This window comes from Pangasianodon hypophthalmus, chromosome 10 (assembly GCF_027358585.1).
Source record: "Pangasianodon hypophthalmus isolate fPanHyp1 chromosome 10, fPanHyp1.pri, whole genome shotgun sequence".
Lineage (NCBI taxonomy): Eukaryota > Metazoa > Chordata > Actinopteri > Siluriformes > Pangasiidae > Pangasianodon > Pangasianodon hypophthalmus.
In genome coordinates, this window is record NC_069719.1 from 14648751 (window position 1) to 14792929 (window position 144179).

Below are 144179 nucleotides of genomic sequence, written 5' to 3' on the forward strand. Positions count from 1 at the left end.
CTATCAGTTGAGGATTATTTCCCCTGAAATGTAATCAGTTTTAATGTGTTGTAATCAGAACTCAGATGTTACTGAGGGTAAACATTTTTTTAACACACAAGCCTACCATGCATCTTAAAATAATAATAATAATAACAATAATAATAATAATAATAATAATAATAATAATAATTACCTCAAATAGAGGTGCACTTGGTATGTGTATAATTGCTTTACTGACTGTAGCTTTGCAGAATCACAGAAAAGCATTTTAGCACCTATTAAACCTTTCCCTGCTGACTGAGCTACTTTCCCCAGGATACTGTTTATGGTGACTGCCACTGAAGAAAATATACCATAACAATCATTTACTGTGTTTATACCTAATGTGGCCATGTGTTTGGTTTTCACTTTAAGTGGCTTTTCTGAGGAACAGATGCATTTCCCCTGCCTCCTCCTTGATGTTTATGTTTCCATAAGATCCTCACGCTAGGGACGGATGAGAAAGTTGAAAGAGCACCATGTTTATGGAAGATGGTGTCCTTGATTACATCCAGGGGGTGGAGCTGTTTTTGTGTATACTATACCACAAATGTGTGGGATCGTGTTGCAGTGGTAAGTTCACTGCATCGGCTGCATAAAAGCAGTCCTAGTGGCAGTCACTGGGATTCATCTTTGGTCACATTGGAGGGTCATTAAACTGCCAGGAGTTAAGTGCTTTGTTTTATTTATAAGATATTCCACTGCATCCCAAAAGGAGAACCTTTATCTTAGGCTAACATGGTCACAACAATTGAGACACACTACACCTGTGGTAGATCTCAAGCTGACAGGCACAGACCCACCATGTTAAGGACATGTGAACAATCAAACCCTTTGAATAGTGCTGTAATTAGGTGTGTGTCCTAATCATATAACTCACATATCGCTTTATATATAATAATATAAAGTTAGCGATGCATGCACCACACACATTTTACAGTTCTTTCTTTTACAAGGTAGTTTGAAATACTTTGAGAGATTCTTCCCATCTGTTTTGCAGAACCAACTTGCTGTTGTGTATTTATTGGATTTTATATTCTTTCCCCTGCAGTTATCCAGCATGGGTGGAAATGGCTTTATTTGATGTGATGGTATCAAAGTGCAGCCATCCTGGGGCTAATTGAAAGCAGCCTAGTGCAGGCAGGCATGTAAGCTTTCTAAATTTTCAAACAGGCTGTACCTAGACACAGCTGAAGAAACAGCACTCCAAAGCAACCACTAAAACAAGTGAGTGACCTCAGACAGATATGATACACACAGAGAGATAGTTTTATCTGCGTGTACACTTTCTGCTCTAAGGTTAAACACAAAACTGTTTTTTTTTTCTGAATTTGTATAAAGTCTATATAACAGATAGAAGGAATAAATAATCAGAAAGAATGAATAGCTCAGGTTTAGTCTCATAAAAATTATAGAAGCTCAAAATTATGTAGTAGCTTTAACTGCTTTTTTTTTTTAAATGGTGAGAGATTGTGCTGTCAAATTATGATTGAAAAACATCATTAAAGTCACATAAACAACATGATTTTCAGGTCATATGACCTCAAGAAAACGAACATTGCATGACTATGTTGCTGCGATTATGGCAGCACAGAGCTTAAAATGTTGGATTTGCATCAAGCCTTAAAAAGCCAGTCTTGCACAAAGTAACACATCGTTTCCAGATGTGTCTGAGCAGGACTATATATCATGCTGCATTAGGTCACATTAGGTTGGTTTGACTTATTTGCAAAGTTGAATGTATTTCATTTCCAGCATTTAAATACATATACAAACTTATGTACCCTATATCACCTGGGGCACTGAGCCATTTCAATATATAAAATCCAACTAGTTTGAGGTAGGACTTAGGATTACACATGTAAAGAAGATTTACTGAATTTGCTAAGAATTAAACTTTTGGTCAAACAAGTGAAACTAAGGTGAGAGGGGCGTCAGCAATTTTATGTGTGCTGCATATATTTTAAAGAAGTAGACAGACATATTCTCCTTGTGTCCGTGTGGGTTTCCTCCAGGTTCTCTAGTTTCCACTCACCAACCAAAAACATGCCAGTAAATGGACTGGCAATGGTAAATTGCCCCTGGGTGTAAATCCTGAGTGTATTCCTGCCTTGTATCCGGTGTTCCTGCATATGACCCACCGTGACCCTGCCATGGACAAAGCAGGTGAAAATGAATGAATGAATGAAGCATTCAGAAAATAAAAAGAAATTAACAAGTAACATTTATAATGAGCTGTTATGTAAGAACTATTCTGAAAAATAAAGTCCAAGAAACAAAAATGTGACATTTGAATGATAAAGAATGTTTACAAACTGGAATAGCTCATCTTAATCAAGGACAAAAATAATATAACAAAAGCATGCATACTAGTGAGAATGCCAGATTTATTCAAAGCACTGGAACAACCCATGAGAAACAAGCTTGCATGTGGATCAGTACAGAATTTGCATGGATCCAAAACATGAATGTTGGTATGAAGCAGGCCCTGAGAAAGCACCACTTGGACATAAAATACCTTATGTCAGAAGCTGTTAGTGTGGCTAGATGTACATTCCAGTGGTATATAGCACATTTACAGAGCTCAGCATTCCAACTGGCCCATGACTTTATAGAGACCAGGGAATGTTTTCACTGAATCATCATCTGTGCTTAGTGCTCTGTCTACACTGTGAGGGATGCAGATGTAAGCGTTGTTTTGTGTCAGTCTCCCAGGACCGATAAGGTTGAACTTAAACCATTTCCCTGATAGCACAGTCTGAACAAAACACCACACATACCTACAAACAACTTCTATACAATTGCACAATCAGGATTACTAACCAGTACATTTCCACACAGACTCATCATCCCAGATGTGCTTCCAGATGGGTTATTGGCTCCAAACGCTTAAAGCCTCTTAAGAATCAGACAAAGTTGCTTAATATAAAGCAACAATACATAAGTTAAGAATGGTCACTAACATATTTATGAGAAATAAGTCATTATGTATTTTGTTCCTGTTTAAAATTAACAATAAAGTATGTTGTTATTTGTTCTGGATATCACGAATGGTTTGCATGCATGTGCACTGTTAATGTAAAACAAGTGTTTAGCAAAATGTGAATCATGTTTTGCTGTCCATAATCTCCAGTGTAGTAACGCACTGACTCCTGATATTTACTCCAAGTAAACAGAAAGGAAATACCCAAACATGTCACAGGGAAATGTTTATCACAATGTCTATTATCTACAAAGCTGCAGATGATGAGAAGTTTTGGATGAAGAAAAGCAGGTACACAAGTCAGAGCCAGACACATTCTTTAACATACATGAAGTGTAATATAGAGTTTACAGTTTGCCTGCAAAATCACATAGTTTAACCTCAGAACATTTAATGCAACGCAAGAGCTAAAGAAACAAGGCAGAACCTGACTGACAGATCATTCAACAGGTCAAAGTTTAAAGAATTACTCAGACCACCAAACAGCCAATTCTGTTAAAGTACTGTCTGCGTCATGCTATAATCAGAATCAGAACCAGTTTTATAGTCCAAGTAGGATTCACATAAGAGGAATTTGAAATTTGACAGTTGCCCACTTTAAAACAGACAGTGCATTTAGCAAAAGAATAAAAACAAAATATGAGGAAGATAAATGCATAGAATATTTAAAAAAAAAAATAAAATAAATACTACTTTACTGCATGTAGAAAGTAGAATATGCAGTATGTACAGAATGTTACAGCTTTTTTTTAAAAAACTTTTTATTACATTAGCACATTCATTTGTAATTTGTCCAGTACGTGCCACGTGCGATCAGATTGAGATCTGGGTAATTTGGAGGCCAGATCAACACCTTGAACTCTTTGTCATGTTCCTAAAAGCATTCCTGAACAATTTTTGCAGTGTGACAGGGCGCATTATCCTTCCGAAAGATGCTACTGCCATTAGGGAATAGCTGTTAATGTTATAGCTGATACACACAAACACACACACACACAGTGATGTGGACTATAACTGGTGATGAATCTGAGGGCAGGTGAGAAGCTGAATCCAGAAGCTTGACGTAACTGAAGAATGCCTGTACACACATATCACATAGATATAATTAAGAACAGACTGGAAAACTGCCTCAGCAATCACTCAACAAGTTCCATTTCATTAAAGGAAATTTTTTGCCTCAGTTTGCTCATAAGATCACTTACATAGTACTTAAAACTTTCAAAGTTTTCCTGTTCAGCCTTCACATAATAATAGATTATGCCTGTGCGATGCTGTGTTTGAGCAGCAACAGTGCTAATATTATTTTGTCTCTGTTGTTTTAGAGGTCTGTGAAGGACAGCATGTTGTAGCCTTCTCACTGACGGGATGGTGCTACTATATTGTGGGTCGGTTGAAATAAACCAGACCGTTACTGCGAGTGTGAAGACAAACACTATGGTGATTGAACAGAGCTTTCTGGTAGTTTGGATTTTTGTTCTCTGTCAAGGCTTCATAATGATTAACCCAATGATTGCCTCCCATTTGAGGTCCCAAAAAATATGTTTCCAAGAAATCTGAATGACTTTACCTGTTGATCCATTAAAAGGGGAGTGTAAAAAGAGTGTTCTCCATGGTCTTGGGCGTATTTAGCTACAATTTGTTGACCCTGCAGCAGGACACAAGCTGGTCCACTTCTCATCTGCATTGTACACATCAAAATAAATCATGAAATACATGGTGTGACTCAGTACAAAACGCATTAAGCAGTTCAATGCAGTGTTGATACACTGAAGGTTATGATGGTGAAGATGAATGACAGACATCCTCTGTGCTCATGAAAATCTTAACAGTGTCTGGCAGAACGAAGGCAAAAAAAAAAAGAAGCCTGAAAGGCTCACACTGCACTCATTCAGTGTCATCTTCAGAACCAGTCACTGTGAAAAGGACTGTCAGTGCTATACAGTATACAGACTCATGTCTTCTTCTTATATAATGAAATATAAAACATAACAGGAAGGGCCTCATGACACCTTTTAACTAGCTGAATGATGATAATGTTATTTGGTGAAGTGTAAAAAAATATTATTGTAAAATGCCTCACAGTAAAAGAAATACAGGAGAAGATTTTTACACCTTGCTTTAGCTTTCAGCTACAGCAACTTCCAATGATTTATTATCCACAGCCATTACAGAAACTATTCACAGATTAGAATTTAAATGTACAGTGGCAGTTTGTTTACCAGGGCAGGCAGCAAAACTACACCTAAAACTGCTCAAAATGAGCTGTTAGACTGTATGCTGGATGACTGCATTTTGTTGACTCTTATGCCTATTATGGGGTTACTCTAAAAATCTACTAGAGAGGAGCCTATAGCACAAGTCAGGTTTGATAGCCTCTTGACTTTATTTTGTTTGAAGCAAAGACATTATTAATGTCATCCTGCCCCAACAAAATCTACGGTCATGAGCCGCTGCTGGAACTATAGTCAGTTAACACAGTAAGTTAATAACACAGTAAGGCAAAACACAAGTTAAAATGGATGAAATCCAACCACCATTAAAAGATGTGGTATTGGTAAAATCTTTTTTGCTGTAGTTGGAGTAAAAGTTGAAAAATGTTTGAACAGAATTTATATACGAATGACTTTTGCTGTACATGATGACACTGACATCTGAACTATTATAAATGTAGTGGCATTCAGTGACGTGCTACTTGATTACCAAATGGCATTGACCGGATTTCACTCGGTACGGAATTGAATCCTGAACTGTGCTCGAAGAAGGCAAACTCTGTAGACTCCCCAAGCTTAACGAGCTTTACACAAATTAATTTGTCACAGAATGGCATTGCAAAAAAAAAAAACAACTTGTATGTCTTTTTGACTACTGCTGAATTGTTATGCCCCACTATGACCAGACGAGGGCAACCTTTTTTTGCGTCTACAAATTACTAACAATGTAGATATACGGTGGACGAAAACACAGGTTCTTGTAATCAGAAGGGTGTGACTGTTACTGTTACTATCATGCTCTTGAGCCAGGCCCTTAACACTCACACTCTATGCTTGGATTGTAAACTGTTTAAGTGATTAGGTCACTTTGGATAAAAGCTTATGCCAAATAAATAAATGTAATTTGTCATCATTGCCAAGCTTTCCACTCATGGTGAATATGCCTGATTGCCTTGAAAGCAGTTCTTTTAAACTAAATAAGCAGAATTATTAGTCTGTTGAATTAAAATGAAATGGTGACTAAAATCAATATCACTCTGTGGAAAGCATTACTTTTCTTTTTCCATTCCAGGAAATCCTAGTGTGTGTGTGCCATGGTTGAGTGAAGGCAGAGAGAAAAGCTGGAGTGTATGAGGAGATTTTCAGAGGGATGAAGGCTTCTCTGGGGAGGATGTGATTCTGCACTGAATCCTTTCAGAGTGTCTGTTAATCCTGCTCCACTCCTCATGGAGAGCAGCTCTCCTGAATACACTGCCGCTATGACAAACCCCATTCACATTAGCTGTGTGAAACGTCCCAGCTCTGCATGCACTACCCAATACTGATTAGAGATTAGTGTCACTCTCTCTCTAGGTTCTCAAATTGAACGCCTTGTCTTCTCCCAACATTACAATTAAGTATGGCGTAACCTCTCACTAGTGTAGAGACTTCCTCATATTGTTAATTTTCCTGAACAAATTTGAATAGGATAACTTGATTAGAAGGTTTGAACAGAATTACAGTGAGCCAAAAAAAGAGAAGAGACAGAGAGGAGAAACAGAGAAAACGAGAGCACAGCAGAGAAGTCACAATGATGTGCTCTAACTAAATTAGGCTGTGGAATTCTAATGTGGATCAGTAAAGCACGGCTGTGATTAATTCTCAAAGAAAAAAGAAATCCTTCAGAAAAAAAGAAAAAGCTCTCCATGTCAGAGCTCTTGTTTTTCCCTTTCCATTCCCATAGAGACAGTAATGTAATTACTCAGCTAATTAGCATCATTAGTACTGGCAGCTGTAGACGGTTCATAGCTAGACTCTTGAAAGCCTTGTTTTCAAACAACCAAACCAGCCCCATGTACTGATTCTCCAGCAGCATTTGCACCTTTTTTCCTTTTTTTTTTTTTTTTTTTTGTTAGTTCACAAATGAAAGGTTAGGACAGCTTGCATCCACCCAGCATACATTTCAGAATAGAACCATCTGAGGTTCTTGTGGTAGCCACATGAGGGCACCAAACCCCAAACACTGCTGATCTCCTGAAAGCTCACCTTCTAACTGGCCATTGTCTTCAGTGGGTGAATTTTGACCCAGTACATTTTTTTTCCTCCTTTTTATTCAAAAGATGATGTGTTTGCCTTGCAGGGAAACATATGGGATCTTCAGTATCTTATGAGTTGTATTAAACTTTTATTTTTTTAATTCCACATAAGCCATGGAAATTGTCAACTATTTGATATTGAATCCAATGTATGTACATGCATTATTTTTAACTGCCTTGCAAATGAAGTGCCACTTATTACAATATAACTAAATAACTTCAGTAGATATTTAATTATATGCACTTTTACCTAAGTTAAGCTAAATAAATTTATGTTGAGGTCCTTAAAGTTTTGCTTTTCTTTTATGGCAGTTGCTCTAATTTTAATTATTTCCCCATGATATATAATATGTCATTGAACTTTTAATAAAAAAAATCTATTTATTTCAGGCTATTTTGTGTTTTGATAATATTATTAGCAAAATATTTCTCAGTATAAAGCTGACATTAGGGTAACGGGGTGATGACAGCAGGATAAATATGTTTACAGTAATGGCCCCTACACTGCAAATAAATCACTGTTTTTCTATTTTTCTATGGTGAACTTAATATATCAATTATTCTTGCTTTTTCAAAGGTATATAAGTGGGTAATTATTATAATTTCAGAAGTAAGATAAGTGTTTACTTTCTATTTACAGGCAGTTCATTCAGTAAATGTCTCATCTTTAATTACCAAATGAAACTGGTATATTGCTTTATTTATTTATTTATTTTCACTTTTTTACACTGGTAAATCTGATCATCTGTCATCTTTTTACAATTTTAGGCAAAATAGGTATATACAAAAAAATTCTTTTTACATATAAAGATAGGAATTATTTTTTCATAAGCATCTACATACATGAATAAGAGTGGCTGCTCTGTCTCTTTCTGACTAGGAACAGACACATTTTAATTTCATTTTCTTTTTAATGTTTGACTCATCTTACTTATCTTTATATATTTACTCCTACATTTTAATTAGAAATGCCTTATCTGATTATTATTATTATAGTCTACTACAGCAAACTGTCAACCCTGTCACTGTCCATATCAGCCTTAGTAACATTAGCAACAGGATTGACATTTCTGGCAACATCAAGCATGTGGTATTGATGTTGTAAAGGTTCACAGACATTTTTAAATAAAACTGTAAAATGAAATTGTTCTATCTTCCAAAATATAGGTAACAGGGTTGGTATTTGTTTGTTACCAATGGTTAAGTACAATAAAAGATTATATATATAAAATTAAGACAGAAATACTTAATCGCTTTCTACAGTTTATTTCCTCCAAAGGAAACGATGTCACTTACTCAAAATCAGAGCTGACACAAATCTGGGGACCTACAGGTATTTTTAATATTTTATATGGCATGTGATGAAAATGTGATGAAATACATTATAAAAGAATTTGGACAAGTATGGATACACAATAACTACTGAGAGTAGATTTAATTACTTTCTATTTCTATTAGTTCTATCTTCTATTAGAGTTTGGGTGAACAGTGGGGACACTGAAAAATCCTGTGATTATTATATTAGAGAATCATTTCATATATTTAAAATATATTTTAAAAATGTATTTAAAAATCTTAGCTCACAGAAGCTGTATTTTGTTACAAGAAATACATAATAATTTATAAGAGACATTTCAAATGTAGATGTTGTAAACATTTTTATAAGGCAGCGATTTGGAGTAATGACATATGGATCCCAGGTATATAAGGAATTCCTGGTGCGTAACATAATTCACAATGCCTCTAAGTGTAGGATGGCATTTGTTACTTTGTTCCCGCACAGTTTATGGTAAATCCATATTCAAATTCATTTGTCATGTACATACTCACCGTCATCCCTGACACTAATGTAATATTAATAAGCAACAAAAAAGACATTTTGATGAGCTGAAGTGCATCTCCTGAAATTGCCTTTTTTATTGGCAACCTCTAGTGACAAGAGGCAACCTGTATAAGGATTGGGTCCTAGAGTGTATGGGGAAGTAAATGTCATGCACTGCTTGTCTTTATTGGAGACTTCAGTATGATCTGCCCTTTTCCATTCTTGGGCGCTGTTGTTTAAATAGGCACTTTTAATACTAGGCACCAGATGGGCCCTCAAACAAGTGTGGACTGAGGCATGTTTACCGCTCAGCAGTGTACGTGTGCAGAACAGGTGAAAATATCAAATCCCCTGCACCAATGGCTGAACGGCAGATGCCAGGCCTGTAAAGCTTTATTGGGCATATGCAATTGTTTGGGCAATATTAGCACAGAGGAGGTAGGACTGGATAAGATATGTGTAATGATCTGAAAAACAGTCTGGTGTGGGGTTGTGAAAGCTCTGCTGTGGCTGAATGATAGTTGTTATATTACTAAAAAAACAGGTTTTTGTCAAAATATGAGAAGTGGAGATCATTTTTATCAGACATTAACAAATAAATCAAATTTATTTGATTTTTAACCAAAACCTCGCACAAATCTTTCCAAGCAAGTTGAAATGCAAGTGCCAGAGTGTGACTCAAACAGAATATTTACACATTTTTGCTTTGCGTTTCCATTAAATGTCTGGTTATATATGAGCTCTATGTGCAAATATAGGAGCACCTGGCTCTTTCTGTCAGCACAGGATCAGATTATTGTGTACATGGCAGATCACACATGCAGCCCTACAGAGCAACACAAAAAGGTGCACCATTTCCTGTAATTAAAACTAACAGCCAGTCCATAACACACATAACTTTGATTGACCTGCCACAGAGTCCTTTGATAACTGATTTGTGTGGCTCTGTTTAATGTAATGCAGGGTGCTGTGTTGACATGGTTCAGGTGTGTAGAGCTGATGATCTACATCCAGCACAATACATCTAGATTCAAATGGTATATTCCTGCCGACACACAGTGTTCCGAGGCTGCACTGCGACTCTGACCTGAATAAAGCACTTACTGAAAATGAATGAATGCATGAATGAAAGTGTTATTTCAGGTGAATATAGTGTTTTTGTACCATCTCTTTTAGTTGTTTTACTATGTTTTAGATACATTATTGGTATGCATGATTATTTCTCTCTTGTATTAACAACTTTAATCCTTCTATGTGGTCTTCACATGCCCTGGATGAGAGGGACATGCTCAAGTGACAGGACCTTTTTGCATTCATGACTGAACAAATTATCGTTTTGTAGTAAACATTTAATTATGGAACCATAACACAATTGTAATGAACATATAAATGCATAAACATGCATGCACAACATGTCACTTCCTTTAATCTTACCAGCTGCTTCTGACCCTTGATCATGGCCTGTTCATTCGAAGCATGTGCTGAGATGTTGTGAGCTCCCCTGCCATCACTCACATGGACAGCTCCTTTTTCTAACAGAAACAGACACACAGCCCCTCCTAATCCCCTCCAAGACAGAGACGGATGAGCTCCTGCTGACCCGCACCCTCTCTTTCTCTCTCTGCAGTCTCAGTCACAATGGGCATCTGTCACAGACTAATAATGGCAGCAGCCAATGGCACAGAGATCAGGTCAAGTTTGAAAATTTCCACATGGGGCCACAATCAAGCTCATCAAATCCATCATACTGCATACTCAGCCTGTCAGTGTATAGATTTCAGATGGACAACTTAATGGACTGGCATGATGTGTTTGGCACACCTTATCTTCCAACTTACTGGATGTGGAGAATGATGGAAACTCTCTGTTCAGTACTTGATGTTATTTAAAGTAAATAACAAAATCTAAAAAGACTTAAATACTGATAAGTAGAGCTCTGTTGTATCCAGATCATAAAATCATCCTGTGCAACAGCACAACAGCAACAGGAAGTTCCGATATGTGTGTATTTGATAGGATGTGCACAGCATCCCTCTGTCCCTCACATCTTACAGAACATCTGTCAGCTCGGCTGGCCCACTGCTGACTGTGCTGGAGGAATGCAGCTGTGGATTAGACCCTCCTGCCAGGCCGAGATACCAGAGCACTACACCACTGACATTTCCACATGACATTTGAGATCCTCTCTCTCTCACTCTCACTGAGCGACTCAGAGGAGCGTGCTTCTCTTGTATGAAGTCATGTCGTTTGAAGGATAGATCAAACCAGAAAATAATGAACACAATCATATTTGCAAACCACAACTTGTTACGAGATACAAGGGAACCGTACTGAGATCGACACACAAATTAGGGTGTACGTTGTTTCAAACAAATGTGCTAATGTTGTTTCATACTTTGTGAATTTTAAATTTAAATTTAGGTTTTGGGATGGTTGGAGTTCAGTAGATCCTGTCGGGTTATTAACTGTTTACAACATTACTGCAGAATCTACTACTTGCTTGACAGTATCAACACAAGAGTTTGCATATGCAGATGACTAGGTTATGGAGGTGAAAAGTGATATAATTTTAAAAACGAAAGAAGGCCAACAATGAAACAAGATAAACCAAATGAGTAAGAGGCTTTGGTTTGATTACCTAATCACATTCTTTGTACATCCCATCAGCCCTTTGAAATGCTGTCGTTCTGGCTCATCATGGCTGAAGACATCATCATGTGAAGACAGTTAGAAATCAGCTCAGAGAATCTTAAGCACTACACAGAGAATGGGAATGATTAGTGTAACAACAATGACTAAGAGTTTATTTTAACACAACTAACCATGCCAGAGCTCATCAGCAAGCCCTGATAATCAAGAGAATCAAGTCTCGTATATCTCGAGGCCAGATATACAGACAGATACAATCATAGAGAATGTCTCTTGTGTAGTACAACATGTCTACTATGTCTATGTCTAATTTATAAAAAGGTGAACTTACACAATAACTAAATTGCTAAATGTCATCACCCCAAGTCTTATCCTGTATTGGTCCTACCTACAACTTGATCTGTGTCATTAGTATAGCTGCTAGTTATCGTGTTTTTTAATGGTTACAGATAGTTAGAGCAAATTCCCAATGATCTGTGAATCCGCACACAGCACTCAGTATCTCCCACTCTGTGATATAGCAGATGAATCCATGAGGGAGATGTAAAGGCATTGCCTGAAGCGCAGGGTCTGATCTCATTTGCTGCCTCTTATTATGCAAACCACTCCCTGACGCCCACCTTCTAATTAGGCCTAAATTAATTTGAGTACAATCTTTCATGTCTCAGGCCTGGGCTGTGCCTCTTCCCTCCATTTACAGAATCATATTAATGTTTGTGTGGGAACACTACTCCTGCAGATGAAAAGACTGATACAATTAATTAAGTCCTGCCTCTGTTTTTCCCCTCCTCTCGCAGGAGAAATGATAAGTGTGATGAGCAGGCTCTGATTAACCCCATTATACGGGCTAATAAGGAAGATCATATAAAAATCAAGGAAGCTGCAAATTATGAGGGAATGCAAATTATGCAAGCTAACGAGCTACATGTCAATTTAGGAAATGCTTTGTTGGGAAAATGTGATGTTCAGCATTCTCAACACAGGGTCATTTATTCATTTGTATGTACATGTGTGTGCATGCATAATTGCAGGGGCATACGAGTGCGTGCATATGAGTTTGACATTGTCTTTGCATCTCTCTCATGCTGGGTCTGTGCACTGCAACACATCCGAGAGACCAATGAGAGTCAGAAGCAGGCTTTCAGAACCATGGACAGCAGCTACAAACACCGTATATCCCGCCTGGGCTCAAGAAGAGACGCTGAAAAATTCAAAGATTTTAATGCATTTATACATCTTTCTATTTAGTATTAATCAGTATTATTTAGACTGGCACTAATTTGCTTACCTGCTACTTGTTTAAAGGCTGTACATTGTACGGGAGCCTATTTACCTATTTACTGCTCTCACACACTGCCATATAAAACAAAAGCATAACTTTTGTACACCACCTGACATATTCACTAAGAAAGTATGCCAGGACATAAGCCACAAAGAGTGCCTGGAAAGCTGTTTTCCAAGAGATTCAAATTAAACACACACACACACACACACATACAAGTCTCATCACAGATCTGTACTCACAATGTGTGAGTTATACAACAAAATGGTATTAATTATTCAGTTCCTTTCTGATGAACATATTCACAGCATCCTGTGTTGCAAGGTTTTAGTACAAAGTTTAGACAGGCAAAAGTCTGTCAACATGTTTTATGCTGTGCGTAAACTATTATATTAAAACATAGTAAAATCTATTATATTAAAACCTATGAGAACTTTTAGGATCACTAAACGTTTGAAAATCCCATTGAGAAAAACAGTTATTTCTGCATTATCATTAGTGTTAACTTAAACTCCTATGAAATGTACACAGTGGCTAAAACTTTGATGGGTTATAATTCTTTATTTCTGACACCTGAACATGCAACACACTAATCAACAGGCTGCTTATTGTTACAATATACCAACACACATTCTCTAAACGGTCAGTCAGTGAGCAAATAATTCATAGCTCCTTGAGATGTTAGGACAAGAAATACTGAAAATAGGGTGAAAATTGTACCCTAATGCTAGTATTCTGTCTTGATGTATTGTTTTATTTTATATACTTTCCAATGTATAGTATAATATAGCATAGTATAGTATAATATAGTATAGTATGGTATAAGGTCTTTAGGTGGCATGTTGATTGAGCTATAAAAACTAGAAATGACTTTAAAATATATGAACATGTCCCCTCTGCATCTGAACAGTTTAACCTTAAAATAAAAACTTTTTTTTTTTAAATCAGGGGCAGTACAACATTTTCAGACAAAGATTTCATATTAAACATTATGCTAGCGAATAAAGCTTGATAAAACTCTGGGGAAGAGTTTGTGTGGAGAGTGTCTGGGGGAAGCCTATGGCAGCTGTATGCAAATGAGAGGCCAGACCAGCATGCGCCACAGAGCAAACACACACACTCACACACACACACACAGGAGCCTATACAGTCTCTTTATAAATGCCATCGAGGCAAAGAATCTGCAGGACGACATACGATTGAAAGAATATTACCAGTAAACTTGTTAGTCAGTATATACATTTGTTACGGAATATAATGCTATATATATAGTGTGAAAAAAAAAAGAATAGTGCAGTTGAATAGTTTGTCCTGCATACTCAGTACACTGCTTTTCAAATATTTGTAAGGCAGATGCTTTAAAGTTTACACTGCTACATATTCCAGCCCATCCTTACATGCACGCGATGTAAAATCCTACACTTTTAATAAGTGCTGAAAGCAGAACAATGAGGCATTGCAGTGCTGCAGCCTGGGGCAGCAGGAGTGTGATGAAGGTGGAGGCCTGTAGCTCACAGATGATTACAGCACGCTCATGCAGCACAGCTTTATGCTAATGAGCCCAACAATACGCCATGATGCCTGCACATTCACCCAGATCGGCTTTCCCCAACCACCCCGACCTGCAGCACTACAATGCAATACAGTCTTACTAAATACACACTCTTTACAACACGGGGTCAAAGACAGGCCTAGGCTTGTGCCTGAACTAAAGCAGCCTACGGTAAAGATTTATATCAATTCTGGTAATAAGTAGTTTATGGATAAACGTTTAATATGGTTTTGTTGCACTGGTAGTTCACTGTTTGAAAAGATTATGATTATTTGTAAAAAGGTGAAAGCACGACTTTAGTTTGGTTTGAATGACTCAATCTTACAGTGTGCTTTGAAATGAACGCACGCGCACTACATGCGTTCAGAGTAACGCAAACACGCAGAAGCTGCACTTTTCCTGTAAACTAAACAAAACAAAACAAAACAAAACAAAAGGAGACAGATACACACTGCTATGCAAAGATCATTTCCATTCTTCTGAAACATGCCAGATCAATATATTTTAAAAGATGGTTCTCAAAATAGGTGGAGATGTGGCTAATCCGGGAGGGAGGTTGGGAAGATTTAATGGGGTCTAACTAGTGCAGTGACCTTGAGGGCAGCTCCCATCTCCCTGATTTCCCCCAGCACGCGTCTAGATTTGGGCCAGATTGCTTGTGTGTTCTGTTTCACAGTGGAGAGGTCAATTTGCTTTTCAAACGCAAAAGGCTCTGACGGCTGGGCAGACGCGGCCATTGTGTTAAAAGATGAGAGCCCTTCGTATTACTTATGTATGCGCTAGCAGGCTGATTTATAAGTTCAGTTAAACTACCGAGAAAGCCACGTGTCCTGTTCACTATGCGCCCGGTTCCTTTCTACAGATGGCCTTGCTTAAAGGTTGTAGTGAGAAGGGGAAATGGGAAGAGTTTTTAATATTTAGTAGTTTAATGATAAAAGGAAGTAATAATAATAATAATAATAATAATAATAATAATAATAATCGGAATTTCAAATAAAGCACAGGTCAGAATGGGCCTGGTGTTATGAGTGTGTGAGCTTATAAGAAAAGAAGCAGAAATAAAAAGAAACAAAAAAAAAAAAAAAAAAAAAATGTATATATCGTTACTGCATCTGAATGAAAAAAAAAAGTTATTTAAAAAAATGTTGACTCTCTTTTATTTGCATAAAGTGCTGTATCTGAGCTGCATCTGAACGCGGGTTTATTGTGCTGCTGATAAGCGTTTCCTCTCCGCACACCGGCGGCCCCTGAACACACGCACACAGCCACGGCACGTGCTCCTCGCTATAGAAAGCCATCAGACCGTAAACGGGGAAAAAGTCCCGGCGTGTGTTCTCTTAAGGGAGGGGCTTCGAGGGCGCATTAATATAATAAAGCGCAGGTACATCTGCTCAGCAAATCGCCAGCGTTTTCCTGCGCAGCCCCCAGCCCAAGTGCTCCATTCCCTCCCACAGGCAATTCCTCTGAGATCCTCCGGGCGCCTGATTGGATGAGAAGCAAACGATAAGGGGCGAGAACAATAGCATCATCCCTCCTTAAAAAGAGTGCAGCTATGTATTAAGAGGGAAGAAAAAAAAAACGTTACAGGGAGGGGAGGTAGGCACACCCTGACCAAAAGGTACTGCACCCGGCGTGTCTGTAGCCAAGTGCACAGCCGTGGATCACATTCAACACACACATCGCATCCTCTCCAAGTGCCTTTCTTCATCCGCCCGCCGACATGCCCAAAGGTTTCCTGGTGAAAAGAAACAAGAAAGCGGCCCACGTCTCTTACCGGATTCGTTGCGATGATGATGATGGACAGGAAGCGGCTGTGGAATGTCAGATTCAGCGCGACGCGTCCCCGCCTCTGTCCGGGACCTGCAGCCCGGAGATCGCAGCATCAGCACCATCCGATGCAGCAGACACTCCGGTCCACGGTCACGGAGCCAAACCGGTGCAGTTTGGTAATCCGGAGGCGGTGTATCAAGCGCTCTACAGCCCCACCCGCCCCATCAGCAAGGACCACGAGAGGAAATATTTCGAGAGAAGTTTCAACCTGGGCTCGCCCATCTCCGCCGAATCATTTCCGACTCCTACCTCTCTCACCAGCCTGGACCACCTCCTTTTCGCTCCGGTAGACTTGAAAATCGGCTCCAGCAACAGCAGCGCGCTGACATCGGCTGTTAGGAGCGCCGGAAAAAGGCCCTCCACCGACACCGAGCGCAAAAGTAAGAGCGGAGCCAAGAAACCCAAAGCCATACGGAAGCTGACCTTCGAGGACGAGGTGACCACTTCACCGGTACTCGGCCTGAAAATCAAAGAGGGCCCTGTCGACCTGAAGCCGCGAGCCTTATCAGCCGGGGGCAGCAAACCGCTGGGAGAGTTCATCTGCCAGCTCTGCAAGGAAGAATACGCGGACCCGTTCTCTTTAGCACAGCACAAGTGCTCGAGGATAGTGAGGGTCGAGTACAGGTGTCCTGAATGCGACAAAGTGTTCAGCTGTCCTGCGAACTTGGCCTCTCATCGCCGCTGGCACAAACCGCGCGCGCAGCCCGCACCCGGCGTGCCAACTTCCCAAGCGGCCAAGACCGACACGTCCAAACTGCCCGCAGTCTCCAGAGGCTTTGGAGAGGAAATCAAAGACGGAAGAGAGTATTCGAGCGAGAGGGACTCTCCGAGCCCGGCTCTGTCCGAGTCCGGCTCAGAGGACGGCCTGTACGACTGCCAGCGCTGCGGGAAAAGGTTTAAACGCCAAGCGTACCTCAGAAAGCACGTGCTGGCCCACCACGCGCTGCAGAACCAAATGATGGGCGACACGTTTCACAGCGCTGAGAGAGGAGAGAGCCCGGAGATGGCGCAGCACTCCGGAGAAGGCAGCCCGAGTCCGAATGTGAGCCCGCTGAATTTAAGCCCCGCAGACTGCATGCCGTGTCCGGTGTGCGGTGAGATTGTGGCCGACAGGGCGAGCCTGGAGCGGCACGTGCGCGTTCTGCACGCTTCGCAGGTGTTTCCATGCAAGCACTGCCCCGCCACTTTCTACAGCTCTCCGGGTCTGACCAGGCATGTCAACAAGTGTCACCCCACAGAAAAGCGGCAGGTCATTCTGCTTCAGATGCCCGTGAGACCCGCGTGCTGAAGAACAGCGAAACGGAAACCAGGAAGCGCGCGCACTCTCACCCTCACCCTCACGCAGAGGCTCACGAGCTCCGTCTAAAACTGCACACTCCTATACTCTCCAGTGCGCCAAAACATGGAGGCGTATTATTTTACCTTTCTTACGCTTTCCTGCAGTTTTAGACGGAATCTCTCCCAATCAGCTAACAAAATTGGCATCGATCTACAGCTGAAATGACTATATTTTGAGATTTCTCACGCCAAGTAGCCTAAAGAAGAGTATTAGTTTGGTTGTGAAATGGTATTTTTCTAGGGCCGATGCACACGTGGTAATGTAATAGCTTCTAGACCTAAGATAACGTTCACACGTTGGTGTACCTCTGTGAAAGCCTCGAATTCACATGCTGTACGTTTCTCTCGTCTGTAGCTTTAATCTAGTATGTGAATTGCAGGATGTGGGAATTTCTCTCTCCAAAAGGTTCCCTTTAGAATAGCCAGAAATGCCTTTAGAGAAACACATCACACACTTGCTGTATAACTGCCTTAACAACTCGGTGTACTGATTGTTTTGATTTTTGAATGTCGGCACATATTTCCAATTTACTGTCATTATGTGAGATGATTGTAAAAGGTTTAATCGTTAATATTTATTTATGTATTTATTTATTTACAACTGTTTCATGTAAGTTATTGTGTTCTTGAGTGATTGAAGTTCTTTGTCCTATTTTATAGCCAAATTGTTTGGTCGGGTTTGAGTTGTGTAGGCCTGTGTCTTCAGTGCTCTTACAATCTGATCAGCTCTTGTAAACGTGAAGCTCTTAGAGATGCAATCCTTTTCTATAAACAGCTTATTTTCTTAAATGTTTGCTACTAGCGCTGTCCATGTTGTGTTGTCTACAAAAATAAAAAATATTTTTAAAAATGAATCTTTATTAATGCATGTTTCATTAAATATTGGACAGTTCATGATTCACAAAAACACAGATGGATGTTGTAGGCTATAAAATAGATTTTTACAGTTTTTTTTAAATTATTACTGCTATTTCAGACACTTAACTTTTGTCATTTAAATCAGTTTCTCTTCACAAAAGCTGATGTCCATCTTATTCATTCAGTTTCCATTCTGCGTTTGTATAAACATATAATCAGAAAAACCTAATTATAAGACTTCAAAATTGACAGAAAATTGTGTTTTATTTACTCTCAAGAAAACATGTATTTAGACTTCAAATAGATTGGCAGAATATTAATTCTTTTGTTCAACAGCTACATTTTTTGGCTATTTCTTTATCCACTGTTTAGGAAAACACAACTGACTTACTTGATTCTATCTACTGATGATATGGAACCACATAAAATAATGAAAATAGTGGGATTAAGACTTGTTTTCCAGTAGCTCTTTAGCACAGTGTTAACTGTGTTTGGAGTTTTTTTGTTTTTTTTCCAGCAGCCGTAGGTGTTGGAGTGTGTCCACCTGTAGTGTGTGTGTGTGTGTGTGTGTGTGTGTGTGTGTGTGTGTGTGTGTGTGTGTGTGTGTGTGTGTGTGTGTGTGTGTGTGTGAGGGGGATCGCCTGCTGGAGAGTAGTGAGGAGACAGATGGAGGGGGGTCAGGTTACCCCTGCTGCGCTCTGGGCTGCAGTTAAAGAACAGGACAACCTCTAACCCCCAAAACAACCCTCAGCCCCTCCTGCAGCAGGCCAACCTGCCAGCGCATCACACACTGCTGAGGGCCTTTTCACACAGTCACACTCACCCCACACACACACACACACACACACACACACACACACAAACACACACACACACACACACACACACACACAGCTCGAAGATGCATACAAAAATTACCCTGTTAGCGCTCACAACAAAAGTAGCTGATTAATCAGATACCTAAACTGTTTAAACTGATAAAATATGAAGAAGGCACAGGTTTTTCCTATCTATTACAACTCACACAGTTTGCTACAAAATGGTTTTCAAGTTAAAAAAGTTTGAGGCTTATATTGAAGCTCTGATTAAAATCGGCACATTAACATTCACAAGCCAAAACTAAATAAGTAATTGTAACAGCATATAAATACATTATCCAGTCAATAATAATGCATTACACATTTTGATGTTACTAATATTTGATATTTAATTAAACATAATGATTGAGTTATATTAGTAGGTAAGTACTTATTTATACAGAAAATGTAAAGTTTAAGTTAATAAGGAAACATTAAGAAAAGGCATTGAATAAATACACTCATTTGTAAATCTCATTCTGATTTAATGAAATGTTCTGATTTCACTTTCCTAGTAAAGATAGAATGATTATTTTTCCATTAAAAACAGTCTGATATGTTAACAAGTCATGATGAAATCTTCAAGATTTTTTTTCAATGTCTTTTACAAAGATTATATTACAGGCATTAATATATTTATATCCTTCAGGATTTGGAGCCCTCACAAAGGACACAATGTACAAGAACAACAACTAAATGTAGCATAAACACAGATGACACTTCACTTAAATTAGGCCAGTTGCAGTAGGACAGATCCCTGGCACAAACCACATCAGCACCTTAAAACCAAACACCAGTGAAACCTACATAGTAACCATACCAACCTACAGGAAATAGTGTGTGCACTATAAGGCTGATCACACGAGGCAGCGCTCATAGTTCAGAGAAACTTCAAATGGCCGGGTTTGTGTTTGTGACTTGGAATAGGGCTGTGGTTTGTATACATTCCTCAGTATTCTTCATTCAAGATTAAAGATCTCCTATGTTCCTTATCAGTGCGTGTAGGACAAAAAAAAGTATCAGTACAAGAGGGTAACACAAACACAATAGAAAGGTGTACAGGTAAGGCAAAGTCGTGCAGCATGTGTCCTGCTGCAGCTTGGGCGGGGCTTACAGAGTGTGTAACACCTGGCCTCCATGGCAACTCGGCTAGGGCACTAGGGGAACAGAGGGTAGGTGTCATGGAGTTGGCAGCACCAGGTTGCCGCCTGCTATAGAGAGAGGGAGGATTTTTGGGGGTGTGGAAAGAAAGAAAGGAAAGAGTGTGTGTGTGTGTGGGAGAGAAAGAGGTGCTGCCATGTGTCCTATTTCCCTGCTGGTATGGTAAAGGCGACTCAGAGTGGCACAGGGGAATGAAGTGGAGCAGGTGGAGGAGGACTGCCATTCAGAAGCCAATCAGAAGAAAGCAGCTCTTACAAAGCAGTGAAATGTATGGGATTATCCCCGAAACCCTCTGCTCTGCAGCTATAGAGAAGAGTTACACTCAGCAACTTCTTCCAAAACAGGAAAGACAAAAGGTGTCAGAACAGAGAGGTGAGGAAGAGCGACTGATCGCAGCTTGTAGGGAGCAGAAATATGAACAGGTATTACACAGGCACTGTTAGCTTTCAAAAGTTGTCCGAATCCCACCCCTCAACACACACAAATGCACACATACACATGCACACACATGCACTCACACACTCACACACACACACCAGTACATGGAGTGAAGATTCACCTGAGGCTCCGGTGGCAATTTAGCATGTGGTCAGGAACAGAGCATAATTCTGATGGAGGATATTATGCTGTATATACAATATGAAACAAAAAACATAGCAAATAAAAATTCAAAAATATGTACATCCAAGAATTATAGAAAGAAAGAAAGAAACACCACATGTGAGTGCAATAACACCCCTGTATGAAATATTGGAATGTCATAGTAGCATTACAAGACCAAAACAGGACTTAATTTATAGATTATGAACAGAGTCATTAGAACAAATACACATATACAAACACAATTATAGTTGCAGACCAGCATGATTACATAAATCAGACATAAAACTGTTATACCAATAATTTAAAAAGTAAATGATAGCACAAACAAAAAACAGCCTTTCCAAGTCAGCCCATCTTAAAAAGACCACACAGGCTGTCCACTCTGATAAAGTAGGCTATTTTCACAAAAGAATAATGCAAGTTTGAAACTTGAGATATGAAAATTTGATGTAGCTCTTATAAAGGACCTCTTTAACATGACAAACTGCTTTTAAACACCTATGACAATGTCCCTTTTTTCTTTCTAAAGAAAAGGAGTGAATGGTCAGTGGAGAACCACAAAAGACAAAAGTGGTCTGCACACATTCACTACCCTCCTCTTAATGGCTTTGTAATTTCTTAACCTTTCAGTGTTTAAGACATTAGGAGCTTCGGGGTAAAGGAGATTCACATATGGTATTGTCTAAGGTGACATCACAGAAGTTTTGTGAAAAGGCTGCTTTGTTGCCTATGTTAGAGTCAGTGAAGAAATCTGTTTCTATATTCATGTTCCACAGTTCAACATGTTTCAGAGCAATGATGTTACACACCTCTTTTTGGAAGTTTACGTTATGTGCATTAGAGTCAACATTCATAGATGTCTACACTTACTCCAGCAAAAAAAGGGACGCCACACACAGATGCCACTCGGTGTGAGAACTCAACCTTAGAGAAGCATTGCACTAATGTGACATTGTCTCATCTCCCAGTGCTACCGAAACTAAACAATCAAAAAAATCCAGTTAGAAGTGACAAGAAGAAGACTACTCTCAGGCATACACACATGCGCGCACACACACACACACACACAGCACAGTTTTAAGTTCTCCGCAGTCTGAAGAGGGTTGATGAGTGCTTATTTGTTAAAAGAGGAGCTCAGTTGGAGGACTTGCTGATGGCGCTGGCCGAGCGCCGGAGTTTTCCTGAAACCCGGTTCTTGGAGGCGCGTGGCATGGTGGGTGAAGCTTGCTCGGTGGACTCGCTGGTCGTCACAGTAACACTTAGTTCAGCACTCGTGCTGCCAGTGAGGGAGCCTGAGGAATGGCAAGCGACAAGACAAACATCAGCCATGGCACTGTGACTGAGAATCGGCTGAACATGCTTGCTTATAGAGTAAAGCCAAATTTATGTAAAAAACATGCGAATGCAGCTCTGGAAAGGTCTCTCAAGGTTGGAATGAATTAAATTAAGTAAATACTTAAGTATTCTTAATTAAATGGTTTGGGCTAAGGTTTTCTGATTAAAAAAATTAAAAGCATAAATGCATGTATTAATTACACAAAAAAAAAATTAAAAAGCAAAAAATGTAATTATTCAGTGAGAACAGAACTAGCAGGGAGATGCTACAGGTTGACTTGCTAAGCCATTACAAATTTCATAACCTGACCTGTGATGCATCAAAAAATGTGGATTCCACTATTTGGAGTGAAATTAAAAACCGAAGACACCACACTTATGCAAATTATACATTAAAATGGTAGTTCGTCCAGCCCGACTTCTTGAAATTGTGAAATTAAAATAAGCTTTCCACATTGTAAAGCTGGCATCTGCTCGGCTATTTTATTTCTGCCGTTCTTTTCTGCCATTTTCTTTCTTTTTTTTTTCATGGGCATCTCAAATTACTGAGAGCAGATGGTGTAGGGAACATGTACTCAGTGGAGAGGGCCGCAGCCTCTGCAGCCTCCCTGCCCTCCACTCCAGGGCTTCTCAGAGTGAGGGGGAGGAGAGTGCAAACAACGCTCCCTCAGCGGCTCAAAGGATGATGAGAGGAGGGAACGAGGGTGGGGAGGTGTCCCTTCCAGGCGTCATCCACACAGAGTGCTTTGTTAAGCTGCCCAGCTCACAGGATGCCAGCAGTGAGGATGTAGACTAATCCATATGTCTCTCACATGGCATAATGCTTGCTTGCTAACTCAGACTCTCTGTAAAGTTTAGCATCCTGCTTGTGAGTCAGTGTATCCCACTGGATGTTTTTAAATGGTAGCTGTGTGTAGAATTGAGCTTGTGCAAGAAGAAATGAAATAATAGATGTGCTTTTAGGAAATCAGGCAATGAATTCACCTGTACTCTGGTGGTTAATAAATACGGACTTTTCACATAACTAATACTTTGAATTCAAAGAAAAAAACAGAAAAAACAGGTATGAGAACTGCACCTAAATAAACAATAATGCATATTGGAAAAAGAAAGACAGAGAGAGAGAGAGAGAAAGAGAGAGAGCGAGAGGAAAAACTAGAGTAAAATAGGCTTGATCCCTATTGGCTCCCAGCAGCAATCCAAACAAAGCGTAAGTGGCAAAGACATTTTCCAGTAGGGCAGGTGTTAGTGTCAGATGTGGCCCCAGGCAAATAGGCACACGCCAAAGGACAAAAAAACAGAGGAGGAAAAAAAAAAAGAAGGGATAAAGCAGGGACATGCCAGACAGAATAAAAAAAAAAAAAAAAAAAAAACATAAAAAAACCCCCAAAAAAAAACAAAACAAAAAAAAAGCGCAATGAGCGCACCCATACCATACATGCTGCTACTGTGTTACAACTGGTCCAGCCGTGCGTTTCTCTCAGTAATCTTACCAACCTGATAGCCATCCCCAAAACAATCCTCTCTGCATTCATTTCAAAGCTCTGGGCAAATGCAGTTCATTAGTGAAATAAAGACAGAAAGATGAGTAGACCAGCACAAAAAAAAAAAAAAAAAAAAAAAAGAGGTGGGCTTTCTGTGATAGTACACAAGCTTCCGGACAAAGGGACTCTTACCTTCATTTACTGAACTGACACCTGTAACATTTCTAATCTATAAAAGGAGAGAAGACAATAAGCAACACGTAAGACGCACACAGTAACAGGGAGGAGGGAAATGTGTGTGTGTGTGTGTGTGTGTGTGTGTGTGTGTGTGGGATAGGGAAAAAAACACAGGCAGGAAGGAGCACGGGAAGATGATGATGAAAGGTGCTGAGGGAAAGTGTGGAAATGCTGAAAACACTTGTGTGCCGTTGCAATGTGTTAGTGTTTCCTGTGAATAAAAGTAGGACAGCACGGAAGAAACGCATATACAGAGAAAAGAGCTAAAAACAGTGACTGAAACATGGCTATCAAGAAGCGCAAAAAGGAAAGCACCTGTCCTCTGTTCAGGCTGTGCTACTTCAATCCTCAGCATTTTTTTTAATTAAAATAAATAAATAAATAAATAAACAGTGAGGACAAATCAGTTTGATTATTTGTTGTCTCTGTCCAAACCTGGAACTGATTTTACAGACAGAAATCTATCACCTTCCACAAAACTAACACACACACACACACACACACACACACACACACACACACACAGTAACCCTGTTCCCTCATATGTATTAATTCACTGCCAAAACCATTTGCCTATTGACTACTAGCTGCTAAAGCTAACAAGAGTTGGCAGCATTACCATGCACTTTGAATATGATATACCTTTTTAAGATTTGTGGCACATAACTGGACCATATTTACCTATTAGAGTAAAACTTTAAAGGTACACTATATGCAACTATAAGGTGTACACACATGGTACCACCTGAGCAGCAAGTATGGCATGGATTAGTACTTACTTTTCTGAGAGCGTAAGATTTGTTTCATTATTAACATTATATTAACATGTACCCATGCTACCTTATCTGCTAGCTTGTAAGCTATCATGCTAATCACTCATTGCCGTCAGTGTTTGCAATGTGACGAGGAGTTGCTTTTAGACTGAAAAGAAACCTAGATGTATGTTGAAACACACAATGCTATCTTAAATTAGCAGGATATCAAGCTTAGCTAGCTGGCTGTAAATGTTTATGTCCAAACAAAACCAGCTTGCTATTATCTGAGAAAATTATTCTTCAGTGTGTTCCATCAGTATAATTAGAAAGCTAGCCAAGTTAGTAAGAAGACTATGCTTAGATCTAAGCATGCTGGTCAGTGATAAAGTCAGGGCAAGCTTGTCTGCTAGAGGAACACAATGTTTTGAACAAAAGTGCTTCTTCAGCTGCATAAGCAGAGTGCATATGAAGCTGAAGGAGTGGAAACCAATTAATATTTGAAAAGTAACATTCAATTAATGGGACTGAAAAGTTCAGAATGTAGATGAGCTGTTTTTTTTTTAACGCGTTTTCACGTCACTGCTCCCGTAACAACAACTAGTAGATGTCATTAATGTGATCTCCATTGCTGTTGAAGTGTCTTCATTTTGATGGTAGGAAGGTGCGTGATAAACTTATCAGCCAGTCTCCTCTTGAGTTCTCCAATGTACAGCTGATTACATCTCTTACAGGAAAGGCAATAAACAACTCCTGCAGTGATGCACGAGCAGAGATGGGTGACAGAACCTGTGATTTTATTGGCTGTGCTGATAAATTTACAAGCAGGACAGCTTGAATGGTTGCATGCAGAAGCGGCGTAGTCATTATTAGGGTGATCAATTGATATGTTCCTGATACAAATGTGATCTGCTGTTTTGTCCCATCTATAAGAAATGAGTTCGTAAAAAGGGAAGCAGACCCAGTAGAATGTGAGCCAGTTTTATAAGCGATAAGCACCAAAGGAATTCTCTCTGTCTTAGCAGTGAGTTGTTCACAGGTCAGCACATCCATTCTCTCAATATATGGTAACACAGTCACGGCAGAATGTATGCCTTTAATGAACATCAACTGGTTTCAACTCCTACTGCTTCACGATCACTTTGCACTGCAGAAACATCCTGTTTCCCTGGAAAGCTTGTGTACTAACGCTTAACGTTTATTACACCAAATACTATTCAATCATATATGATACTCAGTTTTGTCTCATTTCTGCTCTAGTCTGTTACCTGCATAGAAACTGAGGGTCAACATTTATGCAGATAGAATATATAATTAGAGAGCATGTTTGTGTATGAAAAGATATGCTGTAGCTTCAATAAAATCTGAAACAGCTGAGACAAACCTGGCATGTCTTTCTTAATACTTCATAAAACTACTCCAGTCACTGCCAAACATGGTCCTTACTGAAGATCATACTTTAGATCTGTCACTAAATGTGTACTACCAAGGTTAAAAAAAATACATAATCATTAACTAAAATTTAAATACAGTTAAATTTAGCAACTATTTCCTGCCAGAATTATGAGAGCATGTCTGCTCCAATAATGATGCAGTTATGCCTTCTCATCAATGTAAACATGTTTCTGCAACAACACACCACTACACCATTGTTATTTTTACAGTCATGACTTAAAAAGAAATGACATACATTTTGTACATTTTTCCTGGCACATGGCACATTTGGGGGAAAAAAATTCAGGATCAATTTGAGCTTTTTAATGGTGAGGAATAAATATTACAAAGACGACGCCTCAGTAAGTTGGAGCAATATAGTTATTTTGTGCTTCACTTTTGTCCACTTTTCAACGTGAGGGTGGGAAATGAGGAGCAAGGCATGACCAGAGAGGAAGGTGTGTCGTATATGCATCTCCCTGACCCACCACACCAGGTATCCTAAGCACTGACTCTGGCTCCATAAGCTCCATAAACATCATGAAACAGTCTGCAAGTTACAGGCTGCACTTTTTGTAGAAAATGTTTTTGATGAGGAACAACAAGAGGTTAGTAGCGTTATTTATCACCCATCCAAATGCACTGCATACGGTTAAAAACAAACACAGGTACTCATTTGCATTCATTTTACAGAATCCGTGAAATTCAAAACATCAGTCCAAGATTTTTTTATATATATATATATATATATATATATATATATATATATATATATAAATATATATAAATATATAAAGGTAATCACAGTTTGACAGTAAACATGGAGAATATATTTTGATCCAGCATCTAACTTTACAAAAAAAAAAAAAAAAAAAAAGCTACAGGTGGTACACAAACACTGGCTCGAGGTGTATACAGAGATCACAGTGTCACTGTGCTACGGGCACATGCAGGGACAACCAAACTGGAGAAGACTTGAAGAAGAAAGAGGGTTTGGGTGATGAGGCATACAGGGATGACATGCCTAAATAAGGATATGGGGAAAAAAGGCTTACACTCCAGTTTAGCCCAAGAGCACGCCATGTCCCAAACCATGCCTGGCCATCTCCTGCCCGCTGTCATGGATGAGATGTTAATGAAGAATGGAGCAGGTATACACAAAATACACACACTGCCAAACACATACACACAGTGCAGCCTGACATAAATGGCACTTGTACAAGGCACAGTAAGAAGAGATTCCTGCTGGGAAAGCAGTGGTGGTTTAATATCCAGCCCAGCCATTATAGCTAAATCACTCGCAGCCACAAGTACCCTTTTTATACATTAATAATTTTTAATAATAAACAATGCTCAGTGGTAAAACATTGCTACACATTCAGCATGGAATACTTTGCTTTACTTTGATTCTTTACTGTAAGTGTGTGTTGGTTGATGTCAGCTGTGTCTATTTTTGTTCCAAATTGGGCAGGTCCTACATGTTTCTAGATTCAAACCAGTTTTGTTTTTAACAGAATAATATTCAAAATAGCTGAGAGAGATAGTGAGAGAGATAGTGAGAGATAGCATGAGAGTGCATGACAGAGAGAGAGAGAGAGAGAGAGAGAGAGAGAGAGAGACAAAAAGAGAGAAACCATTTTCACATTTGCAGAATTATAACCGATGGTAAATTTCCTTCAGAAAAAGCCAGTTCCATTAAACCTTGTATATGCTACATAACATCTTCATTTTAAACCTGGTATTGCATTATGTTCAGCAAACCTTCAGCTTCAGCAACAATGACCAGATCAAGCACACGAGTGTGACATGGGTAAGAGTGTGCACATTGGCGAACTGTCTCTCAGTCATGGCCTAGAATGGGACTCCTCAGTAATTAGGCAAGGGTGACAGTAGCATGAGCAAATGTGTGGCCTGTTTACTGGCTTTTTCAATAATAAAGAGGTTGTTGCTATACAAACACACCCCAGACTTCTTTAGTGCAATTAGTACAGAAACGTAGTGCAAATATTTGATCCAGACAAGCTCTCTGCAGGTATCTTGATAAACTGTGGCTTTTGCATAAATATGAGTTCACCAGTTTTAATAGATTACAATGCATACCTCAATCACAATGTGCTATTTTTATCCAAAGTATGCGGCCATTAGTAAATACTCCTACATATTCTCAATACATAAACAACAGCACGAACCAAATCAGAGAATAATACATAGTATATTTCTTTACTATGTAAAGTATGAATTGTTTTGAAAAAAAAAAAGCACTCTAAGTGAATAAGAAGTGGATGGCATTTTGATTTTACACTGCTGCCTACAGGCAAGTTCCCTTTCACCTCATCTAGTCTGCAGACTTAATCCAGGCCTGCTATATAATCTACCTTTAGTACTATCTGACACTCTATCTTCTAGTGTCTGCTGTACACACACTGAAATGTAAAAAACACCAAACAACTGTAAAAACTGCGCTTCAAACACAGCTCCTGCTACTAGCTACTGCGGGGGCAATGATTATCATTCACATCATTGTGCTCTAAGTATGAGGGGCATTACTCTGCCAGTACAGTGTACAGAAGGCTTTTGTGCTTATATTTTAGGCTTCTGACTTTTATATGTCCAATGAAACTTCTAATCCTTGATCTCATGCAAACTGTGGCTTAGTCTTTTTCCAGGGCTATATAATTAGATTCACCTTGCTAGTTTTATTAAATAAACAGTCCCACTGCAGTACTATCTAACTTTATTATAGATGTAAGTAATTGGTAATACTAATTTATAACAGACAGCCTTTTTGATGTCATTCAGTTGTCAAGTGTAGCTGAACTGGCATTACTCTGATCAGAGGTCGAATAGCTATACAGTATTTTATAGTATTGCTTTTTAATTTCATTGTTAAGCCACATTCTGGGGTCAGGCTTACAATTTAAAAAGACAGTTCAACAATATGCTTATATACATCCTCTATAAAGGGGATTCAGCCATGCTGATGATATTTGATGGGTTTTTAATAGTAGTCATTGCTCCTGACATGCAATTGGAGTACGCTTGCAATTTCCTGCTATGTGCTAGCAGTTTTTTTTTCCTCACACAATTTGACCAGTTAACACAAACTCTGTTTAACATAAACACACCTGTTACACTAAGACTGAGTGAATGGCTGTTTACTATTAGCATGTCATTATACTAACACATTCAATTCAGGAGCATGAGCACTGTATGAGTGAACAATCCCTTTAAGATCTGGTGCTAATAGTGCCAGCTGGACTGCGCGCGCGAACACACACACACACACACACACACACACACACACACACACACACACACACACACACACACACACGCGCGCACACACGTCTTGGTAAAGAGCAGGATGGGAAAATAGCAGCAAAGAGACAGGTGCAGCAAAGACAGTATGTGTCAGATCTCGATCTCAATTTGATAAAGAGATAGTTAGATAGTTAGATAGATAGATAGATAGATAGAGAGGGAGAGAGAGAGAGAGAGAGAGAGAGAGTCTCTTACCTGTCCCACTCATTGGGTAGTAGGTGGGGGAGGGTGAGAAGACCTGGGCAGCAAAATCCTCAAAGGTCAGGTTTTCCTTGTGGTTCAGAATGATGGCCTCCAGATAGAGAGCCCGCTCCTCATAGCTGAGAGAGAGTTTGTTAAGGAAAACTAGCCTGATGGAAGGAAAGAGTAAAATATATATGGACTAAAAATTCTCCATCAATGCAATCTTGTTTGGAAAAAAACAACATTGCAATGATCTATAAGCAATATCTCTGCTTAGACAAGATACTTACAAAGTAAGGTTTTACAGACTTGGCTATAACTATAAAGTGCAATTATTTTGGTTTTCAAACGGTCTGTCGAGCAATGGGCAGAATATTAGAATATTCTCTAAGCATAAGAAGAGCACAAGACTCAATTCATCTGAATGATTAGATAAAAGAAAACTAGCAGAATACAAATCACATTAAAGCCTCTTCTTATAATCTCCTCGTTATATCTTTAATAAAGAGCTCAAAATGTAAACTTAATCTGCTTGTTTAAACAATGAGCTTATTTACAGCAGACTGTGTAACAAATTACTGACGCCATATGAGGCAAACCAAAATGCCTGCTTAAAAATAACACAAGGATAACAAAAAAAGCTAAGTTATGATGTTTATCTAATTACATTGTATTGACCAGCTGTATTTTTTAATTCACATGAGTTTTCATCAGCTTATCAAAGAATATTTGCTATTTACACCCTTATTAAGATAACTACATTATATGATAATGGTATTTTAGTTGTACGAATGATAAATAATGAAAGGCAAAAGGGGGGAATAAACAATAAATGAGGCTCATATTTGCACCAGTGCTTTCCTTTTAGCTTTCCTCTGTGGTCTTAGTAAACAACGCCTCATCCAGACAGTGATCGAGCGCACTCTATTTTACATTCATTAAAGTTCAGCACTTCAACAATGCCAGCTAGAGGACCAGAGCACTATAGAAAACATACTCAGATGTCACCTTAAATTAGAGGTGACTGCTGTAATCATATTAGCTGTTTTGCCACAATCTATACAGTTAAACATGGTTTTACTAATAGTTAATTTCACACCAGGGCAATTTTTCTTCAGGTGTTTCACTCATACAAGCTGAGTAATTCATGTTCACACAGACTACCCTGAACATTACATACTACAGATGACTTCATGTGGTGTCTTGATTTTGCTCCATGTTTTCAGGATGTAGCAGGAATCTAGCCATGGGGGTCACAGTCCAGTGACTTCTGTGCCGGTCCCAACCCCGGATAAATAGAGAGAGTTGCATCAGGAAGGGCATCCGGCGTAAAACATTGCCAAATTTAAACATGCGAATCGTCAGTACTATGAATTCCATACCGGATCGGTCGAGGCCCGGGTTAACAACGACCGCCATCGGCGCTGGTGACCTACAGGGCGCCGGTGGAAATTGGGCTACTGTTGGTCGAAGAAGTAGAGGAGGGAGGAGAGTGCGTAGACAGAGAGAGAAGAGGAAAGGTAAGAGTGTAGGACTGAGAATAGGAACTCTGAATGTTGGTACTATGACAGGGAAAGGTAGAGAGCTGGCTGATATGATGGAGAGAAGGAAAGTGGATATACTGTGTGTACAGGAGTCCAGGTGGAAGGGTAGCAAGGCTCGTAGTATAGGAGCAGGATTCAAGCTGTTTTATTATGAGAAATGGGGTAGGTGTGGTCTTGAAGGAAGACTTTGGGAGGAATGTTCTGGAGGTGAAGAGAGTGTCAGACTGGGTGATGAGTCTGAAGTTAGAGAATGAAGGGGTGATGTTGAATGTTGTTAGTGGTTATGCCCCACAGGTAGGTTGTGAGTTAGAGGAGAAAGAGAGATTCTGGAGTGAATTAGATGAGGTGATAGAGAGTATTCCCATGGGTGAGAGTGGTGATAGGAGCAGATCTTAATGGACATGTTGGTGAGGGGAACACAGGTGATGAGGAGGTGATGGGTAAGTTTGGAGTTAAGGAAAGGAACCTTGAAGGACAGATGGTAGTGGACTTTGCTAAGAGGATGGACATGGCTGTGGTTAACACTCATTTTCAGAAGATGGAGGAGCATAGAGTGACTTACAAGAGTGGAGGTAGGAGCACACAGGTAGACTACATCCTATGTAGAAGAGGCAATCTGAAAGAGATTAGTGACTGTAAAGTGGTAGAGAGTGCAGCCAGACAGCATAGGATGGTGGTGTGTAGGATGACTTTGATGGTCTGTAAGAAGAAAAGGTCAGGTTACGAGTCATTCCAGTGTGTACATTTGCAGTTAACAGTCCACATAAACGGAGGAGCAGGTGTTTCTGCTGGGCCTCGAGGTGCACTGCAACTACACTTGAACTGTGTGGTTTCTTCCTTCATGCTCTCTCAGCTCTTATACAATCCTGCTCTACAATTGTATCAAGTAATGATTTAGGCCACTGTGCACTATAAGGAGCCGTGTGTTTTTATGTGTCACGGCTGAAAGGTATGAATAAGTGTGGAAAAAAGCAAGCACAAATAATGAAAAATACCATGTGTGCTTGTGTGTGTATGTGTGTCTCTGCAAGCAGAGATGCTGATGACTCTACTCTAATGACTCGGCTGGAGTGGAGTCCGGGCTGTCTACACGCCTGCCTGCCGAATTTCTGAAGGACCCCACTGATGCCATTCCCAACTCATTAGGGAGGCTGCTTATGCTGCCAGGAGCTAGACTGTTGCCAAGCCCCTGCACTTCATCATGACCATGCTGCCTGTCACATACCCCTCCGAGTATGTGAGTGAGTGTGTGACTGAGTGTGTGTGTGTGTGTGTGTGTGTGTGCGCGCCACGTGCCGGCGCAGCAGGGGCTTAGGCAGCCATGACAAATTGTTGAAAAGGTCCCTCTGAACCCAGCACTGACAAGCACCTGAGCCTGAGGGCTGTACACGGGCAGAGAGCAATCTGCTCCACTACTGTTCTCTTTCTCTGTTCATCCCTCCATCATCACAAAGTGGGAAAGAGAAGACACTGGCAATAAAAAAAAAACCCACCAGAGTCCTGTAAGACAAGACCACATATCACATTAGCTTTGAACAATTGTAAGTAGCATGATCATTACCTGCTGAATCTTAGAACGAAAACAGTTGAGTTGTGTACTTGACTTTGACGGCAGACTTATAATGTCTGACTTCTAAAACCTCACTCACTTAGCTGCTATGGCAACGTGGATCATATTACAGTAATAGGTCACTTCTAGAGATTAAGGAAGAAAAGACATTCTCCAAAATGTGGAGAATATTGACTGGGCAAATTTAAGGCTCGAGTTGGTATACAGAGAATTAAGCAAAAAAACAAAACATCTGTGCGAGCAAGAAAGAAAACAGTGAAAGAAATACCAGGAAAAAGAAAATGGGATATGAGAACAGGAATAAGGGTGAGGGATAATAACCCTGATCTCACTAGGTCAACATAGCCATATGGCGCTCCATTATGGGCTACACAGATGACACAAGTGTGCCTCTGCTATTGAGATTCCTAAAACAAATATTGACTCGAGGCTGAACCACCACTGGCCGCAGCCTCCAGCCTGCACTCTGTTTCCTGTGTACTCCCCCGCATTTCAGACATGAAGAGACGCAGGGAGAGAGACAGAGGACACAAAAAAAAGAGACGATCAATAACAAGCATGTACACCAAACTCAGAAGCTAACAGGTGAACAGGCAAGAATGGTTACAGATATTTTATTAGGAACCTATCTTTGGTGGTATGTTAATAGAAGCATTCTGTAACCATTGGACATGGGCTTGGAATTTTTGCGTCGTTCTATCTCATCTACCCTCTCTCCCGCCTAGACACTCAATCACTCTAATTGTTGTGCACTGGGTACAGCCTGTTCTGTTGAATACATGCGTTATGGAGAGGTGAATGTTGGCTATGTGCATTAATTCAATAAAGTGGAAGACTGTGATGTGGGCTAAAGAGCAACCATCAGTAAACCTGATCTGATGCTATCTGTGTGGGAGGCTAACAGTAACTCAGAAACCAGCAACAGTAGCAGCTGTCAGCATCCAACCCATATGACACTATGAAGACCAGCAGCGAAGACTAAACCTAAATAAAAATTTAAGCATGTCTAAAATTAAACCTTTTTTTCAGCTTTACATACCACTAACGGTTAATATAGATTTGGCATGACTTAAAATCACAGAAGGTTTGGAATTTTCCAGCAAACTGTAATCCAAGTCATCCTTTAAACACCTGGGACGGAAAAACACATTTAGTTGGTAACCAAGCAATGCGTGAACAGGGAATTTCCAAAAGCATTCATTGCTCCAGTGTCTCTCTGTACACTGTATGAAAATATGAAATGTTCTAAAGACTAAAATGAAAAATCTTTGTAAGAAGCATAGACCAGGGTGGCCACAGTGACAGGAGCACAGATTTAAAACCACCCTGCCATGTAAAATAATGTGATGACCTCACTGGCGCACAGGTCAGCCTGTGGGGAGATGGGAAATGAGGGGGAAGGAAGAAAGACAGAAAGGAAACACAATGGCACTGTTGTAGCAGAGAAAGAGAAACAGACAGCTTAAATCCACTTAATGGAGAAAAACGTCCTCTAAGCATTTTGCAGAAGGGCTTTAACAGATAATGCTCTTTTCCTACTCTTGGTGGCTCCTTTGCCACCCTATGGTGCACCAGGGGACAAAGCAGGGCATTAAGAGTCGGATAAAGCAGAAGCCTGGGGAACAACTCTGACTCACCCAGCAATCAGAGATGGGCATAAACAAACTCAACTCCTCTGGTTAAATTAGTCATCTAAGGACATGGAAGCAGCACACTGCAGACAACACACTGAAAACTTGATGTTAGAAATATTAGAATAAATGTAATAGTAAGAGAAAGGTAAGGATGATTTCTGACATGTAAAGCCATTTATTGATGTGCATTTTGGTGTGCATTTGTGTGTGAGAAAGCATGATGAGTACACAGGTCTGAGACTGAGAGTGCATAGTGTTGTCCAGATGGTTAGGGGTGGTCAGTGGGGAATTGAGAGGTCAATCAGTTTGCCGGATCAAAGCCAAGGTCAGGTGGCAGTGGTGGCCATGTTCAAGGTGCATGGGGACTCAGATGGCCTCTCATTAGCAGTCCACTCAGGCCCCAGCACCCCCAGGGACTTCAGAGGCCACCCCACCCTCATACTCCTCCCCTCTGGTCCCCTGTCAGACTATTCAACAATAGAACTCGCCACACTGGAGACCAGGCCCTGGGTACAACCTCATCGACACAGGGTCACAACGCCAGCTAGACACTGCACATAAATCTGCCATTAAGACATATGCATAAAAAAAAGGTTATGACCACCAATACAACAGAAAACAGAGAGTTAAATGTATAACCTAGCTGAAGAATACAGCGTGCCATTCAATTACATTCGAGATCAGCATCCCGTGAAATATTCGGTTAAATACAGAATTTTCTATGATCTATGGACACATTTCCTCTATTTAGAAAGAGCTGGACTGGTAACAGATTTAAACATCCTAAAGTGTAATTCCTAATTAAAATAAACTTGAACTTTATAAAACTATTTTTATTATATCCTTCTGTTAAATTAATTTGAGTGAGGAGACTGATTAAAAGTGTGAAAACCGTCACTTCAGTGTTCTTCACATTTATTTAACATGGAGCTTATTAAAGGTGGGAGCTGAAAACTTCATCGAAAAATCTGAGTAAGGACTGAACATGAGACAAGCAAATAAAATGTGTGTCAAAAAGTAAGAGTGCCAATCAGGTTCACTACTAAATGTCTTCTGTTAATGCATCAGATTACCAGGAAGAGGTTGTGCCACGTGAATTTACATATTTATATAATTTGGATTTCTTGATGATGTTTAAAGTTTTGTGTGATATTTATTTTGTGGAACTACCTCGTCAAGTAATTTGACTAACTATCCAAAACTAGTTACAAACATATATAAGTTACTTGCTACCCATCTAACCAATTAACTACAATTAAACTTGTGCCTTAACTATGAACTTTCTGCAATTTCTGACATTTGGACATAAAAGTGTACTTGACTAAAACGCAGCCGTAGTAAAAAAAGTTACCAGAGAACCCGGCCGTTTCTTCAATAGTCCTCATCAGCTGTGCAAGCAAAGTGCTTCTGAGGCCGTATGAGGTGAAAACGCTGACAGCCTGAACATACCATTATACACAAGTCATACTTTATCTATTAAATAAACTAGATGTTTTAACTGGGAGGATTTTTAAGTGACACATCAGCATGATGACAATCTTTTTAATACTACATTAGGCAGTTATTAAGTAAATAAAGACAAGGAAAATCCTTCACTTAACTAAAGTCATTATCATGAGCAAAGCCAAGGTTAACAACACATTTCCTTTTCCTTCTCTCTGGTGGTGACTAAACGGGCTCTTGTGTGAAGAGTGACAAGTTGAAGATGTAGAGAGTGGCCACGCATGCTCGACCTCCACTCTAGCCAAGCACCAGCCATTAACCTCAGCCAATCACAATGACCTTGCTGTCCGGCCAAGGAAGAGGATAATTGGCCAGTTAGAGAGACAGGGGGAAAAGGCAGGCTCTTTTGAAATACTGTCTAGACTAGCTCATTGCTTATACTCTCTGTTTCTAAAATTTTGAATTTCAAAAGGTGCAATCCCACATTAGATTTCCGCTGCAAATCAATTAAACAGTCACTACATCTTAACTACTCTTAGCACTTGAAGGATAACAGGTAGCTGCAAAAGAATGGGCACTGTTATTGCACTCTCGAGTTACAATGGTACAATAAACCCTTAGGAAATCTAACAGTAAAAATATGAGAGTGCCACTATTGCTAACAAGAAAATCCTACCAGGCAGAGAGAGAGAGAGAGAGAGACAGAAAACTCTAGTGTGTCGGTGGACAAGGCGGCTCCATGCTAACAGCATAAATGATAAACTGCACAAATGATAAACAGCCCTGTTCTTCTTCCGACCAGTGACAACAGTCTGCCCTCGTTTTCTGTTGGCCCACAAAACCGAGGTTCACAAATTCACAGGTCAAAGTTCACCGCAATAAAGTCGAGAAGCAAACGTAACCTCTACCAAAAGCAAATACATCCTTCGTGTCCCACATCCTTTCAGCTTGAATTAGCTTTTCAAAGCTAATTCAAGCTGGTCTACCATAGTTTTCTGGTGTCTCCCATATCGCAAGGGGTTAAAAAAAATTCATAAATGTTATGGCTAAACCATAAATGTTCGCAACTCTTCAATATAAGTAATTGCTGAATGCATATGTACAAAAACATACGTGACTGGAAGAATAAATTTCTTCTGATCTATTACTGAAAATGCAACTAAAACTGACAAAATCTTTAAGCTCTGCTCTGAATCATAAATTAGTTTGTGTATTAAACATAACTCACTTCAAAGTATTTTACAGGGGGGAAAACGCTCCATGTTTACGAAGGGTGAAACCACAAAACAAGAAAATTTTTTAGGCAAGACATAAGAAGGAGGAAGACTGGAAGGCAGAGGTATTATGTCTCCAGTGTTGGACTATATGCCATTTTCTGTCAGCGACATGAGCCCATGGGACAGCAGGTGTTGATTGGTGAATTTCTGGGCCACTGCTGCAAGGGTACCTGTTGTCACGCCATTGGACTGAGGCGTGAAGTTTGTCCCAGCGGAAAAAACCAAGAGGAGGTGTGAGGTGATTATAGGTTGGAGGGAGAGACACAGAGACAGAATGACGGAAAAAAGAAGAAAAAAAAAAGAATAAAGGAATGAACAAAAAATATAGATGGATATATAATAAAGAGAACACACACAATAATGGAGAAAATACTACTGTTTCCTCATAGATGTCGTATAGCCAGTAATGCTGACTCCAAAAAAGAAAAAAAAAAACCCAAGCAAACAAACAAACAAAAAAATGTATTTGTATCGACAAGTGTGTGTCTTCACACACCTACCCTAATTAAGCCCAGAGCTGAGGGGCTGAAGGTGCAGGGGAGAGATGCGGGGTGAGGGTAAGGACAGGTTAATTGAACCTCCAGGGGGACGTTCTTTACATCTCACCTCACCAACATCCATCTGAGAACCAGACGCAAAGAAATGGAATTATGAGCATGACATCACTGCCAGTGCAGATTCCCACAAAGACCCAACAGACTCGGCTGGCATGAACACAGATTTATAAGCTTGCTAAATCAAACGTCTGCCACGTCGAGAGTTGAACACGTAACATTAGCTCTCCTAATAGCACAGTAACTATTGATCCGATCTGGGGAGCAAGGAAGAGGGCTTGTCAGAATGGAGTGAGAATGGAAAAGGTCAACAGGTTGCACCATTCTAATAGCGCCACTGAAGGGACATGGAGAGCACTCATACACTACATCACTGGGGAGTGGATGATCAAGGAAATGTGTGGAGTGACTAAGCACACTTTATTCATGAGAGATGCACAAATATAGGTTACTCAAAAATTTGTATCATTTTTTAGTAATTTTGCCTCATCTGTTAAAATAATGTAGAGGGAAAGTTCCAAAATAAAATAATTCAATAATAAAACTTTTCATTTGTCAGGAAACAATTTACAGGATGTCTTACTGAATACCTATTCTAATTATTCATCGTGGCACGAAAATAGGGCTGACAAATATGATGATATAATATTAGCATTGTGATAAATTAAGTCAATACACTTTTCTGTGATGTCGCAGATATCATCAGTATTTTTATAACAATTAAAATGCGGATTGGACAATTTTTACATTTTCACTGAATCTGTAAAATTGTAAAATGTTCACATTTTGCATAGATTTTTTATGTTTTAGGGGTTTTTTTTGTTTGTTTTTGGTGTTTGCCATGTCCCATTTTGGTAAGCCATTAAATAAAAATATTATTAATCTGTTTTTTTTTTTTTAATGCAACACCAGTGGTTTGCTGGTTGCCTACATTTTGATATAAACTGTGTATCAATTAAATTTCTTCAATTATCATGATATGATATTTTTGTCAGATCCCCCACTCCTACACTGAGCTTCAGATTAGATGTACAAGATTTGCTTGTAATGTGCACTTGGTTTTCCCTGTATTCAGATGAGCTACAGAACAGCCTCACCACTCTTTTATAAGAGCCCTGCACTAACAAAGCACGGCCTTAGATGTGGAACACAATGGAAAAATAATTAAGCTGATACTATAAATGGCAATCAACAGTAACCAGTGCATTATGGGTAAGTTATAACAAGATGGATGCATCCAGTGTGGACGTGCCTCAAGTCATGGGCGGGCAGTGTAAATCTCTGAAAAGCTCTTTTATATCTGACACAGGGATCCTCAGGATGAAAAGCTTCATCATTCTCATCACTCTTCATTAAAACAACGAGATTAATTCATGAGCCACTGAACACACTGAATATTTAATAATTAGCTAAACATGAATATCTCAATGTGATGTTACATGTTGAAAAAGAGGACTAGCAATGGACTTTAAAGTCCAGTCAAACAAGATATCTTTGCTAGAATAGTGAAAGCTACAGTAAGAGCTGAGTTATGGTGCTGTGGACAGCTCCTCTCCTATTCACAGTGCAGCTGGCTCAGACGCAAATCCTGGGATCTAGGATACAGATGGAAATACATGAATGCAGCCTCCAAAAATTAAAACCAAGATGGATGACAATCCATTAATCCTCCATCTTGTGGACGAAAGGACTTGGCTTAGTGTCAAAACAGAGAGGGCCAGTCCTACCTGAACAGATTAGAATAATGTAAAAGGCAAGAATACATTACATGAGAGAGGAAGAAAAAAGAAAGCCAGAAAACAGACTTCTGGTTTGGCAACAGCTTTTCTTCCCCTTCATCTTCTTTTCTTCCTTAATCCTCGCCTTGAGGCATTCTGTGCAATCAAGCGCACTATTACACGGCAACAATTAGCTAGACTGTGGAAGCTGGCACCTGGTCCAAGGCATTCAGCGGCTTTCAGCGGCAGCTGACTGTACAGCCACCCCCCCACCAGGTGGTCCTCCTTCAATGACATTAGCCAGTCACTCCAGGGTTAATCAAGAGCCCGTTCAGAACAAGTATGCCTGCATGGAGCTCATTTAGTTAGCCGTAGACGCCATGGATGAGGTCTTAAATGGGCCAACCACACAATGAACTTTTACAACTGCTTGTAAAAAAGACAGCTGATAATTTGAGAATGTTGCTTCACTCATCAACATAATACAACATTTTGAACAAAGCCTAAATTCAACACAACTCAGGACAGACCATATGAAGACCTGTAGCGCTCTACCCCTGAGCTACAGAAATTCACTCAACTTTTTTTTTGACAGTACTGTGCAACATAACGCCATTGGTTACAGTGGAGACGGCTTTTTCATAGAAGTTTTAGCTCAGTTGGGATGCTGGATAATTGATTAAATCTGTTTGTCAGCATTGTTTGGAATCCTCAGGATAACAGGGCTTTTCACAAGGAGACAAAGCCGACAGAGGATATGTGTGGATAAACACAGAGGAAGAGGAAAGACTCTCTGCCTGTGCTGGTGGGATGAAGAGTTTTTGAGATTGGAGAATAAGTAAAAATAAGAGGGGGTTACTGCTTTATATGCTGAAGATTCTTACAAAGCCTATGGTATCCTCAGCTTGGGGCTCTGTGCACCGAGCATGAATAACACAATCTGAATAACAATAGCTATAGATTTGTAGGGTCTCTCAATAATAATTAGGGGCTATATGCACTGTTTGTTGCAAAGATGTGCACATTAAAATGAGATGCTAAGTGCTTCATTTCAGAAACTAATTGTATGCCTTGCAGCCCAAAGAAAGAATTGAAAGAAAGCCTTTACTGGCAACCAAGTATTTACAAAAGTTCTAAGACGTCTCTTCTGCTGTACGTGACAGATGGGGAATGCTTTGTAAATAATGAATAATGTGAAATGTGAAAAATATGAATAATGTAGCAACCAATTATTTTCACACATGGACTATGGCATGAGTATGAACACAGGCCATGTTTCTCTTCATGCCTTTACACCCCAATGTGTAGTTAACTCAACAGAAACACAACAAAACTCCAAGAAAATCAATGATGCTTTGCAGCCTAGCCCTCCATTGTTACTCTTAAGCAACCAACTGCAGTCTTCTACTTCAGAACGTAAAGAAACTCCATTTCCACATCAAAGACCACCTCTGGTGTGGAGAAGGGCTGGACAAAAGCATGATCCACACTTTTATGTTGTGCTCTTGTTTTCTGCTGTTGTTTTGTTGATCTTTCAATGCAGGGGACTCCATTTTGTACAAAGATGCAAATGGAGAACATAAGCACATCCTTTAGCATAATACAATTACGTCCAGCGTGTAGAGGAGCCCTCGCTGCCTTTGAACTATTTAAAGTGGTATTAATGCAGAACTTATAAATAATCAACTAAACCATCCTCTTTTAAGATTGTCAGTAATGAGAAACTGAGAGAGCCACAGTCTTTAAACAAACAGACCTGAAAGACCTGCGTTTGCAATCGAATAATCTGCTTAGTCCAAATGAGACTAATGAGAAGATCCAGATAAGATCCAAAGTGTTCATTAGTCTATAAATGTTACTCCATAAAAAATAAACCTTTGATTTGCCTGCCTAATTAGTACAACGTTGCATAACACTGAATAAAAGATTAGTTAAATAAAAGTAACTACACTAAAAAAAATAATTAGTATTAATTATATAAAATGGGTAAAATGTAAATACATCTTCAAAATACCTGGAACCATTTTCCACGCTGTAATAAAAAAAAAAAAAAAAAAAGATTAAAGAAAAAACAGAGCATAATACCAGTGGGTTACATGGCAGGTGACATTTTTGTGACATTTAGTGGAAGAATTGGATATGTGTAGGATAAGTGAGGATAAGCGAGCAGTGCTGTGCTCTATTCAGGCCCAGCCTGGTGGGACAGAGCACAGACGCCTGCCTGGAACCGAGGAGACTGAATAGTAATCAGTGTGGTACTGATAATGAATGATTGAAGGCTCTTTCTCAGCATTGGAGAATTTCAATATCACAAGAGCCCTAGAGGCAGGATTCTTATCAGCACAAGCCTCAGACAAAGGAATCCACAGAATAGGAAATGTGCTTAAACACGGGCCAGTCGTGAATGACCAGGCCGATTAGCAAGAGAAAAATCAGAGATGCACAGGAGAACGCACACACATACGCCTAGAGACACTAGAGGTTTCTAAGGAAGCATTTGGGAGTGACTATCACATAAAGAATAGGGCTAGTGCTTTGAGAAATTTCATCCTGACGAGTAAGAAACAAAACAAAACAAACCAAAGCCACATTGCCAGTCACACTCCCACAACTGCAATCACACTCAAATGTCCTCTCCCACTTTCAAATACTCCTAATACTTAAATACTGAAGCTTGCCGGAACTGGCTCATTATGACTGTGTTTAAGCAGCGACACAAAGCGTGTAAGACAGACGGAGAAATCCCATACAGAACTAATCAATGAGAACTCCATTGTATTCATGGGAAAAAGACTGCAAAGCAACATCCATTTGGATAACCTGAGAGGACTAACAGCTATGTCCCAGTGTTAGCAGTCTGGCGAGGGAGGAGAAAGAAAGTTCATTAATTAAAGAAGGCTTGGCTAGACAGATGGAACGGCTAGCTGGATGCTAATTACTCTGAGAAGACAAGTAGGTTTAACACTCCCCCTCGCCTGCTTTGCCATCAATCACAATTAACGCGGTTCCTAAACGGTCACCTAGCTCACTCAGCCAAAAACAAGCTTGAAGTTCAAGCACTCTCTAAACGCTTGCTTGTGATTTATTATTTTAACCGCAGAAGGATAGAGCTGTTACTTTTCCAGAGTAGAGGCTTATTATTTATTATTAGAAACTGTAGTTTGTTATTCTCCTTGTACATAAAGAGATTAAAAACAATTGGTAAAATGTACAATAATAATAATAATAATAATAATAATATTCCTCTCAGATGTACACACAGGGCAACACTCAAACCAAGGCAAGTGTGAATTAACAGACTCATCCTTCATGCTTAAGAGGTGATTAAGTAACGTTTTCCCAGCTCGCCTGTGTGTTACTCCTGAGGGAGCAGTAATAATGGAGTGAGTTCAAGGTAACTCTACCCCTGCATGTCCACAGAATTCCCCATACTGGAGGATCTCACCCAGATCTAGCCACACCACCCCCTTCACGACACCGCCAGAACACAGACAGCTGTCAAGCACAAACGCCTAGCGGAGTTCACTACTTTTGAGGGAGGGGCGGGAGGGCTGGGTGGGGCCGATATTTAAAGACACAGTGCAGAGAAGCTTTTGGGATCTTCTGAGCATACAGCTAGTCTGAGCAAGCAGCTAGTGGGATCACTACAAATGCAGTATACTAATTCTAATGAGTGGTGATGAAATGAGTCTACTGCAGTATACTAATTCTAATGAGTGGTGATGAAAGCCAGGACTTGATAATGACAACTCAAAACTGAATAGTGGTACAAAAGCCACACATTTACATTACTTTTACATTTATTCATTTAGCAGAATCTTTTATCTAAAGCAAATAACAAATGAGGAAATACAAGCTAAGCGATATATCAAGCAGAGAACAAGTAGTGCTACCTGTATCATACAAGCTTTTTAACACACACCCACACAACCCCCCCCACACACACCCACAAAATGCATGCACACTCACATGCACGCATGCACACACACACATGTACACAGCTTCATTTAATCCATTGCTACCTGCCAGTCACTTAGTTGTTTACAAACTTGTTCTCTAGCTGTGTTTAAGCTGGTGTTACCCAAAAGAAAGCACCACCCCAGGGGGATTTGTGAGTACGAACATGTGTGTGCGTGTGTGTGAGAGAGAGAGAGAGAGAGAGAGAGAGAGAGAGATGTCTTTGTTCCAGGCATCATGAGTAGAAGGAGAGTTAGAGGGGAAAGAGAGAGAGAGAGGGAGAGAGAGACAGAGAGAGAGAGAGCGCAATAATGCTATGAGTCATTCAGCATTAGAGGAGTGCAAGAGAGAAGAGAGGGAGGGGAGAATACTTGTGCATTTCATATGAAGCAGCAGCTATACGCCATATGCCATATGGGACTGAGTGACTCTCTAGTCAGGGCTGGGCATGACAGGCCTGTGGATGAGAGCCACCCACTTCCTAAGAATATGCATCTGTGTGTGTGTGTGTGTGTGTGTTTGAGAGGTCACCAACCTAAAACCGAATGTACAGACTCTCTTGTTGGGAGAGGAGCGGGGGCAGAGTATATGAGTTTGTGAGGTTTTTTTGAGGCTAAATGGAAAAGAAAGAATGGGAGAAAAAGTGGGAAGGGGGATTGGGAGGGGCTGTGGTGGGGAATGGGGAATCTGAACACATTTGATATTGTAAGGAGCCTCTGGGAACAGCTGGTGAGTTGGGAGGAGCAGGGAGGCAGGCAGGAGGGGGAGAGAAGCCAGTGTACTGGAGTGAAAATGGGATTAGAGTCACCATAAAGTGATTGGGTGGGGGCACTGGACTCTTAATTCACACAGGCCTTCCTTAGACATCTTACCTATAGGCCTAAAAACCAAACTCCACAGAGTATAGTTCGTTTGACATGGTAGATAAAGATTTAAATATTTACTTAACCCCAAAACTAGGTACTTATTTTTAAAGCCTGGAACATTTCATTTTCACTAATATATCATAAAATAGCCACTACAAGGTGAAAGCCTAGACCTACTGTGTCATGAACCTCATTAAAACTGATTAATGTGAGAGCAGCGATGAAGAAAACATCAAGGAAAGGTACTACTATTTGGTAATATCCCTCCTCCCTCTCGTCCTCCTGCTGATGAGTGCTAAGAGCTGGAGCTTGCATGACTGGCGATGGGTAGGAACAGATTATAGCTATTGATTGGCGCCTGGAGCTGGATCTGACTGAAGAAAAGAGGAAGAAAGGGCCGGAGAAGGGAGGGAGCAAAGGAGAGAGAAAGAAGTCAGGAAACATGCTAACTCCATCGATTCCGGTCAGCAGGGAAGCTAGTGAGGCAGACTCACTAGGTCAGTGAATCTCAGTTTTACCTCTTAAATCCCCACCTGACCACTGCTCCAAGTCCCATGGTAATCACTTCTACTGACTGACATCATGACAGACAGATAGTCCTCAGGAAGTGTCATGAATATTCAACAAATCATAATGCCAGTAAACAAATATCCTTAATGAGCAAATGAATCTAGAAATTGCCTTTAGTAAACCGTTGGCATGCATGTATGGCATTTATGCGCATTTAAATCTGGCTTATTCATATGCACTCAGTATCTCAAAAGACCCTTCAATACTTTAAAAGACCCGATTTGCAACACATTTTTTATTTCTTGAACATTTTCCTTTCTGGACATCTATGGGATGAATTTTAAGATTACAAGCCCCGTCCACTCCCACTTGAAAAAAGGGATCTGGCACACCAGACTTCAAACTCACAGCGGCTATTTTTTTCCGTGGAGCTGAATCAATAATAGATGACACATTATGTGTGATTTGAAAGGGCTGTGTAATACAGTGTCAGCAGGAGAGAGGCTTCTCTGTCCAAAGAGCTCCCACCAGGTCCTCTGGAATAACACTACTCCTTTGGCTGCAGCAACCCAAGAACAGCACCACTGCACAAGATGTGGTAAAGATATACGCATGAGCAAGAGCACACTCACCCAAACAAATGCACAAACATGGCATGGGGCAGTTTAGGGCAAGAAGGTGGACTGCGGTGCACCTGGCCAAGTGCTGGTGGCCATTTCTCCACAGCCCATCCAATTAGAGGTGAGTGATGGTGTAGCAGAGAGGTGGGCTGCTGGAGGCCTCTCCAGAGCAGGACCCGCTTTTATCAGCCTGCACCCCGAGCACAGCCGCTCCCTTTGAAGAAATATTCAGCTAATTACCTTGGAGCACTGTCGCACAACAAGACGGTAGATTGCACGGACCCCGACCATTGTTAGATGAGGAAACTCCAGAGGAGATTTCATCTCTGCACGAATACAGTCGCCTTTCAGCGACAGAGCCAAGGCTATTGTTCCGAACAGCAGAGGAGAAAGAGACATAAGGCAAGAGAAAGGAAATAAAAGGAAGTATGACGAAGAGGCAGAAATCCTGAAAGGGGTAAGAGCAAAGGAGGCAGACAGAGATAAGGAGAGAAAAAATGAAGGTCTAAGTGGATGTGTCCATGTATGTGAAAAAGGTACTGTACAGCAGCTGTTCCTGCAATGAGCATGAGTCAGACAGTTTAATTATTCATTAGAACAGATCAAGCCTTTGTTCAAAGCTGTGAAAAGTGACCATCTTTTTGCCCTCTCACTCCCCTTTTCAAGAGACATGAGAAAGAGAACTATGGTGCATACACTGAATGAGAAAGGGATTTAGGAAAAGGTTGAAACCTGTTTTATGCCATTTGTTTCTGCTTAAACCCTATTAAACTAGACACCCATATAAACATATAGACCTGATACAAATATGAATGTGAAATATCAAAATTAACCATCAAAACCTGGCTTCCATAATATTTTTTCAGATCCTACCTTAGTAACCTTCTTATTTTTCCTGATCATGGTTAAATTAATTCTGAGATGTGAAGAAGTGCTGAAAAGATACAAGCTCTGGTAGAGCGTCAGTCGAGACTTCACTGCTCTGCTGGCGTTGATGCATGTGGACCGTACGAGACTTGGCAGCAGTGTCCCTGTAACTATTGCTCCATCAAACAGAGGGCCAAAGAAAGGGACCTGAGACGGGAGAAAACAGTCTGATTTAAAGACATCAGTCACTGGGCGATGTTTCTTCTAAGACAGATGTCTTTAAAAAAAATCATTAACAGAATCGAGTGATGAGCATGAACCCCTAAACCAATGCATATTATCGCATGTGGGCTTAGCTGAGATAATGATCACTCTATTTTCGCTCTATGACAATTACACATCCACATCGCCAAAGAAAATCAATAAGGATGACAGACCAAAATGACTCCAGTCAATATGGAATGCTGCACTTCCCTCTCTCAAGGCTTGTACTCATTGAACACAGCATTGAGTTATTTGTCTTGGCACTGATGCAGCCAAGGGAATTTCTTCAAGTGCGGCTCTGCCTTCTGTGCTTTTATGGATGCTTTTACCACTATGGAGCTGCAGGATAATTTACTGTGTATTGTTTTTTTATACTGGCTTTCATCATTGCTTACATTTTTTTTTCAATCGAAAATGTATTTGAATTTGACAGCAATTGTATATTTGCTATCTAAATGCTCCCCAAATGTGTAATTTTATTGTGTAATTCAATTAGGCTTATAGAAAAATTACCAGTGGCCCTACTTTGGTCACTCATGAAGCTTTTGACCTGTCTGACGTCCAAGCAAGCAACAGATGTGTGTGTGTGCGCAGTATGAGTGAACAGTGAAGATGAAAGCTAGTCTGGCAATGATGAGAGCAGCAAGCCGACAGTGCAGTAATGGTCTCAGGTTTGGGAGGGGGGCATTTATGGATTCTTGAGTGGAGTAAGGCATGCAGTGGAGACAGGCTAACAGACCATCGAGTCAAGCAACCAAAGATCACTGAGTCAAGGCAAAATATAACCATATAGCTCTAAATGTTTTGATATAAATATTTTTATTATGTATTAAGGGTTCTACCATGTTATGAAAATTAATGCAGCACATGGACATGAACAGTGGGCATACCTGTGGTTTCTTCATGATCTGAATAAAGAACATGTGGTTCTTCATGGGGTAGATGATGATGAGCACGTCTCCAAAGTCAGTAGGGATGATGCCCCGCCGGTAGTCCCGCGTGTGCTCTGACCACACAATGTGCACTTCATCGTTTCCCAGATGACGAAGCTAGACATATGAGCATACAGACAGAGAGACAGATATATAAATACAAACTGATAGACACACCATACGTTACAGATAAACCTATGAAAAAATCAACATCAAGTGTCTTAGTAAGGAGTTGGGCCACCAGAACAGTTTCAGTGTGACTTGCCATAGATTCTACAAGTCACTGGTGCGATACTGAAGGGATGGACACCAAAATGCATTCCATCAGTTGGTGTTTCCATGATGGTGGTGGAGAGCTCTGTATAACATGTTGGTCCAAAATCTCCCATAAGTGTTTACTTATATTTATAACCTTTTTATTTTTGCACTGCTAGCTGCTGGAAACTGTGATGTGATCACAAGTGGGTCAAACCACATCAACGAAGATGCTCTGTGATACTTATCTGCTGGTAGAAGATAGAGTTTTCTCAAACACCTCACTAAGCATGATTAAAAAATGTTCACTGTTTTTTTTTTTTTTTTTTAATTTTATAACAACTCCAATGACTACCTGGCCCTCTCAAACAATACATTTACAAATCCTGATCTCTTATTAGCTAGTGTCAGATCTCCAAACAAATCTGTGTCAGATACATGTGCACAAAGATGTCTTTTGACAGAGTGTGAAATAAGCCAGTGCCCCTTGTCTAAGACGATATAACAGCCCTTGACTCGCGTCTAAGGCCAGCTGCCAACTCATCTTTAGCAACCGGCTTTATCTTGGTCAGGTTTGCGGTGGAGCCTATTCATGAAGCGGGAATGCATACTGGATGGAACACCAGTCCATCACAGGGCAACATGCACACAAGCATTCACACAGTTACTTACACCTAGGGGCACTTTATCTACCAAAAAAAAAAAAAAAAAAAAAAAGGGGTTTTTTTCCTTAAATTCATAATAACAAAATGCTGTCTGGTCTTTAAAAGATATAAGATTGAATTTAATAATGGTTGTTGAAGATAGTTATTGTAAAGAATAATAAGAATGTTAAATCTGAATAATATTATATGATCATGTTTGCTGTGACTGACATAAATAATGAAACAAATTTTGAACAAACCTAGCATAAACTAAAAACTATGAAATGTGACAATGTCATCTAAGCGATAGCCATTAAAACCTAGACTCACCCACGATCGTCCAGTAACCACATGCGATGTTACTTTAAGAGCACTCTGGCCGGATTCAAAGAACACACTAATGATTCAATTTCCACTGGACACTGACAATGTGAACACACTCTAATAAGACTTGATTATGAAAATTTGTTTTGAAGAAGCACTAATTTTAGGTTTGCAAAAATGGTCCTGCATCTTGTAACAATGCTTTCAAATGTGGAGAAAAATAAGTTTAAGAAATTGGATTATAATGAGTCAATTACAGATTAAATTGACTGCTCTGCCCGTCAAATTGCTAACATTTTCATTTTATATTAAACTAGGAAATACAGTTCAAGGAAATATTTTTTCTTTTTTGCACTTAGTGGTAAGACAACCATTACAAAACCAAATGTAAGTGAATGAATTAAATTGTACTCCAATCTCACATATACAGTATAGTTTATATAAGCATGAAACAATAATTAATAACTGTTCCTTTCTTTTTAACTCAGGAATATTCAGTCTGCCCTTGTAATTTTGAGAATGTAGTTAGAATGACAGGTTCTAACATGAGGCAAAAGTTTAATGAGTTGAACGAGTTGATGTTTAAATTATTTTAACTATAAATGAGTGTATATGCAAATGGATAAAATTGACTGAAAACAACTCGAAGCTAAGGTAGGATCTTTCGATAGGCTGTCGAACATCTGCCAATGCACTGGCGCCTAATGAGCCATTAGCAAAACATGCCCTCTCCACCAAAAAAATGCAATTACTACATTTCCCTCTAAGCCCTTAATTATGCTAATGGCCTAGAATTAAATAAATCCACAACAAGCTGATTGGGCCAGTGCATGCTGATCCATTTCAGTGACACAGAAGAATCAATGGCATGTAAATAGGTCAGGGGAAAGAGAGGAAATACACAACACGCTGTACACATATTAGAGATTCCAACTAAACTGAAATGTGACAGATGTTAAAGACAACATTGTGATAATGCATGATTTGGATGACTGAGAGCTGAATAATAGTGGAGAAAGACAGATTTGTTAATATGAAAGTTCAGTATTATTAGCCTCATTTAACCCTCACCTAGCCTCATTTGCAAGAGTGAACTGCACATACCCACAATATACAGTACTCTATCAGAAATGAGCTATGCATGCCCCAAATACAGCAGTATTTTCTGCCTGCTCTCCAACATGCTGACTGTATAAGGGAGATCGGAGTATGAGAGTGTGTGTGGGTGCGTTTGCGAGTTTGTGTGTCAGGCTGACCGGCTGCCTCCTGACAGGCCGTGGCCTTGAATGGCTGAGCCCTTCAAATAACTACATTACTAGCACAGCCAGCTGCTCTGCCCCCCAGCACAAAATTGAATTCAGGAATTCCTCTCTTTTCCCTTTCTCCTTCTCCCATCTTCCCCTCCTCCTGACTCAAAGTTACATTTGTAATTTAGAGGGTAACTTCCTGCCTGGCTGTGGCTGATAAAGCAGAATCATTACCCCCTCCCTTTACACCCTTGCAGCATACACTTGCCCCCTGGTTACCACCAGAGAAGGAGCAAAGCAATTAAGGGGCCCAAATGAATCGAACAGAGCTTACGGCACACACCCTTTCACCATGAGCTTACACACACCTACATGCTGCTGGACCACGCCTCCAGTGCATGCGTTGGGCTGGGGGAAAATCGAACGCGGCTGAGACAGACTAATAAAACACTAACAGTGAGCCGTGTCAGTGTGATCTTCCTGATGAATCTCCTCTCTGTGGGTGCGCACATGATCAGATTGGCGGCATTCGCAAAGCAGGAGCCCGGTGGCTCATTTCGCCAGTGCTAACGAGCTAACGCCTGTCGATCGCTACCCCGCCAACACAGGCGGAATTTGACAGCAGGGCATCTAGCAGGACCCTGGCCCTGGCACAATGACTTAATGGGATGATCGGGGCCCAGGTCACAGCACATGCAGGAATCGAGAGAGTCAGAACCATTACTGAGGCAGGACATGACTACTGCTCTCTTCGGCTCTACAGTGCTTCAGCTAACAGCAAGCATACAGAGCCTAGTAATCAACAGCACAGCCACAGAGTCACGCCTTACATGTGCCTGTCACATGCTTTGCGACACTAATCTACTATCAGCCTGTTCAGTTCCCTAGATACACCAGGTAGTCTTGAAAATTGTATGAATATGTAAATAGATGTAGGAAAATACAACATCATTAGTTGTGTCACATCCTATTACATTAAAGTAGTTCAACTATGTAATGACAATATTTTTTGAATATCACTGAAAACAAAGGGATAGGATGAGCTGTACCTTTTTAGTGATAGAGTCATCTGAGTCAGAGGGCATACGAGTGGACACGTGAAAGATGACCTCCACGTTTGAGGTAGCGTAGTACGGCGCAGTGTTTCCCGTGCTGCCGTTCCTCTGCAAACCTCCCATGAACCCACAGTGAGTAGCCAGGTCCACCTGCGGGGGTCGAGACAGAGAGAAGACAATGCTATTCATTCAAGAAGTGGAAATACTATATGATGTAGCATGTGTGAGTGTGTCAATGCTAAAAAAGTGACAGAGAGTGGATGTTGGATTTGTACCTCCCATCCAAGTCCAGAGACAAAGTCCTCGTACGCTTGGCTGCCCTCAGTATTGGACAATATAGAGCACTTATCCTCCTGGCCTTCACCAATATAGAACACAGCAATTTTGTGCGTCTCTCGACTGAAACACATGGACGCATTAAAATTAGTGACACTAAATTTTGTATGACAGTATGACTGTTATTCATTATTATTTGAATAATTTTTAAATATCACAAAATGCATACCCTTGTAAATTGTCCAAGCATAAATAATTGACCTACAATCTAACATGTAATAAAAATACCAACATATTGTATGGTGATCATAATTATTTACAATGAATGTCCATTTTACATCTGCCTAGATGAAAGTTAACAACAGTAATATAATTAAATAAAATCCCACAGCCAAAATACTTCACATACTCATAAGTACATTAAGTGGTACAATATTAAAAACCTTTACAAGAGAAAAGTGCATAAGACATTATGTGTTTTTCTTCTACAGAGCTGACCAAAAGCAAAAATATGTCCACTTATCAGTATATTAAAAAAATAAAATGAAAAGAAAAATAGAAAAAAGGGGTACATTCCGGCATATAATGGATAAAAATACAATAAGTAAAAAAGGGCGACTCAGGCAAAAGGAATAAACATTTTATCTCTGCACTCCTCTTCTCCATCGTTTGAGCAGCGTTGCTGTGGAAGCACCATGCCCTTGCACTGTGATGTTCGGCATGCTCAGACAGCGGTTGCTATGCACAGGGCAGGTATGCACACAGGGAGAAAGTTTGGGCCGATCCTGGGGGTATTCTTTAATAAGCCTCTGTAATTAGCCACTCTGAGTGCCTATTGATCGCAGTGGTTTGAGGAGTGCTGAGCTGTGTTCTGCCAGAGATGGGCAGGATTAGGCTAGTGGGGGGTTGAAAGAAAGGAGTAGCTAAGAGTGGCCTTAAGACATGTCTCACTAATAGTGCTCTTAAAGGATTTAGCCAGCTGTCTGCAGTCACACCGGGTATTGCACTAGGTGAATTTGTTCACTACATGCATGCTATAATTAAAGCTTTGAATGATCAGCATGGTGAAAAAATGTATCATAAAAATTAAAGCTTTACAACTGATTTCAGTTCAGCTTTACCAGTAGATTAACGAGGTAGTTTCATTTCTAGCTTTATCATATCTAAGCATGGTTTAGCATTTTCCAGTGCAATTGTGCATAGATAATATAGCTAGTCTTTGTTCACAGAGTTGGTAATTAGAGATAAAAGCTTGCATACCATTTGAAACCTAATGAAGCACTTAAAGATGCACATGAGAGCATCTAAAACCTACCACTGCCTCGAATCCAAATTCTTCAGTTCTCTTAAGAGCTTTGAGTTCTTCTTCAGGAGATGAAAGCTTTTTCTGCAATTAAGAAAATGCAGTCAAGACAATATCTCTATATAATTATTTAATGCATTTCATTCACTCACTTATCTATATTCTTCTCTCAAAGCCATCGACAACTGTTCCACTGAAGATAAAATTTACAACATGGCTGAAGCGGACAGAATTAAAAACCGTAGGTTGCATGGTTTCTGATAATTATAGCAAAAAACCAAATCATTTATCCACAGGTGGCCACTCAACACTACCAGTGGTGTATTCTTTGCATTAAAGAGAGAAAGCGGGGCAGAAGGGAAACAGTGGGAGTGCATCAGCACAGAAACTGAGAAGGTGAATGGAAAATGTAGAAGTGGTTGCAGATTACAGCTGAAGAACATAAAATTGTGGTATTCTAAGTTCCTCCACGGGTTTATAATTGCTAAAGAGATTAAATGTAAATAATTCAATAAAATGATTCAATTAATGAGGAAACTATGTTCTAAAACATTGAAAAAAAAAAAAAACTCTCACACCAGTGGGAAAAGTAAAATATTCTACACTAATGGACATATACCTGCGGTCCCAGGAGTTCATGCCAAGCTCATTGAGCAGAAGGCGGCAGAAATAGAACGGTGCTTTGGGCTCCTGGTGAATGGGCTCTCTTTGACTGGCAGCTTTCACACTCGGATCTTCATTTCGTCTGCAGGTGAGCTCCTCCTCTTCCTGCTGTGCTTGTCTGTGAATGGCCTCCATGATGGCACCCTCCATGTCTGCGGTCATACCCACGGGTGCTGGAGCTGGTTGTGTGAGTCTCTGCTGAGGCTGAGGCAGGCACTCAGGACTGCTGTGGCCCAATTCCTCCAGAAGCTGGTCCAACACATCCACACTATCCTCAACCTCCAGCTCTGATGAGCATCTACTCGCATGAGATGAGGTCTGCTTGGAGGAAGCGGATGAATAGTTAGTGTGGTGGTGTGAAGGCTCATCCCCAGTGCTGCTACAGTGCAAGTTCGTCCTGTCTAAAGTCTTGTAAAGAACACTGCCATCCCATGAGTACTTCCCAGAGATGTCCCGCACAATCACTCGCACCTCAGATGAGTTCTCTTTGGAGTTTGTGCTAGAGAGAGACATGGGATCAGAGGGAATCTGCAGGTAAGACACGAGTGTGCTTTCGTTGAAAACAAAGAGCTGCAGGTTGGGGCTCTTGAAGACCTCTGAGGACAGTTCAGACGACTCCACGTAAGGGTTGTCATGGTTTTCGTTAACCATGCTGTGCAGTAGTGCAGGGCCGCCGCTGAGGGGTTGGTGGCCCAAATGGTTGACGAGGTGCGTCATTATCATTCTAGCTGTCAGAGGAATCAACTCCATGTTCCTTCTTTTCTTTTCTGCAGCATAACAAAATGATTATGCACGATTTCAGGAACACAATACACGTGTATATTAGGCTGAATATAAAATCAGTTTGATTCTTATAATCCCTCAGCTGGTTCTGCTCATGGTTTTCTGATTCTCTATGTAAATAGAGTGTTTTGCTTCAGCTCCAAGAGTCATGATACAAGCTATTAGTACTAGGCAAAAATCTCTCTTTTGCGTAATTTTTGCGTTGTCACTTAGCGGGTTTTTGGGTATCTTCAGACCGAATCAAAGACACCTTCAAAGGAGCTATTCAGTCTCCACAATAAAGAGGAAAAAGTACTCAAAGAGCTGCACTAATGAGCATCACACCTTTTACAGTGAGCTCAACAGTACTCTATGAATAACAGCTATGCAAATGCTGAGGACGGCTCAAAGGGGAATTCTAGTGTTGTGATTAGAGTGAAAAAGATGCTCACACATGACAGTGCCATCAATACCATCACAACCATTAAAGCAAAAGGAAAACCTCTATGGGAAAGCTAGTGCACTGCATTAAGGATGGAGAGGGCTTTGAGGTGAGCTAATCAATGTGAGGGTGCGGGAATATTGCTTTTAATTTGTTCTTTAGCAGGGGTTGTTTGTTATGTGTGTAAAAGTAAAAAAAAAAAAAGATATATAATGAAGGATGCGGGTATAGTAAAAAAAAAAACAAAAAAAAAAAAAACAGTGTTTCGCTTCTCCTACAGAGCTACATATACTATCATAAAAGGCATGACCACTGAAAAATAGAGATGTCTAAAAGAACCATTAGAAAAGTTTTAAATAGTTACCTAATGGATGTAGCAAGGTCAAATGAGGGGAAAATAAATTCTTAAATAATTAGAATAAATGGGGTCCTTTTAAATAGAGCACTAATGCATGGCTTTTTAGTAGTTTCATCTCAGATGGTGCTATATTTCGTCTAATACATTAAAAAAAAAAGAGTTTCAGTGAAATAAAGGTCTACTGGTATTCTGCATCTTTGGAAAGGAAAAATGTGATGTTTAAGCTCTACATATATTCCACTACTCTCTGAGTAGCTCCTGTTATTTAAATACACACTCAGTGTAATCATGGAGATAAAAGAAACACTGTACACAACAACTTGCTAGAGTTCTTGACGCACAGTTAAATCTACCTCATTAAGGATAACCTGAACTTACCCTCAGCCACTGTGAGAAGGTTGCCAAATTCCCCTGTGCTGTTGTGCATAGGTGGTGGCTCAGAGTTCTTGACCTGGCCTAGTGTCAGGAAGGGGTCATAGTCTGTAGACAGATCTGCCAGACTCAGGAGGTAGTGGCTCTGCTGTGTGTGCAGGTTAGAGCCGGATACACAACAGTGGAGCACCTAAACAAACAGGAAAAAAAAAACAACAAAAAAAAAACCACAGATGTAACTGTCTAACACAGATGCACATTCCATAGGGGCTCTAAAAGCTGGCTATACTGTGACCCTACACTAGAGCTATTGCACAACAGAGAACGAAAAAGCATTTGCAGGGTTAGAAATATAATTCAAAACTGATTCAGTAATTTAAAACTGCTTCAGACGGACATTCATTAATTCATTCATTCATTTATTGTTTTGTCATTTTTTAATCACAAAAATGCTCATGTGTATGGTAAAAGGCGATATGCAGCTTAAGGTACTCAATATTTATACAAGTTGTTTAATGTTATAAAATTAAGCAACATTACGCTGAATAGATTATCAGGTTAGCTAACATCATAACATAAGCTAAATGAAACACAGCACATATTCAGTCCATAAAAAACATATTGTTTAAATCTACCATGAAGGATTTTTGATGTTTATTATTTTCAAAAGTATCTCACTTTTGAAATCTCATTGTCACAAAAATTAAGTATAATCCTAAAATTATCATTTTGATAAGATGAGAGGTCCAATAAGGCTACAGAGTCTTTTTTTAATAAATAACACCATAAGATCACATCTATTATCAATGAACATTGAGGGATGTTTAATCAAAAGCACCCAGAAAGACCTTTATAAAAGTAAATACCGTTCAAACTCACAGAGTGATAAGGTTCTCAGAATTTTGACGATGTTAATGAAGACCTACTGAATTATAAATACGGATTACACTACTTGAGAGTTTCTTCAGCGAATTTGCCTGATCTCTATAAACGTACTCAATGGAAAATGTTATTTTCAGCTCCTGGTGGTATTTTGCTCTGGCGAAAAACAGAGGAAACACCCAAAGGAACATTCTTTTAAATTGAAACATTATGTGCAAATGTCGCCACATGTGGATTAGTCTAGCTGAGCCCTACAGTAGGCCACCATATGGAAGCGAGACATTATTTACTGTGCTAAGCCAGAAACCCTAATCAGAGTGGGTTTTATGGACTAATAATCAATTTCTCATGCAGTATGGCAGTGTATGAATGTGCTTAAACAGATGGCCATGCCTCTGTTGGCTGGACAAGATAAGACACGGTCCAGCACAGTTTATCACAGTGCCTGAACAGGGCTGCTTTGTTTGATTTAATTAAGACTTTATCCCTTTGGCTCATTCTCAAACACAGCACACACAAGCAACAAGCCCAGAAGGTAAACAAACATGATCAGATACTGCCTAAAATCTATATTAAAAAGCCTGACTGATTTGCTATCTGATGTAAGTCACAAGATGTTACTACTTCATTATTTCTGTATTACCTGGAGACAAAAATACATTTCTCTTCATGCCGCAATAATTGTGCCTGGACTTCTATAACCATATAATCCTATATGGACTACACAAGAAATGCAGTCTCACAAACCTAGTAAATCATCTACAATTATGTCTCACTGATGAACTCTCAACAGTAAAATGCTGCACCGCTTATTCTTTTTGGAACACAATGAGAAAGCTGAATTTTTAGCATGAGAAATGAGGCAGATGCTCTCCTAAGAGGTTGTTTGCTTGGTGACTAAGTGGTTGTCTTGCATAGCAACAGTCCACTGGACAAGAGTAGAGGAAGCTACTCAAACAGAGCCATTTGGAGGTTTATACACACTTAATTTCCTACAGATAAATTCTAAGGCTGTACCATTAGAAGAAAACCTATAGTGTAAATAGTGTATCATAAAAAGTGTAAAAATATATTTAGTGTAACTCTAAATACAGTGTAGAAATCCTAAAACTCTCCTGACATTTTGCCCTAAATTGTGGTTGAATAATCTTTTTGTTGTAATTTATAACACAGAGCTGGTGAATGTTCGTTTCTAATCTGTCAGAGGATGCTGACTCATTTTCTATAACAGCACAACATGGACAGGTTTATTTTGTCCGTGTCCGTTCTAGTACATTATTGTTTAAGTATCAACTTACAAGTACTTGTATATACATATATAGTTGTATACATATGGTATAGTTGATGCTCCATATAAATGGATTTAAATAAAAACTTTGATGTGTAATTGATACAAGATACACTAAACCTTCTTGTAAGGAAATACTTATTTAGCATATCTCCAGTGCCAGTGTTGGTGCTTTGTAACAGTCAGAGATAAAATCTGTAACTTAAAGTTTTCCCACATGATAAAGTCTTCTAGACAGAAGACCTCAGGGTTTCTTGGTAACTAGATGCATTTTTGTACAGCAGTTATAACATAACTGATAACAAGATCTAACTTGTTTCAGATGTTACACAATGTTAAATGGTAGTATAAATGGATAAAATGTTCTTTGATAAATAATTAAATTGTTCAGTACATGCTGTTACTGGAAATAATCAACTTTGGGGTCACACCAGGTAATCAGCTTCGCATCGGGCCATTGATTCAAGTCATTGATTATTTTCCTATATCAGCACGCCCTGTCTTGTTTTACTCCATGTGTATTATACATTGATGAACACTCAGCAGTTCTGGTACTGCAGGAGATCTCAGCAGAAATCATTAAAAAGCATCACGGTTCACATGAGATCGTGTGCTATAAATAAGTGTACTGCTCTGTGCTATCCTTGCCACAAAAGGCAAATTAAGGCATGAGTTAAGTGTACTTGCAGTGTACTGTGCTTAACACTGATAAATTGAAAAATAAAATAAACCCACTGTGCATATAATGACTAGCTGCGAATGATTAACAGTCATATGAGTGAAGGGGGAAACTAATGACATTTATTTCATCCTTTTTGTCTTTGCACCAGGTGCAGTTTCTCTCATATGATGATGAGTTGAATTCTCAAGTTCAGCATTCATTGGCAGGCTTATCAATTGAACAATAGGGTATTTAAATAATTTGGCCATTTTTTCCTCTGAGCATGACATCTGCACAAAGGTCTGCGGCCGACCGCATCTGCTCAACAGCAAGGGACTAATATCTCATTCACTCTGTGCCCTGGTCCCCTCATCAGTGTTTGATGCTTAACTACGAGCGTTCTCTGCTAGTTGATGACTGAACCTTTGTCTGGAATCAAGAAAGAATATACCATACCATCAAAGCACAGCATTTGATACGCAATGCACTATATTGAGGCTTTTCATTAGAAAATTGGAGGTTACTCACCCTGTATATGTAGTCCAACAGGGGTGTTTTGTGAGAGGCAGGGTCATCCAGCATAGGCATGGTGATGGGCTCCAGTAAGATGGACAGAGGGACGGTCATGCACCAGTCAAGCAAGCAGAGCAGCAAGGATACCATTAACTACAGCATTAAAAAAGAGAAAAAAACACTCCATTCAGCTAATTCACACAGTACCCTTTCATTTGAAGAGAAAAAAAAAAGGAGGCGGGGGATGCTCAACAATTGCCACTAAAGTAGCAGAAGACAAACTGTTGGAAACAAAGTGGGAGGAACCCACAAGTTAAATAAATAAAAACACTTCAGGTCCTTTAGAGCTTCTGTACTTACCTTTTTATCTGCCTCGACTGTAGAGTGCTCGGCACTGGGCAGAAGGAATGCTATCGTTGCTACAAAGATCTACAAAGGGCAGGAAACCAAAATCAATCACTGTTCTTCCTCAGCCATGTACCACCGTGAAAGCAGTAAATTATGTCCACATTTTGTCTATTCAAAAGGAGACCCACATGCACATACTTCAATTATTCTTTTAGGAAGGGACTGCTCCAGTTTCTGCAGGTGCTGCCAGTGACAGATCAACAGCTGGAAGATGTCGCAGGCTACATGAGCCACAACCTTATTGCCAAACTGAAAGGAGAGGGGGAAAAAAAAGAATTTTCAGAAGCAAAAACTAGAGAACAAAGATCTGTGATGTAACTGCTTCATCTCAGGAATTAATATTCCTGATAAATAAAATGAAAAAGATGGGCATGGATAAATAATAATATTATGCTGCACGCTTTTAAGATTTATAAAGCTAAATCATTACTTGTTCATCTAAAAGAAAATAGAAAAGAAAAACCCTGCACAGCTACATGGATTTCAGTGTAATGGATTTTGACTATTGCTATATACGCAATTATCTCTAGAACTGGGCTTTGGTCATTTGGAATTTGATTAAATTCTCTGGTATTTCTTGAATGGTTTTCTAACCATGACCTCATAGGCAGTCTATTAGAAGACTAAATAGTGAAAGACAAAAAAAAAAAAAGATGCTCCAATAATCCTTCAGCTGCTTTTAGTGCTCTTAGAGGATGGCTCCCTTTATCCACCACCTACTACCTCATTTTTTTTCACTCCATGTCAAGTTGTGCACCTCAAAAAGGTCGATTTTTGGGTGGGAGAGGGCATGGAATGAAAAAGCTTAAAATGGGATACATCATCTGAGTCTAAGTGGCTGAGAAATGATTGTACCATGTCCCTGCACTTTTTGTTGCTCTCAAAAACAGAAAAAGAAGAACAGCAAAGTGGCATATTGTCCTCTCCAGGTATTCCACTAATCGAGTGTAAACACACATGCATGCATGTATATATACACACACACACACACACACACACACACACACACACACACACACAACAAAGCATATTACTAGTAGGCCAATATACTCTAAATACACGGTTCTCAAAGTGGGTTCCGGAGACTAGCATAGTCAGTTAAAATGTTGTTACAGTGGTAGAAACCACAACCCACCATTATTAAAGTTATTATATTTATTGTTATGTTCTTATAGCTATTACACTGTTCAACCTGTCACATGAATTGAAACAAGCAGTTCTATAAATAAAATAACATGCCTAACATTTGAATAGTTGCATTATTAAAAATGATGTTATTTCTGCATTATTATTTACTTGTTTTTTATTACAGTTAAAGGGGTCCCTGGTTACAAAACGTTTGAGAACTCCTGCTCTAAAGCACCACAGTGGAGGACTGCACACTAGAGAAAAAACACTAACCTTTAAAGTGACACCAAGCACATTAATGGCATCATTTACTTGATGGTGTATCTTCTGTTGCCCCAGCTCCTCACACACCCAGAGCCCCAGACTGCAGATAGCAACACACCTACAAAAATACACACAGACATGGCTTAGCACGCACACACATGCGTGCGCGCACATGAACACTCACACACACACGGATGCACGTTTAGGCAAATAAACGTGCAATAACACTAAAAAGGAGTTAATGTGCTCTCACACACACACGTGCTCGGCTCAGTTTCACAGATACACAATACTGTATAATGTGTTTACAACAGATGGATGGTGTTTAGTTTGTTTTGAGCTCAAAGTAACAAGATAGTGTTACAAATGACTGGTAAATCAAAATGGTTGTGCTTTTGACAGGGAACAGTGACTGTCCTATTCCCTGAAGCTTTTATTTACACTTCTGCACACACATCTGAGCCTGTGAAGGGCTTTTGGGACTCCATTTCCATCAACACTGCTGACATAGATCATCAAATTTTAATATAAATGTTACATTTGTATTGCTATAAATCTTTCAGAGATGGCATGGAGCAACTGGACACAACAGCAGTAGAAAAGAGATGGTACATTTCCAAACTACATTACCATGACAAGTTAAAAAATACATTAATATATTATTAGCGATTTTGTCTGCAGTCAGTGCTACTTTGACATAATAAGGCAAATGGCTAAAGTTTACCTGGCTCCTTCACTTGGCTCATTACGTGCTGTCTTCAGCAGGATGTTTACAAGGTAGTCCTAAAAAAAAAAAAAAAAAAAAAAAGCAACAACATTCACATGACTGAAGGCATTATTGTGTGGCAACTAACCAAACGAAATAAGCTTACATGGCTAGTGAAGGAAAAGACCACACAACATACCTTCAAGTCATCTTTGCCAACCATAATATCCTGAGATTTTGGTGCAGACTGCAGTGAAGGCATCTGCTGGTACAGGTTGGGGAAGCAGACCAGAGAGCCGAGCACTGTTTGAGCTTCAATCCTTGGAGACTGTTAAATAAAACCACTTAGTTACTTTATTACTGAACTTAGAGCTAATAAATAACATAATTCAAATTCATAAAGCAAATTCATTATTTAATTCTCTACATAGATAAGAAGTGGAGATAAGTCAAAGTTTTTGACAGCTGAAAATTTTGACAGTTAAAAAGCTACACTTCTTCTACAGCATCTACTCTACTGGCCTGTCCAGTACATTTCATATTTGGTTATCAACACTTCAGTCAAATCATATGGATAAGACGTCAAATCAGCCAACTCAGCCGAATCAGATGACACAGCCGAATCAGATGACACAGCCGAATCAGATGACACAGCCGAATCAGATGACTCAACTGAATCCAACTACTCAACTGAATCCGACGACTCAAATGAATCAGATGACACAGCTGAATCAGACGACTCAAATCAATCAGACACACGGCCGAATCAGGCGACTCAAATGAATCAGATGGCATAGCCGAATCAGAGGACACAGCTGAATCAGCCAAATCAGTTGGCTCAGCCGAACTGTGTGCCACAAGGTCTATCAGACAATCTGACAGTTGAAAATATCCACACTTCCAAGCAGAGCACTGATTAAGCTGTTTTCAGTGTTACCACAGCCTTGCACAAACACAAGTTACATCCAGAATCCTATATTAATTATTAAAGCTTAAGTGATAACTTGTGATTTATGATGTGATCACAAATGTGAAAAACACTACTTTCATCTTGTTATATTTACATTTGGTAATGCTTAAACATTGAAAATCTCCAGACAAATCATTTCTCCATTCAGCTTGCATTTCTAAACTACTGTAACGTCTTTGATACTGCGGATAGAAAGTAAGCGTGCGAGTGTACACAGAACAGAGGCACTGATACCTCTGAGTTGTCCGAGTTGAGGACACGAGCAGCAGCAGTGATGAAGTCCCCGACCAACATGGTGAAGCCAGGCATGCCAAGGAAGAAGAATCGTGGCGAGCACCACCTGATCATTGTGTTCAGCACATCCTAGCAGTAAGACAGCCAGACAGGAGAGAGAAAAGATAAAACAGCTTCACTTATTATCAACGGTAAAGAACAGAGCAGACTGCACTCAGCATATCTTTCTGGGTTTATGCATGAGAAATGTATGCACTTTTATGTTTTCTACTAAAATGCACTTTTAAAAAAGCAGACAACAGAAGAGTCACAACCTTTACATAACAGACACAAACCGAAACATACATATACACAAAGGCACAAACACACACATTCATCCGCATTCATCTCCCTTAATTGAATTCTTTGTGTAGAAAGGTGGGCAAAAATGCATACAAAACAGAAAAAAGGACATAACACAACCTAGAAAGCATGAGGGGGAAAAAGAGACCTGCTGAGATAAAGATGTAAAATTGGTAGAAGCGTTGAGTTCACATGGACATTTTATGCTCATTTTGCAATAATTGACCTTTGCGATGCAGAGCAAGTAGTAGTAATTAACTGCCATAAAACTGCAGGATGATTACTTGAAATGAATGCTTTGGAGGAAGCAGCAATTCTGCCAAAGCGGTTCCATTATGCAGCTGTAAATACAACAAACTCAATCAGAATGTAGTTTGCTTTGAAAAGGCACACGCAGACCTAGGGGTTGGGACTACTGACAATAGTCTGCAAAGCAACTGAGTGCTGTGCATTTGCGAAACAGCTTTGTAATTCTTCCTTTGCAAGAGATGAGAATCCGGCTTATGTCTAGAAGTTCATACTATGAGATAATACTAAATATATTCTAATTCTTCCACAAATGTCTCAACCTTTATGAATTAATATATGACATTAAGGTGACTAAACTACTGTGTTAAAATCTGTGCGGTGTTGATCAATGAGTTAAGTCGTAGAACAGCTGCCTGATTTGTTGACTTATCTTTTCTCCCTGTAATGTGCAACAGGCACTTGCTACACATTAACCACAGACCCTATTTGAACAGTACACCAATAAATACATTTCATAAGCCAATCTCTTTAACTGTTTACAATGTATGGCTAGATTTACATTTTCATTTTCAACTAGATGAAAATGATCATCTAGATCATTTTTTAGCCATATTTCAAATAGGTCATATAATAACTAAACAGCTGGATAATGGCTTATCTATGCATTAAGTACATATCCGAGTGAATTCTATGTTCACACCGGCGTGGTGTTTAGGCAATTGCAGAGGCATCCGCAGCCTTCCGTCTCCAACAGCCAGTCATAAAGACATAAGGCATGGACTGATCAGTGGGACTACATGTTACACCTCTGCGGTGGTAAAAATCTGAACCCTATGTGTCTCTTTCCTTTTAGAGCACTCTCTGGTTTGGCTGACATATTGCGTGTGAAATCAGTAAAAGGTGAGAGCCAAAGGGGTACTGAGGTCAGTGAGCACACATTGCTACTACTGCAACAATCAAACTTTATTTAATCCCACTCACATGATGCAGGAGCTCCTATAAGGCTTAATGACATGGAAAATATTATAATGAGGATCTCTATACCATGGCCAAAGAAGAAAACCTGAAAGCTACTTCAGCTCCAAACATTGGTGTTCACGCATGCACGCGCACACACACACACACACACAAAATGAATTTACAGGTCTTAATTTCTTCTCATATGCTTATATGCTCTCACTGTTAAAAGAAAAATAAGGATTTGCAATTTATGCAATTTACAAAGGAGGTGACATGGTTTGATCCTGAGCTCTGGTTACTATCTGCATGGAATTATTCATGTTCTCCTCTGAAGATGAATAAATTTATAAAAGAAGGAGAGTTGTTAACTTGTCTGTTTACACTGAACAACAGTTATTAAGCCCAGGTTAAAGAGAAAGCAAAAAAAAAAATACTATAACATTAACATTAAAATAACGTTATCAGTAATAATTGCATAATGACTGATATTATAATATTATAATAAACCCAATGAAGCTTTTACAAAACATGCTGTGACAAAAAAGTTCAACACTTAGAATTTTTGGCAGCTGTTATTACTAAAGAGCAATAATTGATTTAAAAAATATATATTTAAAAAAAATAAATAAATCATTGCACAGACTACAGCACCATCTAGCGGTTAAAGCCTGGTAATGTAATTCTCTTAATATGTTCAGTGTGGATAAAGTTTAGGGTGCAGTGGACTGTTCTGACTAAATCAAGAATAACAAACTACTGTGCGATCAAATGGCAAATTATTTTCTACATAAGCAACCAAATACCATGTACAAAATGCTGGCACCATCTAACGGTCACAGTGTGAATGTAAACATACTTTAACATATATGCCACATACTAATGTCGTATAATATAATAATATCGAGGTACTGATATTATCTAGCAAAGGTTACAAAATTCTCTTTGTGTCCCCACTGTGATGTGATAAAAGAACTTACTAAGACTACAAACACAAAGAATGTGGAGCAAGAAGGTGTTAGATCCCATGTGGACTGACAGATACCTGATCATCACTAGTGAAGCCCTTGTGCATGACGTGGTAGAGATGTACCAGGAAGTCACTGTTGGGTGGCACATCCTGATGTTTAGTCATCATCTCACAGATCAGCCTATAAGCCTGCAGTTTCCCACTCTTAAACTCTGCAGGCAGCATGGTGGCCTGGGGACACAGAGAAAAGTGCAGAAAATCAATAAAAATGTCAAAGGAATGATTCATCACAAACAAGTGTGGATAAAGCCACACCAAAGGATAAAGCTGACCTTTCTGTAGATTACTCAGTCAACATTTCAGTTCTATACCTAATTCAATCATCACATAACCATGCATGGTTCATAAAATAATGACGCACCTTGAAAAGCCAGGAAGCTAACATTCGAAGCGGAGGAATGAACAGTGTTGTGGGCAGAGCTGACTGGTTATCCACATTGATCCCCAGGTTATCTCTTATCTGGGAACATAAACATTTTTTAAAATTTTCTTCACTTTGAACAAAAAAACTGAGGGAACATCCTAGCACCCATCAGTGGCAGATTTTTGAATTTTTGAAGATTCAAGTGTTTGCCGTGTTCTTTAAGGGTATTAGACGTCACTACTTGGGAACCAGTTTTCCTAAATTATCAGAGTCATTACCTTGGCCAACTTGTGCCAGAGCTCATACAGGTAGCCGAAGACTTTGGCATGGATTCGAGGGCACCGGATGTTGTTAACATCCCCCAGAATGCCCAGAATCCTCCTCCAGAGTACAAAGGCAGAGTCAGCATGCCAGCCAGTCAAACAGCCACCGGCGATGATGCTGATGTCATCAGCCAGAAACTCGCTGCTGTCTGTAAGCCAAACAGATCAGACAATACAAGTCAAAGAACAGAATGATAGCCGAAATTTTAGCAGCACTGTTACGTAAAATTATTTTGGTATTCACAAAGTAAATAAAATGAAAGGAAACCTTTGAGTTTTCAAACATAATAGTTTTCACATCATATTTGCTACTTTCCTTTGTCTATTACATCTGAATAACTTGTGATTACTACTAATAATAATTAAGTCATTTCGCTGTACTCAAAAAAGAATGAAAAACCTGTTTACTCAAGACTCACTTACAATGAAAATGTCACATTTCAAAACAGCTGTTTTAAGTTTCACGCAGTTGCTGAAGTTGATAAGTAAGGAAACACAAGTCAGGAATAAAACACGAATGAGTGTGCTGCTCTACGAAGATAATCACCTACAAGGTGTAATTTCATCTCAATATCATTTTTTTTTTTAACAATAACAGCACATGGTTTATTCCACTTATACCACAGCAATTTGCCCTACCTTTTTTTTTTAATTCATTAAGGCAAGACACATAATACTTTTTTTCCATTTTACTTAAGTTTAATGTTGTGGAATGTCTGCCAAACAAGTTAACTCCTGTTAACACTTACATAATTGCAGCTTGCCTCAATAGCAGCTAGCCTCGCCAGCCTCCTTTTTCTCTTTCTTGACATTAAAAAGACAAAAAATCCAGTTTGTTACCAAGAAACTGCCAAACGCAACATCCTCTGAAAATGTAAAGGTACAGCTTTACCTTTGACTGTTCTGCTGGAGACTTTCCAAAAAATGCTAAATAATAGTCTCCAACTCACCATATCAACAATTATCCTATTTTTTTTAATGTTTATGTGGAGCATTCATCCCAGGTCCCTATGTATTCAGTTACTATAGAAACAATAACATATTAGAACAAATTCATTAATATAAACCTGTGATTTGCCTTTCAGCTGGCACTAAATCTGATTGGTCAGATTTAAGAGTTCAACAGTGCTGTGGTATAAATGTTAACGCAAAACACATTTTCATAGAATGTTTTCTTGAATTCTTTGGTCAACGTGTTCAGCCAAATTTTAAAATTAATTTTGAAATTTTTATGTAAGAGCATGTGAACAAGGGACACAGGAGGTTTGGAGGTCAGCGAAGTTGGAGAGGAAAACTGGTTCAGTACCCAGGTCATGAGGCATGTGCATGGCGTCCTCCAGGAGCTGAGGGCCGTCACTGTAACCCTGGGGCAGGAGCAGGGTGGGAGAAACGGGGGGACATGGGGACAGAGGGGCAGAGTGGAGCGAGTGGACACACTCAGAACCTACACACACAGTGGTGAAAGCACAAGGTGGAGAATCACACACACAATCAATCCACAGAACACAAACAGGAAACATGTGGTGCTTTGATTGATCACAGGGCTGTAGATGATTCGCCATCAGCAGCACTACCAAATGTAAGAAGACTTAACATTTGATCATACGGTGCTTTGGATATCATCTGAAAAATGAACCTGTTAAGGATGAGAGGGATTCACAGAGGAGGATGGATTAATGTTCACAAATACAAAGGGACACATAAATACACAAAACCACTAGGATATGCAATACCATAAAAAGCCATGTGACACCCTTCATCATGCAGAGAAATGGATTCACATAGTGAATACAGGGGATGAGTATGGAGAAACAGACAGCGCACTTGCTTGCTGCGAAGATGGATAAGTGTTAACAGATGAAGGGTCAAGAAGGACAAAGCTGAGAAGGGTTGGGAGCTCCATACATTGCATAAAGTAATCAATGTGTGTGTATGTGTAAGAAATATGTCTATTATTAGCAATGTGTGGTGGTCTATTGGTGCTTGCTAAGATCAGACAGGCCTCTATGAGAGGCACATCATTATGCCTTCAGACTCTTCAAATTAATTCAGCAATATCTCCACACTCCAAGCTTTCTTACAACAGTGAATGTGAGAAAAGTAATACATAAAAATAACTAACTAAATAAATACAACAAAAATTATTATTATTAGTAGTAGTAATAGTAGCAGTAGTAGTAGTAGTAGTAGTTGCAGTAGCAGTAAAGCAGTAGTAATAGTTGTAATAGTAGTCATAGTCGTAGCAGTAGTCGTAGCTACAGTAGGAGTAGTCGTGGTAGTTGTCATAGTAGACGTTGCAATAGTAGCCGTAGTCCTAGTAGTTGTGGCTTCTTTGAGAGCGATTTTCGTTGGAGGAGCAAAAATAAAGAACATATTTGGCCATATTGTGTCTGAAATGCCAGTTACTCTAAACTAATTTCTTGTTTATAGAACTGTTGTATGTGTTAAGGCAACATCACACTCACAATCATGCTTTTGTACTGAATAACAGCGTAGCTGTGATTTGACCATAGGCACAAGGCTGCAGGCTGAGCACCACAGGTAATCACAGCTGTGCTGAAATTCATTACAACAGCGCTCTTGCTCGTGCGATACTCCTTATTAATCAACCAAGCTGCTGGAACACTAAAGTCCTGCCCGTTTGTTAACTGAGGGTTGCTGTACCTGCCAGTGCCTCACTCTGACTCAGCAGTAGACTCCTCTGGCTCTCTGTATCAGTGGTCATTCCCATGTTAACGCTCACACTGACGTCATTGGCAGAGGAAGAGTCTTGCTCCTCCTCCACGGCTTGCCACGTCAGGAGATTTACGTCAGCGTCATTCAGGTAGGAGTTTGAGGTCTCGCTGCTCACACTCTCGCCTACAAAGAGTGAATAAGACAACAAAAATGTGTCCATTATAGCACCAGTGCAGAGAGCACAATTACTCACCACATTACTCAAAACCGTGGCCAAGTTTAGTATAGATGTATATCAAATGAATCCTGTTTCACTACATTTTTCTTCAAAAGATTCCTTAGGGAGTTGAAAAATTTCCAGGAAGCATGACACTTAAATTTCCAGGGACCATGACACTTAAATATCCAGGGACCATGACACTTAAATGCACAGATTTTATCCTTATTTTGTGGTTTAAAACTCTAAGGTGAGACAAGATTATAACTCATAGCTCAGTCTACTTTACAAATCTTGATAGGTTCTAAGCTTACCTCATTCATATTTGATTATCAAAAATAAAGTTTTTTACAGCGAAGTAGTTGATGACAAAAGATGTTTATTATGATTTTAAGAAAACCCATGGTTGGAGAAGGATTAAAGTGCATGCTCAAGGGCATGCTCTGGTAAGCAGCTTACTTTTCTCCCGGATCTTTGTCCTTGCATTCACAGACCCTGTCTCTCCTGGGTAGTCAATATCTCCAGGACTGCTGCTCCGCCGCACCAGAATCTAAGTTGCACATGAGAGAAACACACAATATTTTTTCAAAAGATTTCATACAAAATGATCTACAGAGGTCTAATAATCATTAAAAAGGGATGTGTAAAACAGTACTGACCGTGGGTGTTTCCCTCTTGCCTACTGAGCTGTTGTCACATACCCAGGATCTGCCATCAGAATAGCTTGCATTTGGAGAGTCCTCCCTGTTTTGACCTACAATTTCAACAAACACAGAATAAAATGATATAAGGACTATAATACACCTTGTCTTATAAATAATATAGGCCTAGTCCAAAAGAAGGCAATATCTCCAAAGTGAGGTGTGTGTGTGTGTGTGTGTGTGTGTGTGCGTGTGTGCGTGTGTACCTGGGAAGGAGTCCGTGAGTTGCTGGGTAATATCCGAGGTGCTGCTGCTGCGAGGGAGGGGATTGTCTCCCTCTCCCATCTCTCCTTCTCCTCCACATTCAGACAACTGACATTCTTCAACATCTGAGAAGGAAAAAAGTCATACAAAAGTTCACACATGTGGAGTAATAAAGACTCACACAAAATAGATAATTATTGCTAGTTTGTTGATATCTTGGTATGTACTGGTCTGATACTGAGTATCGCTTTCAGGCCGATACTGGTCTGAAATGCTGAATTCTGTGCATAAATGTGTTGAACAGGTGTTATATTGAATGACACAATACAGATATTAGAATAGAACATAGGACACACTTATTTTAAAAACACACTGCCATCCCATCTCTTATGTTTTGCATTTTCTCATTTGCATTTTGTACAGCATTAGGTATGGTTAGGTATAGTTGGTGAAGTGTGTATTCGAGCCCCAAAAACCAATCCCTGGTGCTCTTAAAAACAGTGGTCTGGTGGGCCCCGGAGTGGTGTAACAGAAAAGTGTTCGCCCTGTCATACGGATATTACAAGTTTGAATCCTGATAATGCCACAGCCATCTGTGGCCAGGAGTCCAAGAGAGCAAAACTGAGGGAGGGAGGGGTGGCATACTCTCTCTCTCCTATCAATCACAGCGACACTAGCCAATAATGGGCGCCTGTGAGCTCATGTATGCGGAAGTGGGCGGCTAGCACTTTTCCTTCAAGCGTGTTATGCCACCCCCTTACGTTGCATGAGCAGTGAAAAGATACTTCTTCGGAGGAAGCACATGACAGCCTTCATCCTCCCTGGTTGGTAGCTGTTGTGTGATGCTGATAGGTGGAATTTGGCCATGACTACGTTAAGGAGAAAATCCGGGAAAAATCAGAAGCAAGCCACACTCAGTGTTGCTACCAAAGGAAAACCAGGAAAAAGTGAAAAAATGAACCTAGTGCAAACCTGCATGTACACATTCGGACATATGGAACTGTGCAATCAAGTCACAGTTAGGAGGAATTCGTCTTTGTGAATGTCAGACTCAGGTATATGGACAAAGTGTGAAAACACCCTTAGCAGCAAAAGCTTGCGGAGTTACCATAAGGTTGTCAGTGTCTGATTAGCATGAAGTACCAGCCAATATACAGAGCTCAGATATTGGTATTGTATCAACAAACACACAATAAAAATACTAAAAAAATAAAAAAATATAATGGTAGAATAATTAGATGTCACATGTTATATATAAGTCACTATATAATTTACATGAAGTAATGTTATAAAAAAACATAAAAATATTACTAGCATTACTACTAATAGTAATCTGCTATATTTTTCTTAGTACAGATCAGGTGAGTTTAGGTGATCAAACATTCCTAGATGCTGAAGAAAGTTAATGAGAAAGAAAGTGAAAGTACTGGAAGCACAAATAGACTGAGACAGCACAGTTACCTGAGAGTCTGTGAGAGCAATGAGAGTTGTGAGAGATACCAGGCAAGAAAGAGCTGACAGTGTGCAGCAGCATTGGCACACTCTTGGTGGCCGGCAAAGCTTCATACAGATGCACACAGTTGCTGATAGACTGGCTTCGCTTAGCTACCCAAGGAACGAGCACAGAAATAGAAAGACAGAAAGACAGCAAAGTCAACCATATCCTACAGTGTGGAAAATAGCGCATGCTGAGAGCTTTTCATTGGAAGTGTTGAAAGCATGGAAATACAATATTACAGTTTAGAATAAGAAATTACCAAAATCAATACAAAGAATTCTATAATTTAATGTTTACTTATTGGACTTCAATACAGATACCCATTAAAAATGATAGGGAACCTTTTATTTACTGAAATAAGAATATTTCAAGTGATATTTATATGACAGATGCATAGAAACATACAGAAACAGCAATGAATACTGACATAAAACAAATCTGTTCTATTTATATATATTTACACATTGTGATGTTAATCCTTATGCCATAATGACCCATTAAACCAGTGCTTTTCCCTACTTTATGTGCTCTGCTCAATTTATTTAAAATCTGTTTACAAGTCATATTTCTAATATTTTCTCCCTAGAGAAACTGAAATAAATGCAAAATGTGGATCATAAAGGTAATGTTTTCATATGTCCTGTGCTCTTATTTCTACTCCCACCTGTACACACATATACATGCCATCAACAAAGAGTTTTTGGATATTTTAAAATAAATGTTATAACTGTATGTTTAGAAACCCTAAAGCAATGGCATGTGCCAATGAGACATAGCATTGTAAAGTAAGGATAAAAACCAAAAGCTAGACATTTCATAGACTCTGATGGCATATTTCATAGAATACTTTTCTTTAAAAAATTTTCTCTGCAACGTACTTTAATCATCAGCTTTGCTTCCACTTGCAATGTATTACCTATTTATGCATATTAATGAGAATTCATTACATTCTTAATGAAACTATCAAAAACAGCCCACCAACTGATGTGAATGCTCTCTTAACGAAAGCAGCAGAACTGACTTGTTTGAAGATAACTGTAGAACTAATCCAATTAGGCAAAAAGGAAATGAGACATATGGAGCCATGCTGTTTCATGTGGCTCCTTCACACACATTTGCTAACACATATCTATGCACAGCTCAAGAGAGGCTCAAATGCATCTGCTCCAAATTCAAGCAGCTCTCCACATAAAGAGATACAATCTCCTCCTACACATTAAAAGCAAGAACGCTAGTGGTAAGCATGTAGTTAGTGAGTGCGTGTGGGGGGAGGGAAGAAGACAGAAAGAAAGTAATGAAGGAAGTCAGAGCGGTGTTCTGACCTGATGCTTTCTGTCGGACGTTATTGCGAGCCTTCTCCACAGCAGGAGCTCCGGTGGTGGTGGCACTGCGGATGCGCATGGGCTCCTGAGCGCCAGCTTGCTCTCCTGCATTCCTCCAACTCAGAGAGAATGACCTCGCTACCACTGATGATTTCTGAGAATCCTGCATCACTCCTACACAAGCACACACACACAGGCATACAATTTATATAGCACCTTTATGCAAAAAAAATTTAAATACATAAATAAAAAAAATTTAAAAAATAAACCAAGCATGGAAGTATTTTCATACAAGTCTTTCTTGAACTCTTCAGTCAAAGGTATTTGCAAATTACAAATTAAAACAGTATCATTTGTACTTTCAGACATTGAGGAAACAACCTGTGGTTAAGAATTCCTGACAACAATATGTGAACAAGGAAGCCTAAGGGTGAAGGATTAGCATAAAACCTTGAGGAAAGAGCATGTCATTGAATTTTTTTTTTTTTTTACAGTATTGCTTTAATGTTGGAAAGTTGGATAAAACTATATAACAGCTGTTTTTTCTCGTGTATTTCATGCTACACGTGTTTTGATTAAACAGGTTTTCTGTTCTAGTCTCTGTGGTAGTTGCACATAGACTACACATGTTAACCTGAAAAACCTGAGAGTGGTGTCTGTACACCCACTGGCTACTTTAATAGGAACACCTGTACCCCTGCCCATTCAGGCAATTATCCAGTCAGCCATTCATGTGTCAGCAGTGCAATGCATAAAATAATACAGGTCAAGAGTAGGGCTGCCACAAATTCTCGATTATAATCAACTACTCGTTTATAAAAAAAAAAAAAAAAATCCTCATTGAAAATATTCCATAATGAAATATTCGGCAAATGCCACTCCAGAAGCTGGAGATAATGTCCAGCAAAGCTGACTTTACAACCAACCACAAGGAAGACCATTCAGCTTCATGATGGAAAGCAGTGTGCAGAGCCTTGGCCCATGCAAGAAAAGGAGCAGTAAACTAGTGACAAGAAATGTACTCATACACCGTTACAACATGTTTAATGTTTGCGTGTGTTTATAAATACTCCTGCGTGCAGGCATGTAGAGGATAGAAGATAATGGAGGGTGAACTAAACAAAACGGAGACATTATTGTTTCTGATTAAATGATAATTTAAGCATTGTGAACAAAACTACAAACACACAAATAAATACACACACACACACCTCGGCCCCGCTGTTTCTTTTCTTTTTGCTCAGAGAGCTTGTCAAGTGGAAGGTTGTTGAGGTCCAGGCCATAGACGCAACGGGCCAGCACGACGGTCAGGGAGTCCATGATGCTGGCCCACTCGATCACCAGCTCCTCCCAGTGGCTGAGAGAGGACAGCACTGCCAGCAGGTCGTCCCACAGCTCACGAGAGATGAACACACTGAGATTGGCTCGCACCCACGCTACAATGATGGTCTAAAGCAAAACAGGCGTGTTACAGTTCAAACCATAGCAAAACAAGAAACAGTATGCTCAACAGTGCAGAGGACCTGCTCCTCTGCAGGTTTCACTGTCCTGTTATTAGTAAACTACAGTGTGTTGCAGTGTGAGGGACTCCTGACTCACTCTGAAGAGGACACTAGCCAGGCTCTGGGCAAAAGCGTCTTTTCTTTGGTCATCCTGTGACCTCTTCATGACTGCTTCAGTGATTCTCAGCAGAACTTGCAGCATCTGTTCCCTAAAAAAACCACATTCAGAACATCAGCATGTGAATATGCATTTAAATATGATGCTTTCCACCACATCAGAGTTCAGGGGCACAAAATGTACATAATGATATTAGTCTAACCACACCAGTGCTGTCATGGTATTGGCATAATATATATAAAAATTATACACTGCTGTGCTGCAGAGCTGAACATTTGTTTGTTTGCGTGTACAATAAGAGAAGCTGTACCAGGTCTGTCGGTTCATGCTGTGCTCCATAATCATGTGGCGGTAGATACTGAGCACGGCCCTGCACACCTCCACTTGGTTCTCAAGCAGTTTGGGCACATCATGACAAGGCTCCAACAGGAACACGTTAGAAGAGTTTGTCAGGAAAACCTGTAAACACCTATAAAAATTAGATACTGGTAACAGATATGGGTCACCATTCATGACGGACACAGTAATGGCAACACGACTGCAAAACATTTTGTTGTAAAGCCAAAGACATTTCTTTACAAAGTTGTAGGTGTTAATAAGCCATGTACAATAAAGAAATTGAATCTCCTTCTACACAGATGACTAAGTGGAGGTAAAAGCTATTACTTTAGTTTGACTCTGGTCACAAAGCTATAGTGTGTTTGTATGTGTGGACCTGTAGGGTAGGCTGAATGCCAGCTTTCACATCATGGTTCTGTTCCTCAGTCAGACACCCTCTGCTGATGGCACTGCTGAAGGAGTAAGTTCGCCCCCAGCTGGATGATCTCTTGTGCCCATGGCTCTCCTAGAAACAGACACACAACAGCTTCCTTTATGTATGCCTAAACATACAGACTGAACTTGACCGTCTTGATTCCTTTACCAGCAAAGAACATCCTATTAATCCAAACCATACTTTTCACTTCCTTTATGGCAACACAACCTTATTATTTATCTTAACATTTTACGTTTCATTACAAACAATATTTACAGTGATGATATTAAACAATATTGGTCATAATATTGAATGGGAGAGCAAAAAATTCTACCTTATAACTAATAATCCTTCTTTACTATTATGAAAGCATTATAGTTGAGCCTTACAGCACAGGATCTGCATGAGCATAGGCATGAAACAGTTACAAACACAGACAGGAACACACTTACTTTTTTCAGGGTTTTAATCGTGTAATCTCTTTTGTTGTTTGTCTCTTCGTGTAATTTATATATGGTCTATTTATTCCTAGCTTCCCCTCTAACAGGAGTTAATTTTGTATTGTTCCACTTTGAGCAAAAATTAAAATTTTAAAATTTAACATTTAAAATAGTACTGTGATTTTACTGTGACTAAAAAAAATCACCCAAACCTGCCCAAGTTTAAACATATAATTGTGTTTGGTATCAGGAAATGACTCTCTTTGTTGTTTTATTGTTTTATTTTATGTTCAACATATTGGTAATCAGATGATAAACCGAACCATGTACACACCATCATGAAACTCTCTCTCTCTTTTTTTTTTTAAACAAATATTCACATGCATAGGTGTGTATATGTGTATAACACCTGTGAGTGGTGTGTACTGTCAGTCTCAATGGGTTGCTGTGCCGCCTCTGTCTCCTCATCATGATCTGTCTTTTCAGGCTCAGTCATGAAGTTGGGCCTATCCTGCAGAATCCATTTCCTGTACACTTTAATCACCTTACGGGTGGCTGACGCCTCACAGGACGGCAGCAGGAAGGCCTGAGGGGTGACAAAAAAACATTAGGATTAAATGCCTAAAAATATTTACATTATTACCATATTAACATCACAAAACAAAGCCCTGTTTATAAGCAGTTTAAGTCATTTTTATTTTACTTCCAACAGCAAAATATGGGCAAAAAAGGGCAAGGGGTAAATAAAAACTGATATTGTTTGCATTAGTCAAGCCAAAAACAGATTATTTTACTGTCAAGATAAGGCTAAACATTCTTTATTGTCAATATGTTGTAACTGCAGTATTATTTAAAAGCACAAAATATATTAATGCAACATGACCACAAGGTGGCAGCATTGTAGCATAAACCATACACCAACCGAGCAAACCGTGCAGAAATCTCAGCTATACACGAGTCAGTATTCTGTCTGACCTGGTGGAAAACCTCGTTGACAAAGTTGACGTTGTCTCGTGTAGAGAGCAGAATGCAGTGCACCATGTCGTAAACGGAGCGGTGCTCCTCCTCAATGCTACACAGACTGGAGTTGCTGCCTCTGCGGTCAGACAGTGTGCTGCTGTTCGAGTGGTTTTTCTCCTGCTCCGCCGGCCCATTGGGCTCCGACTCGCTACTCTTCTCCTGACTGCTACTGCCTGCAGTTACAGTCTGGTATAAACACACATACACAGGTTACGTGGGTACTCGTTACTGCATTTTACAAAGAGATAACAGCCACTCCTAATTATCTTTAATCTTTCATCAAAACTAAGAAAGAAATAAACGTAGATGAATAGAGGTTTGAATAGAGGTTGAATAGAGGTTAATATTTTCAAATTAAATCACATAAAAGAACCTTGGTTTCAATTTACAGCTGCACTTATTAACTTAAGTAATTAAATATGGATTTTAGGCTGCAATGCTATTCCTTAAAAGGTCAGTTATTTTGACAGAAATTCTCTAATTTGAAAAATATAAAAATCAGAATTCAAACAAATACAGACTCTTTCTCTAGTGTTCCCTCTAGCCATATCCTCAAAACAAAATTCACATGAGCCAGCTAAGTTCAGCTTTCTGACAAGCAACAGAGCTAACAGGCTATTTTGCTTTTTCTCATGTTTATAGAGCTTCTAAGAGTTTATTGGCAGCCACAGAGAGTTATTCCTCTGAACAGATATTTTACTGATAGCTGCTGGAATGTGAGAACTTTTTTGCCCTTCTTGCTTCTACCTGGATGATCTTGGGAAGAACTTCTCCTCCATTCTTAGTGCTGGTTGTAGCTGAGCTCACATACTTCTTCTCCAGGAAGAAGTTGACCAGCCAGGTGATGAAGGCTACACGGGGGGCTAGGTACTGATCACGTGTGCAGAATGTGCTCTCGCTGTTGCGTGAAACCCGCACATATAGAGGCTTCGGTCGGTGGTGGGGGAGGTCTGAGAGAGCGGGAGGGAGGACAGACAGGACATGATATAACTGAAACAAGTAAATAAAAATGCATTCTGCTTCTGATTTCTGTTCCGAAAATTCTGCGTGTCTGTTCAACAAATAATTTCTAATAACTAATGAGAGATTAATGTTCACTTAAAAAAGGACACCTTCAAGCAGGGGGTCTGACGTACTTGGAAGTAAACCTATTCAGGTGCTAGATTGCCATTTATCCTAAAAGGGAATACTTTATCAAAGCTAATGGAAAGGTAAATGTAGCTCTGTGCAAGGCATGGTGCTCTGTTTAGCCCTGTATAATGCTCCAAGTATGTCTGTAACAGCTAGAATATAGTTAACCCTCTCATTTCTAAATTTCTGTATAAATATTGGTATTCTGCAATTTGACACTTTGTTTCTTCCAAAAGTGTACATCCATACAGGATTTTATTGTGTAAATTAGGCTAAACAGTAAGATTGAGCACTGTTGGTTTTGATTCTGGTGAATACCTTGGCAGTATTTACTGTATATAATGTACTCTACTGTACTCTGGTGAACTCTTTTAAGGTTAATATGCTTGAAGAATTTAAAGTGAAGACTTACCTAACAATGGCTTATAGAGGTTGGTGAGCTTGGTGAATGAAGGAAAGAGGTGTGGCAGGTAGTACTTCTTAAAAAGGGCAAAGAGAAACCTGAAGCCTGAGTCCTGTTTGTCCTTCTTGTGCCATTCCAGACTGGATGCCTATAAACAGAGATTCAAATCAGTGCTAAGCAAATGCCTGGACGAAATAACAAGTATCCAACAAGAGAAACCATCAGTGGGGGAAGAAGAAAAAAAAAAATTCTACAGAAATTAAATGTTGTCTGCTGGTGTACTCAGTTTGGTGCAATTTTTTTCCAAATGGAATTTAAGAACAAATTTTTAGTGTATCACATATAAAAACTCACATTTCTATAACATACACATCACTGAGCACTTTATTAGGAACACTATACTATGATGGCCTTAACTGTAGCTAATTTGCAGGTACAGTGCCGGCACACATCATGGCTGTAGTGATGCCTAATATAAATAATACACTAACAAACGTCATATTAAAACTATTTGCTATTTTATGTAGTAATTACTCACTAATTTCTGCCAATTAAAATAAAGGTTGTTCAAATTTTTTACTTGATGTGCAGCTTTGACATTTCCAAGACTTTATGACACAATCCAGTGCTACATTTGAATGCTCACTATTTTAAGGTATAATTACAGCTGCATTTTGAGGGAACAGTTTTACAGTTAATTTTTTAATACTAGAAACACTGAAATTGTTGTCCATGGTAATAGACCATCAGCTATACATACAATAAATAGCAGTTAGGAATATCTGTAGCAAAAACATTTAATATCATGAAGACTTAAGACAATTTAATATTTGTAAGATGTAATTATGAAGAAATTAACACGTTTTAATGGACTCATTGACACCCTGTAGACACTAATGGGATTTCTCAGAATAATTCCAAAAGCAGACAATTTAACAAAGAAACAGGTCTCAACAGACCAAGTATACAACATTTTCAAGACTTAAGATTTGAGCAAACTGACCATGGATCTGTACTTGAATGTTTACGAAGAGCTTCATGGTATGAGTGCCTTCTCACCTGGACCACCATAAACTTCAGTACAGTTTGAAGAATGTAGCAAGTCTGATCATCTACAGCCTTCTCCCCAGGAACAGCAGGCACCAGAGGGGTAATCTCCTCGGGTACGATCTTGGCTGCACCACCACAAAAATATAAACGAAATAAATATTTAGGAATGTAAGGAAGTCACTTGCCAAAGATCTGTGGTCATGAAAAGCTTGCAATTTCATTTTCAGAGCTTTGAAATAGCTTGTTTAAAAAGCAATGACAGAGGTGACAGGTTTGTCTAGGATAAAACAGCATTTGTCCAGGGACAGCGTGCAAGTCAAATAAAAACGTTTCAATGCAGTTAGGACTACAGAAGCTCTGTCCTTTTACTTCTTTATATTTTTAAGTTCATAGTAATAAAGTTCTGTAGTCATTTGAATATCAAGGAAAGTATACCCGAGTAGAAATTGGAGTCTTTCATTCAGTCCTTTCAGCTATGATGTCTATTCAGACTTCTGGTCACAACAGCAAAAACACTGTGTGAATTTATTTTGGTATTCGGACAGTTCAAGGTCACAAAGAAATTAAAATCTGAGATGTATGGAAAAATCATTCCTTTCAGTATCTGGGTCTGGCTTTCTTTTTGTTCCTTTACATTTTCCCAGGTGACATTTGATTACATCATTGTGCTTTTGTGCAAAAATTCTATTATTTAAGGACAATGAAAAACAACGTTCAGAGAAATAAGGTCATAGGGTTAATAACAATATATGACATGAAATCCAGCAACAGCAAACTTTGCAAACTAAACAATGGGATAGAGATTATATGCATATCTCTTTATTTATACAGCTGCATATAGAGTAAATAATGCACAAATCTGTACATAAATCTTCTTTTCCGGATTCATACACATTATTATTATTATTATTTTTTTTATTATTAAGTCTTACTATTTAAATGTTTTCTGTTCTCATGTAAGATATGTAGGTATGCATCCATGTATGTACCAAGGAGCACCTTAAAAAACCACAACAAATTCCTTGAGTGTCTGCGCACACACTTGATGAAGAAAGCTAATTCTGATTCTGATTCTAGGAGTTTTTACTGTGTGATCATTGTCATTAGAAGTCCACCTCACTTCCACAGTGCTTAACTTAGTTACAATTTCTGGAGGAAAATGGAGAACTATGTAAATGTGGCAGCTGAAATAATGCACCCGTCTCGACTTCATTACCATATGCAGCAGAGAAGACAGCTATTGCAGACCAGGAAACTGCGAACATGTATGTGCTCTCACCATCAGGAGGATTGGAGAAGGGGCTGTAGATGATGGTGTCTAGTGTGCAGGGACCTCTGGAAGAGAGAACTGCGGGGAAACCGGGCACCAGGCAAGCAAAGATGAGCAACTGCTCTTCAGCGCAGTTTGTCTGCAGAGCCTGTAGCCAGAGCAGGAACAGCCGCATGCCCTCACAGCGGATCTGCATAAACACACACACAATAAGACACAGTATATCTAGTGACATACTACAATACATTCACTTAACACTTTATTAAGAACACTACAGTAATACTGGGTAGGGCCTCCCTTTGCTCTCAAAACAACCTCAATCCTTAGTAGCATGGATTCTACAAGATTTTGGAAACATCCCTTTGAGATTCTGCTGTTGTAGCCCATCCGCCTCAAAGTATGACGTATTGTGCATCCTGAGATGCTTTTCTGTTCACCACAATTGTACAGAATGGTTAACTGAGTTACTGTAGCCTTTCTACAGTCTGGCCATTCTCCGCTGATTTCTCTCATCAATAAGGTGTTTCTGTCTGCAGAACTGCTGCTCACTGGATGTTTTTTCTTTATTGCACCATTCTGTGTAAACTCTAGAGACTGTTGTGCGTGAAAATCCCAGGAGATCAGCAGTTATAGAAATACTCAAACCAGCTCATCTGGCACCAACAATCATGCCATGATCAAAATCACTGGGATAACATTTTTTCCTCCATTCTGATGGTTGATGTGAACATCATGAAGCTGCTGGCGCGTATCTGCATGATTTGATGCATTGTACCGCTGCCACATGATTGGCTGATCAGATAATTGCATGAATGAATAGGTGTACAGGTGTTCCTAATAAAGTGCTCTGTGAGAGTATTTCTGCAAGACACACGTGATTTATAACTGTATGTACATCAATATTATAATTCCAAGTCATCTCACCTTGAAAGAGTTGGCAGTGTGTAATAGTTTCTTTAGAATAGAACCTGAAAAGATAAAAAGCATACAAGAGTCCTGAAATACTGCAGAATAAATTCTAATGTGCAATAAAAACATGTTTGCTGCTACATTTTTCACAAAGATCTACAATTTTCACACCAATCAGGTGAATGCTGCAATGAAATGAGATGGTGATCTGACAGCTCACTGTCACAGTAGAGGGAAAACTACTCGCTATTCACTGGAATCAGTCCCAAGCCCAGAAATATGAACAGTCATAGATGTGTTACTGAATCAAAATGAAACTGAATACTATGAAACACAGAGACACTGAAACCTCAAAGAAGAGATATGTGAATCATGAGGAAAGAGAAAGCGGAAACGTGGTTACTACACTTTCCCTGCACTATTGAGGTGGACAATATTCAGCACTATTCCAAACATTATTTTTGTGGAAAAAATGATTAACACTATGTTTTCCAAAAGTTAGAGTGTTTTAAAACCGCTAAAGGTTAAAAAAAAATTAGCAGTTTCATCGATCATATTTCTCTCTCTCTAAAAAACCAGCTGCATCCTAATACAGTCCCGTAACACATACCATGCAGTGGTCACATGAGGACAGCAGGTTTAAGAAAGTGCTTCACCCATCAGTGTGTTTGTGTGCATCTAATAGGAGGATCATCACTGAAATGAGCTACACGAAGCCCAGAGGGCAAGCGACTGCATCAATCCCCGCCTCAGTGCTTTAACAGAGGCACTGACGCTTAGAGGAGGACTCTAATTGAGCTTCTTGTCTCCTGCTAGAGAAACCGAAACCAAGATGCATAATTCAATTAGCAATCTGCATTTCAATCCATGCTTCTTATTTGCATTTCTCATTTACTCACCTCTCTCGTACAGCAGTTAATTATTTTCTCTCACAAACCGAGTGTTAGGCTTAAGCCCGATTACACATAATAATTTACCTCAACATCTCAGATCTACATCTGGCTATCCAATCGGAAGAAACACTAAGATGTGAAATTATTGGTAGCATACTATTAGCAACAAGTCTGTTGCCTTTGAATATGTTTACTTCATTAATTCAAAAATGTTTAAGACCATAAGTGAAGTTTTTCTGCCAATAGCATGCTCTTACTTCTCTACTAAGAGTGTAAATCTCCCTCTTTCAGATGATATGATGCACATCTTGATACAGAGTATCTGATACAAAAATAATACAGTTAAACCATTAATGACTTAATACACTTCAGTTCACTAATCCGATTTGTTTCAGCTCCAATACAATTTGATTCGTGCCTGACTCTTGATAAATTCAAGCTTTTTTTTGTCTTGTTAAAGAGACAAAGAGTTCTGGAACAATAGTGAGTTATAACAGTGTTATTCCCTGAGTGAGGGAATAACAGTTTATAGCTGCTATCATAGGAACTATCTTGTATTGTGGGTGTATTTGATAGCAGTGTTTTGCTATAAGTGCTTTTGGCAAGGTTTCCTGCTGAGCCTTTTATGAAACCAATGTATTTTCAAAAACTCACTCACTCCATGCAGAGTTTTTATCTATCGTCGTGTGTATTGATTTTCAACTTTTTTTTTTTTTTTTTTAAAACATCTTCCTTTTCGATTTAAACTGGATATAAGGCTGTAAACCTACATCATAGTCTAATGGATGGATTTTCTGATTTTTTTTCTTTACACTCCTGATCTCTACTTCACAAAAACATAAATATATTTCCCCCAAAACAATTTTGAAATAGTTTAATTTAGTTTACTTTAAAACCTTGTCATGTTTTGTCTTGGCAAAGACCATGCTGAGTCAGGAGCCAGTTCAACAAAGCAGTAATAAATGCAGTCAGTCTGCGTAAAGATGCGTAAAACCCTGCTAGCTACGTGATTTCCTTACATAATGAACGTCACAACTTGATTAAGTTGTTGGATATGTGCCATAGCAAAATGGAAATGAGCATAATCAATTCAGTTTGTAATCAGGGTGTCATGATGCTCCTGTGTCTTCGCATCATCATCAAAACAGAGAACTGCACTTACACACACTATACAGTTTAGAGAGGACAGTTTTAAAAAGGTTTAAATAACACAATAAAAGACATTAAGAACAAGAAATTCAGTCAACAGAACAGAACTGAATGAGTCAGAGATCAGTCGAGTAAAGAGGTGATGATGAGGCTCATGTTTAGTGACGTTTTATAGTGCAAGAGACTTTGACCTCAGGTGATATGACTGATGTGGATGATGATAGTTGAGACGCCTTTCACTGGCATCAGAATGAAATCTTTAGACGCCATATTCATTTTGGGGGGTAACATGACATGATAAATTCTATGACTTGTGGTTGTAATGCATGCAAAAGGGAAACAATTCAGTTCAGGAAGACCTGTAGTTTGCAGAACTCTATATAAGAACAGGGCTGTAAGAACAAGGCTGTAACAATATGATGTATCATGTTTTGGTCCCTAAATGTCAGTGTCAGTGTGTCACACACTGCATAATAAAGTAGGTTATTCATTATAAAATACCACTTCTATTACATAAGGTGTATTAAACATTTAAACATAATCAAGCCCACATTCCGTTCTGTGTGAAAGTAACTTCCTTTTAATCTCGATTCAGGACAGGCTACAGGAGTTACAACAAACATAGCACATTTGTCCTTAGCATAATATTTGTATGAGCGAATACGCTACCATATTGTCAGACATCCCCCTCTTGGGAGCCACGCAACTCACAGCCTAACCATGTTTAAGTTTGTCACGTTCTAATGCACAGCTTTTGTTTCATTATATGCTTTTAAGAGTCTGAACGGCTCACACAAACACTGTCATTATTAAGTTTCATTTATTGTATAATGTGAAAGTTTTAACCAACTGAAAATGGAAACCTATGGCATATATTTAGCCAATGCTTATTTTTGTTGTATTGAAAATATATCATATTGGGGTACCACTGTATCATAATTTTATTGAATATGAATTTTGCTGCACCTCTAAGTAGGAAGTGTCAAAATTTGACCATGTAAATGGTTTTCCCAGGATTCCACACAAATAATGTTTTTCAAAATATAACATATTTTTTAATGTATTCATCATATTTAATATGAAAAAAATTCCATACATAGAATACATCACTTAAGATCAGTTTAACAGTAATGACACCAAAATGCACAATAAAGACACTACACAATCTGATGTTTAAAGCCAAGGATTGGTTAGCCTGCCTCAGGGTGAAAAGAGCTGCACCGTAGTGGCTGTTTTAATTGCACTTACCTATACTGTGGAACTGCCATCGACTGTTGATTTTCTCTGGTAGCAGTTGAAGTATTTTCTGCAAGAGGCCACAATTCACACTGTTAGCGCTTAAAAAAAGTGAAAACAACAATATACAGCAACTTTGTGCAGAACCTTGGAATAACTTTCACAATCTAAAATGGTGCTCAGTGTAAACCTAGCTGCAATGTCACAGACTCACACCACTGATGTCATTACTTCATCTATTGACGGAATTACAGCATCTTGCCCTTTTGACACTGCATCATTATGGCAAATTCAGAGGGTCCACAGGGAGACTAAGTGCCTGGGGAGCTTGGGAATCGAGCAGGGTAATGACATTAACAGCACTGTTTTATGGGTAATGACAGCATGACAGTCTACTACAAGCTCATCAAGTCAGAACAAAAAAAACAAAACAAAAAAACAATAACAATGAAAGCCCCATAAGAACAAAGTATGTCAGCCTTTCACTATCGAGCATTCTGCAGTCTCAAATTCTTCCAGATGTGAAACATTGCAGCTGCTACTATACTCAGAGCATGTTAGCTGTGGAAGTGGATACCAGCCTCCACCCCCTCGCCTGTCTCCTCAGGCTCAGGCAAGATGTGACAGGCATCAATCACCACGTCAGCATCACTGTCTCAGTGTGTCAAGCTCATTTACTGCCTGGTCTGATCTGAGGCGTGATGGCACATGAGCCGTAGCGCATTGTCACACGTAGTTATTGATCCTCTGTGTGTGCTTGTGTGTGTGGAGGACAGCTCAGGATTAGTGCCTGTCCTTGCCTTTAAGAAGCTGACACGTTATTAGAGGTGATAGCTGTCGAGGAGGTTCGGTTAAAGCCTGTGCACTAGGAGTCCACAACAGAAGACAAAGGTTTCAGTAATGCTTCACTCGCTCTCACGATGCTGGCGGAAAGCGATCCCCTGCAGAGCTGCACTGGCTGCTGAGACAGTGGATGTGAACTGGGCGGGGTAGAGCCCCGGAGTGGCCGTGCGGCTCTGGTTGCTGGAGTCCGCTCTAATCTGCCATGGCTCTCCAGGCATAAGGCTGGAGCATTACAGCAGGCTGCGCCTCGCCTGCCTCTGCATTTACATGATCCGCACTCGGCTTTCCTGCCACATGGCGTGCATGACTGAGAATACAGAAGCTCCAAAACACTCTCCTAGCAGGGATTTACAGCAGCACATCCACAAAGTACTTCCAGAACTTTTACAGCCCTGGAGAATAAGCAGCACCTTGGTAACATCTGAGGATTTGTATTAGGATTAGCCAGAAACAAGCATAATTTTAAAATAGTTTTATTCTGCAATTGTTAGAAAACACATTAGAGGTATTAGAACACGTACAAACAGATAGTCGCTAATAAAATTGTTTCCCTTAAACTTTTCTACTTGAATGCATAAAGAGAAAATTAAAATATCCAGTTCTTCTGGATAACGCCACTGATTCTCAAAATATCAGTTCACTAATATAATACATATTTTTAAAAATAAATGTTTTTAAGTTAGAAAATAAACGGCACTCCATAAAATCAAGCAATGAATCAAATAAACATGCTGTATTTGTCCAAGATTTAAAAAATAAAGGCAGCCTTTAGTTTGATTACTGAGGATCTGAGTAAGGGTTAGGCAATCTAGGTACTCTAATGGAAATACTCGAAAACAGTAAAAGGGGTGTGCGTGTGTGTCTTCCTAGAAACTAGTGCTTTTCACCGATAAATGTGGCCAAGAAGATCCTACATGAGGGAGCCACTGGACCGACACAGCGAACATCTCACCACTGACTATTCACAGAGCCAGATGGCAATCATACAAAGGTGTCTCATTTATTTGCTATTAGCCTTACTGTTTTAAACAAAACTTTTTTTTAAAGATGGGATGATCATTTCTTTAAATTCAGTAATTTAATCATAAAGCTTAGATGTGTGATGAGCCAATCAGATTGCCTGTAAGGCTCTGAAAAGGGGACATTCATTCTTTTATTCATTCAGCAATTTTAGTTTCTTTTTTCCCCCCAGTAGTCTTCTTGTGAAAATGGCCCATGTTTTTTTTTTTTTTTTTTAATAAAACATTTCTGAAGAAAAAAAAAAAAGTAACCTAATCCTCAACTGAATTTCACCTGAAATTAGGGAAGAACTGATGGCCTTAAAAAAGGCAAGAAAATAAGCATTTCCAGCCTTTCAGTTTTTTCCTCTTTCGTACAGTTTCGTACACTATTTTCGGCCAAAATATTACAGTTAACTGATATTAGCTATATACTTGTTTAATGTTAGCTATGTCGAACATACTGATATATTTTACTTCACATTAATAAACTCAAAACAGAACTCATTAAACAGAAAGGGTGAGAGCCTACATGTGTCAAGAGCATATGTGATTGCTAGAAGGGGGCGGGGCTTCATAACACCTATGCAAATCATTCCAGATTAATGTGGCACATCTCCTGTTTTACTGGGGAGAAAAAGACAACTCTTTTGGTGTATTACGTATTTTGTGGTGTATTATGTATTTTGCGTAAAGTTTGGGAGGTCTGGTAATGTCATATGGTCAGAATAAACATCACTGGATATTATGGCAGTGTAATATTGTGTAGGGGCGATAATATCTTTATACTGCAAGCCTAATAGCCAGCAGAATTTATCCCAAAGGAACGCTAGTTAGTTACTCAGGTATATTAATTAAGACTCTGGATGTGAACAAGAATGTAACATTATCTGAACATGATGACTCGACAAAACGGCAGCAAGTCCTAAATATTTAGGGTATGAGATATGCTGTTTTCTAGAATTTTTTTTTCACTCTGTATGTTCAAATGCGAGGTAAATGTATGTTGTATTTAGTTATGACAGTTTTGTGCTGCATTGTACAGAATTTTGCTTAATTTCGTCAGCATTTCCACATTCCTCCCTTTTCCATATTCTGAAATGTCTGATATTTGTGCAAACTAATAATCCATCTAGTAAGCACAGCTCCTACTGATGGCCAGGTCACGTTATCGCTTGATTTACTTTAGCAGGCAGTGAGTTTACGCCAAAAAACCAATAATTATGAATCAGCTGGAGCATGATTCATAATGAAAAAAGTTCAAGTCAGTAGGGAGGATTTTCACTGCTACTTCAACAGCCTACTGAAGTTATTTGTCTGTCATACAAATGAAGTTAAGGTGGGACACGGTTACTTTAAAACTACTTGAAAAATAGCAAAAAAGCAAGAAATTGGATTTAAATCAGTTAATTTGCCTTAGTACAGGAATTCTCAACTTTGGCCCTAGAGACCCACTTCCCTACAGAGTTTTAACTTTTTGCCACATGTACACACCTGATCACCAGGAAAACCTGAAGCTGTGCCGGTCAACGAGCCTCAGGGACTGGTGTTGAGAGCGTGTGTAACGTTATACGCATACGCAGTTTTCCCAGCAGCTCTGCAGTACTTATTCAGTCCAGAGGATGGCAGCGGCACATCACAGTTGTTCCTTATGCATCCCTAATCCTCTTAAAAACCTGAGCACTGATCTCAGAATAGACTTCAGTCCTGGACTCCCCCTGGTGCTGTCATGTGACTACCGACCACTGAATAATGACATGCCCCTTTATAACCTCTAATAAATTATCCATGGGAATGATGTCTGGCTGTGTTGCCAGAGCATGTGAAATGTTTGAGTATGTAATTTATAATCAGCTGGTTTGTATTTATAACCAAGAGACATAAAATATTACACTTTCAAACTTGCTTCCCTATAAAATACATTTTCATGTCAGTTTGTGAAAGAACTAATCTTTATCTTAGATTCTGTAATTTTCAAATTACGTCATTTTAAAGAATGAAATGCAGGAACAATGTGTCATGTAAAACAGAAGAACCTGAAAAAAGTCAACTAACAACAAAATGGGGGGGAAAAAGCACATGGAGTAACCACGTCTTCCTTCAAAAGACAAAGAAATGTCATCAAATTATGATTATGTGCATCCACGGTAAAAGGTAATTTCTCTTCACAGTCAAAGTATCTGACGGAGGAAAGCTAGCTACTGATGGCAGATGTTCAAACAGCTCCATGTTCTTTTATTCATGGCCAATTTGGGCCAGTTACAAAGCGGACTGTTTTAATGGCCTGCCGAAGTCGAGTCTGAACATCGATCATAGCCAATCTGTCTGTGAACCAGCGCACAAAGAAAATTGGCAAATAATGAGAAATCCATTGCCCATGTCTGCCCATGAGTTCATTTCCTAATTTAGTACAGTAGCACTCTGAGCAAGCGTACATTAGTTCACAGGAAAATTATTGGCTAAACCTAATGCATGCTCATGCACTCCTGCCTGTTGGTACTTTATTAGACTGAGCCCCTTAAACCATGCACATCAGGCATAAAAATAAACGTCATCAGAGCATTCTGGAGCCTTGATAGGGTCATGTGCTGAGAGAGATGTCAGCAGGGTACAGGGGGAGAAGGTCTGAGGAAGTGTGTCCTGTTTTCCTGACTTGGTGTCCATGCTGACTCATCATCATGCTGGTCAGTAGGTCAAAGAGCACAGAGCTGAAATAAATAGTGGTGATTAGTGTTTCCCACAGATATTATTATACCCGAGTGGAACTCCGGTTGGGTTGGGCAGCGGTGTGGTTGATATCTGGTACGTTTTATATAATAATAATTATTATAACTGCTGTTGCACTTTCTGCAATTAACCTAATAAGACCTTAGCTTTTGTTCTTTTTTGGGTGTTCCAGTTGCTGTTCTTTAAACCTACAGTGTTCTCACACCATTACTGGATAATTCATTAATCCATAAAGATACATTTCACAGCCTTCACTTCTCAGCCTTCCCTCTGCATTAATCTAGCTCAAGGATTGCAAAACAGAATCAGAGTTGCCTTGTTAGACCAATTCAACCATGACAAAGTCTCGGTAAAATTCCCAGTAAGAAATCTTGGCTGTCATGCAGGAGTAAAAAATGATATTTTCAGCTCCATTAAACAAGCAGAACAAGCAAGAGGCTTCTCACTAACTGTTTGAGTGTAGCTTAGTTCTAACTCAGAGCATTCTAACTAAAACTCAGCGTTGTCGCATATCACTGGCAACAACAAACTGATCTTGATTTGAACGCCCACACACTGGTCACCTCACTGACAGCTCACGGACACTCATGGACAATCTCTTCACATGTTTCTGTCACTTTTGGGCATGTTGTAATATTTTCAAAGGGCACTACTACCACTTTACTGCCGCTAAGGACTCAGTCCAGTCTCTGTGCAATACACTGATCATATTTATTACACACTACATATATTATTACATCTAATTTATTGTACATTTTTAAATGCTGCTTTGTACTGCTTATTATACTCTTTTATGTCTATAGATGACTGCTCAGACACTAAACATTGCACACATCTACTATTTATTTCACTACCGTTTGCACTCTTGTTCACATACTGTGCACATATTCCAGTGTCTACAGTTAGGATCTGCACTTTACCTACATGCTTATTAGGCATACATACCAGTTCCATAACACATTCTGCATATTTTGTATATATAGTATTTGTACATAATCTTTTCCCATCTTTCTTATTTTCCTTCCCGCTTATATTCTTACGTATATATTTTATACTGCACAGCTGTGAAGTACGTGAGCCTTACAACAAGCATTTCCATGTACAACCTTCCCTGACATTTTGTGCACATGATAAACTTGAAAGTTGCATTTAACTACTGATTGCATTCTGCCACTTGGAAATGATGTACTCAGCAATCGCAAACTGGCAAATGGCTTGTGCAGTACAGATTTTTTTTCCTGTTTGCACTTTTTCATTGTAAAAATATAGTCTAGAACCAACAGCCTAAAAAAAGGCAGGAAAACTAGCATTTCCACCATTTTAGATTTAAGGAGAGTAGGGGATGGCGTAAAAATTTACTTAGCTGAAAACTTGTAATAACTCAGCTGGGCGGTAGACGTGAGATCAGGGGGAGGGGGAGGGGCTTCCAGGTCAGTTCATATGGGTGAGTTCAAAACACCTACACAAATCCAAAATTAGCCATGCCGGCTTCATGTTTAATGGTCCGTTATTCCCTTAATTAATCACACTTCATCACTGCTAAACTAAATATATAGCAAATATAGTAAAGCTCAATATAAAATTACATACGAATTTCTAAACATAAAATGACCATTATGTTCAGCATAAACAGTTTCACACTGAGAAGCAAATTCCAGCATTAGATTAAGATGATATAGAGAAGCTTTCATTTTGGGAAAGTGCTGCTTGCCACTTTAAGAGATGAAGAAGTCATTCAAATGTGTGTCTTGTTTTGCCTGACTGCCTCCCCAGTGCTATGAGAGGCTCTTTGTGTGTGTGTTTGCGTGTGTGTGTGTGTGTGTGTGTGTGTGTGTGTGTGTGACACCTGCCACAGTGAGACCGGCTGAAGGTCTGCGAGGTCCAAACACTAAGGCACTAATAGAGAGAGCTCATGGCAGAGAGGAAGCAGCCATTATTCCCCCATCTGGACGTGAAAGAAACTAGTGAAGCTAATAGCAGTCAAGAGCAGAGACTCTTTAAACACGCTACCACTTAGCACACAGCATGTCATCAACCATTCATGCACTGGCTGTACTTGCTGCTATGCACTCTGATAAGCATTTACCACACCACACACACTTTATTAAACAATAAAACCCACTCACTGGTTATGTCATGTCAAATAGTAATGTCAAATGTTTTGAAATTCCTATGTTCTTAAAGAATGTATAACACTGCACAATGAGGGACGGGACAAACTAACCTGGCTAGACACAGGATAATGATTATTTACTGGCATAACACACTAATGTCAGGCAGTTAGATGTTATGCGAGCAGCGAAAGAAACTTGATAACAGCTGGACATCTGAATTATTTACTACAGCTTCTTGTCAGTGTGTACCATGTAGGTATTATAAGTAATATTCATTGCTTTTTAGACAAGCCTGTGTATCCTGTAGTTTAAAAAACAAACAGAATTCAGGTTCGCCATGTAGCTAATTCATAAAAACTATTGATGGATAATTTTATATCAGGTCATACAAGAGAACTTATGGCTGTACTTACTTTGTTGTGGTCAATTTACAACCAAGGTCATTCTACGACACCAAAAGTCCTGGTGCGTACAATAAAGCTTCCTTCTTACAGAAGGAGGAATCCACAGAAGTGTGCTAGTGCTATACTTCCTCCCAAGCATTGGGATTAATAAAGAAATAATAGACTAGGGGTCATCAACTGCTGGAATAGTAAAGTATTTTAGTGGACCTAACTGAGTACTTGATAAACATACCATAGCAGAGACGATAAACATATAAATAACTGGCCATAGCTCAGCGACTCAAGTTTTTTTTTTTTTTTTTTTTTTTTTAAAAACATGAACTAGCTCAGCTCCTGTTGTAGCTCCTGTGTTGCGGTTTATCCCGTCACATGTATTATGTAAATTATTTAGCTGAAGGCAGCTCACCAGATCAGAGACAAGCTACAGGGCTAGAGATAACAGATTAGAAAGGGGAGAGAGTTTAGATTTTCCATTTTATATCCCCGCTGTTGTCTGATTAGCAGACTGATGGCATTGCTTGTTTAAAAAAAAAAAAAAAAGATGACGAAAACCAGAATGGACAGATGTATGCGTTTATTCTCCCTGCATCAAATTTAAAACACATCATTTGTTGAGTCTGTGGCACTAGTCAGACAAAATATAATGACTTTGAATTGTCTTATTTATAATAAACTAATCAACTAATGGTTAACCATCAGAAAGTAAACTGTTGCTGTTTACAAATTTTAGATGAATAAATTAAATATTGCCTGTACAATGAATGAAAATATTGGGAAGAACTAGACACATCTGTAAATGCCACAATGGAGCCAGACACAAAGAGATCAGAGAGAATAAAAGGGTGGGGGGAGAACAATAGTCTTCATCTTAACTCTGACAGCAGCCTCAGGGATGAGCCCTTATAAAAGCGGGTCACATACGTCACCGTACAGAGCAATGTGAGCTAATCCTCTACGCTCCAATCACAGCAAGAATACAGCTGATGGCTTTTGACAAAGGACCAAGTTTCCGTGTTAACAGAGCCCTGTTTCAGCATGATATGGAGATTACGCAGACTGCATCAGGAAATTCCTCTCCTGTAGAAGGCGGAATGGAGGAGAGAGGAGGCGGGATGTGTGTGTGTGTGTGTGTGTGTGTGTGTGATGCTACATTAACTCGCACACTTCACACAGCATTGATCCACTAATGGCTCCTGTCCTGCAGTCAGCTTATACTGGAGGCTCTGTTAAAACACTCCTGTGTGTCTATGGGCTAGCGACTGACTGATCACATGATGCTGATAAAGAAGCAATTTTTCCACAGAACTAAATTTAAATCTTACAGCTAATGTTACAGCCTTCTTGCTGACAGGAAGAAAAAAAATCTAAGGCAAGATAGCCTAACACATCTAAATTATCTTATTCAGTTCTCTGTCTACGGTTCTACAAATCTTAACCCATCGTTATATAAGGGCTAATACTACAGCACTGATATAATGCCATTACGTTAGACTGAAAGAAGAGAGGACATGCACAACTGAAGATTGAACAGCAGGGCACTGCCATCCAGGAACAATCATCTGTCCCTCTGTGTAAGCATATTTCTTTGGCATGCAGGATAAATGGCCACACATTCATTTTTAGTTATTATACCCCAGCGCTAGGGGTGGGTGACCTGGGAAAAATATCATTTCACCATTTTTTCAGGGGTTTACAAGCCGTGATTTTATCACAGTTTTGTTTCATGTTGGTTAAGACTATTTTGCAAGTTACTGAACCATCCAAACTAATTTCCCTTTTGATGAAAATGTAGCTCTACAAGGAAACATAACCTCAAAAAAAAAAAAAGAGACCATTAGGCCAAAGTACTTTTCCAAATAATTTTTTTTTTTTAATAAATAAAGTGCTCTTACCAACAAAACAAACACTTATTTCTAAAATGAAAACAATCAAGCAAGAATATTGACTGTATTTAAAATCGTTTAATAAAAACTACATCACCTCTTCTAATGTCTTCAGATTTTATATTTAAATACTGAATACATTAGCTGAGTTGGTTCAACATTTTTATTTGACATTTTTAAATTAAGCAATTCTTGGTTCACGGTTTTGGTTTTTATTGCACGTCTCTCAGCATTCTGCGTAGTGCTGAGGAATGGCGGTGTCAGAAAAATATTTGCGACTCTGTACGCTGTAACAAGGATCAACTAAGTCACTTAAAGGCCTTGTTCCTGAATGTTTTGCATATTATATCCTTAGACAGGTGAAATGTTACAGTATCAGTGACGTCTTTCCACTCGTGTTATCTAGATTTCAGCACACTCTTTGGGATGCTTTCTTGGTGATTAAACATATTCGTCATGTTTCCTCGATCTGCCAGTCTTGCCTTTGCATATTTTGCAAACCACCGTTGTTTGCTCTGTGTCCGTTTTCTAAAATCCAGCAGTTCCATAAAAAAATGCTACTGTGTTGCTAAACAAACCGAGTAGGAAGCTCTACATAAGGAACTGTCTATTCTTGGTTATTACTGGTTTGTTTGTGTGTCTGTCAGAGAGAATGTGAGCTGGACTAGTGAGTAAAGTCTGGTTCATAAAACAATGTGGAATGCCAAGTCTGAGCATTTTTGAGCCCAACTGACAAAACGGTACATGCGCTCTCCCTGTTCAAACAGACTGTAGAGACATTTTAGCCATCCACGAACTCAGACTGTCACATCGCCCCTCCTACCCAACGCTGTTGAATGCTCAAATCTGAGTGGTCAGAAGTTGCTGATTAATTTTCTATAATAGCACGCATCTGACAATAGTTCCTGCTGCAAGCTTTAGATTATTGTGCTTGTTCTAACACATTATCATTTCTCTTGTAACACAAGCACTTGTATTACAATGCTCAACATAAATGATTATTAAAATAAACACGTGTAATCATTGATATGGTGATGTTTTTTGTGAGGAGCTCTTTAATTAGCATTTTTGAAAGGAGTCTCTAGTGTCAGAGCTTTGTAATAGTCAGAGGTAAAGCTGCAATTTTAGGTTTTCCAACATGGGCTGAGGGCTGAGAACTTTTCAGTTTCTCAGTAAGAGAGGGGGAAAAAAACGAAAGGCTGTTGAGGTGACAACAGTTTATAGCTGCTGTAACAAAACTGATATCAGGAACTAACTAGTTCTGTGGAAATTCCACAACATTAAACTGAATTATAAATGAATAAAAAGTATGGCATGTCTTTCTTTCTTAACAACAAACTGAATTTGTTGGCAAACTGCAGTGGTATAAGAGGAATGAAACATTTAAGGAAGTGCTGTTATTAGATAATAATCAACTTCAAACTACATCAGATGTCGCTGATTATTTTCCTACAACAGAACATTCATGTCATGTTTTATTAAATACTTAACAGCTAAGAAATAGACTTATAAATATAGCAGCTTGGTGTAGATTCAGGCAAAGCTATCATTCTTCACAAATATTTAAATCTCAGTATGACATTTTGTTTCATTATAAATTATTAAATTAACACAAAGCTTGATCTGTAAATATAAAAAAACAATGCACCAAATTCCAAACTGTTGTTTTCCATGCACACCCTGAAGTGGCTTCTATACAGCAAATGAAACACTACCGTTTCTCCTGAATGACCTTTTCAGTCGACCTCTGTTGACACAATGCAAACAGTCTCCTTATTACCACACTGCATTTTTCATCTCTCTCTGCAAATGCAACTAGAGAGGCCTGTGCCTGCCAGCCTGTCTGTTTGTATTGGAAACTAGAGCTGCCATTTCAGCCAGGTGAGAAAAACACAAGATGACTGTGCCTCCAGGAGGGGCAAGAGAGCAAAAGACACCTGCTGACTGAACTGAAACACCTTCACAATGCCTGCATGGACAAACAGCTCATCATGTTCTTACCAACATAGCTAGCAGATAGAACTAAATACCATAACCAAGTCCTTTTACTGCCTAAGGCAGAAACTGTATTTATCTAGACAAAGGCAATTTGTACAAATGTCTCCAAAATAAAGTTGCTGATATAACGCTGTGCATCCAAGGAAAATATAAACTTGGCTAGACACATCATAACTTGTCAAAGGCTAGACATATAAAAAAACAGACTAATGTCAGACACTGTTTTTCACATCCTAATGAGGAAACTACTAACAATTCTCCATTATTTAGTCAAGTGTATGGTCATTGTTTATTACAGTGACATAAAGTACAATATTCACTTCTCTTTAGTCGAAGTTTCAAGGAAATGAGTATGTAATGCTCTTGTAAACAAACGAGAGAGACAGAAAGGCTAAAGTTCAACATGTTCATTAAACTGCATGGTTGATAATATTTCAACAATAATGCTCTTCAATAAAATACTAGCATGTGAGACAGACCAGCAAGAACAAAAGCATGAAAAAAAAATACTCACTTCAAAAATAAAGAGGATGGAGTCCAGCTCCTCCCGTTGAGATTTGTTCCCTGAAAGAGAAAAGCAAGTTCAGCTCCCAACGAACAAAACAGTTAACTTTTGATGACTGAAACATTTCAACAACGGATTTTGACTTTTGTTGCACAGAAAAGAAAATAATAAGGTATTATTTTTAATACACACTGAATTCTCTGTTGTGATTGGTCAGAAGGTGTTGATTCATTTTTAGAACACCAGCTTGACAATAGTGCAATTCAAATCACAACTTTATATTAATGTGTTATTTGAAATACTTTATCATTTCTGGAGTAATAGCAAATTCACTTGCATAGTGGACGCTCCACATATTATAAATAATAAACGTACAATCTTTTGTTATTTAACAAGCAATGACATGGTGAAGTTCTCCGTAAAGAGACGTTTATTTAACATTGGAAGGAGACTCGGGTGTCAGCACTCTCGGAGTCTCGGGTGTCAGTAAGTTCTCCACCATGGGAAAACATTAAAGGCAGACTTTCTGGTGCGTCCTGGTTTCTTAATAACATGACAAGCTGTTTTGATTTTTTTTTTTGGACAGGCTGGTGAGGGAGCTACTGTTTATAGCTACTACAACATTAGTGATCACAGGAACTAACTTGTTTCATGGACGTTCCACAACATTACATGTAACTATCAACTCATAAAACATATGATGTGTTGTTGTTTAAATAATTTATAAAATGTATTCGCTGACAAACAGCTGCAATACAAGCGGAATAAATAAAACACTTTGGAGAATTAATTAACTTCAGCTCAGTCTGTCACATGCCATCTTCTTGTTGATTATTTTCCTACAACAGCACACCGAGTTGTGTTTTTTTTTTCCCTTATGTGACCAATTTGTCTACAGATTTCTAAGCATGAACGCTTTAAGAACCGCACAGCCTTCCACGCTAACGTGAAGGTTAAAACTGGAAATGTTCACACAATTATACTATTTAATGCTCATTTAGAAACCTGAAATGTAACATTACATTACATCTATATGCTGCTTTGTTAGAAATATTGTGAGAGCTGGACAACAATATTTCTGAATACTGGAATCTATGCTATAATACACTAATTGTCTTATCAACATAAAGATTCACTTTGAACTGGAGTACTATAGTTTTGCTCTGTGATGAGATTACAAAAACAAAAGTGTTATTAACTTCAAATAAGGGAACACATGGCCCCTAGATAGGCTGAGCGTATTTCCTGACCGTTATGTCATAATTAAGCTCTTGAAAATGGGGAGAATATGAGTTTCAATAATTCGAAAGCTCACAGTTGTAATGTTTAATGCCTGCTTGTCATTTAGAGCGATCAGCAGACTGATGCAAACAGTGGAGCACAGAATGCAGGACATCTCATGCATTAAACAACAAGTGGATTACAGATGCTTTCAGGAAAAGGTTTTATCTGTTTTAAAATATAAATTAACATTTAAGCCATTGCTATTTTTCAAGAACAATGTCCTAAAACTCACACATAAACATACACTCTATGAGCACATTATAACGAACACCTTAACACCTACTCATTCATGCAATCTTCTAATCAGCCAATCATGTGGCAGTGGTGCAATGCATCAAATCATGCAGATACGGGCCAACAGCTTCAGGTAATGTTCACATCAACCATCAGAATGGAGAAAAAATGTGATCTCAGTGATTTTGACGGTGGCAGGATTGCTGGTGCCAAACGGGCTGGTTTGAGTATTTCTATAACTGCTGATCTCCTGCGATTTTGAGGCAGATGGGCTACAACAACAGAAGATCATTTCGGGTTCCACTTCTGTCAGTAAAGAACAGAAAGCTGAGGCTGCAGTGGGCACAGGCTCCCCAAAACTGGACAGTTTTCCCAAGACTGGAAAAACGTAGCCTGGTCTGATGTATCAGACACAGAGATGGTAGGATCAGAATTTGGCACCAACAGCATGAATCCATGGACCCAACCTGCCTTGTGTCAACAGTTCAGGCTGGTGGAGGTGGTGTAACGATGTGGGGAATGTTTGGCATGTTAATACCAATCAATCTTCCCTTGAATACCACAGATTATTTGAGTATTGTTGTTGACCATGTGCATCCCTTCATCTTCAAATGGCTACATCCAGAATGATAATGCACCATGTCACAATGCAAAAATCTTCAGTGACCTTCCCAATCTGAATCCAATACAACACCTTTGCAGCATGAATTTGCACCTGAAAAATCTGCAGGAGTTGTGTGAGGCAATCATGTCAGCATGGATCAGAATCTCAAAGGAATATTTCCAACATCTTGTGGAATCCATGCCACGAAGAACTGAGGCTGTTTCGAGAGCAAAGGGAGGCCCTACCCAGTATTAGTATAGTGTTCCTCATAAAGTGCTCAGTGAGTGTACACTACAGTTGACTTCCTAATATTATATTTCTGTTGTCTTAATAATTTCACGTTTGATCAATTCCGTAGGTCTGTTCTGTTTTCTTCGAATCACAGTTCCTAGAAACATCAGATAGGTAAGACTGATTTGATGCTCCAGATCAGATAAAAGCTTTCTGAGTCTGTAACATGATGCTGAAGTGTATACTAAATCACTACACACCTAAACGTAACATGCAGCAGAGACAGTAGAGCTGCTGAAACCACAAAAGACACACTGAAAAGACGTTAATGCCAAACTTACCTTTTTGTTTCAAGTTACTTTCCAGTGTAACAAAATTTTCATAGAAGATAAAATAAATCTGCGAGCAGTTGGCCTCGAAAAAACTCTTCAGTTCTTGTCTTTCAGTAATATCTGTGAAAATACAAAAGAGCATATGGTTATGCAAGTAGTCACAAGCCGCAAAACATTCAAATCTATTTCAATTCAATTTACTTATATAGCACTTTTAACAATGTCACAACAACTGTCACAAAGCAGCTTTATAAAAATCCAGATATAGATTTATATTTGTCCCTAATGAGCAAGGTGACAGTAGCAAGGAAAAACTCTCCGAGATGACATGAGGAAGAAACCTTGAGAGGAACAAGACTCAAAAGGAAATCCACCCTCTTCTGGGTGACACCAGATAGTGTGATTATAAGTCATTACACTTCCATAGCTGTGTACTATAGAGACGTGCAGTGCTTATGTTGAAAAGATCTTGAGTACGAGCATCAGGGTCATTTTTGATTTTACTAGAGTATTAACTTTAAGTCTGTAATGTCAAAGAGAAGTTATCCACTGGTCGATGACTGGGACTTGAACATAAACTGTTTTTAGGAAATCCAAAAAAATACACGGTTATCCAACAACTGAACACAATCTTCCTGGGCCCAGAGGGCCATTAAGAAAAGCTCTAAAGAGAAGCTTTGTGTAAATTCTCTACAAATATTAATCCCACTATATAAGCTCCCCAGTATCATGATCTGCTAAGTGATTCTGATACTAAGCTTGGAAAAGCCTGAGTAAAGGATGTTCAAACTTTAAAGATAAATTTGTTATGATAACACATACAATAAAGTCTATTAAAATGAATAAATGTTATTCCTATATCCCTGCACAGCAAAATTATAACAATACATTTGTCAGTAAAATACTGCAATTAGAAAAGTGGTGTAAAAAAAGTTCTCTAGAGCGATGGCTCTCAAAGTAGGGTCTGTTGAACCACAGCCAGTGAGTCTTTTTTTTTTTTTTTTTAAATAATTATTATAATTTGTTTTGTTACAGTGGTGAAAATCACAAACTGAAACTCCAGTATTCAGTGTTTGTTGTGCATGATCCGTTGGTACAGCACAGGATTAAAATGAATCACAGAAAAGTTGTCTGAGCACGTACAGTACACAATAGACAATGTTGTACAGCCTGCTATTATCTGAACCTGAACAGAGTGACGAGATCCGGATTCACGAGCAGGACGCAACCCAACATGGGTGTGGACATTAACTGCTTTAAATGTTTAACAGTACAAAGCTTGAAGATCATAAAACCCAAGGATGTGTGTATGTATTTGTGTAGTCCACAACACCATCTGGCCTCAATAATTCAGCACAAACACAATGACATTTTGAACTGTAATTACACTACTGCAGAATATGAGAGCGAATAGCTGAAACTGAAATCGCTCAGCCTGTTACGCTTACATGTTTAAAATTAAGAGACAAAGCATACAACAAGGATAGAGCAATATCTGCCTGGCATGCTTCTAACATTAGACGAGAAAGTAAGAAAGTAAAGTGATCAAACCAAACGTGATTAAATTGGCCACTATGTAAGATGTAATTCTTGCTGCACAAACACAGGACTGGTTTACACTACTGGATCTGTACAACACCTATTTCCATGTTTCCATCGCCCCAGAACACAGACGCTTTTTGAGATCTTCCTTCCAAGGACAGGCTTTCCAATTCAGTGTCTACTTATCTGGACATATGACTCAACCAGAATCCACCAAAGATTTTCCTCAGATAATAAGCACTGCCACTGATTGTATTTTTATTAAGTTTAATCTAGCACACTGAGTGAAGAGACAGAGCTCCTAATGAAGAGGACGGTGAGCTGCGTGTGGCTCTGTGTTGCGTCTTGAGTGAAGCAGATTATTAAGAGTATGGAATAGTCCGAAATGATTTCATTTTTCGGTTTTAGTAGCAACATTACTGTGTTCTAGGAGACTGCCATTTTTCTGTTGGTGATGGTTTGTCATGGGCATGTGCTTGACTGTAATCATACAGTGAATAGACAATGAGAGAACGCAAACATTAGGAGGTTCTCCGAGGGAGTGTACCTGTAGCGTGAACCTGTACATGAGCTGACTACTAACACTGCACTCTGTCACTTTCTCACTTCCTCACCTTCTCACATTAGGAAATTACTGGCTAGCAACCAAACTCTCAGGCTAATTAACATCCAAACACAAATGGGAAAGGAGAATATTTTACTGTCTCTGTTCTTTCATTGGTTTCTTACTGCTGCTGTGCCCCTCTCCTTCTCTCTCATCTCTCTCATGCTCTCATCTCTCTCTCTCCCCCAAGCTCTTTCTCTCTTCTCTCTCTCATTTCTCTCTTCTCTCTCTCATTTCTCTCCTTCCCCTTTCTCTCTCTCACTCTCATCTCTTACTTTCTCTACTCCTCTCTTTACTCCTTCCCATCTCACTCTCCCTTTCCTTCTCACTCTCTCTTTATCCTCTCTCCTCCCTCCTTTCCATCTTGTTATATCTATTTCCTCGCCTTTCCATTATTGCTCTCCCCTTTCCCCTGTTGCTCTCTCTTTCCCTCTCCTCTCTCTTCTTACCGTCTTGCTCTCTCCTTTCCCTCTCCTTCTCTGTTATGTTAATCTCAAAATAACAAAACTAAAGCAGCTTTTAAATGCTACCCATATACTTCAATATACCTACGCACACTGAAAAAGTACCACGTATGCATGGGAAACACTGTTATTGTTACATTTGCTTATTTGTAACACTTCTTTGTAAAACTTTGTAATAAGAGCAGGCATGCATTTGATGCTCCCCACAAGCCTAAACAGATCGCTCGCCACTCCAGCAACATGAGCCAACTGATGCATCAGCTCTGGCCTGATTTCCAGTAGCACCAGGGAATGAGAAGGAATGGCCAATAATTATGAGAAATAGATCTGTTGGCTGAAAACTTCAGCTGACATCCCACACCATTAGCCTTTAGCAGACACCCACCGGGTAAAAGACTACGATATGAAATCGGAAAGCTATTTGTGATTTTTAACACCTAATTTTAGATTTGCATTTAATAGCAATGAGCATATTTTTGATCTTTCCCTTTCCTAACTACAGGTATCTCAGCGCTCTACAGCCAATCATTCAGCACTAACAAACTGCTCTGCATATAAAAAGTCACTTTTAAAATCATTTCACACCCGACACCTTGATCGCTGAACTGAAGGCTTTTCACTTCAGCTGATTTATCCTGATGATCTGTGCTGATTAGTGCAACAAGAGATGACACTGAATTCTAGAAGTTGAATATAAGTTCAATACAGGAATGAAACCGCTGAATGTGAAGCACACGGACATGCCAACAGAGGAACAGAAATAATCTAAATGGGTGGAGCTCTTTTCATAATGCCTCACATGCTCCTACTTTCAACACTCCTCATTGTGTTCGGTTTCTTCCTGAGAAATATGTGAGTCCAGCAGCAGCCATATCCACAGAGAAAGAGGGAATGAGAGATGTGAACTATGTATAGATAGAGAAGTGCACTGTTTCCCAAAAAAAAAAAAAAGACATCTTAGCAAGTGAAAATATATTGAATATAGTCAAATTTATCTAGTATTTCCTTATTATAAGGTACATAAACCAAATATAAGATTATTAAACCTATTTCTAGACTTTTTTTTTTTTTTTACTCATTTCAAGCTTATAATAGTCTTGTTCTATTGGCAGATAATTTTGCTCATTTTAAGCATTTATTTCTAGAAAGTAGCAAAATTACTTGCCAATAGAATAAGAAAAGTAAAGCTTCAAATGAGTAAAAATGTCCCAGAATAGTTTAAATAATCTTATATTTGGTTTACTGCAATCTTTTAATAGGAAATACTAGATAAATCAGACTTTATTCAAGATATTTTCACTTGGTAAGATGTCAGTTTTTGCAGTTTAAGAGCTGGCAATAACATCCTGAGTTGAAGAGGGATCCATCATTAAACATTTAACTCAGGAGGAACGTTTTATTGCGCAAATACCAAGGCTGTCTCATACACTTTCTCTCTAACTCATGTGATGCTGAATGTACACTGCAGAATTCTGGGCTCACAGAACATTTCAACTTTACATTTTCAGTAGATTCGATTAGGTCAATACTGGTGGCATTTGAACAGGAGACAAACTGTGAGAGAGTCGGTTTCCTCCAATGATACAATCCCAGCACAGTGCCAGTCTCAATATCAATTTGGTTTCTCATTAAAGTAGGAGGTAACGGCATATTCGTGAATACCAGCTATTAACAAAGTCGATTAACTGGAACAAAGAGGTTCAGCAGGGGTATGACCAGAAATATATCAAGCTCCGTTTGTCAGACATGTTTGAGTAAAGCAGAAACTCACCACAAATAATTCCTACAGACATCATATGGATATTTTGCATATCTAGTCAAAAATAAGCTTATTCTTTGCTCCAGGCAAGTCACATCTTTATCAATTGTATTTTAAATGTAGGCCTAGATGATGGTTTATTAGGCCAATTCCTTCCTCTTCCATTACTCTGTATTTTATTTAAAACACAATGGAATGGGAAAACTGTGAATGGCACAGTGAGTAGCATTACCATTGCACAGCTCCAGGATCCACTCCAGAGCAAACACTGGGCACAAGGCAGAAATACACCCTGAATGGGATGCCAGTCTATCTCAGGGCCCTGTGCACACACACACATTCACACACTCATTCACCTTATAGTCACACTAGTGAGTGACAGGTGACCATTTATTTTTTATGTACATGCACAACATGGAGCTGCAATTTCAGCGATATGTCTGACCCATGACTTTTTACATCCTTTCCAGCATTTCTGTTTGTTTAGACTACACAAACATAAATGCACTTTCTTACATGGTCCAGCTTGAAATTAAAATACATAATGCAGAAAACAGCATAACTGGAAGTGTCAGAGTTTTCAAAAAGCTACATTTTACCTCATTCACTTTTAACAACTTATTTTTTCCACTTTTTTAATTCACTTCCATGGTTGGTTTTAGTGTGAAAGGAGGAGCAAATACAAGAAAGTATGTATTTTTTTACAATCTGAATGTGTTTGTGTAGACGAGGCCTCTGACAACAAAGATGTGAAATAAGCATTTCCAAAAACAATGATATTTCAAGCCTCTTAATTAAATTTTTAGTAATTTGAATCTGATAGCGAGTCTGTCACTCAAGCTTTGCTGTCTGTAGAGAACATCACTGAAAGACAGGAGGTTTTCAGTGACATCAGTGTAATGAGTCAAACTTTAAGGTAAGGCTGTATAGGAGGTATACATTAGATTCCTTTAGCAGTAGAATATGTGACTGGAAAATTGTTTGTGAAACAGTTACATGCTGATGCTGCAGAAAATGTTTTTTTTTTTAACAAGAAATTGATCGAAGGTAACTTAAGACACACTGTGTGAAAGTGTGAAACAGTGAGAGTTCGTATTTGCCAGCTTGGGTTTTGTTCTAACAGATAGGCACGTGGCAGTTTGAGACAGCTGTAACTTTCCCATCCAGTGTTCCCCACAGTTTAGCAGTGTTTAATGGTAGAGGCAGCACAGTTCAGGTCTCAGATCATATACATTACTCATAGAGTGCAATCTTCATATCACTTCCAAATAAAATACAGACAAAATATGAAGGTGTAAAGTTGCTGAAAAATGACTGGGGTGCTTCTTAATATACAAAGAAACTTTAAATTAAATTTGATGTTTAATATTGTTTTGTTAAATGAACTCATAAAAAGAGCGTTTTGTTCTTGAAAAAGAGTTTCCTTTTGCTTGTTTTCTTGTCGAAATACCAATAGCAAAGTCTTCACATGTGACACTGACCCAGTGTCGGTAGCCTATAAAAGGTCCCCATTTCATGTATTGTGATCCTGACCCTGCCATGGACTGGTGCCCCAACCATAGCGTAGTCCTGCCTTGCATCCAGAGATCCTGGAACACCACATCCACCGTGACCCTGACCAGGATGAAGTGCTTACTGAAGATGAATGAATGTAATCCAGATCATCACTTTCATTAATGACAGCATTTAGACACAAAAAGACACGTATTCCTGAATACTACATGCGTCTGCTTATAGGGACTTGCACAATGTGGTCATCTGTAAATACAGGCCTACACTATGGCAGAAATACGTTACATGGACAAACCTCTCGATTACGACCTGATGCTGCCTTTAAAATCCAGCAGCGATTTCATTTATATTTTTAATCATATTTACACATTGGCCATGTTTTATTAGGGTTCATCAATCAACGTAAAAGGACTATAGAAACAGCTGGAAAAATAGGCTTTGTGGCCCTTCTCCCCTTACAGCCAGGTACATTTCAGTGTGGTACGACTTCCACAAACTGGTGAAAGTAAAATGCAATAAAACTAGGAATTACACTCACTTCTGACAAGAAGTCAGCATTTAATACTTTAAAAGACTTCCACACTATAGAGACCAAACGATGTAAGAGCGACGCAGTGAAAGCGTGCTTTTCAGTGTAGAACATTTTCTGCATGTTATTAATACAAAGCAATACCGTTGTGTATTGGATTTAATATTTTTTTTCATTGGTATGATTTAAAATAGGAAACTTAAAATAGAAAAAAAAATTCTCTGCAAAGCCAAGACAAAATATTTTGATATTGCCTCCTTGTGATTTTGTCAGATGGGGAAATTACTATTAATCACATATGCACACACATTTCCCAACATAGAAGTGCTATACTAAGTGCAAATAACAGCAAATAATCTTTGAGATAGTTCTGGTTCTATGGGTTTTCTCGCAAATGTGTTTCTTGTTATTCATGACACATGGATCATGCACGTCACTGATTTCGAAACACGTGCATGTGGGTTGTTTCAGGGAAAATGTTCAGGGAAAATGTCAATTCATACTGAAGGAGTAATTTACAGTTTACACAACTGAATATTGACATCTGACAAAAAATAGATTTTTCCCATCCTCCTCAGTGTTTAGTTTATCATCATGCTTTGTATGGCTTATTTTCTGCAATTACTATTTCACTGATTGTTGTCACTTGAATGTAAATGTAACAGGAGTGTTCCAGGAGATTGTATTTCATTCTTCACTCAACACATGAAAAAAATTACAATGAGACTTGACTTGACTAATGACATATTCAGGTCACTAACAAGCATGAATGTTAACTGCAAACGCAGAAAGATCAGCACTTTCTGATTTGCACTTTCTCTTTGCAAACAGCACTGTCATGCCTTGGCTAAATAGTGAAATGAATCCACAGACACACTGACTTTCAACTTCCTAATCAGCAAGCTTCAGGTGTAAAAGAGGAAAGTCGGGATGTTCTGCTCTGTTTTATTCAGCTGTTCATTACTATGGCACCTGACGCAGAGCCCGACAAATCACTGGCCTGAGTGCATGGGACAGTGCTACTCAGGTTTTTTTTTTTTTTTTTTATTAATACGTAGTTGCCTGGCAGAGAAGTAGGTTCAACAACCAGAAAAAGACAAAATAAACCGCACTTCCTATTGACATTTATAAAACAAAAGTTTTCTTTTGGTATAAGCTATGTTTAAACGTAAAGTGCTGCAGAGTTATGAAAGACATCTTATTACTGTTACTATACCATGATCTACTCATTCTGAATCCCAGCGCCTGCTGTACCACACACATCAGCCAAGCCAATCAGGTTGATGGTAGAATGATTTTTTACTAGTTGGATCTTTTCAGAATCAGGGACTCATAACGCCTAAACAGAGACTCTTTATGGACTCACGAAAGGGGTCAGTTTTGGTTTGGTTTCAATTCTGCACTAACACAAATCTGTACTTTCACATCTGAGCCCTCGTTGGATATCTTGCTCAGAATGATATCTCATACCTCATCACACACTGTATGGATGGCTGCGGTCTGGAAAGCATCTCCACCAGGAATGAGAGGCTAAGGAGGAGCTGCTTCCCCCAAACCATCAGAACCCTGCACTCCTGGTTACTACTCCAGCTCTTAACACTAGCACACACACTCACAGCATCAACACACAGCTCACACATGGCACATGTGCACACACACTGGACACTTTTGTGTATTTACATATGTACATACTTAAAAAGATACATACGTATCTTTTCATATGTATTTTTGTACGCTCTTGCGCTTGTTGTCTTACCACTCTCCCTTACCTTATAACCACTGTATACTGTCTGTATAGTCTATTTATTGTTTATTACAAACAGTCTTCAGAGTTACTGCATCTCATCTCACTGCACCTTCGTACCAGCTACGAATGTGCACCTGACAAATAAAGCTTTGAAACACATACCTGTGATACTGCAACCATGTGTATTAGCTGATATCAATACCCATCCAATATTTTTTAAAATAACTATGCTTTAAAATGATTTTCTTTTAAAAAATTAAACGCTTCACTTAAAAAAGACAAGAAAAATACATAGCTGAAAACACGACTTACACATAATCAAAGCTTTTTATTCAATTAAAAAAAGCATTGTATAAATATAATAAAAAATCTATCCTAACAAAATATCCAATAAAGTCTCTTATACATAAACATTTCCAACTCCAAAAAGGTTCTTTAGCATGAAGTATTTCCATATGGCTGACATGACAACAACCCCCACATGTTTGCTTTGCTCATTTAGCTCACTGGTTGTTGTCATTAACGTGAGACCATGTGACTGCTGTTATTATGTGACCTACTTTAACCTTTTGTATGTTGTTGAACTACAAGCAATTCTCCGAATTGATATTTCAGGTTATATTAGTTACTGGATTCATTCTTTTTTCTCCAATATCCAATCCACTGTTTTTTGCTTGTTTCGGTCTGATACCAGGGATTGGTGGTGCCTTATCTTCTATAAAGTATTGCTGACCAATATGAAAAGCTTGCTACTGAAATGAATACTGATTTTAAGCCAGCAATTCCAATTACTGATTATCCTGACATAATTTTATATGACTTAGACACAAACAGATTACATGGCCTTTGGAATTTTAGCCATATAAAAAGTAGAATTGCATAAATCCAGTAATAATTCACCCTAAACAAATAATTCAAATGAAGTAAGTCAAAGAAAATGTTCTCATTTCACTTTGTTCTTGAGGACTGTGGGTTTGCGTCACACAATTTATTATGCAAGTTGTCTGTCCCTTTGATAGTAATGATAGTAAGTTTAGATAGTTTGATAGTAAGCTTGCTAACGTTATGCTAACCACTGTGTGTAAATAATAAAATTTGCTGTGTTTGATAGTAGCTAACATTTAACCCAATTTTATGATTTTTTTTGGAGATCATTTCCAAATTCAGTTTTAATTTATTCTTAGTACTCTGGGGACAATTTTCATTCGCATGATTTCATTGCTCTAGGGAACAACAGATCAAATATGTGGCACATTGAATTAGTTGCTTGCTAATTTTATTATTTATTATTATTTTGTACGGCTAATTTTATTATTTATTATTATTTATTTGCTAATTGTATGATAAGTATTCAGAGGAAAATTTGGTTTGTCTGTTTTAATTTATATGCATTTCTATAAATTTGGTTCATTTTGTAGATTTGAATTAACAGCTGGTATAGTATCATAAGATATGTTTATGGTATGCTGACAACCCTAGTTCCAACGACATACACTGATTTTACTAGAAAACCTAAAATTGCAATATTAATAAAAATATTAAAAGTTGTCATCTAATGGGGTGTCATTGTTTGTCTCTACAAATGTCTTAGCAGAAGTTCTGTATATTGTATTTGTATGCTGTATTTAGTTCTATAACTGTAAGCAGCCATTAACCACAAGGAACAATAAATCTGTTTTGTAATAAGAAAAAACTTTCTTACAAAATTTCATATAAAGCAAGTATTCACAAAACATGTTTCACCCTGCAGCACGTTTTGCTGCTGTTTAAAACTGAATCATATTTATAAATGTTTTTAAAAGAACGGCTGAAAGTCATTATCGGTGTTGTATTGCTACAGTTTCTGCCAAGATCAACAAACTTGTGAAACCTTACTATGAGCAGATTTGATAAGCCACCAGTATTTTTCAAACTTTGCTATAAAGTTAGTCTTCACTTTTTAGTAGCACAACACAAACTTCAAATCTATTGCAGGCAACTTGTAATGGTTCTATAATTTTACCATGAAAGACTTGACAAGGTGCTTTCAGCAGGAGCTACAACTCATACCTCCCATACCCATGTAAGAGAAAACAAATATATTTTCCACCTAACTGGCATAAGATATTTTAGCTGCTTGGCATAACGGAAGGTGAATTTAGGCGCTGCATTTAAACTGTTATCTGGGAACAGGCCTGATCACCCTACACCACTCCCTGTCCTGCTAGGGCTCTGCCACATCCCTAGCAATAATAAAAGCTGTCATTATAATGAGAGCATCAGATATGGCACTCCTAATGGCTTCTGAATGCCACCTAACCAGTACTGCACCACCTCCTAGCTTACAACAATGGACCTGACAATATCACCACTGGAAAGAATAGAGTTGTACACATAGTCCAAGTTCGCTCTATAAGCAATTTAATAATAAATAGCTCAACATTCCATACTTATCCATACCACTGTCTTGCAGGTCAGAATAAACATTCTGATCATTTTTATTAATCAGCATGCTCGTGAGCTGCCTCCTTTTCAAAACAAGAGGGCATTTAACCCTGGACCTTTCTTTCTGCATGACGTGTGCAAAGAGGTGTTTGTTAAAGCAGAGTATCTGCAGCTCTCATGAGTTAAATTTAATCATTTTTAATACTTTAAATGTAATTTACCAAATTTGCATTGACCATATACAAACATTAAAAAAAAACATTTAGAAGTGAAAAAAATAAAAAATGTTCACTCTCAACACCCCTATAATAAAAGCCCTGACAGCTGCGGTCACCTTGTCTTAACAGCAAGCACAGTGAGCGAGCATCAGGGACAACAACGACAACAATGACAGGTGCTGCACCTTTTTTGATGGATGCTCTGTTTCTATTTTGAGCTGTACCGTTGCAACTCAAAAACTGATGAAGAGAAACTCATCCATGAGGCAGAGAAAAATGACCCTTCCTCATGTTAGAAGGATATTAACAGAGAAGAGGAAACAGGTCACATATGCAAAAGCTCTGTAAAATCCCTGTAGTCATCCCTGTAGTCATCCCTGTCATATTTAATATCTGTAATAATAAATATGTGATGTAGAACTAGTACGTACATCTCATGTAGGTCTTGCTAGCTAGCTAATTCGCAGATGCAAAGCTGTAGTGATGCCTTATAAGAGAAATAACGTTATTATATTTTATATTTTCTAACACTCACACACTTTTGCTGTTGAAGTACTCTGAATGTACTCTGTTTACATTTTGATTTACCAGTGTAGACAACAGAATGTGAGATACTGTGGAGTTTAGGTCTATATTCTAAACAACACAGGGCTATTTGTATTGTAGTAGTACTGCAGAACTTTTGTAGAATTTTTGTGCCACTAGCATGAGAGTGAAATTCTCATGGTACTCTTATAAAAATAAAAAAAAAAAAAAAAAAAAAGGTTTATATTTTTTTTAGGGATCAGATGGGGGTGAACAGAGCGGAAGTCTACACAATCATCTACTTACACCACCATCCTGTGTTTAAATAATGTTTAAGTAATGAGGATTTTCCCCATCATTAAGTAAGGCCCTCATCACTTATTTCTTAGTAATATCTTCAACAATATGTTTTAAATAATTATATAAACTGTATTTTAAACACATGCACTATAGGTACATAGGCTACTTTCAACTTGCAGACAAGGCTAACAGAATTCAAGTCTTTTATTTCAATTTGAGTTTGAGAATGAAAACATGTCACCAGTCTACCAGCTTTGCTCCACAGCAAGACAGGCAAAAAACCCTGTGGACATTTAATATCTGTAATACTTTTACACAGAAACAAAGAAACATGTGATGGAGCCCCTTCTCTTCTAACAGGCCATTTGGTCATTTGCATCAACAAGCCAGACATTCAAATAAAAATGCAAATGAAATGGAAATACACGGATCTGTAGCTAGCCTGTCAGAAAACAGGTGACCAAACCTTCACAACATTAAGACCTATATACAGAAAAAAAAATGTATACAGAAAACTTCTCTTTAGAAACGGTTTCTTTTACACGTTAACAAAATGAAATCAAATTTAAATGTTGACATTAACTAGATTAACTTAATTATCAGGTTACAAAAATAAATATAAGTGATTATTTGATGTGTCAGGATGGTGATAAACTGCAAACAGCTTTGAATGCCACCTATTGTGTATTGCGACACCTCACCTAGCTCACTATAATGGTTTTAATTTTTCCAAAAATGAAGCTTGTGTAAGTAATTTGTGTAGAACTAATGGGCCGTCTTAATAGCCCATGTCTCTGCCAGCTGTTGAACAATATGAATGTTCCCTGAAATGCATTCTTCCCCCCACCCAAGAGCTCTGCCTGAGAAAGCCTTTACTAAAATTTTCACATGTACTCTCTGGCTGTGAGAAAGGAATGGAGGCACTCTTAAGCCTGGTTTAAACTGTACGATGAGAGTCATGACATCTATGACTTGATCCAAGATGGAGGTGGAAATCACATTACACAGGTGGTGTTCACACTGCGAGAGTGCCTCACGGTGTAGCTGTTCATGCTGAGCAACCAGTCAAAGTTAAATGTCAATATCATTAATAATTACCTCGGTCTGAAAATGGTTACAAGCAGGCAGTGAGTGTGCAGCGACAGTTGACTGAGCAATTTTATGTACTAAAACTCCACAGAGTAAGCACGTGAAAGACACTCTTGCCACTGCTCAATTAGGGACACCTGTTTCTTCTGGACGCTTTGTTTCTTTTTCGAGTTAGCGATTCAGGGTTCGAGTTGCATGTTGACTTGCTTGTGACTCGAATCAGACTTGAATGACACATGACTAGACTCTCTTAACTCGGAATTTCCGACCTCTGACTAGGAAAAACAATGAAGTTCCCCATCCACTTGGAATTCCTATCTGGACTCTCGGGAAGGTCTCTTCAACCCCGATTTCAGCAAGTGATGTCCAAACAATATAGCTGCTCGAGTGTAAAAATGTCGTTACTTTTAAATGAGTTATACTGTATACACTAGGATTTGTTTGAGTTCAATTAATATACAGACATATTCGCTTGTGAAATCTATATGCAGTGTGCTGTTTTGAGGAGGTAAATATACATCACTCAACACAGCTGCCTAGACTGTTGCTAACAAAAAGATAAACATGGAGCTGTCCGTGTTTTTCCCATTTTGTAGCTCGAAAATGATGTATATCTGAAGGCTTACTCCCCTTTTCTGAAGTAAATCAAATGCAGCAAAAAGATTTGTGAAATTTTCAGCTCAACAAACATATGAAAAGAAAACTGATAAATTAGGATTGCCAACCTAAACATGGTAAATTACCTGTAATAAAATATAATAAATTGTACTTCTTCGTAGTGTTTGGGACTATCATGTGCAGTAATTTATCCACACAACTCAATGCAGTAATTAAGCACAATAGTGGAAAAAAATGGAGGAGCAGTGCTGAAAGAAGAACTGTTTTCATAAAGTGGGCAACATCCCCAAAAGACGAGTCAGAAGAACAAGTATTCTTGGTTGTAGAAGATTAGAAAAGGTAACTATTTCTTAAACTATATCCAAAGCATGCTACACACAGGGGTTCTGTTTCTGCTCCCGTGACAGACAGGGTTGCATACATTATTTTGAAGCTAATGTGAATACAGCTATTGTCACTCGTTCACTTTCTGATAAAGACAGATTGTTCACTATGTCTTTCTGGCTACACAAACTAGAAGCTGGAATTATTAATATTATAGCTCTTCCCAACACATGGCCTTTATTTTGATTCTGTATTTTCTGCACGCATCACTTCAATCATATCTGTCACACAAAAATTTTGTAACTGAACAATATATTCAAGGCTCTTATTTTGAAATGGCCATGTTTGTAGATTTTAAAACAAAAAACATCAAAATAAGTTGAAGCCAGGTCTTCTTTATTAATCAAATTGCATGGAACTGGATTTGTGCGATATGATGATATTCTCTACATCTATTCTCTACAATATTCAGTGACATTTACTCAGATTATATTACCAGATCTGCTAACCTTTATGCATTTTGTGTAGGAGCTCTGCATTTAAATTTGAGTACACTATTATGATTAAAACTTACACCAAAAGAGCAGTCTTTTTCTCTAAAATAAAACAGAAGATGAGCTACTCGACATGCAAGTCTGAAATGATTTGCACAGGTACTCTCAATTCTTCAATATTAACCAACACTGCCTGGAAGCCTCGCTGTTGGCCATGTGGACATTAGACAACTGAATTTGTCTATCAAACATGTATTATGTTTTTTCACCATTTACTGAAAAATCCCTTAAAACCCCATCATCTAGCTAGGTTTTTGCAATTGCCACTGCCAGCCAGCAGCTCCTGACCACATAGCTAATAATATTAAACCCTCCCTTACTCTCTTTAAACCTGAAATAACAGAAATGCTCATTGTCCTGTGTGTAAATCATTTATCATGATTTCTAAAATGGTAAATTTGCAAGCAGGGAATAAATTTTAAGCCTACTTGGAATAAATGTTATGTTCTTAACCAACATTTTGATTCAAAAAAGCAAAGCAATAAGAAATGCAGTAAATATGCAACAAAGAAAGTTTATTGTTAATGTTGATAATCTCAAGTCTTAGAGCATGCCTAAACAAAAGATAAAATAAAAATGGAACCACAGCATATAAAACCCCGCAACAGACACGAACAGTTGTGTAGCAGCGTCTTCCATTAGTCAGGTTTTATTGTGATTCAAGATAATAATCTTAATTGCTTATCCCTTCTGTCGTTACAATAAAAATAATCCCACCCAAGTATGAAAACAGGCACCTATGACATCATCCACACACAACGCCCAGGCGTAATCACAGATCCGATGGAGCAGAAATATAACCCAGGCCTTACAGAACAACAACACAATGTTAATGATTGCAAAGTCACAGATTGGCTTGAACTGATGGTGCTAACGCAATGTGTCGTTCGAATAAGCAACAGTAAGATACACTAGGCTTCTGATATGAATCAGAATCTGACACTACACAATTTTAATTCTCTGACATCTGAAATCATCTGACAGCTTGGCCAAACACGTTTATTGGACATTATTCTCTCACACTGTGCAACAAACACCATATGATTCATATGGCGTTAAAGTCAAACTCACACAGAATCGTACAGTGTAAGCCTGGATACACACACAATTATTTATCTGGCTTTGCACAAAGTTAATCTGTTCTTATTAATAATTGTATCTATTCCTTTTATGGTAATCAAGGAAGAATTTTAAGTTTAAGTTAAACAGAGAGCTGTCATGAGTCCCAACAAAAGCAATATGGGCACACAATACAGTTCAACAACAACACCCAGCTGCACAGTGGAAGCAAAATGTTGTGCTCGCTGTTGTCCTTGTTCCCATAACAGGAGGGTGAGGTAAAGACAGGCAGTGTGTGATCAGGTGCTCCAGTAATTACCAAACTCAGCCAAGCCCAACCAAGCATGACATGCACACACCGCAGCTTTCCAGCTCAAACCAATATCTTTTAAAGATGGAGCCAAAATCTAGCACATGGGTGTGTGCACTCATCTTAATTACAATAACTAGTTAAGCTTCAAACAAACATAATTACACAAAGCAAGTCATAATACTCGAATTCAGGCTGTGAAGGTGAATTAAAAAAAAAAAAAAACATGGCAACACAAGGTTCAAGGAAATGAATGACATGTGAATGAAGAAAGAAAAGAAAAAGAGAAAGGAGGTCTTAACATCCAACACCCCATCACTCATCCTTACTTCCTATCTGTACAGGAAGCAGCCAGTAGGAGGAAATCCTCAGTATTATGAAAGCACAGCACTCTGTAAGTCTGGAGTGGTGCAAGAGCGAAATTTAGGCCCTAAAAGGTTAAACAGACCTGCCTTATCTAGCGTGATGCATACGGACAAAAACAACACAGAGGGAAATTATGGCCGTGGAGCGGTCTGTTAGCGCTGATTACTAGTCTTGACATTGAACCAGTAGTGGAGTCAGCAGAACACACACTGATACGACAGGCACAAAGACTCAAAACAGAACAGCTTAGACATCTGAAAAAATGTAAACGCAGTTACTAAAAGCACACAATAAACCTAAAAATGGATATGAACTGTTGTGTCTAGTGAGTGCCACATTATTCATGACCTAGAGCACTGTTTTGGTGATTCGTTCAGCAGCAATGATTCATCATTTTTAATGTCAAAATTTACTGAGGAGAAATTTTATCTTCAACATAACAATTTAAGATGGCACAAACACAACAACTAACACTGGAAAACAGACAATGTTATGAACAAGCTCAACACAGACAATACACCTACTTCAAGTGTCAGAAAGGAATAACACCTAACAGGTTCTGTTATACAAAAAATAGTCTGCGCCCAGGTATAACAGCACAGTCTGCCAACGATCTGCCAAGAATTCCAATTTTTAATTCATTAACAAAAAACACATTATCCTTTTTAACTGTTTCAAGTTACACTTAATGTGATAGAACGTCCGTAAGACAAGCTAGATCCTGTTAGCACTTACATTATAGCAGCTTTAATAAAGTCATTTGTTCACCAGCCTCGCTTTTTTCTCTCCCGAAATTAATCTGTATTCAACTAAAGGTCATAACCCACAACCTCCGACTAGGAAAAACCAAAGTAACTCTGAATCACGAACTCAGGATGGTCTCCTCAACTCTGAGTTCAGCAAGTGACATCAAATCGACATGGCTGCTCACAGCATCAGCAAACACAGCAGCACTTCTTACTTTTCAATGAGTTATACTGTATACACAGTGTGCTTTGGATCAAAAAACAGATAAACATACAGGAGGAGGCTAGATTGTTGCTAACAAAAGACAAACATGGACGTGTCTACGGGTTTTCCCCCTTCTGCACAAGTCAAATGCAGCATAAATAAGACAAAAGAACGCAGCTTGTCTTGTGACTGAGCAAACGGAAAAATGTAAACTACTCTCTCGTGTCGGGAAACTTACTGACTGATACAAAGCTCTGACCCCTGAGACTCCTTCCATAAATGGTAAACATTTCCTTATAGAAAGCTTCACCATATCAACAATTATACATTTTTCTTTGTTAAACAACACCACCTTCTGACTTGGAGAATTCAATCGCATTGCTCTGTAATATGCAATAACAGCTTCTAGTTGGTGAAATCTATCTGAAAGTGACCGAAAGGCACAGAGAAGTCTATCAAAAAGCAAAATGGTTTTCGAAAAAAAAAAAAAAAACTGCTTGTGTTAGATTGTGTGCAAACACAGCAGGTTAGCCAAAGTGTTCACAAATACACTTAATACTTGTGGTATCCAATTATATCCAATTAAGTTAAAGTATCCAGAAAATAAGCCAGCCCCACGACTTAACCAGGGAATACTTTCTTAAAAACACATGCAAAAATAGCCATGCAAAGCTAGCCAAATCCTTTCAGCTGCTTTCAACCACCAGAGCTCTAAACTCGACGACTTCCTGCGCCAACTCCTTATTAACCAAAAGTACTAAAAGAAAAAAATACTCTTCTATATTCTATATATTGGTCAAATGCATGAGCAAAAATGGCGAGGGATCTCTGTTTGAAAAGCTTTCTGTGTCCCATATTGTTTAAAATTATGTAGTGAGCATTAATATCCTCGAATCTCAACTGTGGATGCAATTAATAATCATAACTTGGGCCAATTTATTGAATGAAAACAAAAATAAATAATTAAAATCATTTTTAAAAAGTTAAAATAATTCTAATGTTCAATATTTTTACTGTGTTTATGAAAGCTGGGTCATTTCTACAGGCGTAACGTGTTAAGACCGAACTGCCAGACATCATGTGGTTTGACCCCACAAGGTTTTTATCAGTAAGAAACTTGCTCATGTTGCATCTGAAGTTTAGACTGATAATGCATTCTTTGGCTGAAAGCAGTTTTCGTACCACTTTAAAAAACCTTATACAACACAGAAATGATATAATTAGTAATGCACAGATTAATTCATGATCAAAATTCTTTCTGACACGAATAGACTGTCAAGACAACCTATATTACTTTTCCATTACCTAATATTGCCAGGTGCTTATCTTCAGAGACATTGAGTTTGTTTGCGTCAGAGTTTACAGCAGGTAGGTATAGATTTGAGAAGATGGGTGAAAACATGTGCGTGGGCATTTCTTAATAGAACACAATAAGCTGGAAATAAGTGCTGTCATCACTTTCAGACACTGATCCTGCTGAACCCATATGCATCTTTCCTCTCACTCACTCATCAGAGCCGTATAACGAATAAAGTCAGGTATGGATATGGCACTCATCACCACAATCATCACTTAGCCTTAGGTTGTTTTCACACTTGTGCTTTTTTCTGGACTCGGGACCATTTGAGACCTGAGTTCAGTACAGTTGGTGAAGTGTGAGCTCTGTTTTCGAGCCCATGAGCAGTCCAGAGATCTGATTCTTGCTCATCTTCAAACCAGCGATCTGGGCTTTACTTTACTTTCAACATATGGTATCATGTAGACTACCCATGGTTCAGGAGGTATTCCTGAAGCCTACGGTTATGAGACACGCCTCCCAAACAAACCCAGAATCGATCCTGAGTGCGGGCTTGAGTTTTCAAAATTGTGAAAATGCCCTTAGTTGAGATGAGAGCTTGAACAGTGGAGCTTTGCCATCTCGAAACTATATATATATATATATATATATATACGGATTTAAGCCTTAACTGGATTTTTAAATAGCTATCTGGATTTTAGACCAACAGTCAGGGTGTATAGTATATGTATACCGTTAATATAATAGCTTTCATTTGTGAAAATCTGTGCATGCATGCAAGCATAAACAGCCTCAGATGTAAACATCATAGATTTAATTAAACCTACAAAATGGAAACTCTCCCAAATAAATATCTGGCACTAAAGGGACTCCAGTTAAAAAAATTAAAATTAAAAAAAATACCAAAAAAAAAAAAAAAGAAAGGGCAGAAAGTCTTTTTTCTTTTTTACCAGATTTTACCACGGCACACTGAACAGCATACATGCATGATGTAGAAAGAAATCCAAATATTGACTGACTCGTGTAGGTCGGGTTTTTCCCCCCCCCCTTTATTGTATTACCCAAAGTGCATGCAAACACACTGGATAAATTATTGCCAGACTGACTTATTTGCCATCATCACTTTATCCTGTAGACATGATTAGGCTTTGGGTGTCTTGTAGGTGCCAAAACTGACTCACTTAATATCCTAGGATCATGTTTACTATGATGAGCTAGAATACCAGATGATAAAATATACATGCTGAGATTTTAAAATGTCTTGAAAAATGCATGCACACAGCATTTAAGACAATATTAGTATCACAAATTTGAAGTGAACGTGATTTGAAGTATTTGATACAGGGATTGAAGGTGCATTCAGAAATACAAGGGAATTTTATTTATATCAAAAACCAGTCATGAGGTATAAATAGAAGGTTTAGTGAAGAAGTGGAAGAAACCAAGGAATCGCAACAGTCAGAGTGAACATGCGACTTACTTACTTACTTACTCCAAATCTTTCACAGGCTTAGGTTTCAATGTAATACAACTAAGAAAACTGTCAGATACCAACTTTCGCTAAAAAGAATAAGGTCCCTCAGAATGCCTCTGGAGATACAGGACATTTACCGTGTCTGAGGCAGCAATAAAAGGCAGATTTGTTTAGTTCGTCAGCACGACGGGTAGTTTGCTGCTGGTCGTGTGGCTTGGCAGGATAACACAACAGGAAGTAACCTGGACAATCTGAGCAGAAATTTGTGTGCCAAACCAGCACATGGCTCACCATGAGCCTTAACATCTAGTGGTTATATTATATATAAGTTTAGCCATACTCTTTTTTTTTTATTATTTATTTAAAAAAATAGTATTGTTGCAAAGCAAACAACACCTATGTGTGAGATAGGATCTGAGACAGGATCTGTGTGCTGTCAGTGTTCAGGGTTATGCATTAACAGATCTGAAGCATTACATTAGCTTTACAAACAGTTAGTCAGTTCAGCACATGTAACAGCTCATGTGCATTAGTGTTGTCTGGTACTGTCTGAATGAAGGACCTCAATGAGCTTTACTTAATTCACCTGCTTGTTTTTTATTTTATTTTAATTTTTAACAGATTACCACACAATACTGCAGCTGCTCTCAAAGCTATCGACCATATGCAAGGACTGGGAACAGACTGGATTTAAACCCACTGATCCCGCATGCCCTTTCTCAGTTTAACAGTCAGCTATTTCTCATTAACAGCAGGGATAGAACATCACTGTCTGAGTGTGCTAGGAAGCTAGCTACCTAGCTAGCACGCTAGCCAGCTACGCCAGAACAATTAAACCCAAATGACACCTGACACTAGCTAGCATCGCCACTTAACCGGCTGTACACCAAAGAACACAATGTAGACCAAACATATGCACATTCCGTCAATATAAAGCTAGCTAAGAGGTTGCGTTATCCCTGTTTCTAGAAGAACAGACAGTTTCATTCAGGGAAACAAAAGGCACGTCGTCTCACGGCTGTCATGTATATGCAGCTAGCTAGCTTGCTAGCTCGCTGACTCGTTTGCTCATTGGTCCACACACCTAGCCACCTAGCTAGCCTGCTAAGCTAACGCACGGTGCTGTCAGTGAGTCGCAGCCTCTGTCACAGCACCAAAGCTCACCTAAGAGTGACCGGAGATGCTTCAAGCGGGTTAAAACATCCTTCTTTGGGTCCAGAACTTTCTGTGTAGATTTCTTGACGTCTCCATAACCCCTTCGAGTAAACATTCCGCTGTGAAAGTCAATTTTGAAGCCCTTTTACCATTCAGTCGGTGTCCTATATGCCGCCACTCTCCCAGCTGCTGAACGTTTGACTTGTGTTATTCCAGCGGCCGCCTCTCCGCGGGGTGTAAACACGGAAGCGCGCAGACGTCGCTCTGGCCAGACTTGGCCCTTGACCCCGCCCCTAGCCCCGCCCCCTATGGCCCCTGTCGCAGGTTGGTTTTTTTTTTACTCTTTCTCCACACAAACACTGCAGCACGTATCACATAACACTGTCCGATATCTCATAATCATACAAATGTCCTAATAATAATAATAATAATAATAATAATAATGATCTTGTTCCTAGCGAAGTACGTGGCGTTGAACTGTAACTGCATGTTTTGTTTTTGTTTTTTTTTGCCGGCTTCACTCAGTAAAAACAACACAGCTGGACGTCAGTCGACTATTTTACCATATAATCTTCCTAAGCAAATGGATAGGTTAAAGGCCTTAATGGTTTCCTAAACATAATACAAGATCACCACCAACACCAACACCAACAACACCTTCACCACCACCACCACAAACAACACCATCACCAACACTATCACTACCACCGACACCACCAACTCCTACACCAATACCAATACCAACACTATCACTACCACCAACACCACCAACTCCTACACCAATACCAATACCAACACTATCACTACCACCAACACCACTAACTCCTACACCACCACCATCACGAACAACATCATCACCAACACTATCACTTCCACCAACACCACCAACACCACCAACTCCTACACCAATACCAACACTATCACTACCACCAACACCACCATCACCAACACTATCACTGCCACCAATACCACAAACTCCTACACCAATACCAACACTATCACTACCACCAACACCACCAACTCCTACACCACCACCATCACGAACAACATCATCACCAACAACACCATCACCAACACTATCGCTACCACCACCACCACCAGCTCCTACTCCTACACCAACACTGCCAACAACAACACTTTCATCAGCACTATCACTGCCACCAACACCACCAACTCCCACACCATCACCAACACTATCACTACCAACAACACTACCACCAGCAAAACCACCACCACCACCATCAGCACCAATACCAGTGCCAACACCACTACCACCATCAGCAACAACAACAACAACAACAACAATAATAATAATAATAATAATAATAATAATAATAATAATAATTTACAATTATTATTGTTGATGTTGTTGTTGTTAAATGTAAAATGCCCTGGGCTTTTTTGTGTTTGTTAGCTGGACTTTGGTATAACATTAAGTAATACAGCTGTTTTTTACATGTTACACAGTGTGAGTTTACAACAGGGTAAAGAGAGCATTATAATTATAATGAGATAGAGAGAAACATAATTTTTTTTCCCTTTATATTTTATAATTGTGGTTCGAATTCAGCAAAGTATGTATCAGTGTAAACTGAATTAAACTGAAAACATGGCAAGCTGCATGTTACCGAGTTAAACACTCCAGAGTGCCATCTGGTGTCAAAGAATTAAACCGACTTAAATTTTGTCACCATGATTAATGACAAATATTCACGTGAAGCTGAAACATCTCCTTGTCCATTTCATGTTTTGCCTTTAGACTAGAAAAATCATTCATTTGCCTAATTGGCTAAACTATGAATAGTAAAATGTCTCTCTCTCTCTCTCTCTCTCTCTCTCTCTCTCTCTCTCACACACATGCACACACACACACACACACACACACACACACACACACACACACGTTCATTGTGACTCTGGGCCTGAGCCTCTCAGTCCTTATTTACTGATTTCTGGATGGCCACAGTTGAAAGGTCTCTCTGCTTGGCACAAACTCTATACTGCCTTTCACGCTTTTGCTTAAGCTGGTGACCGGAAGCTTTTACTCGCCAATTAAGAAACATAATTTGATGTCAGACATGCCTCCTGTGGTGTATGTGAACTGAAGGTTTGACTGCATTAAGCAAATTCTGCTTTCTGATTTAGCAGATAATTAACATGGCAGTGAATTAACATTCTGGAGAGCATTGGAGACGGAAATCTTTGAGCTGACAGTGAGAGAGCAATTTAGTGAAGATGAGTAATTGAATTAAATGTGATAAATTGCAAAAGGCATTTTGGATTTGCTTGATTTGCTTATCTTTTAATCCTTAGCAGAAGGAAAACAATCTCAGGTCATTTCTAGTGAGGCAGACAGTAGTAGTAAAGCAAATCCCTCTTCTCCATCCTCTTTTCTCTGTCTCTCTCAAAAGGCATTAGCCTACAATTAGTAGGCTATGATGCCACTGCACAACTGTGGTAGGGATAATGATCTTCAATACTGGCCATATAGCATTCACAGAATGAGCAGAGGTGCAAATGTGCGTAACTATATATATGTGTAAAACTATATTTGGACAATACAATAATATGACCAAGGAAGATCAGGGTCAGTTGTCCTGTGTTTAAGTTTGTGAGACAAGTATCACCTCCTAGATGTGAGCAAACACTGCAGAATCATCCAAAATAACCTTACAATAATACTGTACCTGCATTGTGGTTAAGGTTCTGCGCTAATAACAAGAAGGTTGCGAGTCCAAATCCCAAGAGTCACATCTGAGGTCTTGAGCAAGTCCCTCAACCCTGTTCAGCTTTATGGTAAGACTGTATTCTGCCTTAACCCTGAGCTGTAGCTTCTTCTTCTTCTTCAGTAAGAATGCAGGATTTTTAAAATTATATACTAAATATAGTTTACAAGTACAACACCCCCAAAGGTTCAGGAACTGAATCGACTTTACATGTATGCCCCAAATCTCAGTGTGTATTTTGGATAATGTAGTTACTCTTACTTACACTGTGCAATAGGCCTAATACCTTCTACTTCCAGTATTTACATCCATCCAGCTGCACTGTCACTTTTGTTGTGTGTTAGATGTACAGTCAACCTGAATTATCATCAATTATCATAACCTTTCATAAAAATGAGCAAAATTGAAACACAAAAAGAATAATGCATGCACTGAGTGATATTTTGGGCTTGAACACATGGGAACACAATATAGTTTTATCTGAACACAATACCTTTCAAAGATAAAAGGTTTTCCTAAGGATAACTTTATTTTTGGCATCCTTACAATTTACATATGTTTGATGAAGCTTCTCTTGAAGAGAATCATAAAGCTGGAAACACTTAGATGGATCTCGGGCCAGTCCCTACATGCTGAACATTTCAAGCTCTGTTATATTCACACAAATGGACTGCCCTCTGTAATTCAGACCATGGATTTTCAATAGGGATCAAATACATAGACTGGCATGGTCATTTTTTTTCCCCCTCAATAATTTCTGTGTTGATGCTCATGTGTCCAGTTCCTGGCTCCATACCTTTAAAACATTTTTTATTATGGACCCAATTGTGCTTAATGGTATTTTTATGTTTTCTTATGTCTAGTTTAATGAATATTGCATTTTTATGTCTATTTTTATGTACCACTTTAGAAAAAGAGACTGCACTAGAGCTCAAGAATCTTCTCTAGTTAAAAATTAAATAACACAATGACATATAGATGGCTTTTACTGTATAAACAACACACACATACACAACTGTATGTCAAAATATTAATTCACACACAAAGTAAGGGGTAATGTAAAGTAAAGTAAAGTAAAAGAATGTCCACAAAATCTCAGAGCTAAAATATTTCACATGACTGATTATGAATTTTATTATGTCATTATGTCATGAGTCCACAAGCTCCCCAGTTAATCCATGCTATATACATATAAATAACTGCTGTATCATTTAATGTAAATTGTATATTTAGTTTTTGCTAGGACTGAAAGACTGACTGTGTCATTGCTTGAGTATACAGTTCATGGCCATGCCTTAGGTATCTCATGACCACAACAGAGGGAAAAGTGGGGTCAGTTGTAACACTATCAATTGCTTTAATCAGCACCATGCGACAGTGGTGACACTCTGCACATGCTCAGTAGCATCCTCTGAACAGCAACTTCATCACAGCTCTGAAGAATGTATCATCAAAAGTCAGATTTTGAGGTGTTAAAGTAATTTTCCTCATCTGGAGAACATTCTGAGGCATGTGTTCACAACATAGGCTAGTTTTGACCAATGTTCAGCTGACTCTCAGTTAGCATGATTAATAGTTGACAATGCTAAGCTATTATAGTTAATATATCAGATTTTAAAATGGGTGTGACAGTGTGGGGTCAGTTGTAACAGTGTTCCAAGATATCTTAGATATTTAGATATCTAAGATGTTTAACAAAGACAAGATATCTACGACATCTTAAGAAGATATTTAACAAAATACAAAAGAGATTCCCTTTACTTCCATGATTTCCTTCATGTAAAACCTCACGGCACAAGGATGAAGCTCAAAGACCTGAGCATTTCAGCTGTTATTCATGTGATTCATGCATCATGCTGTGACAACCTTTATGCACCTAGTTCTTTTTAGCAAAGAAAGTGCTTCAAAATATACATATCTTTCACAGATATAATGAGATGTTACAGCTGACCCAGGATCATGTTACAACTGACTCCATCCATGGGCCGAGTGTAACATAGGGTCCTTTGATTTAATTGTATATATCCGCTGAACATGGAATTTTTTTTTTTATTATGCATGGTTAACAGACAAAGCTACATATCCTCTGCTAAAGAAAACTGGAATGTTAGAATATTATGCTCAGAAGATTTATAAAAAAAAGTGGCAAATGTTGCAACTAAACTGGATCTGCAATAATAACCTAATGAGTGACTTTACAGTTTGTGACCTTGAAATATATATTAACTGGTGGCCACATGTTATTAAAAATAAGCACCATGTCACCTCATCGTACATAACTGTAGGATATTGTAAATATCAAATATAATAATATTATTATCAATAGAAAATGAAATGATTGGTCCCTGATGATGAGATGTGAGGTTATATATTCAGACAGCAGGTGGCGCCATGAGCCCACAAATAAACCTCCTCCAGCAGCTTTCACTCAATTTAATCCCAGGTTTCAAAAGCACTTGTGTGCACTAAATTGTCATGTAGAGCTCGGAAATACTTGACTCTTCTTTCTGTGTAGTTATTGGTTTCCCTTTTTTTTTTTAAAAAAAAAAAACAAAACAAAAAAAACCTAAGTGTCATTTGAAGCTAATGTGCCCCATAATAAGATGCTAATGACAAGATGCCACTGAATATTTCTCTCTCTACTGCAAGGAGAACAGCACAGAGGAATCTTCAGTGGATTCACAGTGAAGTAAGTCAGAATCATTACTGCACAAATTATAAGACAATTAAGAAAGATTTCAGGAATTAAAAGGCAGGAAAATGATGGTGACCTCAAGGGTGTCTTTAAAATGTCTTTCAATTCACATGAACATGCTAAAAGTATCCTGGTACTTAGTTATTATAAATAAACAAACAAATAAATAAATAAATAAAAAATAAAAGACCCAATGAGTCCCTAACATTATTCCCTTCATTGTGACAGGAAATGTCATTGTGTTGTTTCACACATGGACACCAGGGGTCGCTTTGGAGTTTGCCTGCATGGTAGGAAAAGTAGAACACTATGGACATTTTATAATTTAATATTAGAAGTCCAATCATTTCATATTTTTATTTGGTTCACATTATGCATTAAGTATTAAAAGGCCTGAGTTTAGTCCATATTTAAGAAATGAATGAAAATAATCACTCAGACTCATTTTTTTTATTTAATCTTTTCTTCAGCATAGTGTGACTTTGGGCTAATGGGAGCAGTACAGTTAGCAGTTAACAGGAAGTTAACACACATCTGTTTCTTAGACTGGTGTGCTTATGATTTGATATGGGACCACACCAGGTATAAAACAACTAGTTTGAAGCAAAACTAGCCCACGATTGAGAAATCAGAATCAGGCACATTATATCATGGCTGAATTTTACACTCCTGCTTCTAAAAAAAAAGGTTGCACACACTTAATTAAAAGTCTGTCCTGAAAGCATTTTCTATCTGCACAGATAATCTGTAGTGAAATTAATAAGCAGAGAAAAAGAGAATGATTATAATGGGGAAAAGGTGTTTTAGCTGTATTGCATGGCAGGGGTCTCTTTATCTTCAGTGTGTGATACATGCTACATAGTAAATGGTTCTTCAGTGTTTTTTTGCTCATAATCTGATTCCAATTTCTCCAGTCATCACGCTCTTAGGAGAAGAACGGGTAGATATTTAATTGCGGTGCCCGTGCTTTAATTGGGTTCACCTAAATGTAAGACTAGCTTCTGAAAAACCATCTGGCATCTTTTAAACTCTTGACGATGGGTTTTCTAGTATACATCGGTTTCTCTGATGAATGATGTGTGCATTCATCAGCTCATCATGGAAAAGAATGGACTCATCCTTCACACGACAGCCTTATATTTCAAAGACTGAAATTTATCTCTCAAACAGATTGGAATAGCAATTTTTCATAATAGTAATTTTCAATGAGAATGTGCTTGAGAGATATCTTTTAACACACTCTTGCAATAGTCAATCATAAGGAACTTTTAGTTAGCATGACTAATAATACAGGGTGTCCCAAAAGTCTCCATACATAGCGGAAATGAACACTTTTTTAGCAAAATGTCTTCCAAAATTTTACAAATATCATCTTTTTTGACTCTACAAATGTGTCATCGATATATTTTATTAATTAGATGAATACCTTACTATTCTAAATTCATAATTTAGAGATTCAAGTAAACTTAAAATAATGTAGAAAAAAACCAACTGCAATGCAGTTAAATACAAGATATATGAATACCAGAAAAAAAAATCAAACCAAGAGCATTGACATGTACAATAAAGGCAAATGTAAAATTTACAATCTATCAGGCATCACATATAAAATGCCCTGAGGCTACAGTACTATCCTTTAAAAATAAATAAATAAATAAAATAAATAAATGCCTTTTTAATCACTTTTAAGGGAGAACCAAATTTCTAAAACAAACCAACCTTGTGTATGAGTGAAATAATTCATGTGTCTGGCTGTCAAGAGAGATGAAATGGCAGGGGGTAATTTTTTTCTCCCAAAAAGGCCTTGTATATGAATATCTAACTGTGCGTAGATAGGAATGACCTACCTACCTTCAGGACTAGCTCACAATGAGGAGTGGAGGCCACCAGCAGTAAATCTAAGAGTTCTTCTGTAGTAGATAGAATTCAGAGGTTTTATCAGAAGCAGCTGTATTCAAGTTGTCCTTCATGAGCTCTTGTGTGTGTGTTTCGTCCTATAGAAAAGCTTATTATCAATCAAAAAAGACTGAACCGTTTCTGCAATACATGGTCTCAAGTTCAATTCACAGCTCTATTCAAGAAACAGATTTTATAATTAGACCTCTTAGGAGATAGAATACATTTAGTCCTACTGTTCAGCAGAAGGGTTTTTTTATGCAAAAAAAAAATCTAACATATGGAAAATTAATTAAACATATTTTAAATAAATTAATTTCCACAAGTACCAGAGAAAGCACAGTGAAATGCTGTGTCCTTAGGATTAAACACATTGTTAGATTTCTAGTTAATTGCTGAAAGAAATCTAAAAATATAATCAGCTATTGATTATTGATTTAAAATAGGTGCCTTCTCTGGTCCTAGTACCAAATTGTATTTGGTTTCTTCACTGAAAATTGGCATTTATTTGTCAGATGTTATCACAAGTACACTTTGCTGTGGTAGGTGGAGTAGCACAATATGACAACAAAATTAATAAAAGACTTAATAATGCCTTTACTTTTATGGTATGGATTTTATGTCCAGCTGTTAAAAGATCTGGCGGTTTTCCTGCTGGATTTCTGCTTTTGATCCTTTTTCTTGAGGCATATGATGAAGCATTATGTGTGCTTGTCGAACGCTTTGCAACATTGTGCACAGCAAAGTTCGACAACAGCTCTGCCTAACAGCCACAAAGTACAAACATGTCAGGCTCTCTTTAGGGGCCTATTTGTTCTGGCAAGACTAGTTGTATCTGTGATAACATCATTAGCTGGGTTCCCTCTCTAAGTTTGTTCACTTTAAAGGACTGTTTGACAACTTTGGGATCCATGTCTAGCCACAGGGGTGGGAAATAACAAGCACCAGTGGGATTTCAGCCAGTCCATCATGGGGGCAATACAGAGCCATCCAATGCTCTGAAACTCCAGCTTGGTCTGAGGCTTTTTGTACTGGCCTCGCTTCTTCTCAGTAAAGTCAGTCTTGCAGTCACTTCAGTGAATTCGCCCTCTTTGTTGTTGACGCCAAAATGCTAGAGAGGCCAACCTCATCATTATCTTTTCTCCCCACCGAGAGCTCTCCTCCCTCACTGAGCCCATCCCTCGCTTCGATGCTGTGCTTGTTTTATTGCTAGCTTCTTCTTGCCAGTGAAAGATCTGTTACATCGCTCCCATCTTACTGCATCTGAAGCAGGGGTGTGAAAACAAAGAGTCCCTCTTTTTTTTTTTTCAAGGTCCTGATGTGCTGACAGGAAATCAATAGTTGTTTCCCATGGCCGGATAATTAACACAGTACTTGTGCAGGGTCGGTTCACAGGTAGGAGCCTTATGTCGTCAGTTTAAATGCATGAGAGAGGTCAGAATCAGTGTCAGAAAGTTAAATGTAAACACGCATGGCAGGGTGCGTGTGTCATTTAAACCCAAATGTTGGGAGTGTTTTTATGTGTGTGTGTCTAAGTAAAGATTTATTTTCTTGAGTTCTTTGAAACCAATATGAAAAAAAAACCACATTTGAGTGTTGCCAAAGACTCACCAAAAATCAAAATGGCCAATCCATTTCCAAGCAAGAAGAGTGACACTTGCGAATTTGCAGTGTGGACATGGTGGCAGTACAAACGCTGATGGATGGCAGGGAAGAAAAGGGCTTCTCACAGCAAACTTTCAGAAAATGTCAGCCTTTCATGGTGTTGAGAAGGCCTGTTTCATATCTATTACAGCAGGCTTTCCATGGCCGATATTTCAGATTTTAATGCTCCCTGCACTGCAAATCCTCTGCCAATCTTTCCCATAAGCATCTCTGCCAGCTCCCCTGTGATGCATTCTTCCCCTCTGTACCTCCCGCTCTCACTCTTTTGATGTGTCAGAACAAACCACGACCTATTAGGATTAAGGCTTTGAAAAGATCTTTGATGCCGTTCAAGGTTCCTTTAAACTGGTGAGCTGACAATATGAGCAGTGTGGAGGCAGCTGCTGAATGAGGTGATTGGTCATCCTCGTTGAGGTTTGGTGCACTCCCTTCTCCACACACACTCCCCCACTTCCACTCTTACTTTCTATAAACCCCTAAAAACACACATACACACATACACTCTTTTCCCATCAAGTCACATCCTCTGGCGTGCCAGACACTCGCAAGCGTCTGTTTCTATCTGTGTGTTTTGTGCTGCTTTACTAAGGACTCTTGCAGCAGATGACTTGGCTCAGTGCCCTTGTTGTATCTGAACTGTTATCCAGAATCAGCTGAAGACAATGGCTGTTTTTTACTTTCCTCTTCTCCCGAGGACACACAGGCAATGTCAAAGGCAGCAGCAGGCTGCAGAGCTAAGGAAATGTGAAGGACAGGGATAAATGCAGTGCCATGTTATTCAAAGGCAATGAGCTGTTGAAAACCCTTTTAAAAGAAGAGGGGAGAGAACCCCTCGGCCACTTTTCTTTAGCTAAATTGATTTTGACATGCACCTGTGAGTGGTTTTGTATTTCCTGGAAACATGGTGTTGCAATGTTTTGTTAGTTGTAGACACGGGATAAGGAATTAGACCTCAAAAGGAGTGTGACTCTTCACACCAGTGTTTATTGAATGCACACGTTCAAAAGAGAGAATGTCTCCTATCTGGCATGGAAAACTCGCAAACATGCCGGAATGAATTGATGATGATGTTGCGGTGCCAGGTCAAAAGTGCTGCAGTCTACATAATTACGATATCATTTCATCTGTGAACTAGCACATTCTCTAGATCAGTTCAGACCTCATTTTTCCGCTTTAGTCCCTGAGTGTAAAATACTTGAGCGCATGCATGACAGAAAAAGAAGTAACCTTATCTAACATTCCCCATTTCTATCACATTATCTGAAAACCCCTCTGAAAAAAATGTCATTTTCTGCCTCATTTCTGTCTTGCCGTAATGGATTGGTGGACATGAGATTAAAATTCCAGTAAAAGATTCTTTGAGAATATTGTAGAGGAAGTGCTGAGGATCCCATTAAGATACGGCCTCTCTCTGTGTCTCCCACAGCCCCTAGCTGACTCACTCAGAATGCATCTCAGTAAATGACACTGATCACTGGCAAGACAGAACATTATAGTGCGGGATTGCTCATTTCCACAGAGACAGACTGTCAGAAGATTGCTGCTGCAGTGCTAGTACTGACCTTATCTTCCTAACCTTATTGACCTTATCACACTCATTCTGCATTTATATTCTCATAACCGACTGAAAGCCTCTTGGGGCTGGAAGAGTGCATCCTAATCTTTTATAAAGCGTCTCAAGTTGGCTTCCTGGCTTGGAGAGTGCATGCCAAAAAGAACTCCAAGGAATGGTACACCAAATGTAATTTTTAATCCATTTAAATCTGACATATCTAACCAATTTTCAAGCTGACATAAAAAAAACTTCAGCTACTTGAGTTTTAGTCTAATTTGGGTTATTGTATGTGGATGATGTTGAATCACATAAGGATTCATGCTGTAGCTTTTCACATCACTCCATCAGACTCGCAACCAAAGGCAAGTTCAAGAACCCCTCAGTGAAATGAATAGAAAATACAGTTCGTCAGGAAAGAGTTATTGAGTACAAACATCATAATATAGATACAGAGCCTTGCATAAGTATTCACCTACCAATTTGTAGTGTAATAGCCTGGAAATGAAATGGACGTATTTGGGATTATACATCATGAATCTACACAAAATTACTCATAAAATAGAAATGGGTGGAAGTCAATATATTTAAAAAAGTTATTTACAAATACAAAATGTAAAGAGCTTAGAGCTTAGAGGCTGACAAAAGTATTTTTAATTTTTAAATTTGAATTATATACACATCACATTAAATAATATTATTTTTTCATTTCATACAGATCTCAAATTCAAACCCCCAAAAAACAGAATTAATGAAAATAAAGCCAAAGGTGAAGTGAAAACTAGCTATTAGAGTAAAACATATAAAGTTTATTATTTTGTTCGACCATTCTTAAATCATCTTCTTTTACATGTTCTACTCTAATAGCTAGTTTTCTACAGAGATGTTAACACTTGATGCTTAGTATATGCCTAAAGTATCTATTTAGTTAACGCTAAGTTGGGCTTTGCTAATGTTAGTTTACTGGCAATTGTTAGCATCTAACAGCCAAAGTTAGGAATTTAGCTACTGTATTTCATTAGGACATAAAATCTTTAGATGCAATTATGGTTCGTAACTTCTATTTTGACTCCACTTAACTCCACATATCTTCACTTCACTTCGTGGATGTGAGCGTGACAGAAGACAATGACTGTGAGAGTCTGACCACTCTGAATGTGTCTACTTTTCTCCAGATGCTTCACCTTTGGCCTAAGTTCTACATAAAATCTGTATTTCTGAATTTAAGTTTCTGATTTTTTCAATTTCAAAACAATAAACTGCATTTTGCATTTAACGTATATAATTCAAATATAAAAATTCATATTCAAATACTTTTGTCAGCTTCCAAGCTCCATATAAGCAAGACACTATAGAGATATCTAGTTTAATGCCTAAAATGATGATTTGCGCTCTGTAGGATTTGGTGAATGTGTGTTGTGTAGAATTCAGAGGCTGCTACTACATAACCATACATCACCACTTTGCCACACACTATACAATACATTATTATCTTTAGTATTATCTTTATTATTTACACTACTCTTAAAACAGGCCTGAGCTACCATGCTTGTGTGTCCATCGGACTTTAATGCATAGATATAAGAAAATAAAGAAGAATACAGAGAGATATATTTCAACTGGTTAATGACCAAATCACTTTTAGGGGCAACATGGTTTAACTATTATTTTAGTTAAGTGACCTTTTGTTTTCCACCCACCATCAGTATGTGACCAGCTTTCTTATGGTTAGAGAAGATGACTTAAAGATGAAATGGATGCCTCTTTCTTTAAATATTACCTCCTTAATGCCCAAGTCCTTTCAAAGGTAAGAAATGAACAGTACAATTTAGCTATATTTTATGTTACATATTAAATCACATAAAATCCAGCATTAGTATGACATCCACTCTTTGAGGTCTTTGTATTTGGCAGACATCAGACACAGGTAACACTCGAATGTTCCCATGCCTTGTACTTTAGCCAAGTAAGGCTTACTGTTGTAGAAGGCTTTTCACAGCTACACAGATCACAGTCTTATTGACCAAATGCAGCAAAGCCATGCACCTGTTTGGACAGGGCTTTGGACCACCATAGTGTGTTTTGAGCCTGTCCAACTTATAACAAAGCACCGTCTTGCAGTGACGTTGGATTTCCTCCTCTTTGATATTCATGGCTGGGAAATAAAGCAGATCTCGATCATTGGTTCTAATAAGTGGTGCCCTCAAAGATCCAGAAATCCATGTTTGTTTTTAGTCTCTGACTGGTGGCGTCCATGTTAAAAGACCTAGCAATGCATTTTGTCAGTTCCAAACAAACCCTAGTGTAGCACCACAATATTGGTTCATCAGCCCTCTGCTATAAATAAAAACAAAATAAGGATGCTTTTGATTGAAGAGCATTAGTTGGCCCTGACTATGATTTGTGTAACAGCCCATGCAAAAAAAATATCCCTGGGTGAGAATAAGGTCTCACAGACAAGAACATTTAATGCTGAACGCCCCCACCCCCTTCTTTTTGTCGCTGACGCTAGATTGCCTCCATAAAGTGGCTTCTTTTTGCCATTGTTTGACTAATCATATCCTCTTCACTAATTTTACTGGATGTGAAAAAACGAGACACCAATCATTAATCTCTTATCGTTTAATCTAAAATTAAAATGGAGCCTAAAAATCTCAGGCAGAGAATGTGGAGTCAATTTGTCAGTAAGTACATTAGCTTGAAAAGACGACATTAATTTGTGCAGTTATCTGTGTAAAATTCCATTAAAATTAGGTTAATGGAGAAGCCGCAGTTTCAAAACCTCCTCATATCAGAACATATCAGTACCAATAAACTAGAGATATTTTAACCACCATAAACAGGCTATTACTTTTGCGTAAATCTAGCAAATTATCTCAGGAATATTATTAGCATTTAGGCAGTTAACAAATAAAGAGAAACCGCCATGTTCATCTTAATCAATTACGGCATAATCATTACTTTCGCTTATATTCCAGAACATTTAAAGGATGCTGGACTATAGCTCACTGTTCCATTCATATACATAGGCTTAGGTGAGAAGAGTAAGTGTTACTTCCTCTCATAAAAGGCTCTCCTTATTATACCTCTTCTGGCTCATCAGCTGTACCTGCTTGCCTTCAAATCTACACTGCATACTCAAATTTTCCTCTTGGTCTCTGTTCTGCTTTTCTGTTATTATTGATCTGTTGTTACATTGATTCATTTATGGACTGATTGATTGATAGATTTATTCATTCATTCATTTTCAGTGACTGCATTTCCTTATCAGGATAGTGACAGGATCTTGAGAAACTGGGTTAAATTATTTTTATTTATTTATTTATTTATTTATTTATTTATTATTATTATTATTATTATTATTATTATTATTATTATTATTATTATTAATAATAATAATAATAATAATTTACAACTCTTGATCAATTTAGCATTGCTCCATTGCAGGAGCCAGAGCTGTTGTTGTGCGCTAGAAAATTCCTCTAGAAAAAAAAATGGAAAAGTTTTGAAAAAATGGAAATGAAAAAAACTTTATATTGAAGTGTTGATGAAATACATTTCTCTGAATAGGGAAATGTTTTTACACAGATGTTATTGCATTCTAAACATTATGGCATCACAGTTTCATTATTATTATTATTATTATTATTAGTAGTAGTAGTAGTAGTACTAGTAATAGTTGTAGTATTTAAAAATAATAATAATAAAAAACGTTGTTTAGCCTTATAAAGTGATAAAGCTCTGTGCTGTTTTAAATGTAAGGAAATTAATAAGTTGTAATAATAATTCATACTTCTTAATTATTATTGGATAAATGTAAAGCATTATATTGAAATATTGATGAAATGCATGCTTATTAAATTGGGAATAGGGAAGTGTTTTTACACTCATGTTATTACCTTTAGAAAATGAGACCGAAATCTCTGCAGAACAATCAGGTGCGGTGGAGAGAAATTCAAAGAAAGTGTAAGATAAAAAGAAATCTAAGACTACAATGAGGTAAGAAACAGTGTGCAGTTATACTGTCATGAACAGGTAGGAGAGAGAGAGAGAGACAGTCTGTGAGAGAGATGCTCCTTTGTTCGCTCACCTCTCGAGCGGCTAGTGTTTGACTTCCTCCCAATAGGAGTGGGTAATTCAGAAGCACTGTGTGAGCTTGTTAGATCACCAAGGCTTGCGATGGCACCAATCTTTGCAGACCCTTGACAGCAAATATATAGTAATGATATTGTCTCCAGCTGGGTAATAACACACAATTCAGGCAGCCACACAGTGCACAGCTTCAGAAATGGAGGGGAGAGAAGAATTGCTCTGAAGGACTGGAGGAAAATGACAGTAGAAATGTCTCCAACCACTGAAGTGGAGCAATGAAAAAAAAAACCCTGCAGTCAATAGCTTCTTTCTTCCTCAACAGGCTGTATGTATGTAACACGCAAACAAGCACAAACAAATACCACATAAATGAAACTAGGTAATTGTGTTTTTTATCCTTAACATATTACAATCGTGGCCAGCTCGTAATGTCAACACACTACTCACTGCTGACTAAAAGAAGTGATCTCGAACTCACTTGTTAACATCTAACAGGCAATAAATGTCAGCTATACCCAAATCACTGCCAAAAAAAGAGTGTGATTGTGGGCCCTGTGGGCGGGGGGTGGAGGGGGTGTTGGGTTGTCTCCCTCTCCCCTACCATGGTGTGAAATTGTGGCATGTGATCCTTAATGTGTGTGAAGTAGACAAGGCCTTGACACAATGCCCATGGGCCTCAGGGGGTCTGCTCTGGCACTGTGTGTTAGCTTGTTTCTGGGATTTGGCGCAGCCTCAGAAGTCACATTCAGCCCTGAGTTGGGATAATATGATTCAAAGATGCCTTTAAACTATGTGCTGTAACTCTGCAGCCTTATTTTTCAGTCAGTTTTAAAACATACATAATTGCTTTGCTTAGGGTGGGTGTGTGGGGAAGGATCTCATTTTAGAAGATTTGTACTTTGCTGAAAATTAATATAAGATTTCCCATGAGATCATAACTATGGTATTTTTTTAATCAATCAACTGCAATTTTTTAAAACTGAAATCAGTCATTTCTTGGATTTTAATTTATTAACTACATGTAAAATCCCCATCTACACTATTTGTAGATATATACCAGAATAAATCATCTTTGTATAAGTACTTCCTATTAGTCTCACATGGTCTTCATATATTAAAGTATGAATAAATTATTTATAAGTGTATAATTATGTATATATATATATATATATATAAATAAATAATTTTATATATGTGTGTGTATATATATATATATATATATATATATATATATATATATATATATATATATATATATATCAGTATGATTTGCTCCTAGGCCACAGTACTGAATTAATTTATTTACCATAAGGTAAAGTCTGGCATAAGCTTCGCACTGTATGTTTTTCAGTCGGATTTTACTGTTACTGACAAAAAGTTGAGATTAGTGGTCTTAGAACACATGTGATATGCTCACTGATGTCTGATTTAGTGCTACTGTGTAAAGTAAATGCAATGTCAGAAACTTTTTATCAGCTACTGATAAGAGGATGGCATAGGATTATGTGAAAGACACCGGACAGCTACACAATGGCAAAATGTAAACAAAACATGTTAATGAACAAAACAAAATGTCCATTTCCTCAAGCTCAGTTGAAAAAGGCGAGCCCATTTTCTGCCCAGATCATGCTCACTGATGTTGTACGTAGAGTGAAGTGTTAACTGCAAGTCTGTCGTTAGTGGATCTTTCATGTATAATCTGACATGGAGACCATGTTATTGCAGTGTGTTATAGAATTCTACTGATTTTACTGGAATCATCTCAGACATTGTGAACATAAGGACCTTAATGGACTGTAATAACTCAGTCTAACACTGGCTCAAGAGGAAGAGTTATTTACCTTCATGTTTCATAAAAATTTCAAAGAAGAAATGTGAATTTTATTAACCCGGCCCCTAGCCCTAAGTTTTGTAACCTTTTGTACAACCTGAGTTGTGTGAAGAGTTGTGTATTTAACATGTGAGTCTATGTTAAATAAAAAGAAAAAAGAATGATGTCTGGTTAAAATTCCTTTATTCAATTCAAATGTCCTTTTTTTGTTTAAATACTTGAATAATTTTAAGCAAGGTCACTTTACACAGTCACTCAGATTTTTTCTTTTACTTTTAATTGAGTATGATGTTGACACAATATCCATAAATGTAATTTTCTAGCACTTTTTCCACCCCTATTCTGCTATTGCTGTGTGAAAAGTGATTTATCCCGTAGCTTTTCAGTGTACACTTTCCAGGTCTCTGACACTGACCTTACAGACACAGGGCTCAGATCCAGGGCATCTTTCACAGATTGTTCTGCAGCGATGTGTATGTCCTCAGGCAGAACTGAATTCTTTAATCTATGTGCTTGATCTGAGCTATCCCTCCTCCACAGCATCGTCTCTCTCTCTTGATCTCGTCAGCAGCCTTGTCTCATGGCCATGAACTTTAACTGCTGACCAAGCACCGACCAAGCAGCACAAGAGAGGAAGAGAAAGAAAAAAAGAGTGCTTTTCTTGTCTTGTTTTTTTTCTTCTCTTATTCATGTATCTCCATCTGTCTCTAAGAGGAGTATTGTGTAATGTGAAAATAATTTTGAATGCTATGTAAAACGTAACCTTGATACTGGTGAAGAGAAAAGGCAGTACAGTTGAAATCCATCCTTTTTTTCCCTTCATGCTCATGGTCTGGAACTGTTTCATTGAAATCAGTTTAATCCTCAGTTAGATTTGCATACACGTAGCATAGACAAATGACCTCAAGCGATTGAATTTGGCCCATAAAAGAAACATATTACCAATGAGTTGGAAGCAGGAGAGGCATTTTTTTCTTTTGAATTAATTTTCAAAAATTAATGGTGCTTTCATGTCCAGTAATTGCTGTTTGTGTGAAGCTAACATTGAACGTCGACACCTTTTGAAGGGTTGGCATAATAAACAATTATTATTCTCAACAGCATTTCGTCTGAGTGCCCACACAATAATTCCAAAACATGACCAAAATCAGCCTCATATTATAAAACTTGCTGTTTATTTGCTGGAAGTATGGTCATAGGTGAAAAACAATGTTTCTCATTCGGACACAATTAACATGTTGCTAAATGGTGTGAAGTATTTTGTACTAGTGTTTTATTGCTCTCCTGCATCCTGGCATTATCGTTGATTTACAGTTTTGAAATACACACACACACACACACACACACACACGCAGAAATCATTCCGGACATCTGTCTAGGTATGCCTAGACCTAGAAAAGTGGAACAGCAAATCAATACATGCAAAACTGATTGATTGGTGTTTTACTGCAAGGGATCAACATTAAAGTGCACTTCAATAAATGCATGTTTCAGTGAATTTTTGATATCAGTGCCAACAAACTGAGGACTTTAATGTACAATTTGACACAAACATTAACTACTAATATGTTTTTTTTTTACATTTAGTATTGATTTAGATCCTAACAGCATGGCTTAGAAACAAATTTAGTGTACTCAAAACACTGTCTATGATTCACTGCTTTCGTCTATGATTCACTGCTGTTGTTTTCATATGTATCCATACTGAATAAATACCCATTCATTAAATTGGTTTATAATTTACATGTGACAAATTTACACATGCACACTTTGATGATGGGCTTTTAGTAAATACAAGCAGAGCCACTTAACACCTGATTAAAGATAGAACACGTTGAAAAATTATTCAAATTGCAACATGAAATGTTCTCATTATTTTGAAATACTTATTCATAATTAAAAAAATTGTCCTCATTATTTCGAAATGCTAAGTCATAATTGTGAGACATTCTCAGTATTTTGAGATACTAAGTAATCATTTTGAGAAATATTTTAATTATTTTTGAAACAGAATTTCAAAATGCTCATTATGCATCGAGACTCTTCTCTGTTCTGGCACCGAGGTGGTGGAATGAACTTCCCCTAGATGTCCGAACAGCTGAGTCACTGGCAGTCTTCAAACGACGGCTAAAGACTTACCTCTTCATAAAATACTTAAATTAGCACTTTCACAAAAACAAAAAAAAACAAAACAAAAAAAAAAAGTTTTGGACTGATGGTATTCCTAGTTTGTGACCTACCGAGCCAATATCAGAATGTATTTTTGATAGACTTCAAAGCACTATTGTAAGTCGCTCTGGATAAGGGCGTCTGCCAAATGCCATAAATGTAAATGTAAATGTAAATTATTTAGAGACATGAAGCAATAATTTCAAGAATTGTTATTATTTTGAGGTTCTAAATAACACTTTGGAGAAACCTTCATATTATTATCATCACCTAGTAATGTTATTTCAAATGGCAGAAATGGGTTTCTGTAGTTTGACAATCAGATATTACCTTCTTACCTTCTTTTTAATAGTTTTGTCATATTTTTCCTTTTTAACAACACCAGTATAACATATCTCTGCCCTAGTTTATCTTTCTATTAATGGTAGGAAAATCAGTAGGAAATGGACTCATCCATAGCACTCAGTCAAGTCCTAGAATGTCTATAAATGGCGTTATAAATGGCGTCTTCAGTCTTATCTGGTGTGGGCCGGTGTGGCCGCAGCGATTCATTCCTGCAGGGTTTCATGAAAACCTACAGCCACACTGGCTCTTTGTGGATAAGATTAAAGATCCCTGCTCTAGAGTCCCTTGATGCGCTTGGAGGAGAACACTAAATGACATACCAACTACTAACTATGTAATCTGCTATCTGGCTAACAGCACATAGCGATGAACGAGACTAGACCCTGACCATCTTACACGCCCAATGGCGCATAAGGAAACACAAACACATACTCAAACACATCTGGTCATTTCTGAGGGATACTGAAGGATATAACAGAATAATTGCATAAATATGTGCCACTGTCCTTATAGGCCTTGTCAGTGCACTGATTTTGTCTCACATCTCCATGAGCATCTGTGAGAAAGATGAGCTATAATGCAGTATATTATGAGTCATAGGGTTCTCAGAATCACTTTTGGTGGTCAGTGGACATGTTTATGGGATTGTTTTGCTGTTTGCGCTGAGGGAGTGTTAATGTTTGCACACCACTCTCCTACAGACAGCACCACTGCAGGTGGGCAAGAAAGCAATTTCATGGTTCATTCCGCACATAATGCGCTGCTGTAATCTTTGGATAGAGTCCGTCTTTTTGTTTAAGTTTCAGTGAGTGTTGGCCAGAGCTCTGCCTCATTAATCACTCAGCTGAAGTAAACAGTGGAGAAAAAATGGGTTTATGTGAGAAAGTGTATTTGTGTGTGTATACTTATGTATATACTTGGATTCTTCTGACATGCAGATTTGATGAGGCTACAAAAATGTATGTAACTTTCTAAAATTTTTGACTGAGTGCTCTTCAGCTGTTCCTGGCATGCTTCTATAATACTGTCAGTTTTGAGAATATGATATAGTGAGGGGAAATAAGTTTTCAGACATTTTTACTTTTGTTTTTTTTAATATACTTACCATGCATATGTCCACCTCAAATTTATATACAAATTTATATACATAATATATACATCTTTTGACTTTGCACTTGTACATATAACAAAAAAGTGTATTCATAACCATAATAAAGACATGTTTAAAAAACTGAACTGATAAAAAAAATTTAAAAATGCATTTAGACACGATATTAAAAATATAATGTATATATGTAAAGGTTACATAAAAGTATATCAAGTTCTAGATATAAATGGTGCAAACCTCAAACCTCATGTCATTATAAAACAAGTTGCCATTGGTTGGGAAGCTTTCACGCAACGAGTAGCAATCATGCTGAAGTAGAAGGAGCTTCCTAAAGATTTCATCGACAACATTATTAAGCAACACTAGAGTGGAAAAAGCTAAAGAGCCAAAGCTTTAAACATCCCTGCAAGTACAACTGGTTTGAAAGCAGGTGGAAAGTTCGTTAAACTACAATTAATCAGGTGAGAAGCAATTAAACAGGTGAGAATCAATTAAGAGGGAAGCCAGCAGTCACTTGAAAAGAGTTGCAGGATGACCTGAAAGCAGCAGATACAACCATTATACAGAGAACACCAAGCAATGAACTGCACTGCAATCATCTCCAGTCCTACATCCTTCTGCAAAACTCTTCTGCTAAAAAAGCACAGATTTGCATTTATACAAACAAAAATAAAAGTCTTCGGCAATAATTTAGCTCGTCATGTTTTGAGAAAGAAGGGTTGTGTGTATGATTCCAAGAACTCCATACCCACAGTGAAGTACAGAGGAAGGAACATCACGATATGGGGCTCCTTGCCTGCAAATGGTCCTGCATTACACGTCATCGAAGGAAACATGAGTGGAGCAGTGTACCTATATGGACACATTAGAGGAGAATTTAATCTCATGAGCTAAGAAACTGAATCTGGGGAGGAGATGGATGTTTCAATAAGACAACAATATCAAACATGCAGCCAAAATAACTCAATGCCTTGCGTGAACTAGCCAATCTCCTCACTTGAAAATTTATGGAGGATTTTTAAATTACGAGTCCATCAAAGCAATTTCTATTACTTTGCAGATATTGAAGACAATTTGCCAAGAAGAATGGGCCAAAAATGAATCAAAATGATGAAAAAATCTAATTCCTTCTTACCATAGAGGTCTCCACGTTGCAACAAAGTACTAATGTTGGTAATATGTGGTGTCTGAATACTTTTTCCCTAGCAATTTCATTTTTTTTAAACATATCTTTGTTTATGCTTATAAATACATACCTTTTTCTTTGGTACAAAGTCAAAAGATGTGTGTAAATTTGAAGTGGATATAGTATGCACTGGAAGTATATTAAAGACTAGAGGTGTGCTTTGGGACTGGGATCCTGAGGTTCACAACAACAGGTGGTAGAGGCTGCCTTTCATGCCAGCGTGGGAGAGCGGCAAGATATGAAGCTCAGGGGATGAACAAAGGCCATGTTTATTAACTTATCTTTTTTCATTGGAAAATATTGCGGGCCCGTATAAACAAAACTAATAACTACGTGAGCAGGATTAAAATAAAACGGTCCCACACACATATCTAGTTGAGACCAATTATGAACTTGAGTAATGAGTGGTAGGGTTGATATTTAATTTAAAACCAACAACTGAAACCCACTTCTATTTTAGGCCACACCCACTTTGGCTTTTAATCTGAATACAAATACAGGTACCGCATTAAACAGATACAGATTAACAGCACGCTTGTCCAATCTGATCTGAGCAACATTGTGCTGTGCGTACATCAAACGCACATGTACTGGGCTTTAGGTACGTCCTTTTAATTGTCCACTGACACATTAGCTCTCAGCCACCTCCGCTCACCTTTTTTGTTTGCTGTGCTGAGTGCTAGTCAGCAGCGCTTGAAAAAAGCCCATGAACAATTAGAGCATAAGGGTCATTTTCTGCAAGAGCTCACCTTCTCCTTCTCCAAGCAGTCTCTCTCCCAGCAGGAGTGCTAAATTAACACTTCACAGCTGTGTCTCAGCCCTGATGAGTACTATATCCCATGGCTATGTGCTGTGTGTGCGTAGGGTGCCTGACAGGCATAATGGTGCTGCTGGGGGAAAAAAAGAGTGTGGGAAAACAAACAATCTATCATTTCCGCTTCGTTTGGCCCCCAAAAAAGAGAGCTGTTCACCTGCAGGGAGTGTGACAGCTAGACAGGTGACCAGGTGTCCGTGGTTATAGAACGTCACCTTTGGCCTAGGCTAAACTTGACGCTGAGGTTGCTAGGCTGCAAGTAAGTTGTTGTGTGTGTGCGCGCAAGAGAGTGGTGGGTAAGCTAAGGAGAGGCTCTGAATATTGCATGAGAGGCTAACACTGTAGCCGCTGCAGCGTGCACCAGGGTAATGAGCAGCAGGATGTGGTGTCACTCACACCTGTTGAGCTCGCTCTAATTACAAAGCCCGGACACATGGAAGATGCCATTTCTCAGGCACAGCATGAAATATGGAACAGTTCATGTGTGACTGGGAGATAGGTGAGAAAAGAGGGTGTTAGAGAGTGTTAGGCAGTAAAACTGTGTGTGTCTGTAATGAAAAGGTCATGCTGCTATTGTTGTGGCAGTGCGAGAGAGATATGGTGTGTGTGTGTGTGTGTGTGTGAGATGAACAGTGCAGATATTTTGTTTTAGACTTTACTGTGTTCAATAAAGCAAAAAACATTGTGCATATTGTCACTTGACCATATTTCATGGTTTGGAACCATCCACAATTATTCTGAAGAGATGTCCCATACAAAAGCTGGTCACACATGCATTTCTCTCTCTCTGACTAGAGAGTGAGGGTAATTTTACAGTGTACCCTGAGCAGTTTTCTAAAACATTCATCATCTCAGTCAATTTCGATGTTGTGTTTATTTTTATTCTTTTTTTTCCCATTCCCTTTGTTGTTGCGAGTGTTTATTTGTGTACATAAGAGGGATTTGATGTTTAGTATCTGAGCAAACAGAAGTGGAAAGTGCTTCAGAGTGGAATTAATTAGCGTGCTCTTAAACGCAGCACGCAAGGCGAGTGGCTTTGTTTGTGGTGTGAGGCTGAGCAGTGGCGTGGTGAGGGGGTGGATCACAGGCGGGTTAAAATCACTTGTCATGCTCGAGATGGTCATGATGGGATCGCAATTGGTCAGCGGAGAGAAACAATCAGCATGGCTATCTAGGTTGCACTCCATCATGCATGCTTACGTCTGCTTGAGTGTGTGTGTGTGAGTGTGTGTGTGTGAGTGTGTGTCTGTGTGTGTGTGTGTGTGTGTGTGTGTGTGAGAGAGTGAGAAATAAAACAATGAGTGTTGTGGTATGAGTCAAAAAAGATATCTCCAGGGACAGGTGGAGAAGTGATGAGCATGTAAGAACAGTAAGCAAACACAAAGCTTACTGAAATATCGTCCAACTATTGTTTCAGTTGCACTGCAAATCAATGCAGTTGATTCTTGAGTTGATGCTGGAAGTGTCTTTATTGGCATATTATTCTGAGAACAATAAAATCTTGTATGTGTGTGTGTGTATTTTAATTGCACAGCTTATCAGTTACATCTCCATTTCACAGCATCTGATGATTCCACTCAGGGATTAGCAGGGTGATAGCACACCCCATCTCAAATGGGCATGACCAACTAAAAGACACAGCTTACAGCCCTCAATTATGAATAGATAATACACTTTCTATTATCACTACAGTAACAGTCAAGCTTAGATCTGCCAAGGTTCAGTGACTAAATTTATTAAGTGTAAGAGGGAATATGTTTTTTGGTGTTGCCACTCAACAGGGTTTTCTTGCTGCTACTTAATGTGCTGCCACTCACCTGCAGTTATGGCCTAATGGATAGAGAGTCGGACTTGCAACCCGAAGGTGAACCTGAAGGTTGTGGGTTCGAGTCTCGGGTCCGGCAGGGATTGTAGGTGGGGGGAGTGAATGACCAGCGCCCTCTCCCACCCTCAATACCACGACTGAGGTGAGACCCTTGAGCAAGGCACCGAACCCCCAACTGCTCCCCGGGCGCCGCAGCAAAAAAAAAAGGCTGCCCACTGCTCCGGGTGGGTTAAATGCAGAGCACAAATTCCGAGTATGGGTCACCATACTTGGCCACAAGTCACTTCACTGCATTCACTTGCTGTCACTTTATATGCTGCCACTCACCTGCATTCGCTTGATGCCACTTTATGTGCTAACACACACCTGCATTTGCTTGATGCCACGTTATGTGCTGCCACTCACCTGCATTCACTTGCTGCCACTTTGTGTTGCCACTCACCTGCATTCACTTGCTGCCACTTTATGTGCTACCACCCACTTGCATTTTCTTGCTGCCACTTTATATGTTGCCAGTCACCAGCACTTTCTTGTTGCCACTTTGTGCGTTGCCACTCATCAGCACTTTCTTATTGCTACTTTATGTGCTGCCACTCCCAGCATTTTCTTTTTTTTCTTTTTTTTGATTTGTGAGATGATTTTTTTTTTACATGAAAGTTCAGTACCTGTTTGCTTTGGTATATTTATTCTCATAATCTCAGAAACAATGGTACTACAGCTTTTGCACCTCTATGTGTTCTTTCACCTCGGAAACGTGGCTGTATAGTTCCTTTCAAAAAGATTTAAAGTACCTTTTAGCTTTAGAGGCACAGTATGTACACCTTTCTAGGTAAAATATACATATTAAGGTACAACAGGTGTACCCTGAAGGCACCACACTTGGAATAGATGAGGAATAGTACAGTTTAGTACCCTTTTTTCCAAAAGTGCAGCTGAGGTGGCAGTAGTCATCAAAAATATTGTGACCAGGACAATGCAGATATGAGCACAGCTATATTCAGATTCATTTGACTTTTGTGTTTGTGAGATAATAATAATAAT

The 144179-nt window shown here is 38.7% G+C and overlaps 2 protein-coding genes across 5 annotated transcripts; one reads left to right on the forward strand and one right to left on the reverse strand.

Moving 5' to 3' along the window:
* Nucleotides 1-16008: 16008 nt before the first annotated feature.
* insm1b (insulinoma-associated 1b) lies at nt 16009-18805 on the forward strand. The gene has a single exon (XM_026934201.3). It carries the CDS (start codon nt 16315-16317, stop codon nt 17710-17712), a length of 1398 nt encoding a protein of 465 aa, XP_026790002.1. The 5' UTR covers nt 16009-16314; the 3' UTR covers nt 17713-18805.
* A 1136-nt stretch (nt 18806-19941) lies between these two features.
* On the reverse strand, nt 19942-119487 carry ralgapa2 (Ral GTPase activating protein catalytic subunit alpha 2). 4 transcript variants are annotated; one of them, XM_034308307.2, is made up of 42 exons: nt 119244-119486; nt 98423-98533; nt 95738-95787; nt 84269-84326; nt 80994-81037; nt 80079-80259; nt 78809-78924; nt 77759-77897; nt 76963-77165; nt 76171-76401; nt 75605-75781; nt 74717-74845; nt 74312-74460; nt 73981-74092; nt 73593-73830; nt 72382-72555; nt 71023-71166; nt 69564-69686; nt 69316-69410; nt 69116-69206; nt 68428-68622; nt 67070-67207; nt 65719-65912; nt 65438-65536; nt 65092-65247; nt 62499-62627; nt 61494-61622; nt 61313-61371; nt 60598-60706; nt 59335-59445; nt 59149-59217; nt 58804-58941; nt 55451-55634; nt 53467-54277; nt 52860-52931; nt 51544-51667; nt 51263-51418; nt 47702-47860; nt 46627-46754; nt 30000-30124; nt 24253-24289; nt 22396-22533 (listed from the first exon to the last, which is right to left on the reverse strand). In XM_034308307.2, the coding sequence occupies exons 1-41, from the start codon at nt 119347-119349 to the stop codon at nt 24285-24287; spliced, it is 5961 nt and encodes a 1986-aa protein (XP_034164198.1). In that variant the 5' UTR covers nt 119350-119486; the 3' UTR covers nt 22396-22533; nt 24253-24284. The 4 variants fall into 4 exon arrangements, with proteins under 4 accessions (XP_026789952.2, XP_034164198.1, XP_053093284.1 ...); XM_026934151.3 differs by lacking the exon at nt 24253-24289 and having other exon boundaries at nt 19942-22533; XM_053237309.1 differs by lacking the exons at nt 22396-22533; nt 24253-24289; nt 67070-67207 and adding an exon at nt 27268-27598 and having other exon boundaries at nt 119244-119487.
* Between the last annotated feature and the right edge of the window lie 24692 nt (nt 119488-144179).

Excerpts from the sequence above, each read along its gene's own strand:
- insm1b (XM_026934201.3), top strand. The coding sequence starts at position 16,315 with ATGCCCAAAGGTTTCCTGGTGAAAAGAAACAAGAAAGCGGCCCACGTC.
- ralgapa2 (XM_026934151.3), bottom strand. The coding sequence starts at position 119,349 with ATGTTTACTCGAAGGGGTTATGGAGACGTCAAGAAATCTACACAGAAA. Across the intron at positions 69,411-69,563 it reads ACTCACGGACTCCTTCCCAG|GTCAAAACAGGGAGGACTCT; the intron begins GTACACACGCAC and ends TTGAAATTGTAG. Across the intron at positions 68,623-69,115 it reads GACAAAGATCCGGGAGAAAA|GCGAGAGTGTGAGCAGCGAG; the intron begins GTAAGCTGCTTA and ends CACTCTTTGTAG.